We start from the raw sequence: 144,179 nt of genomic DNA, 5'->3' as shown, positions 1-144,179 counted from the left end.
TGAAACCCCGTCTCTACTAAAAAATACAAAAAACTAGCCGGGCGAGGCGGCGGGCGCCTGTAGTCCTAGCTACTCGGGAGGCTGAGGCAGGAGAATGGCGTAAACCCGGGGGGCGGAGCTTGCAGTGAGCTGAGATCCGGCCACTGCACTCTAGCCCGGGCGACAGAGCCAGACTCCGTCTCAAAAAAAAAAAAAAAAAAAAAAAAAAAAGTGGATAAAGAAACTGTGGTGTGTGGGTGTGAGTGTGTGTGTGTGTGTGTGTATATATATATATATGTGTGTGTGATGGAATACTACTCAGCCATAAAAAAGAATGAATTCATAGCATTTGCAATTACCTGCATGAGATTGGGGACTATTATTCTAAGTGAAGTAACTCAGGAATGGAAAACCAAACATCATGTCTTCTCACTGATATGTGGGAGCTAAGCTATGAGGATGCAAAGACATAAGAATGATACAATGAACTTTGGGGACTTGGGGGAAAGAGTGGGAGGGGGCGAGGGACAAAAGACTACAAATATGGTGTAGTGTACACTGCTCAGGTGATGGGTGCACCAAAATCTCACAAATCACCACTGAAGAACTTATTTGTGGAATCAAATACCACCTGTACCCCCAATAACTTATGGTATATAAATAATTAATTTTAAAAAAAGAAAATGAAAAGCTTGATTAAAGAATGGACCAAATATCTTAACAGACATAACACCAAAAATACACAGATGGCAAATAAGCATATGAAAAGATGCTCCATATCACATGCAATCAGAAAAATGAAAATAAAACCATTAGCTACTACTACATGCCTATTAAAATGGCCAAAATCCAGACTATTAACACCACCAAATGCTAGGAAAGATAAGAAGCAACAGGAACTCTCATTCATTGCTGTAGGTAATGCACAATGGTACAGCCACTTTAGAAGGTAGTTTTGTAGTTTCCTCACAAAACTAAACACATTACAATCTTGCTCCTTATTATTTATTACCCAAAGAACCTGAAAAAAATGTCCACACAAAACCCTGTACACAGATGTTAACAGTAGCTTTATTCATAGTTGCCAAAACTTGGAAGTGACCAAAATGTCCTAGGCATACAAATGCAGAAATAAACTGTAAGACATCCAGGCAATGGAATGTTACTCAGCACTAAAAAGAAATGAGCTATGAAGCCATGAAAAGACATGGAGAAAACTTAAATGCATATTACTAAGTGAAAGAAAGTCAATATGAAAAGGCTGTATACTGTAGGATTTCAACTATATGATGTTCTGGAAAAGGCAAAACTGTGGAGAAAGTAAAAAGGTTGGTAGTTGCCAGGGGTTCATGGGGAGGGAGGGATGACTGCAGCACAGAAGATTTGGGGGACAGTGAAAATACTGTATATAATACTATAATGATGGATATATGTCATTAGACATTTGTCCAAACTCATAGAATACACATCACCAAGAGTAAACCCTAATGTAAACTATGGACTTTGGGTGATGGTGTCAATGTAGGTTAATTAATTATAACAAATGTATCACTCTGGTGGGGAATATTGATAATGTGAGAGGCTATGCATGTATGGAGGAAAGGGGCATATCAAAAATCTCTGTACTTTCCTCTCAATTCTGCTGTGAAACTAAAACTGCTCTGAAAAAATCCTTAAAAATAAAATGTAAAAATTTAAGTTTAAAAAATAAAATAAAAATACCACTACACATCAGTTAGAATAGCTAAAATCCAGAACATTGACAAACCAAATTCTGGCAAGAATTTGGAGCAACAGGAAGTCTCATTAGTTGCTGCTGGGAATACAAAATGATACAACCACTTTGGAAGAAACTTTGGCAATTGCTGACAACACTAAACATATTCTTACAACACAATTCAGCAATTGTCCTCCTTGGTATTTACTCAAATAAGGTGAAAACTTAGGTCTACCCAAAAGCCTGCACACAAACATTTACAGCAGCTTTACTCATAACTGCTAAAAACTTGGAAGCAACAAGTTGTTTTTTCAATAGGTGAATGGGCAAACTGTTATACATATACACAATCGAATATAATTCACCAATAAAAAGAAATGGTAAGTGTTACAACTCTTTTAGAATGTGTCTAGCAATTTAAAAAAGGATATCAGGGAGACTCTCAAGGGGAGACAGATGGTATGTGTGAACTCTATACTTTCTGCTCAATTTTGCTGTGAACCAATAACTGCTATAAAAAACAAAGTGTATATATATATATACTGGGGGGGGTGTGGGTTTTTTTTGTTTTTGTTTTTGTTTTTGTTTTGCTGGACACAGTGGCTCACGCTTATAATCCCAGCACTTTGGGAGGCTGAAGTGAGCAGATTGCTAAAGCCTAGGAGTTTGTTTGAGACCAGCCTGGGCAACATAGGGAGACTCCATCTACACACAAAAAAATTAAAAATTAGCCAGGTGTGGTGGCACACACCAGATGTCCCAGCTATTCAGGAGGCTGAGGTGGGAGGATGGCTTGAGCCCAGGATGTCGAGGCTGCAGTGAGCTGTGATTGCACCACTGCACTCCAGCCTAGGCAACAAAGCAAGACCCTGTCTCAAAAATATATATACTTTTTTTTTTAATTTTGAGGTAAAATGAACTATAAGCTACTAGAAAACAAGGAATGATCTTAACAGTATATTGTTAAGTGAAAGAAGCCAACCTGGAAAGGCTATATGATTCCAAGTATTATATGAATTCTGAAAAAGGAAACACGACGGAGATTTTTTAAATCAGTAGGATATAGGGGATTTTTAGAGCTATCACATTTTTCTGTACTACACTGTAATGATGGATACATGTCACTGCATATTTGTCAAAACCTACAGAATATACAATGCAAAGAGTGAACCCTGATGTAAAACTGTACACTTTAGTTAAATACTAATGTATTCATATCAGCTCATCAACTGTAACAAATGTACCACACTAATATAATGTGTACCTATAAAACAGAGAAGCTCTCTAAAAGAAGATACTTACTGGGGAGTCGAACATTACAATGGGAATATATGTGTCATAGTAAACTATGTGTTTTCAGGGAGGAAAGAAAGACAAAGGTTCTTAAAGTAAAAAATGAAGAGGATCACACAACTGTTTCAAAATAAGTAACCCTGGCTACAAAAATCATTAACAAGGGTGACACCAACACAAGACTAGACAGGCAGTTGTGCAGATGTCCTTGCAGAGATTTTTTTGTGCAAGGCTGTAATGGTCTTTGTGGCAAGGTTGTGGTTTTCACAGAGTCTTTTGTGACAGTTTTTGTTAACAGGCATACAAGTGTGAAAGCCTTCCCCATCTCTACTTTTAAGGGCTTTTTTAACATTATTGACTCCATTTGGATTCTGACAACTTTCACACTAAAATAGTAATAGAAAAAACTAGGGGAAAGGAGTGACAGGGTATAAAAGAATATATAGGAATTCGCTGTACTTTCCCCTCAATTTTTCTGTAAACCTAAAACTCCTCCAAAAAAGTAAAGCCTATTATTTTAAGAAATATAAGACTAGTGCTAATATAATTGCAGTTTTTGCTTTTAATGGCAAAACTGTTGTTACTTTGGCACCAACCCAGTAAATATACCTTGACAGTACCAAGTACTACCAAAGACCGACAGCATCCAGAAACCTCATTCATTACTGGTGGGAATGTAAAATGTTAGAACCACTCTAGAAAAGTTTGACAGTTAAATATACATTTACCACATAATCTAGAAATTTCACTCCTATTTACCCCAGAGAAATTAAAATTTACATTCTCATAAAAACCTATGAGTATTTATGGCAGCTTTATTCATAATCACCAAAAATTGGAAACAACCCAAATGTCCTTCAAGGGTTAACAGAGATCAATCTCAATGGCATTATACTGAGTGAATAAAGCCACTCTCAAAACATTATATACTGTATGATCGCATTTATGTGGCATTCTGGAAAACAGAGAATTATAGGCACAAAAAACAACAGTGTCACCAGAGGTTAGGGGGAGGGGGAGGAATTACTATAAAGTGGACAGCACAAGTATATTTTTTGGAGCCATGGACCTAATATTTTATTTGTGATAACTATATGCATCTATGCAAGTTTTGTAATTCATACTACTGTAAACATATCAAAAAAACTATAAGTAAATATAGGCATACCTTGTTTTATCGTGCTTTGTTTTATTTGTTGTGCTTATCAGACATATTTTTAACAAATTGAGATTGTGGCAATCCTGCACCGGACAAGTCTATCAACATTTCTCCAACACATGCACACTTCATGTCTCTCTGACACATTTTTCTAATTCTCACAATATTTCAGATTTTTTCATTATTATTGCATCTGTTATGGTGATCTCTGATCATCTGATGTTACTACTGTAACTGTTTTGGGGCACAACCAACTGTACCCATGTAAGATGGCAAACTTAATAAATGTTGTGGGTGTTCTGCTGCTCCAACAACTGGCCATTTTTCAGTTTCTCTCCTCCTGGGGCCTACCTATTATCTGAGACACAAGGATATTGAAATTAGGCCAATGAATAACCCTACAGTAGCCTCCAAGAATTCAAAGTGAAAGGAAGAGTCTTAAGTGTCTCACTCTAAATCAAAAACTAAAAATGATTAAGTTTAGTGAGGAAGCCATGATGAAAGTTGAGACAGGCCAAGAGCTATGCCTTTTGCACCAGTTAGCAAAGTTCTGAATGCAAAGGAGCAATTCTTGAAGGAAACTAAAAGTGCTATTCCAGTGAATACACTAGTGATAAGAAAGCAAAACAGTCTTACTGCTGATAGGGAAAGTTTTAGTGGTCTGGATAGAACACCAAACCAGCCACAATGTTCTCGTAAGCCAAAACCTAATTCAAAGTAAGATCCTAACTCTCTTCAATTCTATGAAGGCTGAGAGAGGTAAGGAAGTTGCAAAACAAAAGTCTGAAGCTAGCAAAGGTTGGTTCATGATGTTGAAGGAAAGACGCCATCTTCATAACATAAAATTGCAAGGTGAAGCAGGAAGTGCTGACGCAGAAGCCACAGCAAGTTATCTAGAAGATCTCGTTAAGATAATTGCTGAAGGTCGCTACGCTAAACAATACATTTTCAAAGTAGATGAAACAGCCTTCTATTGGAAGAAGACGCCATCTAGGACTTCCACAGCCAAAGAGAGCCAAGGAAGAGAAGTCAATGCCTGGCTTCGAAGCTTCAAACAACAGGATGACTCTCTTGTTAGGGGCTAATGCAGCTGATAACTTAAAGTTGAAGCCAATGCTCATTTACCATATGAAAAATTCTAGGCCCCTTAAGAATTATGCCAGATTTACTCTGTTTGTGCTCTAGAAATGGAAAAACAAAGCCTGGATGACAGAACATCTGTTACAGCATGACTTCCTGAATCTTTTAAGCTTTAAGAACTACTACTCAGAAAAAGAGATTCCTCAAATCCGACGGAGCTTAAAAGCAAAGAAAAAAAGAATTTTTAAGATTCCTTTCAAAATATTACTTCTCATTAACAATGCACCTTGTCACTTAAAAGCGCTGATGGAGATGTACAAGGAAATTAATGTTGTTTTCATGCCTGCTAACACAGCATCTATTCTGCAACCCATGGATCAAGGAGTAACTTCAACTTTCAAGTCTTATAATTTAAGAAATATATCATATAGCTACCATATATAGTGATTCCTCTGCTGGATCTGGGCAAAGTAAACTGAAAACTTTCTGGAAAGGATCTACCATTATAGACGCCATTAATGACATTTGTGATTCACGGGTGAAAGTTAAAATATCAACATTAACAAGAGTTTGCAAGAAGTTGACTGCAACCCTTATGGATACTTTGGAGGGGCTGAAGACCTCAATGGAGGAAGTAACTGCAGATGTGGTGGAAGCAGCGGCCTGGGCCAAGCACAGTGGCTCACACTTGTAATCCCAGTACTTTGGGAGGCAGGTGGATCACCTGAGGTCAACAGCTCGAGACCAGCCTGGCCAACATGATGAAACCTTGTCTTTACTAAAAATACAAAAATTAGCCAGGCATGGTGGTGCACGCCTGTAGTACCAGTCACTCAGGAGGCTGAGGCAGGAGAATCGCTTTAACCTGGGAGGCAGAGGCTGCAGTGAGAAAAGATCACACCTGTGCACTCCAGCCTGGGTGACAAAGGGAGACTCCATCTTTAAAAAAATAAAAATAAAAAATAAAAAACAGGTGGAGCCTGAAGATGGGACAGAATTGCTACAACCTTATAAGAAAACTAAAACATGAGGAGTTGCTTCTTTCTTAAAAGAAAATAGTTTCTTGAGATGGAATCTAGTTCTATTGAAGATGCTATGAACATTGCTGAAATGACAACAAAGGATTTAGAATATCACATAAATTTAGTTGATAAAGCAGTGGCAGGGTTTGAGAGTTCTACTGTGACTCCAATTTTGAAAGATGTTCTACTGTAAATAAAATGCCGTCAAACAGCATGGCACAATACAGATAAATCTTTCATGAAAAGAAAAATCTATCAATGTGGAAAAACTCATTGTTGTCTTATTTTAAGAAATTGTCACAGCCATCCCAACCTTCAGCAGCGACTACCTCCCTGATCAGTCAGTAGCCATCAATTTTGAGGCAACTTTCAGCCATGCTCCAGTGGCAATACAGTGATTTGCTGAGGGCTCAGAAGATGGATAGAAAATTTTAGCAATAAAGTATTTTTTAATAAAGGTATGTACATTTTTAGATATACTATTATACACTTAATAAATTATAGTATAGTGTAAACATAACTTTTATATATACTGTGAAACCAAAAAAAATCAGATGACTCGCTTTGCTACAATATTTGCTTTAGTGCAGTGATGTGGAACCAAACCAGCAGTGTCTCCAAGGTATGGTTATACAATTTTTCTCTCTCTCTCTCACACACACACACATACCTTTATCATGATGGTAGTTGCAACGTGTATACATTTGTCAAAACTCACAGAATAATGAAGATGGATGAATGTAATTCTAAATTAATCAACAAGGAAATTTATTTTAGGCCAGGTACAATGGCTCACACCTGTAATCTCAGAATTTTGGGAGGCAAGGTGGGAGGATCACTTGGGGCAAGAAGTTTAAGACCAGCCTGGGCTGTAAGACCCCATCTCTACCAAAAAAAAAAAAAAGACTAAATAAATGAATAAACAAAAACAGAAAAAAATTGTTTTTTAAAGTGAAAAAAATTTTAAAAGACATTTCACAAAAGAAGATATAGAACTGATAATCAACATCTGAAAAGGTTTTATTTTCAAATCTGAGGGGTTTTTTGTTTGTTTGTTTGAGACAGGGTCTCACTCTGTTGCCCAGGCTGGAGTGCAGTGGCGCAATCTCAGCTCAATGCAACCTCCACCTGCCAGGCTCAAGAGATCCTCCCACTTCAGCCACGTGAGTAACTGGGACTACAGCCATGTGCCACACCTGGCTAATTTTTTGTATTTTTTATAGAGATGGGTTTATTTCAAATTTTATTTTACATACAAGGGGTATATGTAGAGGTTTCTTACATGGGTATATTGAGTGGTGCCGGGGCGGTGGTGCAGATCTCATCACCCAGGTAGTGAATATAGTACCCAATATGTAGTTTTTCAACCTCTTCTCCCATCTCTCCCTAACTCCTCTAAGAGTCCCCAGTGTCTGTTGTTCCCATCTTTATGGCCATGTGTGCTCAGTGTTTAGTTACCACTTATGAATGAGAACATGTAATATTTGGTTTTCTGTTCCTGCATTAATTTGCACAAGATAATGGCCTCTGGCTGCATCCATGTTGTTGCAAAGGACATGATTTCATTCCTTTTTATGGCTGCATAGTATTCCATGATGTATAGTACCACATTGTTTTTATCCAATCCACCAATGATGGGTACCCTAAGTTGATTCCATGTTTCTGCTATTATGAATAGCTCAATGATGAACATTTAACTACATGTGTCTTTTTGGCAAAACTATTTATTTTCTTTTGGATATATACCCAGTAATAGGACTGATGGTTCAAATGGTAGCTCTGCTTTAAGTTCTTCGAGAAACCTCCAAGCTGCTTTCCACAGTGGCTGAACTAATTTACATGCCCACAAACAGTTCATAAGTGTTTTCTTTTTTCCACGGTCTTGCTGGCACCTGGTTTTTCATTTTTTAATCATAGCCACTCTGACTGGTGTGAGATGGTATCTCAGTGTGGTTTTGATTCGTATTTCCCTGATGATTAGTCACAATGAGCACTTTTTCATAGTAATTCTGAGTACCTGTATGTCTTCTTTTGAGAAATATCTGTTCGTGTCCTTTGCCTATTTTTTAATAAAGTTATTGGTTTTTCATTTGTTGATCTGTTTAAGTTCCTTATAGAATCTGGATAATAGACCTTTGTCAGAGGCATAGTTTGTGAATATTTTCTCCCATTCCCTAAGGATTTTGTTTTGTTTTGTTTTTTTGCTGTGCAGAAGCTCTTTAATTAAGTTTCATTTGTCAATTTTGTTTTTGCTGCAATTGCTTTTGGGGCATTAGCCAAAAATTATTTGCCAAGGCTGATAACAACAAGGGTATTTCCTAGATATTTTTCCTAAGATTTTTATAGTTTGAGGTTTTACATTTAAATCTTTAATCCATCTTGAATTAATTTTTGTATATGGTAAAATGCAAGGGTCTAGTTTCATTCTGTTGCATATGGCTAGCCAGCTGTCCCAGCAGCATTTATTGAATAGGGAATCCTTTCCCCATTACTTGTTTTTGTCAGCTTTTCAAAGATCAGATGGTTGTAGGTGTGCAGCATTATTTCTGAGTTTTCTATTCTTTTCCGTTGCTCTATGTGTCTGTTTTTATACCTGTACCATGCATTTTGGTCACTGTGGGCTTAAATATAATTCAAAGTCAGGTACTATGATGCCTCCAGCTTTATTCTTTTTGTTTAGGATTGCTTTGGCTATTTGGGCTCTTTTTTGTTCCATGTGAATTTTAGAATAGTTTCTTCTAATTATCTGAAAAATGACATTGGTAATATGATAGGAATAGCATTGAATCTGTAGACTGCTTTGGGTAGTATGGTCATTTTTGTGATGTTGATGCTTCCAATCCATGTGCATGGATTGTTTTTCCATTTATTTGTGTCATCTCTGATTTTTTTTCTGCAGTGTTTTGTGGTTCTTCTTGTAGATTCTTTCACCTTCTTGGTCAACTGTACTCCTAGGTATTTCATTTTCTTTATGGTATTGCAAATGGGATTGTGTTCTTGATTTGACTCTTAGCCTGGACATTATTGGTGTCTAGAAATGCTACTGATTTTTCCACATTGATTTTGTATCCTGAGAGGTTGCTAAAGTCAATTATCAGTTCTAGGAATCTTTTGGCAGAGTCTTCAGAGTTTTAGAGCTATAGAAACATTTCATCAGTGGAGGAATAATTAATGAGATTACGTAAAGAGACTAAATCTATGACTCACTGGCATTCCTGAGAAAGAATGGAGAGAATAAGCAACCTGGAAAATACATTTGAGGATATGGTCCACAAAAATTTCCCGAATTGCAGTAGAAAGGCTGACATGCAGGCCAGGCACGGTGACTCAAGCCTGTAATACCAGCACTTTGGGAGGCTGAGGCAGGTGGATTGCCTGAGCTCAGGAGTTCAAGACCAGCCTGGGCAACACAGTGAAACCTTGTCTCTACTAAAATACAAAAAATTGGCCAGGTGTGGCAGCATGCACCTGTAGTCCCAGCTACTCAGGAGGCTGACACAGGAGAATTGCTTGAACTTGGGAGGCGGAGGCCAAGATCGTGCCACTGTACTAAGCCTGGCAACAGAGAGAGACTCCATCTCCAAAAAAAAAAGAAAGAAAGAAAGGTTGACATGCAAATTTATGAAATACAGAAAACTCCAGCTAGATACTATACAAGACAACCATCCCCAAGGCACATTGTCATCAAATTCACCAAAGTCAATGCAAAAAAAAAAAAATCTTAAAGGCAGCTGGAGAGAAGGGTCAGGTCATGTACAGAGGGAACTCCTATCAGGCTAGCAGCAAACTTCTTGGCAGAAACCTTGCAAACCAGAAGAGATTGGGGGCCTCTTTTAGTCAACCTTAAAGAAAAGATATTCCAACTAAGAATTTCATATCCTACCAGCCTAATATTCATAAGTGAAAGACAAATAAAATCCTTCTCAGACAAGCAAATACTGAGGGAATTTGCTTCAACTACACCAGCCTTACAAGAAAGAGGTCCTTAAGGGAGTACTAAACATGGAATCAGAAGAATGATCCCTACTACCTCAAAAATACACTTAAGCACATAGCCCACAGACACTATAAAGCAACTGTACAATCAAGTCTATACAACAACCAACAACATAATGACAGGATCAAAATCTCACATATCAATACTAATCCTGAGTATAAATGGCTAAACATCCCTCTTAAAAGACATGGAGTGTCAAGGTGGATAAAAACACCAGACCCAACCATCTGCTATCTTCAAGATACCCATCTCACATGTAACAGCATCCACAGGCTCAAAGTAAAGGGAGAGAGACAGATCTACCATGCAAATAGAAAACAAAAAAGAACAGGAGCCACTATTCTTATATCAGATAAAACAGACTTTAAACAACAATTAAGAAGAACAATGATGGGTATTACCTAATGATAAATGGTAAAATCTAACAAAACGACTTAACTACCTAATTACATATGCACCCACCATTGGTACACGCAGATTCAAGAAACAAATTTTGCTTGACCTACAAAAAGACTTAGTTAGGCAACTACATCATAATAGTGAAAGACTTCAACACCCCACTGACAGCATTAGACAGATCACTGAGGCAGAAAGCTAACAAAGAGACTCTCACTTAACCTGGGACTTGATTAACTGGACCTAATAGACATCTACACAACACTCCACCTAACAACCACAGAAAATGTTTTTAATGTCATTAGTCATCACAAAAATGCATATTAAAACCAAGCCAGGATGGGCACAGTGGCTCACACCTGTAATCCCAGCATTTTGGGAGGCCAAGGCAGGCGGATCACCTGAGGTCAGGAGTTCAAGACCAGCCTGACCAACATGGAGAAACCCCATCTCTACTAAAAATACACAACTAGCCGGGTGTGGTGGCGCATGCCTGTAATCCCAGCTACTCGTGAGGCTGAGGCATGAGAATCGCTTGAATCCAGGAGGCAGAGGTTGTGGTGAGCTGAGATCGCGCCATTGCACTCCAGCCTGGGCAACAAGGGGGAAACTCCATCTCAAAAAAAAAAAAAAACGAGCCTAAAAATCAATCAATAGAGAATTAAATAAACCATGGCATATTCACATAATGGAATATTACATAACAATAAAAAGAAACAAACCAGTGACAGATGCAAAACATGGATAAATGTTAGCAATATTATACTGAATAAAAAGAAGCCAAACACAAAAGAGTTCATATTATGTCATTCCATTTTTATGAAATTTAAGAACAGGCAAAACAATGGAAACAGAAATCAGAAGATTGCCAGAATCATGGTGGAGGTACAAGCAACAGATGAGGAAAAGACACAATGGTTGAGTCATATACTTGAGTCACATAAAAAAGAAAAATGAATCAATTAAAAATATATTAAATTCTTTTGATTTTCTAAAAGACAAAATGAAAACAAGGAAAATTTCTGGAGCATGACAATATGTTACTCTAGTCAGAGTTCATCTAACTTTACACTTAAGACTGCCTGTTTAATGTAACTATATGTCAATAAAAATCACAAATAAATAAATGAGTTAAAATTCTGCTGAAGACTATGGAAAGGGGCATTTATTCCTTTCTCTTCCATTGAAAACCACTAAAAACATTAACAAAAAAGTAGACCAGTGGAAATGCAGCAAGATCCTTGCACAGCCTCAAACACTATACAAAGTATGAGCAAATATTTAGCAAATACAGTGAAGTTTAAGCCAACCACAGAGCACAGTAAGGCTGACATGTGCCACTTCCAGTCTCAAACAGGATGCCGATTTCCCAAAATTTAAGTATCACTTAACTTTCGCGAATATCAAAAATTTCCATATATATGGAAATATGCTTTTTTTTCTAGAAATAAATGAAAAAACTCATTAATAGTGGTTGCCTTTAGAGAAAAATGACAGAAAGAGATTTTATTTGCTCCAACTTATACTTTTTTTTTGAGACAGGGTCTCATCATTGCCCGGGCTGGAGTACAGTGGTACAATCATAGCTTACTTTAATCTTGAACTCCTGGGCTCATGGGATCCTCCCACCTCAGCCTCCTGAGTAGCTGGAACTACAGGTGCACAAGACCACGCCTACCTTATTTTCCAATTTTTAGTAGAAACAGGATCTCGCTATATTTCCTAGGCTAGTCTCCAACTTCTGGGCTCAAGAGATCCTCCCACCTCAGCCTCTCAAAGCGCTAGGATAACAAGTGTAAGCCCACCTTGTACCTTTCTACATAGCCCAAATTTTCTAACCTTATGCAAATATATTATTTTCTTTTTAAGTAAACATAAGTCACACCTGGTCTCCTTTACTGTTTCCCTTTTTATGTACTCTTTGTATCCAATACAAAACAACAAATGTATTATTTAATAACAACATTTCTAAATGTTCTTTTACACTAATTTTAAAGCAAAAAATACTGAGGACAAATCTCTCCTCTAAGAACAAATTTTAAAAATGGTTAATAGGAGGCCAGGCGCAGTGCCTCATGCCTATAATCCCAGCACTTTGGGAGGCCAAGGCAGGCAGATCACCTGAGATTGGGAGTTCGAGACCAGCCTGACCAACATGGAGAAACCCCACCTCTACTAAAAATACAAAATTAGCCCGGCATGGTGGCGCATGCCAGTAATCCCAGCTACTGGGGAGGCTGAGGCAGGAGAATCACTTGAACCTGGAAGGCGGAGGTTGCAGTGAGCCAAGATCGCACCATTATACTCCAGCCTGGGCAACAAAAATGAAACACCGTCTCAAAAAAAAAAAAAAAAATGGTTAATAGGGTCAAGCGGTACGAGGGCTCACGCCTGTAACCCCAGCACTTCAGGTGGCTGAGGTGGGAGGATCACCTAAGCAACATAGCAAAACTTTGTCTCTGCAAAAAAAATTTAGAAACTAGCTAAGCATGGTGGCGCATGCCTGTAATCCGAGATACTCAGGAGGCTGAGGTGGGAGGACAGCTTGAGCCCGGGAAGCTGAGGCTGCAATGAGCCATGAGTGCACCAGTGCACTTCAGCCTGGGTGACAGAACAAGACCCTGTCCCAAAAAAAAAATAAGTAAATAAATAATGGCTATTTTTTCTTATAACAAAAAAAATATAGATATATATATTTAAGATTACTTAAAAAGTGTTATCCTAAAATGAATGCTGCAGTTATGGACTGAATGGTATTCCCCCAAAATTCATATGTTGAAGCCCCAACTCCTAATGTGACTGTATGCAGAGACAGAGCCTTAAAAGGGGTTGAATGAGGTCATGTGCGTGGAGTCCTATTCCAATAGGACTAATGTCCTTATAAGAAGAAGAGACACTAGGGATACACATGCCCAGAGAAAAAGCCATGTGAAGACACAGAGAGAAGACAGCCATCTGCAATCCAAGTAAAGAGGCCTCAGAAGTCAACCCTGCCAGCACCTTCCTCTCAGACTTCCACATTCCAAGGCCACATTCCAATGGCTCATGCCTCTAATCCCCGCACTCTGGGAGACCAAAGTAGGAAGACTGCTTAAGGCCAGAAGTTCAAGACAAGCCTAGGCAAGATAGCAAGATCCCACCTCTACAAAAAAAAAAAAAAAAAAAAAAAATGGTAAGTAGCCAGGCACCTGCTTGTATTCCCAGCTACTCAGGAGGCTGGGCAGCAAGATCACTTGAGCCCAGGAGTTCAAGGATTCAGTGAGCTATGATTGTGCCACTGCACTCCAGTGTGAGCAACACAGACCCTGTCTCTAAATAACCTAAATGCCCTTCCATGGTAGATTAGATAAAGAAAAAGTGGTACACATACACCATAGAATACTATGCAGCCATAAAAAAGAATGAGATCATGTCCTTTGCAGGGACATGGATGAAGCTGGAGACCATTATCCTCAGCAAACTAACACAAGAACAGAAAACCAAATACTGCATGTTCTCACTTATAAGTGAGAGCTAAATGATCAGAACACGTGGACACATAGAGGGAACAATACACACTGGGGCCTTTCAGAGGTCAGAGGATGGGAGGAGGAAGAGGAGCAGGAAAAATAACTAATGGGTACTAGGCTTAATATCTGGGTGATGAAATAATCTGTACAACAAACCCCCATGACACAAGTTACCTATGGAACAAACCTGCACTTGTACCACTAAAAAGTTAAAAAACAAAACACAAAAAACTGCTATCTTAAGCCTTATTCATCAAAGCCTGATTATAATGCTTAACAGTGAGATAAAGTCCAGATTTATAATCAAAATACCTTTTGAAATATAGTTGTATTACTCTTCAAAACATACACTCTCAAACTTAAAATGGGTCAAGAGCATAAGAACAAACAATTCTATAAATCTTATCATTTTAGTAAACTTAAAACAGAATTTATTTTACAATAATAAGACTTAAATTTCATGAAGAAATCAATCATGCATAATAATGTATACAGTTTTAAACTGAAGAGCCTAACCTCAAAGTATCATTTAAACATGCCAAAAATGAACTAAAATCTGCAATTAAATAACACAAGAAAACCAAAAAAGGGACATATCAGAAAATAAAAATTCAGTGTTTTGTTTGTTTTGTTTTTTTTTTGAAACGGAATATCAACTAACTGTTGCCCAGGCTGGAGTGCAGTGGCACGATCTTGGCTCACTGCAACCTCCACTTGCCAGGTTCAAGCAATCCTCCTTCCTCAGCCCCCTAGTAGCTGGGATTACAGGCATGTGCCACCATGCCTGGCTCAATTTTCTATTTTTAGTAGAGACGGGGTTTCACCATGTTGGCCAGGCTGGTCTCGAACTCCTGACCTCAGGTGATCCACCCACCTCGGCGTCCCAAAGTGCTGGGATTACAGGCATGAGCCACCGCGCCCGGCAAAAATTCAGTTTTATTACAGTATTTTTTTTTTTTAGTTTATCATATTTTTATTATATTTAAGTTACAAAAATCATCTTTTTTTATTTTAAGCTTTTTATAATTTAAATCATATTTTTATTATAGTTAAGTTACAAAAATCTTTGACTCTCCTTTGAATATCTTCAAATCAATTCCATAAGTGAAGACAAAATACACAATTAAGGAAGGGGCCATGATTTGCCCCAAAATTATCGTCATATGAATGAACTCAATGACTTTTGAATCACACTTTTAAATCAGATGTTCCCATTTGATCTGTCAGTTTCTCCAGGTTTGATACATAGGTGTAAAATCATTACACTCTTTTTTTCTTTTTCTTTAATTATACTTTCAGTTCTAGGGTACATGTGCATAACATGCAGGTTTGTTACATATGTATACTTGGTGCCATGTTGGAACTCGTCATTTACATGAAGTATAACTCCCAGTGCAATCCCTCCCCGCTCCCTCCTCCCTGTGATAGGCCCCGGTGTGTGATGTTCCCCTTCCCGAGTCCAAGTGATCTCATTGTTCAGTTCCCACCTATGAGTGAGAACATGCGGTGTTTGGTTTTCTGTTCTTGCGATAGTTTGCTGAGAATGATGGTTTCCAGCTGCATCCATGTGCCTACAAAGGACACAAACTCATCCTTTTTTATGGCTGCATAGTATTCCATGGTGTATATGTGCCACATTTTCTTAACAGTCTGTCACTGATGGACATTTGGGTTGATTCCAAGTCTTTGCTATTGTGAATAGTGCCGCAATAAACATACACGTGTATGTGTCTTTATAGCAGCATGATTTATAATCCTTTGGGTATATACCCAGTAATGGGATGACTGGGTCATATGGTACTTCTAGTTCTAGATCCTTGAGGAATCGCCATACTGTTTTCCATAATGATTGAACTAGTTTATTATTACAATATTTTAAACATACCAAATAAAACTATATACTTAGAAGAAATTAATTTTAATTTTATTTACCCCCTGCAAAGGGAGATTCCAGCATTCTGAGCTTCTGAATTTGGACAGTGGTGATTGAACATGGACATCCTCTGATTCTGCATTTAACATCTTTCTTATCTGAAAATAGGATGAGAAAATAATTAGTTTAATTGAACTATATACAAGAGCTAATTCAGCTAACAGAACCATTATATTACCCTGCATTAATAATTTGCTAACAGTTTTAAGGAGTTTTAAATTCAGTGCTTAATTCATATGCAATTAAATATAATTTTTATTTACAAAAACCCTCTCCTTGACTTTGAAAGTAGATAAATGAAGAATCACAAGAGCTTCCTAACTATTCTCTTGCCTGCTGTCTTCTCCCCTTTTAACCTTTCAAATGTCAGCCCCAGAGTTCTCTAATACATAAAACCTAATTATGGCTGCAATACTTAAAATTCAACAACGGTAGCCATTACTTACAGATAAAACTCTTTACAACTGTAAAACTCTTTACAGTCTGGGCTCTTTCACATCACACACACATCAAAACTACAACCCAATCACGCTGAATGAATCAACCTTCTTCAAACACATCACATTATTTCATATCTCTAAACCTTTGCATATACTGTTCCCTCAATCTAGAATGCTCTTCCTTCTCTCCCTAGTGAAGTACTCCAGATTCTTGTCAAAATTACTATTTTATCTACGCAACCATCACTGCCACACCACACATTCCTGAAACAGAATCAATGGAACAGATCAATGGAACATTATAAAGAACTCTGAAATAAGACCACACACCTACAACAATCTGATCTTCGACAAACCTGACAAAAACAAGCAATGGGGAAATAATTCTCTATTTAATAAATGGTGCTGAGAGAACTGGCTAGCTATATGCAAAAAACTGAAACTGGATCCCTTCCTTATACTATATACAAAAATTAATTCAGGATGGATTAAAGACTTAAATGTAAAACCCAAAACTATAAAAACCCTACAAGAAAATCAAGGCAATACCATTCAGGACATAGGCACAGGCAAATATTTTATAACAAAAATGCCAAAAGCAATTGCGATAAAAGCAAAAATTGATAAATGGGATCTAATTAAACTAAGGAACTTCTGTACAGCAAAAGAAACTATCATCGGAGTGAACAGACAACCTACAGATTCGGAGAAAAATTTTGCAGTCTATCCATCTAACAAAATTCTAATATCCAGGGTCTAAAAGGAACATAAATTTATAAGAAAAAAAAATCCCCATTAAAAAGTGGGCAAAGGATATGAACAAACGATTCTTAAAGGAAGACACACATGTGGTCAGCAACATCACTGATCACTAGAGAAATGCAAATCAAAACGAAGAGACACTATCTCATACCACTCAGAATGGCTATTACTAAAAAGTCAAAAAACAACAGATGCTGGCAAGGTTGTGGAGAAAAAGGAACACTTTTACACCACTGCTGTGACTGTAAATTAGTTCAGCCATTGTGGAAGACAGTGTGGTGATTCCTCAAAGACCTAGAGGCAAAAATACCATTTGACCCAGCAACACCATTACGGGGTATATACCCAAAGGAATATAAATCACTCTGTTACAAAGATATATGCATGCACATGTTTGCTGCAACACTATTCACAATAGCAAAGACATGGAATCAACCCAAATCCCCATCAATGATAGACTGAATAAAGAAAATGTGGTACATAGATACCATGGAATACTATGCAGCCATAAAAAGGAACACGATCATGTCTTTTGCAGGGACATGGATGGTGTTGGAAGACATTATCTTCAGCAAACTAATGCAGAAACAGAAAACCAAACAATTCACGTTCTCACTTTTAAGTGGGAGCTGAATGATGAGAACAGATGGACACAACGGGGGAACAACACACATTGGGGCCTGTCAGACAGGTAGAGGGTACATCAGGAAGAATAGCTAATGGATGCTGGCCCTAATATCTAGGTGATAGGTTGTTCTTGCAGAAAACCACCATGGCGCACAGCATGGCGACCTATGCAACGATCCTATACATCCTGCACGTAGTACCCCTGAACTTAAATAAAAGTCAAAGAAAAAAATGTTCACCACTATTTCCCTGGTTACTTATGTCTAATGGAGTATCCAATACATGTTGAGTACCCAATAAATACCTACTGACCAATGCTTTAATCAATTAGATTTCAGAAAATAATGTTCATTATATACAGGTACGTAGGAAAAAACAGATTACAAGACAGTATTTTGTGGTTTTCTATTTTTTAATATGTTTCTTATAAAGAGACAAATAAACTAGAAGGATACACTTCATAGTATTAATTCTGGTTGTGTCTGGGTGGTCTTCTTTTTGTTTAACTGAACTTTAGAATATCTCTACAACAATCTAGTGTCATTTTAGAAATATTTCTTAAACACGTGTTTATTTATTTGAGACAGGGTCTCACTCTGTCACCTAGGCTGGCATGTAATGACTCAGACATAACTTACTTCCTGCTTCTACCTCTTGGGCCCAGGCAATCTTCCTGCCTCAGCCTCCTGTGTAGCTGGGACCACAGGCATGCACCATCATATCTGATTAATTTTTTTTTGTTTTGTAGACACAGGGTCTTACTTTGTTGCCCAGGCTAGTCCCGAATTCCTGGGCTCTGGGGCTCAAGCAATCCTCCCACCTTGGCCTCCCTAAGTGCTGGGTTTAGAGGCATGAGCTCCCACACCCAGCCAAACACTTCAAACACTGTTTTTTTTTGTTTGTTTGTTTTTTGTTTTGAGACAGAATCTCAAAAAGGCTGAAGTGCAGTGCAGTGACGCGACCTCAGCTAACTGCAACCTCCACCTCCCGGGTTCAAACGATCCTCCTACCTCAGCGTCCGGAGTAGCTGGGATTACAAAAATGCACCACCATACCCAGTTAATTTTTGTATTTTCAGTAGAGATGGGCTTCCGCCATCTTGGCCAGGCTGGTCTTGAAGTCCTGACCTCAAGTGATCTGCCCATCTTGGCCTCCCAAAGTACTGGGATTATAGCCATAAGCCAACCTGCCAGGCCCAGGCCAAACACTTTAAATTCAACATGTGTTAGTATCTTCTCCCTGTATCCATCAAAGCTCTTATCCTTTTGGTAATTTATTTCCACTAGCAGCCTGGAGGAAAAGGCAGTAATATAAACTACTAACAATAATGTAATATGCTAATTTTCTAAGAAAGTCTACATTTTTTAAATGCACTACCACAACTTTATGTATAAATTATGGGATTAAGAAATAAGTAAATATATTGTAGATAATGAGAGACAGAAAAAAAATAAGGAAAGAGGAAAAGCTAGAATAAGCCTTGTGGTGTGGGACTGGAATCAGAAGTATCAGTATTCATTTTTTTATACAGATAGGCAGATAGAGAAATAAATATAGATACATGTGTTTCTGTGGGAAAATTGAGATACGTATGTTGTATGTGTGAACATATATTTTTCTAGTCTTGTCTGTTGAGAAAGCCTAAAAACAATGACATCCCAGTTGCAAGTATACCTAGCACACAGACCTGGGTTTCTAAATATCATCCTTCAAATGAAAGAACCAGGACTCCCTGGGAAAGTGGTTGATTTCAAGCCTGGGGCAGGGAAAACACAAGATAAGCATCTTGCAGTGCCAAAAAATATACAGTGTCAGAAAGTAAGCGTTAAAAAAAAAAAAAAAAAAAAAGATAGGAGCACGTCAAAAGGGTACAGCCAACATGAAAGATCTCCCAAGGCTGGAATACTTTGACCAACAAACCTGTAATGACAGTAGTGGATTATAACTCACAGAATAAACTAAATATTCTATGAGTCTATATTGATATAAATAAATAAGTGAAGCCAGGCACAGTGGCTCATGCCTAGAATCCTCACACTTTGGGAAGCCGAAGCAGGAGGACCTCTAAATAAATAAATAAGTAAGTAAATTGGGGAAGATAATCAGCTCTCCCTTACAGAAGAATTTTTATTTTTTAGAGACAGTGTCTCATTCTGTTATCCAGGCTGGAATGCAGTGGTGCAATCATGGCTGACCAAAGCCTCAACTTCCCTGGCTCAAGCAATCTTCCTATGTCAGCCTCCCAAGTAGCTGGGATTCCAGGCATATGCCAACATGCCAACTAATTTTTATTTTTCGATATGGGGTCTCACTCTGTTGCCCAGGCTGGCCTCAAATTCCTGACCTCAAGTAATCCTCCCACCTCAGCCTCCCAAAGTGCTGGGATTACAGTTGTGAGCCACCACACTGGTCCCTCATAGAAGAATTTACATTCATAAATCTATAGTGAATGAGCAAAACAGAAAACCACCAAAATATCACAAATACAAATTTGCAGGCAAGATACACTGATAGATGCTACAATAGTAAACAAAAGTTTGAGATAAAATAATATATTTGCACAGATTCAAAGCATCTCCCCTATTTATTAATTATAAAGAGGAGAAAAATAACTTTACAATGGAGCAAACAGGCAGATACCATCTTAACCAAACAATCAAGGCTGACATTACCAGTACTAAGATATATCACTATCACGTAACCCCTGATATAATGCACTAAGAAGGGCACTATCACTTCTGTGGTATTCCTCCCAAAAAGTCATAACCTTAATCTAATCTTGAGAAACCTGAAACAAACCCAAAGTGAGAGATATTCTACAAAATACTGTCCAGTTTTCTTCAAAAGTGTCATGGTCATGAAAGAAAAAAGACTGAAGAATTGTCACAGACTTAAGAAAACTAAGGAGACCTAACAACTAAATGCAATGTGGGATCCTGGATTGGATCTGGCAACAGAAAAAGGACATTAGTGAAACCGAAGGAATCCAAATGATGTCTACAGTTTAAAGCAGAGGTCCCCAACCCCCAGGCCAAGGACAACACAGCAGGAGGTGAGCAGCATGGGAGCCTTAGGGCCTGAGCTCCAACTCCTGTCAGATCAGCAGTGGCATTAGATTCTCATAGGAGCACAAATACTATTGTAAACTGCACGTGCAAGGGACCTAGGCTGCATGCTCTTCTGAGAACCCAATGACTGAAGATTTGAGGTAAAACAGTTTCATCCCGAAACCATCCTCCCAACCCCTGTCCATGGGAAACTGACTTCCACGATACTGGTCCCTGGTGCCAAACAGGTTGGGGACCACCAGTTTAAGGTACTGTATGAATATAAATTTCTTGTTTTTTATAATCATACTATAGTTACATAAGATAATAACATTGAGAGAACCTGAGTGAATTGTACAGGAACTCTGCAAAATTTCTGTAACTTTTCTGTAAGTCTCAACTTCCTTGTAAACAAAAGTTTAAGAAACACTGTAGAACATCTAAAAATCAGAAAGAGAAATGGATTAATTCAGTATTAATTTCTAATGGCAGGATTTCAGATTAATTGCATGAATAATGCAACAGTCTAAAGCAGGATATTTCACTTCACTGGATATATTAAAAACAAAAATAGTAGTAGTTAATACAGAGGTATTTCAAAGTAGTATGATAGTATTCATCCTGGCAATATAAGATTTTTTTTTTTTTTTTGAGACAGAGTCTCGCTCTGTCACCCAGGTTGGAGTGCAATGGTGCAATCTCGGCTCACTGCAACCTCTGCCTCCCGGGTTCAAGCGATTCTCCTGCCTCAGCCTCCCAAGTAGCTGGGACTACAAGCACCCACCATCATGCCCAGCTATTTTTTTTTTTTTTTTTTTTTTGAGACAGAGTCTCGTTCTGTTGCCCAGGCTGAAGCGCAGTGGCACGATCTCAGCTCACTGCAAGCTCCGTCTCCCAGGTTCACACCATTCTCCTGCCTCAGCCTCCCGAGTAGCTGGGACTACAGGCATCCTCCACCACGCCCCATTAATTTTTTGTATTTTTAGTAGAGACAGGGTTTCACCATGTTAGCCAGGATGGTCTCGATCTCCTGACCTCGTGATCCGCCCGCCTCGGCCTCCCAAAGTGCTGGGAGTACAGGCGTGAGCCACCAAGCCCGGCCAATTTTTGTGTTTTTGTCGAGATGGGGTTTCACCATGTTGGCCAGGCTGGTCTTGAACTCCTGACCTCAAGTGATTCTACTGCCTCGGCATAAGATTTTTTTTAACCTTCTATTTACCCCACTTAAACTAAATCCAGAGTTTTAAATGGAGAAACCACACCAGGCAAATCTTAAGCCAAAAAAGAAAGAATATCTAAAGCCATACTTTCTATACGGTCTTCTAAGGTACTCTTGATTTCCTCTCATTGTCCTCCTTTATGAATTCTTCTTTGTTAAATGCTATAACTATGTAACGTGAAGATGTATCATATTAAAGTTCTCTGTGCATAACTTAGACTGCTTCATAGGAAAGGGTTTAATAAATTCTTATAATGTAAATCAGGATATTACTGCATTTAAAGAACAAAATTCTAGAAAAAAAAAATTACCTCTATATGCCAGGTATGGTGGCTTATGCTATAATCCCAACACTTTTGGAGGCCAAGGCAGGAGGATTGCTTGAGGCCAGGAATGTGAGACCAGCCTGGGCAACATAGCAAGATCCCTGTCCCTACATAAAAAAATTAAAACTAGCTGGTCATGGTGGCACATCCCTGTATTCCCAGCTACTTGGGAGGCTGAGGCAGGAGGATCACTAAAGCCCAGGAGTTCAAGGTTGCAGTGAGCTGTACTTGAGCCTGGGCAACAGAGCAAAACCCTGTCTCTTAAAAAAGAAAGAAAAGAAAAAGATTATCTTTCTTAAAAGGAATTAATTTTTTTGAACACTTCCTATGTAGGTAGAAACTTCATTTTGCTTGTTTTGCTACTCTTGGCATATGTAGAAGAAATAAATGAAAAAAAGAGGCTTAAAAGGACATATTCCCAATAGTAATGTTCAGCACATACCTTGAGTACGACTATTCTGCATCTATAGCATCACTAATGAATGAACATTAGGTACTCTAATAGATTAAGTCATCAGAGAAATGTTGTGCTATGTTTTAAATAAAATCTAAAATGAGCTCTGGAAAGTATATTGGTCATCCGGTCTGGAAAGCATACCAGTCAACAATTTAAACAAAGTTGGTAGAAGGGTTTCCTGGTTGATCTTCAGTTAATTAGAATACACCATTCTCCCAAAACACTGATTAAAGTTTTATACTATTTTCTTTAAAATGTTATTAAAAAGACAAACAGCAAAATACTTTCAGTATCAGTAACTCCAAAGATAATAGATTAAAAGCAAAACAAATGCATACCTCCGATAAATCAGAAGATGACTTTTTCCTTTTTCCTTCTGTGGTGATTTCTACAAAAACCAAAGACGTGGTAAAAATTATCGTTTAACATCTAAATGAGATAAACAGTTTGATAAAGGAGATTCTTTCACATTCATTCCTTGTTTTAAATTAACTTGTTAGATTTAAATTTACACTGATATATTTTACAGAAACTGAAGGGCTAAACATAAAAGTCAAAAAATAACTACATGTCAGAAGAATAGCAGATTCTCACACAATGTCTCCAGTAAAATATATATATATATATATATATACACACACACACAAAAAAAAAATAGAAAAGAAAGAGGAAAACTTGGCTCTAAGAACTAAACAAATTCCCTGGCCAAAGACCTCACACCTAGTAGTAGAACCATTTGATCAGAAAAATTCTTATAATGGGGGGAGGTAGAAGCAGGTGAAATTCTAGAAGTTAGAAGTTGAGAATATTCTATAAAAACACTTTCAGTTCTACTACATATCTAAGCATGCTGTGCAACTGGGAACAGTTTAACTGTCTTTTACTCACCAACATTTTTTTCAGACTTGCTGTGGATTTTTCTGAGTCCTAACTTCCAATCAGCAAATATTAATTCAATGTCTATTATGTGCCCTGACACTGTGCTAGGCAATGAGTACAGTGTAGTAGGCAAATTAGGCAAAAGTTCCAAACCTTCCTGGAACTTATAGTCTATTGGAATATATCACAGATTTTACTAAAAACATAAATGGCAGATATATATATATATATATACATATATATATATATATATATAGTCACCTGCTTGTGACAAATGCATGACTGCAATTCCATAGGAAAGGGATGATTTTCAAAATAAATGATGCTGAGGCAATTTGATAACCAAATGGGGGAATAACACCCTTGACTACCTCACACCATACACAAAATTAATTTGAAATGAATCATAGATTTCAATGTCAAAGATAAAAACAAAGCATCTAGATTTAAATAGGAGAATATCTTCATCACCTTTGGGTAGGCAAAGATTTTTCAGAGAGGGCACAAGTAGTACTAACCACAAATGAAAACATTAACAAACTGTACTTCATTAAAATTAAGAACTTCTGATCCTACTGTAGCTCATGAGCATGATGCCTGGGTGTTCACACGCATCTGTGAGATGTGGTACCTTGAACCTTGTTACCATGTCAGCACATCACCCATCTGACATGAAAGAAAAATAAAGAACCACACTGGATTAGCGGGGTTTTTGTGTTTTGTTTTGTTTTTGAGACTGAGTTTTGCTCTTATTGCCCAGCCTGGAGTGCAATGGTGCAAATCTTGGCACACCGTAACCTTTGCCTCCCGGGTTCAAGAGATTCTTCTGCCTCAGCCTCCCGAGTAGCTGGGATTACAGGTATGTGCCACTACGCCAGGCTAATTTTGTATTTTTAGTAGAGGCAGGGTTTCTCCATGTTGGTCAGGCTGCTCTCTCAACCTCAGGAGATCCGCCCACCTCGGCCTCCCAAAGTGCTGGGATTACAGTGAGCCAAGGCGCCTGGCCTGGATTCGCTTTGAGAAAGAAAAAAGGAAAAAAAGAAAAGGTCAGACACAGAGGCTCATGCCTGTAATCCCAACACTTTGGAAGGCCAAGGCATGGGGATCACTTGAGCCCAGGAGTTCGAGACCAGTCTGGGCAACACAGTGGGATCCCATCACTACAAAAATGTTAAAAAATTAGCTGGACATGATAGCACATGCCGGTAGTCCCAGCTACTCAAGAGGTTGAGATGGAAAGATCACTAAAGCCTGGAAAGTTACAACTGCAGTGAGCCATGACTGCAACACTGCACTCCAGCCTGGGTGACAGAGTGAGACCCTGTCTCAGATTTAAAAAAAAAAAAAAAAAAGAACTTCTGTTCATCAAAAATCATCAAGAGTGAAAAGGCATGTCAAGATTAAAAGAAAAATACTTATAATACATGCATTTGTCAAAGAATTCATAACCAGAATATATAAAGAACTCCTAAAGCAAAAACAAGATAATCCTATCTTCAAAACGGACAAAAGTCTGAATAGGCACTTCACAAAAAATAATATCCAAATGGCCAATAAACATATAAACGGGTGCTCAATTTCATAATCATTAGGGAAACGCAAAATTAAAATGGCAATGAAAACCATTAAACAGCCTTTAGAGTGGGTAAAAGTAAAAAGATTGACACCACCAAGTATCAGTGAGAGAGTGGAACTCATATGCTCTTGCTAAGAGTAGTGCTTCACCAGCATCTACTGAAGTTAGACACCTGCCTATGCAATATCCAACAATTACACTTTTAGATAAATAACCAACAGAAATAAGAATATTCAGGTATTTTTGTTCTTACTATCCAAAAACTGGAAACAATCCAAATATCCAAGTATGGATAAACATATTCATGTAATGGAAAACTATACAGCACTAAAAGATAATGAATTACTGCTATGCACAATATGGATATATCACTCAGGCAAGCTTAAAGGAAACCAGATGCAGAAGAGTGTATGATTCTATTTCTCTGAAATTCAAGGAGAGTTAAAATAAACCTATGGTAACACTAGTTAAAACAGTGACGGGGGCCAGGCATGGTCGCACATGCCTATAATCCCAGCACTTTGGGAGGCTGAGGTGGGTAGATCGCTTGAGCTCAGGAGTTTGAGACCAACCTGGGCAAAATGGTGAAACCCCTTCTGTATAAAAAAGTGTGGTGGTGTGCACCTGTACTCCCAGCTACTCAGTAGGCTGAGGTGGGAAGATCACTTGAACCAGGAAGTTGAGGCTGCAGTGAGCTATGATGGCACCACTGCACTCCAGCCTGGGCAACAGAGCAAGACACTGTCTCAAATTTAAAAAAAAAAAAAAAAAAAAAAGCCATTGAACTATATACTAAAGATATGTGTACTATATGGTACTTAAAATCAGAAATAATAACTAATGAAATATAGACTACCAAAAAATCTATATTGCTGAAATGATTTATTCTAAGTTCATAATACACAGCATTAGTTTCACTATATGAACCATGTAATGTTTTCCTGATCTAAAAAATTATTTTCGGGCCAGGTGCAGTGGCTTATGCCTGTAATCCCAGCACTAATGGGAGGCCAAGGTGGTTGGGTCACTTGAGGTCAGGAGTTCGAGACCAGCCTGGTCAACATGGGGAAACCCATCTCTACTAAAAATACAAAAAAAAAACTAGTTGGATATAGTGGCAGGCACCTATAATCCCAGCTACTCAGGAAGCTGAGGCAGGAAAATCGCTCAAACCCAGGAGGCAGAGGTTGCAGTGAGCCAAGATCATGCCACTGCACTCCATCCTAGGCAACAAGAGCAAAACTCCATCTCAAAAATATATATATTTTTTTTCACCTCTATATTTAAGCATTTGACAACTTCAAATTTCAATAAACTAGTACTCAAGTTGACTACCAAAAATAAAGAATTTTTTAAATAAGTGATAAAGTCTTTATCCTGTAGAAATTCATTTTGTAGTCATTTTTAAATTTAACAAAACACATATCTATAAATACACAATGGAATACTATTCAGGAATGAAAAAGGAATGAACTCATGTCTTTTACAGTAACACAGAACTGGAAACCTTCATCTTCAGTGAAACAACTCAGATTAGAAGCTCACATCTATATTCCCAACACTTTGGGAGGCCAAGGCAGGGTGACTGCTCGAGCCCAGGAGTTTGAGATCAGCCTGCACCACATGGTAAGACCCTGTCTCTACAAATATTTATTTGAATTAGCTGGGTACAGTGACACCACCTGTGGTCTCAGCTGCTTGGGAGGCTGAGGTGGGAGAATCGCTTGAGCCCAGGAGGCTGAGGCTGCAATGGGCCATATTTGCACCACTACACTCCAGTCTGGACAACAGAGCGAAACCATTTCAAAAAGAAAAAGAAAAAAGAAAAAAAAGAAGAACTCAGAAAGTCAAATACCACATATTCTCACTATAATACGTAGGGGCTAAATAATGTGTGTACCCGTGGATACAGAGTGTGGAATAACAGTCACTGGAGACTTGGAAGGCTGGGAGTAGTACAGTGAGGGATGAGAAATTACTTAATGGGTACACTATTCAGCTGATGATTGCACTAAAAGCCCAGATTTCACCACCACACAATATACCCACCTAACAAAGCTGTACTTGTACCCCTTAAATTTATACAAAATAAAAGAATATATCATTTTTTAAAGGAATATCAGTTCCTTAAATTTGAATTTACAAATTTATATCCCCAAAATATCTCATTGGGTTAAAAGTGCTTCCATCCTGTTTTTTTCCGCTATTTCCTTTCATTAATGCTATTATGAATTCCCAAATGTTTATGTTTTTTTTCCTTGGCCAACTTTGTCTAATAAAAAAATTTACAGTTTTTTTATAACTGACTTGGTCCATCTTATACCAGGTTAGCTCTGGAGTGTTTAAATAAGCATATGATGTGCCTCGACTTGAGACTGTATGGTATAGTTATCATGCTTAAGAGTATATATTTTAAAGCTAGACAACCCAAATTTGTATCTTGGCTTACTAGTTGTGACTTCTTTGAGTCGCAGTTTCTCATCTGTAAAACGGGAGAGAATATATGCCTTTTTAATTGTTAAGATTAAAGTATGATAGTCTATATTAAGGCATTTAGCATTACGTCTAACATACAGTTGGTACAAAAGAAATGGTAACTATAACATTTTATAGTCAAGTATCTCCCTTTAGGAGACTGCAGTATTTTAGCATTAGCATATAGGAAAATCTCTCCAATTACTCTCATTCTAAATATACGAGTCAAAAAATTAAAAGCATAACTTTTCCCATTCAGTCACTTATTTATTCTTTTTTTTTTTTTTTTTTTTTTTTTTGAGATGGAGTCTTGCTCTGTCACCCAGGCTGGAGTGCAGTGGCATGATCTCAGCTCACTGCAACCTCTGCCTCCCAGGTTCAAGTGATTCTCCCGACTACCTGGGACTACAGGAAGGACATGCCTGGCTAATTTTTTATATGTTTAGTAGAGAGAGGGATTCACCATATTGGCCAGGCTGGTCTCCAACACCTGAGCTCAAGGGATCTGCCCACCTTGGACTCCCAAAGTGCTGGGATTACAGGCATGGGCCACCGCACCCAGCCTATTTATTTGACATAATAGTAATTATCATTGCCTGGCATTATGCTAAGTGTGTAAACAAATTATTTTCCTTAATCCTGACATCATGAAATCAATAATGTATTATCTCCATCTGATAGATTAAGAAATTAAGGTTTGAGGGATCCAAATAACTTGCCCAATGTTACCACAGTGATCCATCACTGGTCATACTCCAGAGATGATACTCTAAACCAGTACACTCTAGGCATACTGGATGCTATGGGGAAATAAAATTAATGACAGTCCCTGTCACAGTGTTAATAGTATAGCAGTAGACATTAGACAACTCAGCAAGCTAGAATATATGATGGAATCTGATAAACATCATATAAGAGGCATAAAGACCCACAGAAGTGCAGAAACAGGTATAAATTTAAGTTTGAGTTAAGAAAATGGTTCTTGGAAAGGCACAACTGAACTGAGCTTGGGCCAGGCATGGTGGCTCATGCCTATAATCCCAGCACTTTGGGAGGTCAAGGTGGGAGGATCGCTTGAGGCGAAGAGTTCAAGACCAGCCCGGGTAACACAGTGAGACCCCATCTCTACAAAAACTAAGTTTTGTTTTTTTTTTTTAAATAGCCAGGCGTGATAGTGTGTGCCTACAGTCCTAGCTACTCGGCAGGCTGAGGTAGGAGGATAACTTGAGCCCAGGAGTTCAAGGCTGCAGGGAGCTATGATCATGCCACTGTACTCAAGCCTAGGCAACAGAGCAAGATCCCATTTCAAAAAAAAAAGAACTGGGCTTTGAAGAATAAAGTTTAGACAGGCAGAAATGGGTGGAGCCAGGAACAACCCAAGGGTGATTTACGAATACAAGCACACACAAACTAGGATGAAGCAGCCCACATCAGCCAGATTCATAAACTACTGAAAACCCAAATGAAAGTTATTCATCAGGAAGGCATTATAACAGAATTCTAGTCTGGATCTTTGGAGCTACTCAATCTTATTCATAACCCATTCTCTGTGTTACCATGCCCCCTTAATTTACTTTTCAATCCTCTGCCTTCCATCATCAGGCCTAGGAATCACCACCAAGATGTCAATCTCTATAGCCTATCACCTTCTTATTATCACACCTCATATAATTCAATTCTACCCCCTCATCTACATCTTCTCCAACTCTTCCCCAGTTTACTAAATTCTTTTCCAAAGTCAATACAGTTTCCTTAAATTTTGAATATTTTCTTTGAACTTCTCCTCCACCTTAGGTTAACTAAATCCTAGCTTTTTATTAGCTATATTACTTTGTTAAAACTCTCCTACTTATAAAACAGAAGTAGAGATTAACAATCTCTATTGTTTCCTGTAGGGGGGAGACAAAAAAAAAATTTTCTTCCCCACCACCACCATCTCCCATTAATATTCTAACTTTATTGCAATAATTCCTCCTTTAAAATTGACATAAATTGGAGACATTCCCGGCTGGGCACAGTGGCTCACACCTGTAATCCCAGCACTTCGGGAGGCCAAGGCGGGTGGATCACGATGTCAAGAGATTGAGACCATCCTGGCCAACATGGTGAAACCCCGTCTTTACTAAAAATACAAAAATTACCTGGCCATGGTGGCATGCACCTGTAGTCCCAGCACCTGTAGTCCCAGCTACTCAGGAGGCTGAGGCAGGAGAATCGCTTGAACCCAGGGGGCAGAAGTTACAGTGAGCTGAGATCACGTCACTGCACTCCAGCCTGGAGACTCCATCTCAAAAATAAAAACATTGATATATTCCCTTGCCCATATTTATGACTGCCATCTACTGACCCAAGATCCTCTCCATGTCTAGAATACTGATTCTTGGTTCATAGTTTAAGTATGATCAAAATTCACCATCATTCTGAAGCACTAAAACATCCATTAACCAACTCACTCAAAACAATGGAATCATCTTCATTTAATGGTACAAACTTCTAAATATCTCCATTTCAGCAATATGCATTCAAGAATGCCTTTAAGGAAAACTCTCAAGTTCTCAAATGCAAGCCTTTCATTCTATATACCGTCTTCCTCACTCCCACTAAATCCACTCTTTGCCCTTACATCTTGCCACACCCTTTAATTCTAAGTAAAATTAAACTCATTTTTTTTTGCAAACTCTTGCTTCTGTACTGCTTGGCACTACTAAGTCACAAAGTATTTGGAGCTCCAACTACTATAAAACTCACACTTGTTTTAACTAAGACTGCAAGAGTACTTAATATGTATTCATCCCTAATTGACCTGTCTTGCATTCCCAGTACCATTTAAAAGCCCCTTTCTCTAAAGATTACCTTACTATTTCATTTAGAAGCCATAACTGCAGTATCTTTAGTCCCAAGATATGTCTATATCTTTATCCATCTTTTCTCCTTTCCCTATGTCTCATCAAACTGTTCTTTGACGCCATCCATCTCTCCCATTTCTTCCAGGACCTCACTCCATTATCTCCTACCTGATATACATTCAATCTTTCCCTCTCTACCCCTTTCCTGCTCCCTACCAACCTGATTTAAGTCTCTCACAATCTTAAGAAAAAACAAGCCTTTCTACCTAATTTCCTACTCAAGCTTGTTCTAGAAATCTTTCCTTCCCATCTCATTTTCTCAGCTTACTTTTGCTGCCCCATTTCCTCACCGCCATCATTCGTCTAGCCTTTTGAAATTTGACTTTTGTCTACTAGTCTACTAACCACTCTTACCATCAGTAAAAGTGGCCTCCTAATTGCCAAATCCAGCACCCTCATGCTACTTTTAACTCTCTGAAATGCTAACATTTCTTTTTTACTCTCCTCCCTATCTTCCCAAACCTGTCACATTCCTAATCTACCTAACTGGTTAGTAGTATCTCTTCCTACCTACTTTGAAATTAGTTGTATGTGATTTAAGACCTTCCTTACTCTATATTATTTTTGTGGGCAATTCCATTCATTCCAATGACTTCAACTAAGATCTCTGCAAATAATGCAGCTTTATCATAACTAATTGTAAGTTCTCATCCTGAGCTTCAATTATCATTCATTACACTTTCAATGCAAAGTAAACATCACCTGAACCTACTGAAAGATTTAAGACAGTTATACCATCAGGGACACTAGTAGCAGTAAATGAAGTTAAAACTATAGATCTTATAATTAGAGACCACATTTTGAATCTTGTTTCTTAGTAGCTATTACTAATCTTTATCCTGCCCCTAAATTCCAGTTCTCTCATCTGTAAATGAAAAACAATTACTTTATAAGGCTTTTGAAAATACTGAAGTTTCCAAAGTTCTTAGCACAGTGTCTAGTGCCTAAGTACTTAAAGAACATATGTATCCTTAACTGCAAATGAGAGTGACACAGGTCTCCAAGAATGTTGCCTGAAGCAATCAGTTGAAAGTTGGTTCAAATTTACTTGACATTTCCTATCTTGATTCAAAAAATTCATTTGAAAATTGCAGTCTATGATTCTAATTTATCTGTGCTATATTTTTGTTAACACTTTTAATAGTCATTCTCCCTTACTCCCACACACTTTATCATTCAACTTCAGTGAACCTGTCTCTGATGCCAGCCATCTTCTAATGTGTATCACCATGTAATATACTGCTTTTAATGTTATAGTTATCAGTTATGTGAGTCACAAATACATGTGTTTAGCCTAAACCAGCTGGAATTGGGTTTCTGCTACTTGCAACTGAAAAAGTTTTGAGCAGTACATTGTGAACATTTTACAGTTCTTCCTTGTTTAGGAGATAGTTTAGGGCAGCCTAATGTCGTCTCACAGACAAAACTTTCAAATTTTGTGTTTTATTTTATCTTTCTACTGCTACCCATCCTCCTTCTACCTCTTCTTCCTGTTTTATTAATCAAACTCTTCTGTGTATTTAGGAAACTTTGATGACTATAAATGTCACGTCATGGCCGGGTACGGTGGCTCACGCCTGTAATTCCAGCACTTTGGGAGGCTGAGGCGGGTGGATCACCTGAGGTCAGGAGTTCGAGACCAGCCTGGCCAACATGGTGAAACCCCATCTCTACTAAAAGTATAAAAATTAACCAGGCATAGTGACGGGTACCTGTAATCCCAGCTACTAGGGAGGCTGAGGCAGGAGAATCGCTTGAACCCCAGAGGCGGAGGTTGTAGTGAGCCAAGACTGCGCCACTGAGCTCCAGCCTGGTCAACAGAGTGAGACTCCGGTCTCAAAAAAAAAAAAAAAAAAAAAAAGTCACTTCATTTGGGTTCCAATTAGCAACAATTTATAATGAAATGGCAACTGCATGCATACAACCATTACACGGAATCTTTCAACCAGCTGATCGTGTTTTATTTCTGAGAATTTATATCAGGAAATTAAATATACACTATTAAGAAAAGCGGAAGCATACTTAAAAATTAATTTGTGCACATCTTAAAATTAGTGGCATACTGGAGAACGGCTAGGTAACATTAGATTTGGGTATGGATTTTATTATACTTATTTTTCAGAAAGGACAGCTCCAAAAGAGAGATCATGAGAAAAAGAAAACGCTCTCCAGACATATAACTAACATAAATATCAATGTCTTTTAAGGATAAACAGCTTTATTATCAAAATCCACTTCCCACAACTACTTACATCAAGTTACTGTGACAAATAAATAAATCTAAGTGTAATCAGGTAAAGGGGAATGTGACTTGTTGAAGTACAAGGCAAATATCTTACCTTCCCTCCCCAAAAATGTATTAAACCTAGATGAAATGCATTTATTTTTAAAAAGCTGTGCATCTCAAAGGAAGATAGGATTATACCTAGAGTTCTGTGTTAGGAAGCACGCAAATGACGCCAGCTAAGCGCTGTGCATTTTCCTAATGTGTCCATTTTACTTAGAGGTTTGGTGCGGGGTGGAGACTATTAAACATCAGTTGAAGGCATATACCTACATGTATGTATAAATATACACATATATCATTTATACATGTGCTTTCAAAGGAGAAAACTACTATCTCCAGAATACACACCAAAATCGCTAACACTGGTTGCATATGAAAAGGGATTTCAGGTTTTCAACTGCTTCAAGTAGTGTCCCCAGAGATCCATAATCACTCTCCTTTGCAATTAAGGCTGAAAGAAGTTTGAGATGCACTGCCACAGGGCACTCCTAAATAAATTTGGAATTGTCAACAATGTTTCTGCAGAAATCAACGGTACCATAAGAAACAGAAAAATGAAATGAAATTGATTCATTGGGCGTTCGTTTGTGGACTGTAAGCATGTGAGTCCTCGTCCTCTCCTCCTACCACCCGTAGGACTTAACACAAGGACTTGAGGACCCCTTAATGGATGAAATGTTTGACAAAAACTTCTCGACTGGGAGGAACTCTACCTCACGTCTTTATAACTCCACCTTCTTGTTTCCAAGACGTTGTACACAAAACTGAAGATAGTCATTTAAAACAAAATAATTTCCAAAACAAAAATATGCTGAAAATAAAAACACAACGAAAGCACGGCTTCATATCCTTTGTTTGATTTTCCAATCACTTTTGGAAGACGCAGGGGAGGCTGGAAAAGAAAAAGGCTATTAGGCGGGCCTGTTCAGCAGAACAAGACCCAGCGAGGCATTGTATCAAAGAAAAGGAGTCTCCGTTCGCAAGCCCCACCTTTCCTCCCCAGCAGCAGCTACCTGCTGAGGGAAAGAGGAGGGAGAGGGGAAGGGACGCAAAGTCGAGAAGCAAAGGAAGAGAGGAAAGTGGGGTCAGGCGCTGAGACACCGAAATGAAATTGGAACATTGGTGGAATTACGAGGAAGGCGTGGCAGAGAGTGGCAAGCCAACCGGGAAGATCCATGGTCCGATGAGACGCAAGGAGAGTGTTCGCGGGAGGAGGGAAAAAATAAAAGGGGTTTTGAGGTGAAGAGCGCCCGAGGCTTCGATGACAGCTCGGACCCGGTCTTCGACTCGAGGGGCGGGGACGACCCGGGAGCCTTCCATTGTGCGCGCCCCCTCCTCTCCCCGCCCCCGCCCTCGCCCTCGCGGCTTCGGGCCGCAACCCCAGCTGCCGCCAGCGCCTCCCGTCTGCCCCGGGTAGGAGACAATATGCTTAACCCTCCTCCGACCCTTTCTCACCGGATGAAGATGGCCGTCGCCCGAGCTTTCTCTTGTCCATCTTCTCCCGCTGCTGAAATTTCAGTTGCAGGCGCTGTCACCTCAGGACCCCTCCGGCTTGGGAGAGGGAGGGGGAGGGGAAAGAAAAAAAAAAAAAGCCAGCAATGTGCGAAGCGCGCTTGCGCAAGAGCCGTCGCCTGCCCTTCGACCGGAAATCAGCTGCCCCTCCCACCATCAACCGGAAATCATTTCCTGGGACTTTTCTCTGTGGGCTGTCTCCTCCAGCGTTTTTTTCGTGGGGTTTATTTCATGATCTGATCCCCTCTGGGGAAGTGAACCATCTGGGTGCTTGATTTTAGCTTTGTTGACTTTGAAGATTAGATTGACAACAATTAAAAGGGGAAAACAGGAACTCCTCCGGTTCACTGGATCTCGCGAGGTGGCCAAACAACTATGAAAACAAAACGTTAGTGTTTGCAGTATTACGTTCCTGACAGCCTCTCTTACATATTTGCCCCAAACGCCCTTCCTCGAACTCAGAAACCAAAAGATTTTAAGATGGCAAAATCACCTAATAATAGCCTAGCTATTAGTTTAGCATTTGCACTGAAAATAAGTAGGCTGACGAGGAAAAATGTCTTAGAGAGAATTTCTTTTTAAAATTAAAACTCGTGATTTTTAAAGTTCCGTAAAAGCTAGAACTTAATTTTTCAATAACTGAAATACTGAGATGACAAAAAGTGGGTGGCTATACACTGGAATTTGTTCAATTAACATTTACCACGATACTTAAGGGACTAGACCGGTCATCAATGAACTAAAGGTCTGGTACTATTAGCCTGATCCCTAATGGTGCATATCTGAATAATTTTTAAATGAACGTGTAAGCTTTCATGACGATTTAATCACAAGTTTAACAAAATTCAGCACAGTGCTCTAAGCAGGGAAAATGTTTCTGGCATGATCCAAGCCCAAAGGGACTCTGGAAATCAATCGGGTTTGATTCCCAAGCCGGCCCTTTATACCTCTCACCCCTATCCCTCCAACCCCCATCTCCCATCCTAATGGAGTCAATAAAGGGATCGGCCCAACTCGTCCACTAAAGCAGTCCCCTTCTTCATGAGTCAAGCCTTCCTAATTATAATATGGTCAGTCCCCAGGTAGAGGTGAGGCCACAGGTGTTGTGGGGTGTTGGGCTTGGGGAAGTGTTCTACATGGCAGTAATGACCGCAAGGCAGATACACTTTAAGTCTTGCTGGGATTGAGGTTCACTGTAAGGATTTCATTTTGTTGGTTTATTTGGTTAATTTCTGTTTAACAAAAACATTGCTTTCTGAATAATAATTGAATGTTCAGTTTCCTCACAAACTAATTTTTTTAACCAAAGAACTTAACTGACTCAGAAGTCAAGCTGGGCCGGGCACAGTGGCTCACGTCTGTAATCCCAGCACTTTAGGAGGCTGAGGCAGAATAGCTTGAGCCCAGACATTCAAGACCATCCTGGGCAACAAAGCAAGACCCCCCTCTCCACAAAAATATACAGGCCAGATGTCATGACTCACCCTAGGCGGGCGCATCACTTGAGCCCAGGAGTTTGATATGAGCCTGGGCAATATAGTGAGACCTCCTCTCTACAAAAAAATTTAAAAACTAGCCACGCATGGTGGCCAGCATGCCTGCAGTCCCAGCTACTCAAGAGGCTAAGGCAGGAAGATCACTTATGGGGTTGAAGTTGCAGTGAGCCTTGATCAGGCCCCAGCCTGGGCGACAAAGCAAGACTGTCTCCAGAAAAAACAACAAAAATTACCCGGGCATGGTGGAGCACACCTATAGTCCCGGCTACTGGGGAAGATGAGATTTAAGGATTATTTGAGTCCACGACTTTGAAGCTGCAGTGAGCTATGATCACTACATGGTACTCCCGCCTGGACGACACACAGATACCCTACCTCAAAAATAAAAATAAAAAATAAACTTCCCAGACAATTCTGTTACATACTCCAATTTGGTAAAAACCAACACTTAGTGACATCTGCTTTTCTTTTTTCCTATCTCTGATATTATTTTTTCTATATGTCCTTGCCTCTGGTGGATTAAATACAGCTCTTTTGTTTCCTAGGGAGAGGTGAACAGTGGGGAGGGACATTATGTACTTTCCTCTTATTTTGAAATTTCTACAGATATAATTTCACAACCACTATTATTTTCTACAATTTACTAAATGGAATTGTAATACAGGCATTATTATTTTTCTAAAAAACTGCATAATCACTTTCTGTGTTGGGAGAAGAAAAATAGTGCTGCTTTTGTACCAAAACAGTATTCTTTCTTTAAAATAGATCTTCTAGAGGTGTTGTGTTTTGTTTTGCTTTCCTAAATATGAAAATAAATGAAAACTTACTCATTGTTAAAAAAAAAAAGTATCATTAGATATTTTTTAATTTTCTGAGTAAAAGTATTCTCTATTCTGTGCTTCTTAATGGCATGGTATATACAAAAGGACCTTGTTCCTAAATATAAAAAAGGATTATAATTACTGTATAAGATTATTACTCTGTAACCAGGGGATTTCTTAACTTCTCAGATTATAAAATGACTTTTTTATAAAAGCTTACTAATCACCTGTGAAAAATGTAAATATTGTTAAATGTAACCACTTTTGATCCCAGAAAGGAAAGGGGTTCCTTAAAAATCCAAATATGCTAATTAAAGTTATTTGCGTCTATGATTCCAGTGTCCCACCTCTTCTTTAAAGACAATCACACCTAACCTAGAGAAGTCAAATTCAGAGAGCTCGAAAGTAGAATGGTGGTTGCTAGTGCCTAGTGTGAGGAGAATGGGGAGTTATTGTTTAATGGGTATAGAGTTACAGTTTTGTAAGATGAAAAGCATTCTGGAATGCATGTCAGTAATGGTTACACAACAATGTGAATGTACATAATGCCTCTGAACTACACACTTAAAAATGGTTAGAATGGTAAATTTTGTTATGTATATTTTCACAATTGTTTTTTATTTTAAGAAATAACCACACCTAGAATAAATCATTACAGCTGTGTCACCACCTAATCCAGGATACTGGAAAAGCCTAATTTCAAATTCTCTCTAATGCGTATATGCTGTTATCCTTTTTTAAAATTTTAGTCTGCATTAAACGACTGGAGTACTTGACATAGGAAACAAAGTGCCTACCAAATGGCCTCACTGAATTTTTGGTGAATGAATAAAAGAAAAAGTCAAATACTATGCATTTTTAAATCTTTGGTAAAAACTAATCTTGGGGTGGGAGGAGGGTGAGGGTTGTAAAACTACCTATCAGATACTATGCTCGCTACCTGGATAATGAAATCATTTGTATACCAAACCCCAGTGACACAAAATTTACTCTTGTAACACATTTGCATATTCCCCCGACCCTAAAATAAAAGTCAAAAAGGGAGGGGAAAAAATCTCTCAGGCTCCTGAGCTGCCTCAGTTACTTTGGGCATGCCACTTTACCTTTGAAAGCCTCAACTTATCCATTTATAAAATAAACATGTTAGCTAAGCATATCAATAAAGTCCCTTCTAGCTCTAATAGTCTTTTTCTTGAAGGTAAACTATTGAAGGAAACCAGAAAGTCACCTCAAAATATGCCTTTTTTTTTTTTTCTTTCTGAGACCGAGTTTTGCTCTTGTTGCCCAGGCTGGAGTGCAATAGCACAATCTCAGCTCACTGCAACCTCCACCTCCCAGGTTCAAGTGATTCTCCTGCCTCAGCCTCCCAAGTAGCTGAGATTACAGGCACCCGCCACCACGCCCGGCTAATTTTTGTATTTTTAGTAGAGACGAGGTTTCACCATGTTGGCCAGGCTGGTCTTGAACCCCTGACCTCGTGATCCACCCGCCTCAGCTCCCAAAGTGCTGGGATTGCAGGCGTGAGCCACTGCGCCCGGCCAAAATATACCTCTTTTATATAAAAATTATTTTTGAGCCAAAGGCAATTAAGAAGCAGGAAATGGAGGGAAAGCTCTCTCCTCTTTTTTCTAGCTAAAAGGCAGGACATAAATTCTCTCTAGACTCTTACCAGCCCAGAAAGCCCCAGACAAATCTGCAAACAAACCTTACTGTATTAGTTTCCTTCTGTAGATTTACATTCCCACAGTTTCTCACCCTTAGAAGTCTAAAACTCTTTCCTTTGTTCTTTCTTCTCTCCACAAATTTATTGTTCTTCGTTGAAGATACTTACATAAGCCAGAGTTGTAAGCCACTGTTTTGAGTTACTCCTCATTTAGGTTTCTCTAAGGTGATGTGCACTGCATGCATTAATAAACTTCTTTGTTTTTCTGTTGTTACAAGGTTCATTCCAACTAAGAACTCATGAGGGTTAAGGAAATATTTTTCCTCCCCTAAACTATCTTATTCTAATCCATTCTTTGGAAAATTAAGCATAAAAATTGTCTCATTCTCTCCCTCTTTTGTTTAATGAACATATTGAATTTGCTTGAGATGGTTTATCTTGATTTGCAAAAGATAAAGCATATATAAATTGATGGTTGGGATATTCTCTAAGAATAATTCATAACCTTTGACATTTATTAAGTTTAGAATTATAAAACAAGTCTCTATAATTTTCCAAAAGCTTTGCATCTTTTTTTTCTTATGTATTAATGTATTGCTAGAGGACTTTTAAAGTATGCTTTACTTCATGTGCTTGGCAAAAAACTGTAAAATTCTAACAATATTTAAGTGCTTACTGTGCACCGGACACTATTCCAACAACTGGAGATACACTAGTGAACAAAACCAAGTCCCTGTTCCTGCTGTCATGGAATTTACATTCTAATGGAGAGAGGTAGACAATAAGCAAACATATGTCAGTTGGTAATAAGTGCCCAAAAAAAGAAAAGGAAGGGAGAGAGTTACTCTTTATGATAGACTGCTCAAAGAAAATCACTCTGATGAGATAAAAAGTGGGCAGAAACTTTAAAATAAAAGTCCTATAGATATCTATAAAGGGGAGGAATATTCCAGGCTGTGGGCCTAGCAAGAGTGAATACCCTTAAAACAGGAGCTTGCTTCACAAATTGATGGCAAAGTAGACCAGGTGCGACGATGGTGAAGTAAACAAGAGAGTGGTAGGAAATGACACCTGAGGAAGAGCTAAGCCCCAGATCATGTAACTGGATGAGTAAGCCAGTGAGAGAGTGGTAGGAAATGACACCTGAGAAGGAGCTAAGCCCCAGATCATGTAACTGGATGAGTAAACCAGTGAGAAAGTGGTAGGAAATGACATTGGAGAGCTAATGGCCATGTGAGACCTTGTAGGCCATGGTAAGAACTTAGTTTTTATTCTGAGTGAGAAGGGAGACTATTGAGAATTTTAGTAAGCCTGTGCATCTAGACTCTGAACTTCACAGGTCTCAGTTCACTACAACCCCCTTGGTTTGGGCAGGGTAGCTAGAGTGGGCTAGAGTTGGATATTTCCCTTCCCCCAAGTCAGTTAGGCTCTGATAAAACCCCGGCAGGTTAGCCTCTGATTAAATAGCTTCTCCTGAGGGCAGACCTTGTTAAGAAGAACAAAATGCTCTGGCGTATTTCAAAATGGCTCCTTTTCCCCACCCACTACCAGAGGCATGGATAGTCACCCTGAGGACCTGTGAGAGCTCCAGGAGCTTAAACAAAATTGGGGAGCGAGGAAGAGGGGATGGCTAGGTCCCTCTGACTTGTCCACACTGATCCTTCACATTGACCTATCCTGGTAGTTGTTCCATTGGCGGCTTCAGCAGCTACTTTCTGCTCTGGTAAGTTGTGATTCTCTATATTGACGTGCTTTCAGTCCCTCCGATTTTGGAGGCGGTAGTATACCCAATAACCTTACTTCTTTTATGGATCCTATGAAGAAGAGATTTTGATTTTCAGTTTGTCTAGCTTTTTACTTGTTAGGACTGAGTAGCAACTTCCAAGATTTTTACATGCCAGTCTGGAAACAAGAAGTCAACAAACATCACCACTGAAAATTTTGAATAAGGTTATGACCTCCCATTAGATTGTTTCACCATGGCCTCAATGTAAAACATTCTTGGATTTTTGAAGCATGGATTTTTGCCATGCATTGCATCCATTTTCAAGGCTTTTTTTTTTTTAAAAGGATGGTTAAGTCTGTCAATTATTTACACTTTAGAAAAAGTAAATTAATTACATAATAACATCTGAGAGAGAGGCTGAGCATGGTGACTCACACCTGTAATCCCGGCACTTTGGAAGGCCAAGGCAAGAGGATCACTTGAGGCCAGGAGTTTCAAACCAGCCTAGGCAACATAGTGAGATCCCGTCTCTAAAAAAAATTTGTTTTAATTAGCCAGGCATGGTGGCATGTGCCTGTAGCCCTAGCTACTTGGGAGGCTGAGGTGAACTGTGAGATCAGAAGGTCGAGGCTGCAGTGAACTGTGATCACACCACCACACTCCATCCTGGGTGACAGAGTCAGGCCCTGTCTTTCAAAAATAACACCTGAGATCAGCAAAGACTAGATGCATTTTTAATAGAAAAGGAAGGAATAGCAAGCAGTCTGGATAGTGCTTTGGACAACCAAAAACCTTTGTAAAGTACCTTTTGGGTTAGAGGGGTCAGAGAATAAGATTTAGAAAGTGAGAAGGGAGTAAGAAATCTTAGACCAGCTTATTGAAGTGGGGAAAAAATTAATTTAAAAATTTTAAAAGATTTGGCCAGGTGTGGTGGCTCATACCTGTAATCCTAACACTTTGGGAGGCCAAGGCAGGTGGATTGCCTGAGCTCAGGCATTCAAGACCAGCCTGGGCAACACGGTGAAACCCCGTCTCTACTAAAATACAAAAAAAAATTAGCTGGGCATGATGGCGGGCACCTGTAATCCTAGCTACTCAGGAGGCTGAGACAGGAGAATTGCTTGAATCTGGGAGGTGGAGGTTGCAGTGAGCCGAGATCATGCCACTGCATTCCAGCCTGGGCGACAGAGTGAGGCTCCATCTCAAAAAAAAAAAAAAAAAAATTAAAAGAGATTTAAGACATCCAAGCAAGCACCATTTGAATTTTGCCTTAGGCCTAATAGCAACTCAAGTTGCACTGAAAATCATTTGGAGTGCTACTTATTGGAAGTGGGTTGTAGTTTGCCAGTGTCAGTGTTAAGGAATTAAGAAGGGAGAGTGTTAACATATTTGTTAAGAAAGTTCATTTGAAAGTCAGCCTTATCCGCAGTCACTCCTCTGACAGTTGTTTGGCTTTGGGGAAAGCCACTTAACCTTTCAAAGCCTTTTTTTCCGGCTTTAAGCTCTGCCTAAGGAACTATCTAAGTTAATTTCTCATCTAGCGTATTTTTCTTCCTTCTCAGACATCAGAATAACTGTATCTTCTAGTATTCGCTGAATTGGTCATAATTTCCATTGCCTGATTCACATTTCACTCCCGCTTCTATCTTCTGCCATTCATTTAACAGCAAAAGTTATTAAATATCTTCTGTAGAAATAAATGAAGACCAACCAAATGAGAAAAGCCTATTTATTCTGAGCCTGCTGTAGCAAGGGAGTCCACCACTATCACTTGCGTTTTGGCAGAGACTCAAGGCAGCAGAAGAGTAGGAGAGCTTTATAGTGGGGGAAAAAAGAAAAGACTTCACATTTGCCCTGATTGCAAGTTGTCGTGGAGAAGCTGTAGGTGAGCTAACTAGAAATGGGGACATCTTGCGTGATTGGCTAGGGGTACGTATTTGGCTCTCTCTGGTTGGTCTCAGGTTGGAAACAGGGACAAAATTAGGAAAGCTGTCAGATATTAATGAAGTTCTTGCCATTTAGCACCAAGTGTTGTAGAAGTTACTGGTTAGTTTCCTGAATTGTCACTAGTGATAGAGATCTGATTTCCTGCCAGTCTGATTTATACCAGACTGACTTCCTGAGTTGTTTATTGTAAATGAGGGGTTGGCTTCCTGGGCAGGTTGTATGTCAAAAAAATCCATATTTACATATGGTCTCTCCATTGTCCCTTCATATATTCAGTCTCTCACTGTTTTGAATCATTCACAATTATTTCGAATTAACATCTTTACCACTGGTTAGAAGGTTAATGTCTTTCTGACCCGCTTAGTTTAGCATCATGTGCCGCAGGAAGAATTTGACAAGCTGAAATTTTCATTTGACTTTTACTAGCACTGATGTACTATTATTCTTTTAACTTTCAGTGGTTACCAATGACACAGGAGCTGAGCTTCCAAAAATTTATTGAACAATCTGACTTACTAGGAGAACTTAAATATGACTTCAATGAAAAAGCTGAATTCAGACACACTGAAACACAAAGGCCTTTCGTCTTTAACTATTATGAAAATGTGCTTGAGAAAAATAGCAAGCGCTACCAGGCCCTTGGCCATTTGCTTGAACAATATATTTATGAGCTTTTGGAGAAGGTGTGCAAATTACAAAAAGTATATATCCCACCTGAGGCTGATGAAGAAGAACCAAGAAGCTTCTTTTTTATGAGTGAGAAAGCATTAACAAATCACCATTCTGCTCTTCTTGTCCTTCTTCAAGACCATGGGGTCTTTCGAGCTGGTCAGTGGAGTCAGCAGGCAATAGTACATCATGGTCTCCAACATGGAAGTCAGATACCGTGTATTCAAATGGCATTGCAGGCACATTATGATGTAATGGTGCTAAACCCCAATGATAATTTTGTGGAACTAAAGATGGAAAAAGAGTGGCAAGGCCTTTTAACACAAAATATTGAGTCGTCTTCTCTAAAAATGGTTCCAGGTGGGAGCTTTTTCTCTCTCCAGCATCCTCCCAAATGCATTCCAAAAAGATGCAGCAACACCCCCGAAGAACACATGGCTTACATATGGGATTACTTCATTTCAAAGACTGAAGGCAAGGATATTGCCTTCATTGTACATGGTTATGGAGGCTTGGTTTTTATGGACTTGCTTGTTCGTAGAAGGTGGGAAGTGATGAGCAAAGTATATGCTGTTGCACTTATTGACTCTGAACATCATGTAGGACACCAGCTGGGAAGTGATGTACAATTATTAGCATGGATAAAGCACCACTGCCGTGAATGGGTGACAAGTCCTAAGCCTTTGGATAAACCTGCAGCTACTGTTTTCAAAAAGGAATTTCCTATGGTTTCTGCTGGTACAGAAAAGTACAGCTTAGCCCCTTCCTCTAGCCTTCAGTCAATTTTTAAGTACTTTAAAAAAGCTTTAAAAGCCAGAACAACCATTAATTTCTCTCAAATGCCAATAGTGACTAGAGGTTCCACAAAAAGAAAGCAAAGTGCTTAAACTACTTTTGTCATCTAAGGTTTTTTTTGTCCTTCTGCAACTTTGCTAATATAGATTCTGGAAGGAAAAAAAAAACACTTTCAACTCACACACAATATGATGTTCTGGCTTGAGGTTTGATTTGTTACTTTTTATTATTTTGTTTTTATGAGGCAGGGTCTGATTTTGCTGCCCAGGGTGGTATGGAAATCTGGCTTTAAGCGAACCTCTTACCTCAGCCTCCCAAAGTGCTGGGATTATAGGCATTAGCCACTGCACATGGCCACAGTTGTTGCTTTTTTTTTTTTTTTTTTTTTTTTTTTTTTTTTTTTGAGGAGAAGGAGGAGGAGGAGTCTCACTCTGTAGCCCAGGCTGGAGTGCAGTGGCATGATCTCAGCTCACTGCAACCTCCGCCTCCCAGGTTCAAGCAATTCTCCTGCCTCAGCCTCCCAAGTAGCTGGGACTACAGGCACGTGCCACCACGCCCAGCTAATTTTTGTATTTTTACTAGAGACAGGGTTTTGCCATGTTCCCCAGACTAGTCTAGAACTCCTGACCTCAGGTGATCCACCCACCTTGGCCTCCCAAAGTGCTGGGCTTACAGGCATAAGCCACTGCACCCGGCCATTTCGTTGCTTTTTTGAAAAGTGAACATATTCTCTTTTGTAGCCTATTGATGAACTGGGAATTCAGTGCCATCATTAATATTTTACAGTGTTAGTTAAGTGTGAAGATCTTTTTTTAAAAAAGCTATGGTTTGATATAATGACAGCAAAATGGCAATTGATAAAAATTAGATATAGAATCAATCTTTGATTTCTGTAATATTAATATCATAGTAAAATTACAAGTGAACATAAAGATTAAACATCATAAGCAAACTGCATTCTTTGTTTATGTTTTTTGTTAAAATTTGTTGTACTCCGTTCACCAGGTCTGAAGAAAAAAAATGTTTTAATAAATTTTTTGGTCTCGTGTGTGTGTTCACTCATATCTTCAACTAATATCTGAGTGCTTACTATGTGCCAGTCAAGACTAGGTGTTTGGGACACTGTAGCAAACAACCCCAACATTCCCTTTCTCTTTACAGAGTTTACAATGGCCGAGAAATTACAAATGTGAAGAGTGTTAAATAGTAGAGGAGAGTGGGTGCAGACTGGGTTCAGTGTCTCATCCCTGTAATCCCAGCACTTTGGGAGGCTGAGGTGGACGGACCACCTGAGGTCAGGAGTTTGAGATCTGCCTGGCCAACATGGTGAAACCCCATCTCTACTAAAAATACAAAAATTAGCCAAGCAAGGTGGTGAACGCCTGTAATCCCAGCTACTTGGGAGGCTGAGGCAGGAGAATCACTTGGACCAGGGAGGCAAAAGTTGCAGTGAGCCGACATCGTGCCACTCCACTTCAACCTGGACGATGAGAGCAAAACTCCGTCTTTGGAAAAAAAAAAAAAAAAAAGGAAAGGGTGCCATGGAATATCTAGCATGAGAGCTAACCAACCTTGGGGTTCAAGGAATATTTCCCAAAGAAAATGATGCTTAGTTTGAAGAACAATAGTAGTTGGCTAGGGGAACAAAGTCACAGGCAAATGAACAACCTATGCAAAGGTTTTTAGGCAGGAGAAAGAAGTCTAGCTCAGCTACAGCTGAAAGATTGAGAAGGAATAGTGTGTTCAGAAATAAATTATTTAGGACACTTGCTGATATAGTTTGGATTTGGGTATTTGTCCCTACCCAAATCTCATGTTGAATTGTAATCCGTGGTGCTGGATGTGAGGCTTGGTAGGAGGTGTTTGGGTCATGGGGGCGGATCCCTGACAGCTTGGTGCTGTCTTCACAATAGTGAGTTCGAGTGAGATCTGGTCATTTGAAAGTATGTGGCACCTCCCCTACCCTCTCTCTCTTGCTCCTGCTCTGCCATATGAGTGGCCTGCTCCCCTTCACCTTCTGCCATGAGTAAAAGCTCCCTGAGACCTTCCCAGAAGCCAAGCAGATGCCAGTGCCATGTTGCCTGTATAGCCATCAAAACCATAAGCCAATTAAGCCCCTATTCTTTATAAATTACCCAGTCTCAGGTATTTCTTTATAGCATGCAAGAACACCTTAACACAGAAAATTAGTCCCAAGGAGAAAGATGTTGCTAGAAAGATACCTGAAAATGTGGAAGCAGCTTTGGAACTGGGTAATAGGCAGAGGTTGGAATGGCTTGCAGGGCTCAAAAGAAGACAAGATGAGGGAAAGCTTGTAGTTTCGTAGAGACCGGTTAGATGGTTGTGTCCAAAATGCTGATAGTGATATTGACAGTGAAGACCAGCCTGACAAGCTCTTAGATGGAAGTATGGAACTTAGTGACGGGAGCAAAGTTCACCCATGTTATGCCTTAGCAAAGAGCTTGGCTGCACTGTGCCACTGCCCTAGGTTCTGTGGAAGTTTGAACATGAGAGTGATGATTTACATATCTGGCAGAAAAAATTTCTACACAGCAAAGCATTCAAGATGTTGCCTGGCTGCTTCTAACAGCCTACATTCAAATGTGGGAGCAAATAAATGACTCAAGTTTAGAATTTATATTTAAGCGGGAAACAAAGCATGAATGTTTGGAAAATTTGCAATCTTCCCATGTAGTAGAGAAAAAGCTTTTTCAGGAGAGGAATTCATGTGAGCTGTGAAGTAACCACTTGCTAGAGATATTTGTGTAACTGAAAGGGAGCTAAGTGCTAATGTCCAAGGCAGTGGGAAAAGTCCTTGAGGACAGACATTTCAGAGACATTTGAGGCAGCCCATCCCATTACAGGCCCAGAGGCCTAGGAAGGAAGAATGGTTTCATAGGCCAGATCAAGGGCCCCAGTGCCCTATGCAGCCTCAGACACTGCTTCCCACATCCCAGCTACTCAAGCTTTAGCTAGGATTCAAAGGGGCCCAGGTTCAGCTCAGGCCACAGCTCCAGAGGGTGCAGGCCACAAGCCTTGGGGGCTTCAACATGATGGTAAACCTGTGGGTGCACAGAGTGCAAGAGTTGAGGCTTGGCAGCCTCTGCCTGGATTTCAGAGGATATATGGAAAAGCCTGGGTGGCTAGGCATGGTGGCTTATACCTGTAATCCTAGCACTTTGAGAGGCCAAGGTAGGTGGATCACTTGAGCCTAGGAGTTCAAGACCAGCCTGGGCAACATGGCAAAACCCCATCTCTACAAAAAATGCAAAAATTAGCCAGGCCTGCTGGCACATACCTGTTGTTCCACCTACTCAGGAGCTGAGTTGGGAAGATTGAGCCTGGAATATCTAGGCCCACAGTGAGCCATGATGGTGCCACTGCACTCCAGCCTGGGCAACAGAGTGAGATCCTGTCTAAAAAAAAGAAAAAAAGCCTGACTCTCTAGACAGAAGCCTGCTGTTGGGGCAGAGAACTCATGGAGAACGTCTCCTAGTACAGTGCCAAGAAGAAATGTGGGGTTGAAGGCCCAACACAGAGTTTCTACTGGGGCACTGCCTAGTGAAGCTGTGAGAAGGGGACCACCATCCTCCAGACCGCAGAGTGGTAGAGCCACTGGCAGCTTGCACCCTGTACCTAGAAAAGCTCCTGGCTGTCAACAACCTGTGAGAACAGCTATAGGGGCTAGAACCTGCAAAGTCATAGGAGCGGAGCTGTCCAAGGTCTTAGGATCCCACCCCTTATACTAATGTGCCCTGGATGTGGGACATGGAGTCAAAGGAAGTTATTTTTGGAGCTCTAAAAGTTAATGACTGCCCTGCTAGGTTTCAAGCTCATATGGGACTTGTAGCCCCTTTCTTTTGGCTGATTTCTCTGTTTTGTAATAGGAATGTTTACCCAATGCCTATACTTCCATTGTATCTTGGAAGTAACTAACTTCTTTTTTATTTTATAGGTTCATACAAGGAAGGAGCTTGCCTTGCCTCAGATGAGACTCTGGACTTTTGAGTTAATGCTGGAATGAGTTAAGACTTTGGGGGACTGTTGGAAAGGCATGATTGTATTTTGCAAAGTGAGGAGGACATGAGATTTGGGCCAGGGGCAGAATGATAAAGTTTGGATGTTTGTCCCTGCCCAAATTTCATGTTGAATTGTAATCCCCAGTGCTGGAGGTGGGACCTGGTGGGAGGTGTTTGGGTTGTGGGGGCAGATTCCTCATGGCTTGGTGCAGTCTTCATGATAGTGAGTTTTCAAAAAATCTGGTCATTTACAAGTGTGTGGTACTTCTCCTTACCTTGCTTGCCCCTGCTCTTACCATGTGAGATGTCTGTTCTCCCCTCACCTTCTTCCATGATTGTAAGCTTCCTGAGGGCTCTCCAGAAGTAGATGCTGATGCTGTGCTTCCTGTACAGCCTGAAGAACCATGAGCCGATTAAACTTATTTTCTTATATATTACCCAGTCTTGGGTATTTCCTTATAGCAATGCAAGAATGGCCTAATATACTTGTTAAAGACAGTAAGGAAGACCTTATACTAGAAGGACTACTGCAGTGAGGAATTTGCAGTAGGAGAGAAAGATCAGGCTCAACTCTGAATACAAGGACTAGTGGGGATTTACAGCCAAGGAGCAAGGTGGGGTCCGTGGATGAAAAATTACTAAAAGAAAATATCAGGGCTATGTGATGGTTAATACTGAGTGTCAACTTGATTGGATTAAAGGATACAAAGTATTGATCTTGGGTGTGTCTGCGAGGGTGTCGAAGTATTGATCTTGGGTGTGTCTGTGAGAGTGTTGCCAAAAGACGTTAACATTTGAGTCAGTGGGCTGAGAAAAACAGATCCACCCTTAATCTTGTGGACACTATCTAATCAGCTTCCAGCAAATATAAAGCAGGCAGAAAAACGTGAAAAAAGAGAGATGGGCCTAGCCTCCCCGCCTACATGTTTCTCCTGTGCTGGATGCTTCCTGCCCTTGAACATCAGACTCCAAGTTCTTCAGTTTTGAGACTCAGACTGGCTCTCCTTGCTCCTCAGCTCACAGACAGCCTATTGTGGGATCTTGTGATCATGTAAATTAATACTTAATAAACTCCCCTATAGACACACATGCACACACACACACACCCCCATCCATCCATCCTATTAGTTCTGTCTCTCTAAGAAAACACTGACTAATACAGGCTAAGAGGGATTCTTGCTAAGGCAGGCCAGGGTGATAAGATATCATGCATGGAGGGTGATGAATTTGATCAGATATCAAAGGTTTTCAGCTATCAAGGGTGGAGATTTTCACTAAAATGACTCAAGAGGATTCCTTTTTTTTTTTTTTTTTCTTCCTTTTCTTGAGACTGGGTCTCACTCTCACCCATGCTGAAATGCAGTAGTACAATTATGGCTCACTGCAGCCTTGACCTCCCAAACCTCATGTGACTTTCACATCTCAGCTTTTTGAGTGGCTGAGACTACAGGCAAGTGCCACCAAAACCTCACTATTTTTAAAATTTTTTGTAGAGATGAGGTCATGCTCTGTTGCTCAGGCTGGTCACAAACTCCTAGGCTCAAGCAATTCTCCTGCCTTGGCCTCCCAAAGTGCTGGGATTACAGGCATGAGCCACTGCGCCCAGTCCTAACAGGATGCCTGCTAAAACTGGACTAAACAGTCTAACTGAAACTATTAGGTTGGTGCAAAAGTTATTGCGTTTTTTGCTATTTAAATGGCAAAAATTGAAGTAGCTCAACTCAGTTGTGGTTATAAGATTATATTGCTCTAGGAGGGCTATAGACTAAATATTTGTGTCCCCTTCTCTCCCCGCCAACAAAATTCATATGTTGAAACCTAATCTTCAATATGATAGTATCTGGAGGTAGGGTGTGATTAGGGGAAGTTATTAGTTCATAAAGGCCTCCACCCTCATGAATGGGGTTAGTATTCCTATAAAAGAGGGCCCAGAGAGCTGTCTTGCCCAATCTGCCATGTGAAGACACAGTGAAGAGATGGCCATCTGTGAACCAGGAAGTGAACCCAGACATTTGCTGGTGCCTTGACTTGAACTTTCCAGCCTCCAGAACTGTGAGAAATAAATTTCTGGGTTATGTGTGTGTGTGTGTTGGGGTTTTGTTTTTTGATTTTGTTTTTTCAGATGGAGTCTCACTCCATCACCCAGGCTGGAGTGCAGTAGTATGATCTTGGCTTACTGCAACCTCTGCCACCTGAGTTCAAGCGATTCTCCTGCCCCAGCCTCCCGAGTAGCTGGGATTACAGGTGCCTGCCATTGCACCTGACTAATTTTTGTATTTTTAGTAGATATGGGGTTTCACCATGTTGGCCAGGCTGGTCTTGAACCCCTGACCTCGTGATCCACCCGCCTTGCCTCCCAAAGTGCTGGGATTATAGGTGTGAGCCACCATGCCTGGCCAAATTTCTGTTGTTTATAAGCCACCTAGTCTGTAGTATTTTTGCTAAAGTAACAATTCTTTGCTTGGCCAAACTTTACTCAGGCTCCTGAACCTTGCTCTAGGCCCACTGTACACTTCCTTGTAAAATCCAATTTTAGTAAAGAACTCTGCTAAGTCAGGTTAGCAAGAATCCTTCACCCTTAATGCTGGATCACCCTCAATACCTGATCAGGTTTCTCATCCTCTACCACCCACCAGCGATGCCTGATCACCCTGGCCTATCCTCAGCAAAAATCCTGTTAGGTTGATTTAGCCATAATTCTCCTTATCCTTGATGTTTCCTCTTAGGAAATTTTCATCTATTGACCCCACCCTACTACTTGGCTATAAATTCCTACTTGCCAATATTGTGATGCCATTGCTGTGGCCCCTATACCTATTGCATGGTCTTGAATAAAGTCTTCCTTACCATGCTTTAACAAGTATCATTGAATAATTTTTTCAACAATTTCAGCCCAAATAGACCAAGGCAGAATATGTTTATCTTGTCACTTCAAAATATTTCATGTTTTGATAAACACTCTGTATATTTAGAAACAGTTTTTCTATGCAAAGCGTCATCATTTTTGCTCCAGACAGGAAATACTTGTGTTGAAAACACAGCTTGTTTTAAGTTTTCTCTCCTAGTCCCTTAGTATTCCCTTACTCTGACTTCTGATACTGAACTGTCTTTACCGCTTGAAGTCAATAAAGAACATCTCTGCTTTTTTGGCTATCAACTGAAAACCAGGGATGTATGCTGACAGAAGACTGATATGAGAGGCCTTTAGGGAAATCCTAAAACCTCTGACATCACCATGTAATGATTTTTTTTTTGCTTTCTTGTGGAAAATAGTTGGAGATAATTGATCAATTGCTCATTGTTCTTAAGCAAGGCACGTGAAAATCGGTGTATTACTTTCCAATACTAGACTAAATATAGCTCAACAAAAAAGGAGAACATGTTATTGAAGCAGCTGCATTGTCTGGGACATCACCTGAGATTCTTTGTCTCATGGCCATGAAAATCAAGAACATGGACACACAAAGAGTGAGATTACAGCAGAAGTTTAATAGGTGAAAGGAAAAGAACAGCTCTCTGTCACAGAGAGGGATCCCAAATGGGTTGCTGTGCTGCAGTAAAATGTAAGGGTTTTTATAAATGAGCTAGTAGGGAGGGGGTATCTTATCTACATAGGGCATGAAAAACCAGTTAGAACCAGGTGTACCATTTGCATAGAGCGGAGTCTCTGGCAGCCCCCACCCCACTCCTTTATCATGCAGTTGGGCTCTTAGCTTGGGCTACTCCACACTGCTTATCTCCTTCCACCATGCATGTGCTAAAAAGCAGAGGAGGAGTTTCTGTGCCTGGTCACAGGTACCTCATTGCAACTGCAGGCACCTGCCACCCTGTGTAAGCTTCCAGTTTCCCTATATTAGTGTCCCCCAAAAAGGGAAAGGAATGTACTCATTAAGGCCCACTGTATTTACTGGGACCCATTGTATGTATGTGAAGTTTGGTGATTACCCAGGAAACTCTCCCTCTATGTCAGAGTTGCTTATCTATTTTTATAGCCCAATCTTCTAGGCTGTCTCTGTTAGAAGTGATTTCTTTGAACTTTGTGTGGTTAGAAAGGAAGTAATTTCTGAGCTGCTTTTTTATTAGAAGAAAAGTTTATGTCGGGGACTCTGTTACCCTAACTATCTACCTAAATAATTTCTATCTCCTGTATCATCATTTTTGCAAATTTGCTATGGGAAGTCTCATTAACTGGAAAGTACACTTGTTTGCTTTTCAATGTTTCTTCAAAAGCAGTGGTTCTCTAAATTCAGAATGCATCAGGACAACCTGGAAGTCTTGTTAAGACAAAGATTGCTGGGGCCCACTGCCAGCATTTCTGATTCAGTAAAATCAGTAGGTGAAGGCCAAAAAATTGCCACTTCTAACCAGCTCCTAACTGATGCTGATGCTGCTGGTCCAAGGACCACATTTCATGAACCACTGTTAGAAAGAATAAGAATGCACTGGGCACAGTGGCTCACACCTGTAATCCTAACACTTTGGGAGGCCAAGGAGGGTGGATCACTTGAGGTCAGGAATTAGAGACCAGCCCGGCCAACATGGTGAAACCCTGTCTCTACTAAAAATACAAAAATTAGCTGGAAATCACTTGAACCCAGGAGGCAGAGGTTGCAATGAACTGAGATCATGCCACTGTGCTCCAGCCTGGGATACAGAGCAAGACTCCATCTCAAAAAAAGAAAGAGAGAGAGAGAGAAAGAAAAGAAAAGAAAATTAAAGAAAGAAAGAAAAAGGAAAAAAGAAAAGAAAAAGGATGAGATTGGCTTGTAAAGGAAAATAAAAATCTCAGGATGCCCAAACTCATTATGCCATGGAGAGAGTTAATCCTGGGAAATGAGTCATGCAACATTGCCATCCTTTTTCTCCAAACAAATAACTATTGCTTTGAAACCTTGCATCAAACCACGTCCCCACAGACAAAAAGCTTCATTCCTCTCCAAAAGGCTGCCCTCACAAATTGCTTACAAGGAAACTCTTTGCTGGCTCCTAAATCTTTCAGGACATATATCCTTCTATAAAATAAGCACATATCAATTGTTACCATAGGTCTGCAACCTGTTTAACTTTTAAAACTAAGATATGTTAAATCTCACATTGACAATGTCAATTACAAGCTTATCTTCACAGGTCAGAACAAGGACAAGATGAGATCAATCATTCTTCTGCCTACACTGAAACGACTGTATAATTGGCTCTTGATTCCCTTTTCTTTGAATGTTCACATTATCTTATGTAAAATGTAGATTACTGGGTACTATTTAGAGCCTCACAAGAACGTGACCATTTGCCTCACTGCCTACCCTCCCTCACCCCTACCTCACCTCCACATTTTCCTGAATGTTCTCTCCTCCTTGAAAAATGTAAATGCTAAGCCTCCTGAAAATCTCTTTGGAGAGCACAGGCCACAGATGCCTCTTTGACTTGGGTTTTTCCCAGGGGCATCCTCAAACTCTGGCTCAATAAACCTCAACTGATTGAGACTCCTGCCTCAGTCTTTCATTTCAGTTGACAGGCTAGGGGGGTGATGAAGAAAAAAAATCAATGATACTTAATAAAGCATGATAAGAAAGACTATTCAGGACCATGCAATAGGGATAGGGACTATGGCAGTGTGATTTCACAGTGAGGAAGAGAGTTGGGCTCAACTGTAAACAGCATGGGCAAGTGGGAATTTATAGCCAAGGAGTGGAGTGTCAGTGACAGTTCTCTGGAGGACAGAGTAAAGGGGATTATGTCTAAACCTCACACAATTCTTGCTGAAAACTGGGGAATGACAAAAGATGAGGAACCTGATCATATATTTGCCAGGTGAGGTGTCAGAGCCCCAGCATCAGAAACTGGTCGACTCACAGGTTGGTAAGAAGAATTTACTGACAACAGAATAGGTTTGAAAAGGAAAATTTTATCAGATAGAAAGAACGCTGCAGAAGAGTGCAGTGGGTTGCCTCAGAAAGAGAGGACCGCCACAGTGCAGCCATGGTGGATTTTTCCTTAGAGATATCTACGGAACTTAAAGTGGAAGCTTCAGGGTAATTTGGACCATATTAGCCACATAGGTCATGATAGATGATTACATTTGTAGACATTTTGATGCCTTGATGTCAGTGAGGGATGCACAGCAAGTTTTGACATGCATACATTCCAGAAATGTATAGAAATTCTAGTTACTTACAGTTTTCTTTTTTTTTTTTTTTTTTTTCTTTGTTGAAACGGAGTCTCGCTCTGTCACCCAGGCTGGAGTGCTGTGGCTGGATCTCAGCTCACTGCAAGCTCCGCCTCCTGGGTTTACGCCATTCTCCTGCCTCAGCCTCCCAGGTAGCTGGGACTACAGGCGCCTGCCACCTCGCCTGGCTAGTTTTTTGTATTTTTTTAGTAGAGACGGGGTTTCTCCGTTTTAGCCAGGATGGTCTCGATCTCCTGACCTCGTGATCCGCCCGTCTCAGCCTCCCAAAGTGCTGGGATTACAGGCTTGAGCCACCACGCCCGGCCTACTTACAGTTTTCTTAAACCTCGTACCAGATGCCTGCTTTAGATAATAGGGAAGTCTAATTACTTCTGAATTCCTCATATAAGGAGTTTTGTGCTTGATGGTCACTAGGCCATCTTTGCTGTCCTCATTTTCCCCCCAATAAATACCTTGGTCAAATCTTTGACCTTTTATATTCCCCTATGCTCATGTCTACTTGCTGCCTATTAGGGTCTCAAGAAAGGAAAAACAGCACAGTGAAAAGGGGCATCAAGTCTGTCTGGCTACTTTCTGCCGAAAGGGGATGTTGAAGGGATAAGTTATGCTTTTCCCCTTCTTGGTCTCTGTCATGAAGGGGATTAAAGGTCATGAAAAACTTGTTCACAGGGCAGGCACGGGGGTCACAGAGGAATGAGATTTCATCAAGAGGCCTCATGTAAATGGAAGCTGCTCTTGCAGGCCAGCATTGGGATTGCATAGTCATCTATAAATAGAATCATTGTAATCTGGAAGATATAAACTTAATGAGAGCATTAAAAAGGCAGGGACCAAATATTAAAGGAAGATTGACAAGGGGCAAAGGTCCAAGGAATGGGAGAAGCCAGGTTATTTTTAGAAAATAGTAAGTAAAGGTTTTGACTCAGTCTTGGCTTCTTCAGAAAAGTGTGTGTATAGCCATTTGGCTTCTTTGAAGATTCCTTGGACATTAGTTTCTACTGCTCCAGACACATAAATGTGGTGCAATAGGTTTTCTTGATGACAGCACAGACTCCTCCTTGTTCAGCTAGAAGTTAAACCAGAGTTCATTTATTATCAAAAACCATTCCTACTAGTCAGTTTAAAGACTTTTCTAGTGCAGATAGACTTGTGCCAGTTTTTGCTAAGGCTATTTCAAGGGAAGCATTAAATTCTCGTGGTGTGATTTCATGGTAAGTAAAACCTGCCAAGGGGTGAGAGTTGTGATAGTTCCCACAACTCCAGCCACAATAACTCCTAGGGCATTTTTTCTTCCAAAATGCAATTCTAGATTGGAAGTTATGTTCAAGACAGTGAATTCAGTGGGAGCCATTGTTCCCAGAGTACAATCACTATAATGAAGAGAATTATCATGGTGGGATAGGGTCAAAGCTTGAAAAGGGTTTAAATAAGTATTAGCAGTGCCACAAAGCCATAAGAGTCCAGGAGGGACAGATAATATAGTTTGAGGCTTCTTGGACTAAGAGGGCCATGGCTGCTAAGGCTGTTAAGCCAGGGGCCATCCCTGGGATACTAGGTCAAAAGTTCTTGAAAAATATGCTATATGGCACTTAGAGGACCCCAGATCTTGGGATAAGGCTCCCAAAGATATTCCTCTTCATTCATACACATACAAAAAGAAAGGCTTAGTCAGATCTGGTAGGGATAAGGCCGGAGCTCAGATTAAAGTTTGTTTTACAGTGTTTAGAGGGAGAATTCTTTTAGTTTACATTGGAGCCTGTGTCCCCCTAAAAAAAAAAATGTTTAGAGCATACTTCATATCAATAGTCCAGCATAAAGGTTGCTCCTCAGTTCCCTGAGAGCTTCCTATAAAGGTTTTGTTAGTACTCCAAAGGAAGGAATTCATATTCTGCAAAACCCAGCCATACCCAAGAAGGACCAAAGCTGTTGTTTAGTTACTGGGGTTGTCACATGTAAGATAAGATCTTTATGAACACTAGGGAGGCTCTTTGTACCAGGGGTTAAAATAAGACTCCAAAATTGAATTCTCTGTATGCATATTTGTGCCTTAGAAGGAGATACCTTGTACCCACAATCAACGAGTTCGTTTAGTACTAATACCATATTTTGATCTGAAACAAACTTGTCAGGACTATAGATTAGTAGGTCATCCACATACAGGAATAGATTGCTATCTAGGAGAAGCTGCAGGGTATACAGGTCTTTAGCTAGGACCTGTCCAAGAATAGAGGCTATCTCTGAATTACTAGGGCAGAAGTGTCCAAGTTAACTGTTGAGTTATTTGAGTATCTGGGTCTTGTCATTCAAAAGTGAACAAAAATTGGCTATCTGGGTGTACAAGAATGCAGAAAAAGTCATCGTTAAGATCAAGTAGAGTAAACCAAGCTGTGGTGGAGGGAATGTGTCCAAAAAGAGCCCAAGGGTTTAGGACAATAGGATGAATAGGAATAACAGTCTCATTAATAATCATGAGGTCCTATATTAGTCAATAGGAGCCTTCTGATTTCTATACAACTAAAATAAGAGTGCTGCAAGGTGAGTTGCATGGGCATAATAATCCATGGGTTAGAAATTTTGTTATTACAGGCTTTAACCCTTTTTGTGCTTCAGGTTTCAATGGGTATTGAGGGTTTCTAGGGAACTTATTGGGATTTTTAAGCTGAATAATGACGGGAGCAGCTGATATTGAATGGACAGGAATAGAAGTATTCCAACACTCAAATGGCATTTGTTTTAAAGTGTAATGTTTTATTTATTTATTTATGTCTTTATGAGACAGAAGTCTTGATCTGTCACCCAGTCTGGTGTGCAGTGGCGCGATCTCAGCTCACTGTAACCTCCGCCTCCCAGGTTCAAGTGATTCTCCCACCTCAGCCTCCCAGATAGCTGGGATTACAGGGGTTGCACCACAATGCCCGGCAAATTTTTTGTATTTTAGTATAGACAGGGTTTCACCATGTTGCCCAGGCTAGTCTTGAACTCCTGACCTCAAGTGATTCAACCACCTTGGCCTCCCAAAGTGATGGGATTATAAGCATAAGCCACCACGCCCAGCCAGAATGCAAGGTTTTATAGACTGCAGGAGCTCTTTTTGTGAAATGTGAGTTAATACAGCCAGAAGGGGCCTTGTCTATAAATTAGCTTGTAATTACAAATTAGCTTGAGTTAAGTCACAACCTAATAGTGAAACAGGACAGCTTGGCAGGATGAAAAAGAAGTAGGTAAAGGAAGAGCCTTCCAGTTTTCAAGGGAGTAGTGACATGAAACAGGTTTGTTGGGGTTTTCCATCACTACCTATGAGGAAAATGGAGGACTGGCACATTGGGCCATAGTAAACATTTAAAGCTGAATAACTGGCTCCTGTATCTATGAGGAACATTATCTCCTGTTCAGCCACGATCAGATTTACCCAAGGCTTGTCTGTAGAGATGGAACTGATAGGAGCCTGGACGGCCTCAAGACCCTAGCAGTCATTTAGAGGATGACTTTCAGAGGCTTGATCAGAATCCTGAAAAAGAGTTAGAGGTGCTTGTCCTTGCTTTTGCCCTTGCCCTTGCCCTTGTCCTCATTCTGTAGGACCTCCTTATCAGATGGGTTGGTGAAGTTGTGGGTGTGATAGGAGATCGAGACCATCCTGGCTAACACGGTGAAACCCCGTCTCTACTAAAAAAATACAAAAAACTAGCCAGGCGAGGTGGCGGGCGCCTGTGGTCCCAGCTACTCGGGAGGCTGAGGCAGGAGAATCACTTGAACTCAGGAGGTGGAGGTGCAGTGAGCCGAGACTGTGCTATTGCACTCCAGCCTAGGTGACAGAGTGAGACTCCACCTCAAAAAAAAAAAAAAAAAAAAAAAAAGTCAGAAAATTATATACTTTTAGAGTTTGTGGGTCAAAATGGGACCAATTTTTAAGAATGCAACCCAATGGTGAGTAGGAACGAATTGAACGCATCTTGGGTGTAGATAACAGGCTACAGGATCCCTGAGGCATTCCTGAGGGATTTTCACATTCCTTTTTCCTTTGGCTCACTCTATTTGGTTGCATCCCATCACAGATAGAGGTCTTGCCCTGACCTGGATGACCAATCCAGGCATGCCATTGTTTGAGTGGTCAGCTCAAACCTAATGTAAAGAACTCACCCATGACTTGAGATGCAATGCCTGTAACAAAGTTGAATCCTCAGCCCTAAGGGTAGCAACAGACAGGTTTTCTTTCTCTAGGGCTTCAAGAGCCCACTGAAGTGTGGCCTTGGCCAGGGACCATGTTATGCTCTGGCTCTGTGTTTCCACCCAAATCTCATGTTGAATTGTAATCCCCAGCATTGGAGGTGGGGCCTGGTGGGAGGCAATTGGATCATGGGGTTGGTTTCTAATGGTTTAGCACCATCCCCCTAGTGCTGTCTCATGATAGAGTTCTCATGAGATTCTAGTTGTTTAAAAGTGTGCAGCACACCCTGCTTCATTCTCTTCCTTCTGCTCCAGCCATGTAAGATGTGCTCCCTTCCTCTTTGCATTCTGCCATGATTGTAAGTTTCCTAAGGCCTCCCCATCCATGCTTCCTGTATAGCCTGTTGAACTGTGGGTCTGTTAAATCTCTTTTATTTACAAATTACCCAGTCTCAGATAATGCAGGAATGAACTAATACAGATCATTAGCTCCCAAGGAACCAGACCATTGAGGGAAGTAGGGAGAAAAAAGAAGGGAGAAATACCAGTAAATGCCCCGTATGGGCCACCAAGATGCTCGGTGAGGTGTCAGAGCCCCAGCAATGGAAACTGGTCAACTCGTGGGTTGGTAAGAAGAATTTACTGGCAACAGTATAGGTTTGAAAAGGAAAAATTTATTAGATAGAAAGAATGCTGCAGAAGGGTGCAGCAGGGCACCTTAGCAAGGAAGAACTGAGTGCACTGTAGTAGATTTTCCCTTAGGGGTATTTGTGGATTTTAAGGTGGGAGCTTAAGGGTAATTTGGACCATATTAGCCATGTAGGTTATGAAAAATGAACACATTTATAGACATTTTGGTGCCTTGATGTCAGCAAGGGTTGCACAATGAGTTTCGATATGCATGCATTCTGGAGATGTACAGAAATTCTAGTTACCTATATATTGTTATTAAGGCCTGATGCCAGATGCCTGCTTTAGATAATGGGGAAGTCTAATTACTTCTGAATTCCTCACATAGGAGTTTTGCCTCTAGATCATCTGCTTGATGGCCACCAGGTAATCGTTGCTTTCCTCAATATTGATGGTGATCAGATAGTAAACGTGGGGTAGAGAGTTCTTGCTGACTTAGTAGAGTTCTTGCTAAAATTGGATTTTTTTTTTTAGTATTTTTTTTTATTATTATTATACTTTAAGTTCTAGTGTATATGAGCACAACGTGCACGTTTGTTACATATGTATACATGTGACATGTTAGTGTGCTGCACGCATTAATTCGTCATTTACATTAGGTGTACCACCTAACGCTATCCCTCCCCCCTCCCCCCATCCCACGACAGGCCCCGGTGTGTCATGTTCCCCTTTCTGTGTCCAGGTGTTCTCATTGTTCAGTTCCCACCCATGAGTGAGAACATGCGGTGTTTGGTTTTCTGCCCTTGTGATAGTTTGCTGAGAATTATGGTTTCCAGCTTCATCCATGTCCCTAGAAAGGACATGAACTCATCCTTTTTTATGGCTGCATAGAATTCCATGGTATATATGTGCCACATTTTCTTAACCCAGTCTATCATTGATGGGCATTTGGGTTGGTTCCAAGTCTTTGCTATTGTGAATAGTGCCACAATAAACATACGTGTGCATGTGTCTTTATAGCAGCATGATTTACAATCATTTGGATATATACCCAGTAATGGGATGGCTAGGTCAAATGGTATTTCTAGTTCTACATCCTTGAGGAATCGCCACACTGTCTTCCACAATGGTTGAACTAGTTTAGAGTCCCACCAACAGTGTAAAAGTGTTCCTATTTCTCCACATCCTCTCCAGACCTGTTGTTTCCTGACTTTTTAATGATCCCCATTCTAACTGGTGTGAGATGGTATCTCATTATGGTTTTGATTTGCATTTTTCTAATGGCCAGTGATGATGAGCATTTTTTCATGTGTCTGTTGGCTGCATAAATGTCTTCTTTTGAGAAGTGTCTGTTCATATCTTTCACTCACTTTTTGATGGGGTTGATTTTTTCTTGTAAATTTGTTTAAGTTCTTTTTAGATTCTCGGTATTAGCCCTATGTCAGATGGATAGGTTGCAAAAATTGTCTACTATTCTATAGGTTGCCTGTTCACTCTGATGGTAGTTTCTTTTGCTGTGCAGAAGCTCTTTAGTTTAATTAGATCCCATTTGTCAATTTTGGCTTTTGTTGCCATTGCTTTTGGTGTTTTAGACAATGAAGTCCTTTCCCATGCCTATGTCCTGAATGGTATTGCCTAGGTTTTCTTCTAGAGCTTTTATGGTTTTAGGTCTAACATTTAAGTCCTTAATCCATCTTGAATTAATTTTTGTATTAGGTGTAAGGAAGGGATCCAGTTTCAGCTTTCTACATATGACTAGCCAGTTTTCCCAGCACCATATATTAAATAGGGAATCCTTTCCCCATTTCTTATTTTTGTCAGGTTTGTCAAAGATCAAATGGTTGTAGATGTGTGGTAATATTTTTGAGGGCTCTGTTCTGTTCCATTGGTCTATATCGCTGTTTTGGTTACTGTAGCCTTGTAGTATAGTTTGAAGTCAGGTAGCATGATGCCTCTAGCTTTGTTCCTTTTGCTTAGGATTGTCTTGGCAATGCAGGCTCTTCTTTGGTTCCATATGAAATTTAAAGTAGTTTTTCCAATTCTGTGAAGAAAGTCATTGGTAGCTTGATGGGGATGGCATTGAATCTATAACTGACCTTGGGCAGTATGGCCATTTTCACAATATTGATTCTTCCTGTCCATGAGCATGGAATGTTCTTCCATTTCTTTGTATCCTCTTTTATTTTGTTGAACAGTGGTTTGTAGTTCTCCTTGAAGAGGTCCTTCACATCCCTTGTTGGATTCCTAGGTATTTTATTCTCTTTGAAGCAATTGTGAATGGGAGTTCACTCATAATTTGGCTCTCTGTCTGTTAAGGGTGTATAGGAATGCTTGTGATTTTTGCACATTGATTTTGTATCCTGAGACTTTGCTGAAATCGCTTATCAGCTTCAGGAGATTTTGGGCTGAGACAATGGGGTTTTCTAAAAATACAATCATTTCATCTGCAAACAGGGACAATTTGACTTCCTCTTTTCCTAATTGGGTTTTCTAAAAATACAATCATTTCATCTGCAAACAGGGACAATTTGACTTCCTCTTTTCCTAATTTCCTAATTCCTAATTTCCTAATCCCTTTATTTCTTTCTCCTGCCAGATTGCCCTGGCCAGAACTTCCAACACAATGTTAAATAGGAGTGGTGAGAGAGGGCATCCCTGTCTTGTGCCAGTTTTCAAAGGGAATGCTTCAAGTTTTTGCCCATTCAGTATGACATTGGCTGTGGGTTTGTCATAAATAGCTCTTATTATTTTGAGATACATTCCATCAATACCGAATTTATTGAGCGTTTTTAGCATGAAGGGCTGTTGAATTTTGTCAAAGGTCTTTTCTGCATCTATTGAGAAAATCATGTGGTTTTGTCTTTGGTTCTGTTTATATGCTGGATTATGTTTATTGATTTGCATATGTTGAACCAGCTTTGCATCCCAGGGATGAAGCCCACTTGATCATGGTGGATAAGCTTTTTGATGTGCTGCTGGATTCGGTTTGCCAGTATTTTATCGAGGATTTTTGCATCGATGTTCATCAGGGATATTGGTCTAAAATTCTCTTTTTTTGTTGTGTCTCTGCCAGGTTTTGGTATCAGGATGATGCTGGCCTCATAAAATGAGTTAGGGAGGATTCCCTCTTTTTCTATTGATTGGATAGTTTCAGAAGGAATGGTACCAGCTCCTCCTTGTACCTATGGTAGAATTCAGCTGTGAATCCATCTGGTCCTGGACTTCATTTGGCTGGTAGGCTATTAATTATTGCCTCAATTTCAGAGCCTGTCATGTGTCTCTTCAGGGATTCAACTTCTTCGTGGTTTAGTCTTGGGAGGGTGTATGTGTCCAGGAATGTATCCATTTCATCTAGATTTTCTAGTTTCTTTGCATAGAGGTGTTTATAGTATTATCTGATGGTAGTTTGTACTTCTGTGGGATCAGTGGTGATATCCCCTTTATCTTTTTTTTTTTTTTTCTATAAATACACGTGTTTGGTGAGTGAGGGGAAACAGAAGGCAGAGAGATGGCCCTTTACATAGCTGGTATAGGCTCCGAGGTGGAACGCCAGAGAGACAGACACACAGACAGTCCGCCTAGCAGGGCAGGCCAAGCAGCATTCTGGGGCTTGTAACACTTGATTGGTGGGCGACAGCGGGGAGAAGGTCTGGCCCAGGGCTGGAGGGGCCCAGGCACACTGCAGGCTCCAAGGTCCAAGGTCCTGGGTGGCATCAGCGGTGGCACCTGGGCTCACCTCACATCATTCAGGGCCTTGCGGGCAAACTCGGGCAGCACAAAGGCGGTGCGGTGCACGTCAGAGTTGTAGTCCTTCAGCTGCATCTGTGCCACCTGCTGCTGCGTCAGCGACTGCACCGGCTCCTGGAAGTTGGTGCTCAAGTTCTTGCTGCACAGCATGAAGCCGATCTGGCTGCTGGGGTAGGTGGGGATGGTGCAGTAGGCATAGGCCACTACGGGGAATGGGGACTGGCAGAACTGCCGCATCTCCTTCATGAGGTCCAGGTGCAGCCACTGGCACTCACCCTGGCAGCAGAGGACACCATCTTCCATGAGGGCCGTCTTCACGAGCTGGTAATAGGACTCCTTGAAGAGACTTTCGGTTGGGCCCATAGGGTCTGAGGAGTCAGTGATGATCACATCGAAGGCATCCTGATTCTGTTTCATGAACTCAAAACCGTCACCCACATATAGGGTCAGCTTCGAGCTAGAGTAGCCAATAGCCATGCCTGGCAGGAACTTCTTGGAGACTTGGATGACATCCTCGTCGATCTCACACTGGACCACAGACTCCAAGGAGGGGTGCTTCACCACCTCATGCAGGACACCTCCATCTCCGCCCCCCATGATCAGCACCTTTCGCGGGTTGGGGTGGCTGCAGAGAGGCAGGTTGGCCATCATCTCCAGGTAGAACTCGTCCCTCTCCGTGCACTGGATGACACCGTCCAACACTAGCACGTTGCCATAGGTCTTACTGCGGAAGACTAGGATGTCCGCGAGCGCCGGTGGTGGAGCAGCTGCTCCACCTGCAGCCACAGGGCCTGGCCGGGCCACAGACTGCAGGTCTTGCGGAACCAGCCCTGGCGGAAGGCGGCCGGGCCTGAAGCAGCGGGGCCCTAGGGGCCATGGCGGGCAGGCGGGCGGGCGGCTCAGGGTGCCCGCAGGGGACTGCAGGCCTAGCGGAGCCGCAGCACAAGGGGACCAGCTCCGCCCGCCGCCTGCCCCCTTTATCATTTTTTATTGCATCTATTTGATTATTCTTTCTTTCCTTCGTTATTAGTCTTGCTAGCGGTCTATCAATTTTGTTGATCTTTTCAAAAAACCAGCTCCTGGATTTATTGATTTTTTGAAGGATTTTTTGTGTCTCTATCTCCTTCAGTTCTGCTCTGATCTTAGTTATTTCTTGCCTTCTGCTAGCTTTTGAATGTGTTTGCTCTTGCTTCTCTAGTTCTTTTAATTGTGATGTTAGGGTGTCAATTTTAGATCTTTCCTGCTTTTTCTTGTGGGCATTTAGTGCTATAAATTTCCCTCTACACAATGCTTTAAATGTGTCCCAGAGATTCTGGTATGTTGTATCTTTGTTCTCACTGGTTTCAAAGAACATCTTTATTTCTGCCTTCATTTCGTTATGTACCCAGTAGTCATTCAGGAGCAGGTTGTTCAGTTTCCATGTAGTTGAACGGTTTTGAGTGAATTTCTTAATCCTGAGTTCTAATTTGATTGCACTGTGGTCTGAGAGGACAGTTTGTTATAATTTCTGTTCTTTTACATTTGCTGAAGAGTGCTTTACTTCCAACCATGTGGTCAATTTTGGAATAAGTGCGATGTGGTGCTGAGAAGAATGTATATTCTGTTGATTTGGGGTGGAGAGTTCTCTAGATGTCTATTAGGTCTGCTTGGTGCAGAGCTGAGTTCAATTCCTGGATATCCTTGTTAACTTTCTGTCTCATTGATCTGTCTAATGTTGACAGTGGGGTGTTAAAGGCTCCTATTATTATTGGGGGGGGGGTGTAAGTCTCTTTGTACGTCTCTAAGAACTTGCTTTATGAATCTGGGTGCTCCTGTATTGGGTGCATATATATTTAGGATAGTTAGCTCTTTCTGTTGAATTGATCCCTTTACCATTATGTAATGGCCTTCTTTGTCTCTTTTGATCTTTGTTGGTATAGTCTTTTTCTGTTTTATCAGAGACTAGGATTGCAACCCCTGCTTTTTTGTTGTTTGTTTTCCATTTGCTTGGTAGATATTCCTCCATCCCTTTATTTTGAGCCTATGTGTGTCTCTGCAGGTGAGATGGGCCTCCTGAATACAGCACACTAATGGGTCTTGACTCTTTATCCCATTTGCCAGTCCGTGTCTTTTAATTGGAGCATTTAGCCCATTTACATTTAAGGTTAATATTGTTATGTGTGAATTTGATCCTGTCATTATGATGTTAGCTGGTTATTTTGCTCGTTAGTTTATGCAGTTTCTTCCTAGCATCAATGGACTTTACAATTTGGCATGTTTTTGCAGTGGCTGGTACCAGTTATTCCTTTCCATGTTTAGTGCTTCCTTCAGCTCTTGTAGGGCAGGCCTCATGGTGACAAAATCTCTCAGCATTTGCTTATCTGTAAAGGATTTTATTTTTCCTTCACTTATGAAGCTTAGTTTGGCTGGATATGAAATTCTGGGTTGAAAATTCTTTTCTTTAAGAATGTTGAATATTGGCCCCCACTCTCTTCTGGCTTGTAGAGTTTCTGCCAAAAGATCCGCTGTCAGTCTGATGGGCTTCCCTTTGTGGGTAACCTGACCTTTCTCTCTGGTTGCCTTTAACATTTTTTCCTTCATTTCAACTTAGATGAATCTGACAATTATGTGTCTTAGAGTTGCTCTTCTCAAGGAGTATCTTTGTGGCATTCTCTGTATTTCCTGAATTTGAATGTTGGCCTGCCTTGCTAGGTTGGGGAAGTTCTCCTGGATAATATCCTGAAGAGTGTTTTCCAACTTGGTTCCATTCTCCCCGTCACTTTCAGGTACACCAATCAGACATAGATTTGGTCTTTTCACATAGTCCCATATTTCTTGGAGGCTTTGTTCATTTATTTTTACTCTTTTTTCTCTAAACTTCTCTTATTGCCTCATTTCATTAATTTGATATTCAATCACTGATACCCTTTCTTCCACTTGATCAAATTGGCTACTGAAGCTTGTGCATGCGTCACGTAGTTCTCATGCTGTGGTTTTCAGCTCCATCAGGTCATTTAAGGACTTCTCTATACTGGTTATTCTAATTAGCCATTTGTCCAATCTTTTTTCAAGGTTTTCAGCTTCTTTGCGATGGGTTCAAACTTCCTCCTTTAGCTCGGAGAAGTTTGATCGTCTGAAGCCTTCTTCTCTCAACTCATCAAAGTCATTCTCCATCCAGCTTGTTCCATTGCTGGTGAGGAGCTGCATTCCTTTGGAGGAGAAGAGACGCTCTGATTTTCAGAATTTTCAGCTTTTCTGCTCTGGTTTGTCCCCATCTTTATGGTTTTATCTACCATTGGTCTTTGATGATGGTGACGTACCTATGGGGTTTTGGTGTCAATGTCCTTTCTATTTGTTAGTTTTCCTTCTAACAGTCAGGACCCTCAGCTGCAGGTCTGTTGGAGTTTGCTGGAAGTCCACTCCAGACCCTGTTTGCCTGGATATCACCAGTGGAGGCTGCAGAACAGCGAATATTGCAGAACAGCAAATGTTGCTGCCTGATCATTCCTCTGGAAGCTTCGTCTCAGAGGTGTACCCGGCCGTGTGGGGTGTCAGTCTGCCCCTACTGGGAGGTGCCTCCCAGTTAGGCTACTCGGGAGTCAGGGACCCACTTGAGGAGCCAGTCTGTCCATTCTCAGATCTCAGACTCCATGTTGGGAGAACCACTACTCTCTTCAAAGCTGTCAGACAGGGACATTTAAGTCTGCAGAAGTTTCTGCTGCCTTTTGTTCAGCTATGCCCTGCTCCCAGAGGTGGAGTCTACAGAGGCAGGCAGGCATCCTTGAGCTGTGGTGGGCTCCACCCAGTTCGAGCTTCCTGGCCGCTTTGTTTACCTACACAAGCCTCAGCAATGTCGGGCGCCCCTCCCCCAGCCACTTTGCAATTCAATCTCAGACTGCTGTGCTAGCAATGAGTGAGGCTCCATGGGTTGGGACCCTCTGAGCCAGGCACGGGATATAATCTCCTGGTGTGCCGTTTTCTAAGACCATTGGAAAAGCGCAGTATTAGGGTGAGAGTGACCCGATTTTCCAGGTGCTGTCTGTCTCAGCTTCCCTTGGCTAGGAAGGGGAATTCCCTGACCCCTTGTGCTTCCTGGGTGAGGCGATGCCTAACCCTGCTTTGGTTCACGCTTGGTGGGCTACACCCACTGTACTGCACCCACTGTCCGACAAGCCCCCGTGAGATGAACCTGGTAGCTCAGATGGAAATGCAGAAGTCACCCATCTTCTGTGTCGCTCATGCTGGAAGCTGTAGACTGGAGCTGTTCCTATTTGGTCATCTTGGAACCGCATGCCTACATTCCTAAAAATGGATTTTACAAAGAAGTGCACAGATGGGCTCAGGAGAAGGTTTGGGAACTTGAGTAAAGGTAGGTCAAGCAAACAATCCTTGTCAGTTATATGGATGAAGTGTCAAATAGGCCAAGTGTGGTGGCTCACGCCTGTCATCCCAGCACTTTGGGAGGCTGAGGTGGGCAGACACTTGAGATCAGGAGTTTGAAATCAGCCTGGCCAACATGGTGAAACCCCATCTCTACTAAAAATACAAAAATTAGCTGGGCATGGTAGTGCACACCTGTAATCCCAGCTACTAGGGAAGCTGAGGTAGGAGAATTGCCTGAACCCTGGAGGTTACAGTGAGCCAAGATTGCACCACTGTGCTCCAGCCTGGGTAACAGAGGAAGACTCCATCTCGGAAGGAAAAAAGAAAAGAGTCAAACAAATCTCAAATATTTGAAGACATTTATTCTGAGACAAATATGAGTGACTGGCCAGGCATGGTGTCTCATGCCTATAATCTCAGCACTTTAGAAGGCCTAGATGGGAGGATAACTCGAGTGCAGGAGTTTGAGACCAGCCTGGGCAACATAGTCAAACATCATCTCTACAAAAAAAATAAGCAAAGTTAGCTAGGCATGGTGGTGCATGCATGTAGTCCTAGCTACTCAGGTGGCTGAGGTGGGAGGATCACTTGAGTCCAAGAAGTTGAAGCTGCAGTGAGCCAAGATCACACCACTGCTCTCCAGCCTGGGTGACAGAGCACGACCCTGTCTCAAAAACACACAAACAAATATAAGTGACCGTTGGCCTGTGACACAGCCCTTGGGAGGTCCTGAGAACATGTGCCCTACAACTTGAGCTACAACTTGATTTTATACATTTTAGGGAGATGTAAGACATTAGTCAATACCTGTAAGATGTACACTGGTTCGGTCCAGAAAGGTGGGACAACTGGGAGTGGGGTTTGGGGGTGGGTGTCTTCCAGGTCATACATTTTAGAAATTTAAAGGTTTTCTGATTGGCAATTGGTTTAAATAGTTATTACCTAAAGAACTGGAATCAATAGAAATAAATGTCTGGGTTATGATATGGGGTTGTAGAGACCAAGGCTTCATCATGCAGATAAGGCCTCCAGGTAGCAGGCTTCAGAGAGAATAGATTATAGATGTTTCTTATCAGACTTAGAGTCTGTTCTATCAGTCTTAAGGTCTCTATGTTTATGTTAATGCTGGTCAGCTGTGAGGCATGTCTGATACCCACCACCCTCCACTTCCCATCATAGCCTGAACTAGTTTTTCAGATTAATTTTGGAATGCCCTTGGCCAAGGGGAGGGTCCATCAGCCAGTTGGGGGCTTAGAATTTTATTTAGAATTTATTTTTGGTTTACAGTAAGAAAGTTGCATCTGGCCAGCCACAGTGGCTCATGTCTGTAATCCCAGCACTTTGAGAGGCTGAGGCAGGTGGATCACCTGAGGTTGGAGTTTGAGACCAGCCTGACCAACATGGAGAAACCCCATCTCTACTGAAAATACAAAAGTAGCCAGGCATGGTGGCACATGCCTAGAATCCCACCTACTCAGGAGGCTGAGGCAGGAGAATCACTTGAACCCGGGAGGCAGAGATTGTGGGGTAAGCCAAGATCGTGCCATTGCACTCCAGCCTGGGCAACAGCAAAACTCCATTTCAAAAAAAAAAAAAGAAAGAAAGAAAAGAAAGAAAGAAAGTTGAATCTACCTTACATGGTGTGAGTTATGATGGATATCATCAGCCCCATAGTTCCACCCATGAGAAAAGCAACAAAAGGAGGCTGTTAGCTCAACCACTGTTTTGTTCACCCAAAGACTCAAACTGAAACATTTATCTTTTTCTCCCGCAGTAAAGGAAGTGGTGCATTTCATAAGACCAGTCTTCCTGTTGTTTTACAATAATGTGTCAACCTTAAACAAAGAGATTTAGAAAATATGATTACGTATGGAGTTTACTAGAGCTCAAAGATTGAAGATGGCCACCAAGGAGCAGACTTCAAGTTGCCCTGAATATACACTTCAATTAGCAGTCATAACAATGAGTTTTTAAACCAGATAAGAAGAGTCAGTTCCTAAATTATTTAGCAAGTATTTACATTAAAATAACTTAAACTACTGATTAGCTATACATTTTTCTTTGTATCACAAATTCTAGGAACGTGAAGATAATGGCTTAGGTAGCTAGTCAGGCATAAAATGTCTTTTAAACAATTGCCACAGGCAGGGCATGGTGGCTCACACCTGTAATCCCAGCACTTTGGGAGGCCGAGGCGGGCAGACCATCTGAGATCAGGAGTTTGAGACAGCCTGGCCAACATGGTGAAACCCCATCTCTACTAAAAATACAAAAATTATATGGGCATGGTGGCACATGCCTGTAGTTCCAGCTACTCAGGAGGCTGAGGCAGGAGAATCATTTGAATCCAGGAGGCGGAGGTTGCATTGAGCCGAGATCAAACCATTGCACTCCAGCCTGGGCAACAGAGTGAGACTCTGTCTCAAAAAAAAAAAAAAAAAAAAAAAAATGCCCAACTGAAGTCCCACACTTATGTCTCTCTGGACCTGATAAATTCTGCATACCTCACAAAACTCAGACTGCTCTTAGCTATTTTTCTTTTCTTATAAGCACACAAACAAATTAAAAGGCTTGGCCTGGTATGGGGGCTCACACCTGTAATCCCACCACTTTGGGAGGCCAAGGTGAGCAGATCACTTGAAGTAAGGAGTTCGAGACCAGCCTGTCCAATATTGTGAAACTCTGTCTCTACTAAAAATACAAAAATTAGCCAGGCATGGTGACGTGGGCCTGTAATCCAAGCTACTTGGGAGGCTAAGGCACGACAATTGCTTAAACCCAGGAGGTGAAGGTTGCAGTGAGCAGAGATTGCACCACTACACTCCAGCCTGGGCGACAAAGTGAGACTCTATCTCAAAAAAAAAAGTAAAAGACTTAATTTTTTTTCTGTGGAAATAAAGGAAGACACAGCTCTGACCTCTCCTTTTTCTTTTAGAATTTAATCCTCTGTCCTTTTCAAATGTATGTTACATCTTTATAATGGCTAAATAAACCTCTTCTCAGTCTCACAATTTAGGACCTGGGAGCCATGTTTCAAAATGTGTATTCAAGGGAGATAGCTCTCATAGTTCTTCTGGGAGGGTGAGAACTGAATTTTGGTGGGCAGGGTGCCTTGGCCCAATCTTCAAAACTATATCCTCATGAAAAGATTTGAGGAGTTTGCTTCTTCTCATTTGGATAAAACCAATTAGCTAACACTGGTGGTCCTCCTAACAATTATGCTAAACTTAAGATGAACTATATGTGACAAAATATGCTGTCAAGTTTTCTTACTTGAAGCCTATTTTTGTTTATCTTGAAAACATGTTTGTAATGGGTTGCATCTGCTTGTCAATATAAACGGGTGAGATTCCTTGTGTCTTTTTAATCTCTTAATGAGTTTACTATGATGTCCATCACATTGTGGTTTAATGTTCATTCAATAATAAAACTTTTCTATATCTACTACCATTGTGGAGAGGATTTGGGGGTTGGGAGTTTTTTTTCGTTTGTTTGTTTGTTTGTTTTGCATTCAAAATCTTTTTAATAAGAGAGTAGGATCCAGGGTTAGTTTTTGTAGCCTGGGCTGACCAGTTGGCCTCTGGCACGCTCGAACTTCCGGCCCTTGGAGCAGAGGTAGGCTTTGGTGTGGCTGTGCGGGGTTCCTGGGGCCTTGCCCAGATGCCCTTGCGAGGACCGGAGAGCAGGACAGTGCCACAGTCCTTGGGGGAGTCCAGGGCCAGCTGGTCGAAAGTGAGGATCTTGCCCCCTGCCCTGAGGATGCGGCTGTGGGCCCGGCTGGTCACGCGCAGTGCAGATACCTTCAGTTTGGGGACCTCCTGAACCTGCATGTCATCCATTATGGTCCCCACAACCACGGCCATTTTGTTTTCCCGGCCAGGAAGCTTCATCTTCTGGATCATCCAGGAAAGGGACAGAGGCGGCCGGTTGCTGCCACTCATAAACAACCTCTTCAGCACAACCTGGTTGAATGTGGAATTGGTTCTTCTGGCCAGAAACCTGTACAACTTGACCAACAGCCTCAGGTAGATATCCTGGCTCTTGGGCTCCTTGCGCTGGTGAACCTTTCGGTCCTTGTTGTGGTGGATGTCAACTCCCGTGATGGCGCCTCCCGCTCAATGAGGTCTGGAAAAAGCAATTAATTTTTTTTTTTTAGGAGAGACAGGGTCTCACTATGTTGCCCAGGCTGGTCTTGAACTCCTGGGCTCAAGTTATCCTCCTGCCTTGGCCTCCCAAAATGCTGGGAATATTTTGTTTTTAATTGTATTTTCCCAACAATAATATACCATTTCCTAAGTCCTGGAGCAATCAGGTAATAGAAGACACCACCTTCAGGCAGAGAGAGGAGGAAGCAGCCAAGGTATTACAAAGCAATGAATTTTGCAAAGCATTAAACTACAGTAAGTCCTCATTTAACTTCATAGACAGTATCAACCTTAAATAATGAGATTCAGAAAATATGATTAAATATAGTTTATCTGATCTCAAAGCTTAAGGATGGCTACCGAGGAGCATAGATTCAAGTTGTCCTAAATGTACACTCTGATTAGCAGCAGTTACAAGTGGCTTTTTAAAGCAAAAGAGAAGAGGCAGCTCATACATTTTTTTACCAAAAATTTACATTAAAATAACATAAGCTATTGATTGTCTATACATTGTTCTTTGTATCACAAATTCCAGAAGCATGAAAATAATAAGTGAGGCATCTAGCTGTGAGAACAAATGCTTTTAACCAATTACCCCTGGGCGGCCAGGTGCAGTGGCTCACGCCTGTAATCCCAGCACTCTGGGAGGACGACGTGGGTGGATCATGAGGTCAGCAGTTCAAGACCAGTCTGACCAACATGGTGAAACCCCGTCTCTACTAAAAATACAAAAATTACTCCGCATGGTGGCAGGCACCTCTAATCCCAGCTACTCAGGAGGCTGAGGCAGGAGAATTGCTTGAACCTGGTAGGCGGAGGTTGCAGTGAGCCGAGATCGCACCACTGCACTCCAGCCTGGGTGACAGAGTGAGACTCCGTCTCAAAAAAAAAACAAAACAAAAAAACAAAACAAAACAAAAAAAACAGTTACCCCTGGGCCTGGGTTGGGAAGCAATGGGAATGGGGGTGTATGTGACCAAAGTCCCATACTCATGTTTCTCTGGGCTTAAAAATTTTGCAAACCTCATATAACTCAAACTGCTCTGAGCTATTTTTCTTTCCTCAATAGGTTATTGAAGCTGCGACTTTGAGCTAAATAATGCATAATAAAACCAAATTTACCTTGGGCTAATTGATATAAACAAGAGTTAAGTTCCTAAGGCATATTTCCAGTCACAAAAACATTACAAAACTTCTAAATAAGGACAAAAAACACCTCTAATATTAAACACTGAAATAAACATGAGCTGTACATACATTTTTTAAAGGATTAATAAAAACAAGATAATTGTCCAATTTTTGGTGAACCAGGTAGTGATGACGGTCATAATGGTGTTGTGTTAAATCAAGAAATAAATGTTTGCAAAGCAAAAACTGTTAAGTTTTTGGAAAGGGGTTACTGGAAACGGGTCCCAAACCAGACCCCAAGAGAGGGTTATTGGATCTCATGCAAGAAAGAATTTGAAGCGAATCCGGAAACTGAGAGTAAGTTTATTAGAGAAGTAAAGAAACAAAATAATGGCTACTGCATAGGCAGAGCAGCAGCTTGGAATGCTTAACTGATAATACTTATAGTTATTTCTTTATTATATGCTAAACAAGGGGTGGATTATTTATGAGGTTTCTGGGAAAGGGGTAGACAATTCCCAGAACTGAGGGTTTCTCCCCTTTTTAGACCATATAGGGTAACTTCCCAACATTGCTGTGGCATTTGTAGACTGTCATGGTGCTGATGGGAGTGTCTTTTAGCATCCTAATGCATTCTAATTAGCATATAATGAACAGTGAGAATTATCAGAGGTCAATTTGGTCACCATCTTGGTTTTGGTCAGCTTCTTCATCACATGCTGTTTTACCAGCAATGTCTTTGTGTCCTGTATCTTGTGCTGACCTCCTGTCTCATCCTGTGACTAAGAATGCCTCACATCCTGGGAATGCAGCCCAGTAGGTCTCAGCCTTATTGTACCCAGTCCCTACAAAAGATGGAGTTGCAGGCTGGGCGCAATAGCTCACGCCTGTAATCCCAGCACTTTGGGAGGCCAAGGCAGACAGATCACCTGAGGTCGGGAGTTTGAGACCAGCCTGACCAACATGGAGAAATCCCGTCTCTGCTAAAAATACAAAAATATTAGCCGGGTATGGTGGCCCATGCGGTGAGCCGAGATCGAGCCATTGCACTCCAGCCTGGGTAACAAAAGTGAAACTCTGTCTCAAAAAAAAAAAAAAAAAAAAAAAAGATGGACTTACTTTGGTTCAAATGCCTCTGACATAAACAGCACTTCCTCCCACCATGCAGTTCAATAACAATCACAAACATGGCAGGCTCATTGAGCACTTTCATACCACACTGTTTATTGTCATACATTTTGTATGATCACTGTATAATTTACAATTTTATTTTACAATAAGCTGTATTAACTCTTTCATTCATTTTCCACCAGTTCAGGGTCAAAGATAGCCAGAGTCTATCCAGCAGCTCAGGGCACAACACAGAAACCAGACCTGAACAGAACATCATCCTATTGCACAGTGCCCTCACGCACACCTGAATTAACTCTGATTGGTACAATGTACACATGCCAATTAACCTAATGTGCACATCTTTGGATTGTGAAAGAAAACTGGAGTACTAAGAGAAAACCCACACCCACATTATTTGAGCACCTGCTGTACAGCACAATTCTTTTGTTTGGTTTCTGACTCTCTTTGTCCAAAGACTTTCATTTCATTAAAGTTTTAAAAAGCAAAAAAGGCCTGGCCTTCAACAACCTTTGCAAAATTATGATAGTAAAAGAAGTCTGACATGGCTGACTCCATCTTGCTTCTAAATTCTAAGCTGTCTATGCTTATTCCTCAGCGTAGCCTAAGCTAACCATGGGTGGAATTTATATTCTAACTTGAAAGCAAGGACAATAATAGTTCCTCTCTAAAACTAACCCCCTCCTTGTTCAGAGATTGATAACCACATTTATAAGATTGACAAAAGGCCAGAAGATTAGGATTATGGGAGGGGACTGAACTCTGGTATAGTTTCTATAAACCCTTGTTCCTTAGGAGTCATGTGGCCACAGGATTTATGACTTTCCCAATTGCTCCTATAGATAACATCACTGAGATTGGTCTTTTGAGATTTGTTTCAGACTTTCTGGCAACCAACTGACCCCAACAGGACCCATGACTCTTGACTCAGCTGGTCCTGTGGCCCCATCCAGAGGTAGACTCAGCACATGATGACTGTTTTCCACACCCCTATGATTTCATTCCCAACCAATCAACAGCACCCATTCCCTAGCCACCTGGCCACCAAATGGTCCATAAAATGTCTAGCCTGTTAGTTTTCAGAGAACTGATTTGAGAATTCAAGTTCCTCTATGTGGCTGGTTTCATGTCAATTAAACTTTCATTACTGCAGTGTGGGGTTCTCAGTGAATTGATTTTGTCTGTGCAGCACTCAGGAAGAACTCATCAGGCAATTATGGGCCCAGAAAGGAGAGGCCTTCCTAATTTTGGCACGCTCTAGGACAGAAATACCTACACCAAACGGAAAAAGAGAACCTTCATATGGTACTAAATACAGAGAATAAAATTGACTTTTGAAACAACAGTAATTATACTTTGACCTCCATTCCTAGATCATCTCTAATGAACTCTCCTCTTATATGCCTACCACTCACTTTTGTGGTTGTATTATAAATCTTGGCATTACCTGACATTGCTCCACCGTGACACTCACAAAAGCAGATATCTGATTCTACCACAACCTCCTATCACTTCAGCTTGCTTACTCAATTACATCTACTAACCTGTTTCTCACCTCCTTTGAAATCTTCAGTCAACTGTTCATTTACTTTCTACAGTCTTTCATCCCACCTTCTATTATTATTTGCCTCTCATTATACAGCTGAGACCTGTAGGGGAGGAAAACTGTCCTCTACCCTCTTAGGTTCTCCAGAGATGAACTGACAACATACAAATTAACAGGAGAAAAGGCATACAAATTTATTTGATGTTAAATGTTTTACATGGCACAGGAGTCCTCATAGAAAAAAAGAAAATCCCCCAAAAAACAGCTAGGCTTGGAGAATTTGGACTGAGAAAGATAATTTCTTTTTTCAAGACAGGGTCTCACTCTGTCACCCAGGCTGAAGTGCAGTGGTGTGATCATGGCTCACTACAGCCTTAAACTCCCAGACTCAAGCAATTCTCCTGCCTCAGCCTCCCAAGTAGCTGGGACTACAGGTGCAAACAACCATGCTCAGCTAGTTTTTTCATAAGAAAGATAAACTTAGAGAGAAGAGACAAGGCAAAGGAAAGGGACTTTGAGCTTCTATGAGTAACAAATTGAGGGAAGGCAAATATATGGGGAAACTGATGATAGATAAGGGCTAGTCAGTAGGTTTGTTTATGTAGACTCTTTCTCAGTGCCATCTCATCTCTGGTGATGAGTTGTTTTCTTCCTGGTATGTAACCATAATAGATTTGTTTCCTGATACACTCAGCAAGTCAATATACTGAGATACCAGGTTGCAGCAGATAGAGTTTTAATCATAGGGCTGCAAACAAGGAGACAAGAAGAAACCTCAAATCCATCTCCCCAAGGAGTTTGGGATTAGAGATTTTAAGGATTTTGCAGTGGGCTGAAGTATGGAGACTGTTGATTTGTAGAAAATTATAGAGTGAAACTATGGGAGACGGAAATGAATAAACTGTTTTGTTTGTTTTTTAGACAGAGTCTCACTCTGTCTCCCAGGCTGGAGTGCAGTAGCACAGTAACAGTTCAATGTAGTCTTGACCTCCTGGGCTCAAAGAAACTGTATCCTCATGTTGATTCAGTTCCTTTGTGGGGGCTCTTCAAACATTCAAGTTGTACCACTAGAATTTGGAATCTGCTTAAGCACTTTTTTTTTTTTTTTTTCCAGACACTGTCTCACTCTGTTGCCCAGGCTGAGTGTAGTGGCACAATCACAGCTCACTTCAGCCTTAACCTCCTGGGCTCAAGCAATCTTCCCAACTCAGCTTCCTGAGTGGCTGGGAGTCTTACAGGTAGTTAAATAGGCATGTGTAGGGCAGGACAGGGCTCTTCCTCCCCACCCACTAGGAATGTCAGATGATAGTTCAACAGTTTTCACACTGACTCTCTAAAAATAATTTGGCAGTCAGTGACAGGGAGAGACAATCTCCTGATGATCCACAGCTATTACCATGAAAGTGTTAGGTTGGGCACATTGGCTCATGCCCGTAATCCCAGCACTTTCGGTGGCCAAGGCAGGTGGATCACTTGAGGTCAGGAGTACGAGAACAATCTAGCCAACAAGACAAAACCCTGCCTCTACTAAAAATACAAAAAAACAGTTAGCCAGGCATTGTGGTGCATGCCTGTAATCCCAGCTCCTCAGGAGGCTGAGGCACGAGAATCACTTGAACCTGGAGGCAGAGGTTACAGTGAGTCGAGATGGCACCACTGCACTCCAGACTAGGTAAAGGAGTGAAACTCTGTCTCAAAAAAAAAAAAAAAAAAAAAGCCCGGGCAGGGTGGCTCATGCCTGTAACTCCAGCACTTTGGGGGGCCAAGGCAGGTGGATCATGTGAGGTTAGGAGTTCAAGACCAACCTGGCCCACATAGTGAAACCCTGTCTCTACCAAAAAATACAAAAATTCTTTGGGCTTAGTGGTACACACCCGTAGTCCCAGCTACTTGGAAGGCTGAGATGAGAGAATCGCTTGAACCTGGGAGGCAGACGTTGCAGTGAGCCAAGATTGTGCCACTGTATTCCAGCCTGGGTGACAGAGTGACAGTCTGTCTTAAAAAGAAAACAAACAAACAAAAAAATTAAAGTGTTAGCTGAATGCAGACGCCAAGGAGAAGCAACTTCCTGGGCATGCACATTAAGAGACAAAATGGTGAAGTATGACCTTCCAGGGACACTCCATTGGAAAAGGGAAGAAAGCCTCAGATGGGCATGTGTATAAAGGCCTAAACACATTGCACGTGTGTGCTCACTTTCCAAGGGTAAGAAGGGCACTGTGCATGCAGACAGCCCATCCTAAGGGAAGAATCATGGGAAAGAGGCAAGCTTATTGATAAGGTTTGGCTTATCAATAAACCATATTATTGATATGGTTTGGCTCTGTGTCCATACCCAAATTTCATCTTGTAGCTCCCATAATTCTCATGTGTTGTGGGAGGGACCTAGCGGGAGAAAACTGAATCATGATGATGGATCTTTCCTGTGCTGTTCTCATGATAGTGATTGGGTCTCATGAAATCTGATGGTTTTAAAAACAAGAGTTTCTCTGCACAAGCTGTCTTACCACCACCATGTAAGAAGTGCCTTTCCCCTTCTGCCATGATTGTGAGGCCTCCCCAGCCATGTAGAACTGAAAATCCATTAAACCTCTTTCTTTTGTAAATTGCCCAGTCTTGGGTATGTCTTTATCAGCAGCATGAAAATGGACTAATATGGTAAATTGGTACCAGTGGAGTGGGGTGTTGCTGAAAAGATACCCAAAAATGTGGAAGTGACTTTGGAACTGGGTAACAGGCAGAGGCTGGAACAGTTCGGAGAGCTCAAAAGAAGACAGGAAGATGTGGGAAAGTTTGGAACTCCATAGACACTTGCTGAATGGCTTTGACAAAAATGCTGATAGGGATATGAACAATAAGGTCCAGGTTGAGGTGGTCTCAGATGGAGATGAGGAGCTTATTGGAAACTGGAGCAAAGGTGACACTTGTTATGTTTTAGCAAAGATTGGCAGCATTTTGCCCTTGCCCTAGAGATTTATGGAACTTTGAACTTGAGAGAGATGATTTAGGGTATCCGGTGGAAGAAATTTCTAAGCAGCAAAGCATTCAAGAGGCTATTTGCGTACTGTTAAAGGCGTTCAGTTTCAAAAGGGAAACAGAGCATAAAAGTTTGGAAAATTTGCAGCCTGACAATGCAATAGAAAAGAAAATTGTATTTTCTGAGGAGAAATTCAAGCTGGCTGCAGGAACTTGCATAAGTAACAAGGAGCTGAATGTTAATCACCAAGACAATGGGGAAAATGTCTGCAGGGCATATCAGAGACCTTTGTGGCAGCCACTCCCATCACAGCCCCAGAGGCCTGGGAGGAAAAAAGTGATTTTGTGGACTGGGCCCAGGGTCCACGTGCTGTGTGCAGCTTAGGGACTTTAATGCCCTGCATCCCAGCCACTCTAGCCAAGGCTGAAAGGAGCAAACATAGAGCTTGGGCCATGGCTTCAAAAGGTGAAAGCCTCAAGCCTTAGCAGCTTCCATGTGGTGTTGAACCTGTGAGTGTACAGAAGTCAAGAATTGATGTTTGGGCCGGGCGCGGTGGCTCAAGCCTGTAATCCCAGCACTTTGGGAGGCCGAGACGGGTGGATCACGAGGTCGGGAGATTGAGACCATCCTGGCTAACACGGTGAAACCCCGTCTCTACTAAAAAAATACAAAAAACTAGCCGGGCGAGGTGGCGGGCGCCTGTAGTCCCAGCTACTCGGGAGGCTGAGGCAGGAGAATGGCGTGAACCCGGGAGGCGGAGCTTGCAGTGAGCTGAGATCCGGCCACTGCACTGCATTCCAGCCTGGGCGACAGAGCGAGACTCCGTCTCAAAAAAAAAAAAAAAAAAAAAAAAAAAAAAAAAAAAATTGAGGTTTGGGAGCTTCTGCCTAGATTTCAGAAGATGTATGGAAACGCCTGGATGCCCAGGCAGAAGTTTGCTGTTGGGCGGGGTGCTCATGGAGAACCTCTGCTAGGGCAGTGCAGAAGGGAAATGTGGGGTAGGAGCCCCCACACAGAGTCCCTACTGGGGTACTGCCTAGTGGAGCTATGAGAAAAGGGCCACTGTCCTCCAGACCCCAGAATTCTAGATCCACTGCCAGCTTGCACCATGCATCTGGGAATGCTGCAGACACTCAATGCCACCCCATGAAGGCAGCCAGGAGAGAGGCTCTACCCTGCAAAGCCACAGGGGTGGAGCTGCCCAAGACCATGGGAACCCACCTCTTGCATCAGCATGACCTGGATGTGAGACATGGAGTCAAAGGAGATCATTTTGGAGCTTTCAGATTTGACTGTCCTGCTGGATTTTGGACTTGCATGGGCCCTGTTGCCCCTTTGTTTTGGCCAATTTCTCCTATTTGGAATGGCTGTATTTACCTAATGCCAGTACCACCATTGTATCTAGAAAATAACTAATTTGCTTTTGATTTTACAGGCTCATAGGCAGAAGGAGCTTGCCTTGTCTCGGATAAGACTTTGGACTGTGGACTTTTGAGTTAATGCTGAGATGAGTTAAGACTTTGGGGGACTGTTGGGAAGGCATGATTGGTTTTGAAATGTGAAGACGAGATTTGGAAAGGGCCAGGAGTAGAATGATATGGTTTGGCTCTGTGACCACACCCAAATCTCATCTTGTAGCTCCCATAATTCCCACATGTGGGAGAGACATGGTGGGAGATGATCGAATCATGGGGCTGGGTCTTTCCCATGCTGTTCTCATGATAGTGAATGGGTCTCATGAGATCTGATGCTTTTAAAAATGGGAGTTTCTCTGTACAAGCTCTCTCTTGCCACCACCATGTAAGAAGTGCTTTTTGCCTTCTGCCACGATTGTGAGGCCTCCCCAGCCACATAGAACTGTAAGTCCATTAAACCTCTTTCTTTTGTAAATCGCCCAGTCTCAGGTATGTCTTTATCAGCAGCATGAAAACAGACTAATACACCTATAAAGTCCTAGGATCAGGGTTAAACACCACACTTGACCTTCAGGTGCCCACTTGGATCTCATCCAAGTGAATTTTCCTTTCTTTCCTGTTCTAAAGGCTTTAAAATAAACTTCCACTCCTGCTCTGAAACTCACCTCTGTCTCTTCTCCTGCCTTATGCCCCTCAGTTGAATTCTTTCTTCTGAGAAGACAAGAACTGAAGTTGCTGCAGACCCATAGAAAGTCGCTGCCAGTATCTCAGATACCTTCCATCAGTAACAGGACTACAGGCATGCACCACCATGCCCAGCTAATTTCTTTTAGTTTCTATAGATACAGAGTCTCATTATGTTGCCCAGGCTGGTCTCAAACTCCTGGACTCAAGTGATCCTCCCGCTTCAGCTTCCCAAAATGCTAGGATTATAGGTGTGAGCCACCATGCCTGGCCAAGCACTTTTTAAATAAAATTCTTATGATTCTAATATCAGAGCTCCTACCTGTCTTAAAAAACTTTATGATTTTAATATCAGAAATTCTATCTATAGGAACAATGGGTGTGCAAATGTGGTGCTATGTGCCTTTTGGCTACAAGGAAGTGAGTCAAACTGCAGCTTGATAAATGCTTAATTATAATTGTATTTCTGTCCATTATTCTTGCTAATCTTGTGACAACAACTTCATGAAGTGTGTGAGTGGGTGGGAGGAACACCTTCACAGAAGGAAATGTATGTTTTACTCTCAGGCAGATAGGAGAGGGCAGAGAGCTCATGTTATATCTGCTTTTTATTAATTGTCTTCAGCTCAAAATAATCCTTATACCAGAGAGACATTTTTTGGGATGGTATATTTTGATCTCCTATAGACTCTATAGACCACTCCTGCAGCCACTCAGATGCTGATGATGGGACTCAGGATACACCAACCCAAAATATGACCATAGGAGACCGGAACACATCACCCTAAAATACGCCTCTTTGACATATTGATTATTCTGAGCTAGTTATTCTGGGAAGCTGCAGACACAGAAGCAGCTATGAAAAGTTGTCCTTTTATCTCAATAAAGGAAATCTCCATTGATAAGGATGTCTCCCTCTCTGCACCAAGAAGACACTGATTATTAAATCACTAAACAGGTTTTTATTTTTTTGACATGGAGTCTCACTCTGTTGCCCAGGCTGAGTGCAGTGGCATGACCTCCACCTGCTAGGTTCAAGCAATTCTCCAGCCTAAGTCTCCTGAGTAGCTGGGACTACAGGCGTGCACCACCACACCTGGGTAATTTTTTCTTTTTTCTTTTGTTTTTGTATTTTTAGTGGAGATGGGGCTTTGCCATGTTGGCCAGGCTGGTCTCAAATTCCTGAGCTCAGGTGATCAGCCCACCTCGTCCTCCCAAAGTGCTGGCATTACAAACATGAGCCACCAGTCCAGCCCTAAATCACTAGAGACTCCTAAACAATCAAGACAGGATCAACTGAAATCTACATAACAAACCTTATCTCTGTTTAAGGTAATTTTGCTGGCCATCTCAACTGAATCTGTCTCTGTCTCCACATCCTTATTTGTTGTTGTTGCTGCTGTTGTTGTTGTTTTCAGAAAATGATAATATTTAAGCCTGAAGTTGAAAAGATTTTTTTTGTTAATTTTTATTTTTTAAGGTTTACTCTTTGGGAGGCCGAGATGGGCGGATCACGACGTCAGGAGATCGAGACCATCCTGGATAATCCGGTGAAACCCCGTCTCTACTAAAAAATACAAAAAAAAAAAAAAAAAAAAAAAAAAGATTTACTCATCTCTCTGGGTTATCTCCCATCTTGCATACAAGATGTATACATGTTACTAAACTTGTTTTTCTCTTGTTCAATCTGTCTTTTGTTACAGAGAGTCTCAGCTAAGAACTCATGAAGGGAAGATAGCAAGTCATATTTCTTCCCCTATACCAATATATTTAACAACTTTACACCACTCCCCTTCTATAAACTGAGTTATACCCAGACATCTTAGCCATTAGCAGCATTAGCAAAATAAAGAGCAAGATCACGTAACACAGATTGGTACCACTATAAATTCATGATCCCCAAACTAAACTAGACCATCAACACTGCCTGATATCATGGCTGTCTCACTAGTCAACCCATACTTCTTTCTTTACCATCTTAACCATTTTTTTAGTGTGCATTTCAGCAGTGTTAAGTATATTTACATTGTTGTGCAACAGATCTCCAGAACTTTTTCATCTTGCATATCTGAAACTCATTAAACAACTCCACCATTCCTGGTAACTGTCACGGGGTGGCAGGGACAACAATCTGGGCCAGTGGCTCTGGAGTAAAAGAATTTACCAAAAATGGTTGTAAAGAAAGGCAAATTTATGAAAGAAAGTAGGAAAAGCCAGGCACGGTGGCTCATGCCTGTAATCCCAGTACTTTGGGAGGCCAAGGCAGGCAGATCAAAAGGTCAAGAGATCGAGACCATCCTGGCAAACATGGTAAAACCTGTCTCTACTAAAAATACAAAAATTAGCTGGGCATGGTGATGCACGCCTGTAGCCCCAGCTACTTGGGAGGCTGAGGCAGGAGAATGGCCCGAACCCGGGAGGCAGAGATTGCAGTGAACTGAGATTGCACCACTGTACTCCAGCCTGGTGACAGAGTGAGACTCCATCTCAAAAAAAAAAAAAAAAAAAAAAAAAAAATAGAAAGAAAAGAAAGAAAGACAAGACAAGACAAGACAAGACAAGACATTGCAATAAAGCAACTGAAAGCCTGCAAAAGAGGAGCTGACTGCAAAGAGACAAAGGTTAGCTGGAGATTTTATAGAATAGAACTTGGGCTGATTGATAATGCCAATGCACTGGGAGCATAAATTGCATTCTTTTGTCAGCTGAGATGTTTGATAAATTGAGGCGTTTGTTGGTAAGCAGTAAGTTTGTGAGTTACGTACATTATCTGAGTAGGAGGGCCATATGTCTTGGACAATATATCCTTGGGCATAAAGAAAAACAGACCCATAAAGAAAAACTGCTTCCTTTTTTGTTTATATGTCCTGAACCATGAAGAAAGGCATATTTATAGCTTATTTGTTTTATCTCTTTGCTTTCCCCTGGTCCCGCCAGCCTGACTCCTTTTCCCTAATTAGGACTCCACAGTAACAACCACTCTACTTTCTGTTTCTATATATTTGTTATATATTATTCTTTATAATAATAAACCTTCACCCCATCTTTAGTCTCCTCAGAGGTAGTCTGTCTACTTCTTTCACAGAGAATGCAAACTATATCAAATTATAGCCATCATGTCTATAAATTGTCCTCCATACCTACCTAACTTTCTTCCTTTCTTCTTGTTACAATGGAAGTGGTATTTCTTCCTCTTATACGAAACCAATCTCTCCATCTCTCCTCTAAATACCATCTCTGTTAATCTTCTCAGGAAGTCTACCCATCCTATTATCCTTTCTTTCTCTTATCCCTTTGCTGATGATTCTCTCAGCATTTAAAATGTCAGGCCTCTCCTAACATAACAGTAATAATAATGAAGAAAATTTTCCTGAACTCCACACCCAGGGACTAAGCATGCTGTCTTTTCTTCAGACAAATTTCATAGAAATGTTTAAACTTGCTGATTCTATTTTCTCATAATCTCCTCATTCCTTATTCACATTCATCTGGCTAAAGCCTCACAATTAAGGTCCCAGTGGCCCTTGTATTGCTAAATCTAGTAGACACTTTTCAGTCTGCATTGCATGATCTCTAGGCAATATTTGACCCTGTTACCCATCCACTTGTCTTTGAAAACACCCTTTCCTTGATTTCTATGTCATATTCTGGTTTTTTACCTCCCATCTCTTTAGCTGCTTATTTTCAGTTTCCTTTGTCCATTCCTGTTCTCTACCCAAGCCCTAGGTAATCTCTTCCTCCCATATGGTTTCACAGACTCTGTTAGTAACTCTCAAATCTCTATCTTTGGTGCATTCTTCTTTCTCCTAAACTCCAGACCCACACAGCCAACTGCCAAATATCCTAAAGGAGACATCATTTGGCTGTCTTGAAGACAGCTCAAAAGCCACATATCTAACACTATACTTACGATGTCTGCCCTTACCCCATATACTCCTTTTCACTGTCTGCCCAAGTACTCAAACCAAACTATTGACTTGTTCCTCTCTTTCTCTCCCAAATTGATCACCAAATTCTGTCATGTCCACCTCTTAAATGTATTTCAAATCTTCCCCCTTTTCTTTGCCTCTACTGCCACCACTCTTGTCCAAGCCACTAACATCACTTACCTGATCTATTTAGCATTCATTCATCAGCAAATAATTATTGAGTTTCCGATACTTGCCAAGCACTGCTGTAGACATTGAAGGTAAAGCAGAGAATCAGAGTTTCCTACTTAGTAAGTAACACCTAAATCTTTGAATCCATGCTTTGTCTTCCAACTCTTGAAAGAGACGTTGGTATAGAGAAATCGTTCTCTATTATATAATAAACAGTGCAGGCAAAATACATGGCAAATTACATTTGTACCAGTGTAGAAACGATAACATGTGGTGGAATAAGCTCTGGGGAACTGGAGAGTGGGTGCCTTGACTACAAAACAGCCTTTACTTAGGTGTAACCATTGTTTCCAAGAAGAAATATGAGCTAAGAGAGAGCATTCAGACCTTCTACTTTTTCAATTCTAGTGTTTATGTGACATTGCCTTATGGGTTTTTATGTATTTCCTTGCTTTTAAAAATTAGTCCTTTTTCTTTTCTTTTTTTATGTATTTTTTGTAGAGACAGGGTTTCACCACATTGGCCAGGCTGGTCTGGAACTCCTGAGCCGAAGCAATCTGCCTGCCTTGGCCTCCGAAAATGCTGATTATAGGCATGAGCCACTGCTCACGGCCTAAAATTTATTTTTTGTGTACCTTACATCCCATATTACAAGCCATTTTTCTATGCCAAAACATATATTTTGAAAATCACTGAGCTTTTTTTTAGAGGTAAGATGTCTGAACCCTGGAAATATTCTTAATCTAGAACAGGTCAGATCCCAGACATACTGAATAAATTATGTTCTGCTATATTTTTAGAAACACATCCAAAGATTTTTCACATAAAGAAACTTAGTAAATTTAACAGAATGAAATTTCCTTTACTTGACAAAGATCATATAGCAAAAATCTTCATAAAATACTAATGGAAAAACTTCAGATGTATCTCTTTAAAGAACAGGAACAAGAAAAAGATAACTCCTACCACTGCTATTTGTTATAACCACTAGAGGATATTTATTCTTGATTTTTTTCCATGTTTGGGTGTAAACTCATGATTATTTTGCTAGCCCTACCTCACCTTTCTAACATGATGGTAATCAGTCTCTTACAAAAGATCTCGTCTTTTAAAATCATTTGGAAAAGACTATGCCTACCTTCTTTTATTTTGGTAAAGTATATAATATAAACATTTCCATTTTAGTCATTTTCAAGTGTACAGTTCAATGGCATTAAATACATTCACGTTCTTGTACAACCATCACTACTATCCATCTCCAGAACTTTTTCATCATCCCATACTGAAAACCCATACCTATTAAACAGTAACTGCCCATTCTTCCCTTTCCCCAGCCCCTGGTAAACACTATTCTACTTTCTGTCTTTATGATTTGACTATTATAGGTACTTCATATAGGTGGATTTATACAATATTTGTCCTTTAGTGCCTGGCTTATTTCACTTAGTGTATAATGCCTCCAAAGTTTATCCATGTTGTACCATGTATCAGAACTTCATTCCTTTTTATGACTGAATAATATTCCATTATATGTACATGCAACATGTTTCTATCTATTCATCTGTTCCTGGATATTTGGGTTGCTTCCACCTTTTGGTTATTATCAATAATGCTGCAATGACATTAGAGTACAAGTGTCTGTTTGTGTCTCTGCTTTCAATTCCTTTGGGTATATAGCTAGGAGTAGCTGCAGAATATGTTCATTCTGTGGTTTCTTGAGGAACTGTTAAACTGTTCTTCATAGCATCTGCTCCATTTTGTTGTTGTTGTTGTTTGAGACAGTCTCACTCTGTCACCAGGCTGGAGTGCAGTGGTGTGATCTCGGCTCACTGCAACCTCTGCCTCCCAGGTTCAAGCAATTCTCCTGCCTCAGCCTCCCGAGTAGCTGGGACTATAGGCACGCACCACCATGCTCAGTTAATATTTGTATTTTTAGTACAGATGGAGTTTCGCCGTGTTGGCCAGGATTGTCTCAATCTCCTGACCTCGTGATCCGCCCACCTCAGCCTCTGAAAGTGCTGAGATTACAGGCGTGAGCCACCACACTCAGCCGTATCTGCTCCATTTTACACTCTTACCAGCAATATACAAGGTTCCAATTTCTACACGTCTTTGCCAACATTTAACTTTTTTGGCTTTTTTTCTCTTTAGAGACAGGAAAAACACAGACTTGCTTTGTCACCCATGCAGTGCAGTGGTGCAGTCATAGCTCACTGCAGCCTCAAACTCCTGGGCTCAAGTGGTCCTCCTGCCTCAGCCTCCCAAGTATCTGGGACGACAGGCACACACCACTACACTTGGCTATTTTTTTATTTTTAGTAGAGATGGGGTCCTGCTATGTTGCCCAGGTTGATCTTGAACTCCTGGACTCAGTGATCCTCCCACCTCAGCCTCTCAAAACACTAGGATTACAGGCATGAGCCACCATGCCCAGCCTTATTGTGGTTTTTATTTGCATTTTCATAATAATGTTGAACATCTCTTTATGTGCTTACTGGGCATTTTTATATCTTCATTGGAGAAATGTCTACTCAAGTTCTTTGCTCACTTTCAATTGAGTTGTTTAGGTTTCTTTTGTTGTCGAGTTCTAGTTCTTTACATATTCTGGATTTTTTGTTGTCATTGTTTTGTTTTTTGAGATGGAATCTCACCCTGTCGTGCCCAGGCTGGCGTGCAGTGGCGTGATCTAGGCTCACTGCCACCTCTGCCTCCTGGGTTCAAGCGATTCTCCTGCCTCAGCCTCCCAAGTAGCTGGGTTTACAGGTGCTTGCCACCATGCCCAGCTAATTTTTTGTATTTTTAGTAGAGACGGGGTTTTACCATGTTGGACAGTCTGGTCTCAAACTCCTGACCTCAGGTGATCCGCCCACCTTGGCCTCCCAAAGTGCTGGGATTACAGGCATGAGCCATCATGCACAGCCATATTCTGGATATTAATCCCTTAACAGATACATGATTTGCAACTATTTTCTCCCATTCTGTGGATTGCCTTTTTATTCTGTTGACAGTGTCCTTCTGTGTACAAAAGTATTTCTTCTTTTTTTTTTTTTTTCTCTTGAGACAGAGTCTCGCTCTGTTGCCAGGCTGGAGTGCAGTCACACAATCTCGGCTCACTGCAACCTCTGCCTCCCAGGTTCAAGCAATTCTCCTGCCTCAGCCTCCTGAGTAGCTGGAACTACAGGCACACACCATCATGTCCAGCTAATTTTTGCATTTTTAGTAGAGACGTCGTTTCACCATGTTGGCCGGGATGATCTCAATCTCTTGACGTCGTGATCTGCCTGTCTCGGCCTCCCAAAGTGCTGGGATTACAGACATGAGCCACCGCGCCCGGCCCAAAAGTATTTCAATTTTATGAAGCCCAATTTGTATATTTTTTCTTATGTTGCCTATGATTTTGGTGTCATACTTATGAAATCTACCAAATCCAATGTCATGAAGATTTTCCTCTATGTTTAATTCTGTTTTATAGTTTTCACTACACTATTTTATTTAAGTATTTGACTCATTTTGAGTTAGTTTTTATATATGGTGTTAGGTAAGGGTCCAACTTCACTCTTCTCATGTGTATATGCAGTTTTCCCAGCACAAACTGTCGAAAAGATTGACCTTTCCCCAGTAAATGGTCTTGTACCATATGTTTTTAAGATGACAGCTAAACTAAAATAATTGAAAACATAAAAACACTGTGCTAGCTAAACAAAATATGTGGAGGCTGGATTTTGACCCAAAGGCCACCAATTTATTTACAACAGTGTTTTAACTTCATTTCACATTAAATTTTCCAAATGAACTAGGAGGAGAGAGAAACTTACTGTGGCTTACCATGTTCCAAGCATAGTGACAGGTACTGGTGATAAACTGGTCAAAAAGATTAAGAGTTTAAAGTCCTAGCGTCAGGGAGTTTGAAGCTGAGTAAGAAGATCTGTGGAAAAAAACACACTTTATTTTAGTACTTGGTCAGCAAATGTTTATAAATACGGAGCCCAAGAGGAGAGTCAGTTGAGAACAGGATTAGGAACAGTTTTTGTTTGGCTTTTTGAGACGGAGTCTCACTCTGTTGCCCAGCCTGGAGTGCAGTGGCGTGATCTCGGCTCACCGCAACCTCCGCCTCCCGGGTTCAAGTGATTCTCCTGCCTCAGCCTCCTGAGTAGCTGGGACTACAGGCGCGCGACACTACACCTGGCTAATTTTTGTGTTTTTGGTAGAGACGGGATTTCACTATGTTGGCCAGGCTGGTCTCGAACTCCTGACCTCAAGTGATCCGCCCGCCTCAGCCTCCCAAACCGCTAGAATTACAGGCGTGAGCCACCTGGCCGGCCCAGAGACAGTTTTTAGGATAAATGGAGGAAAACACAACACAACACAACATAGGTACAAATCCATGACAACTAAGAGCGTAGTCTGCAAGTACCCAACTGCCTACAGACACCTGTCTAGTCTACGGCGCTTCTTTCAGCCGGGAAAGCGTTCTTTGCGTGCTGTGACATAAAAAAGCAGCGCCGGAAGGGAGAGGGCGGAACTTCCGCCTGAGCCCCAGCAACCGCTTTGGTCTATCGTGTGGAATGTTGGGTGAGCTGCGTGCTGGCTTCGGCGCGGGTCACTGGGCGTCCATACGGCGGAGTCCTTCGTCCTCTAGGGTCCCTGCACTTTGCGTCAGCTAGAACCACTATCTTTGCACTCCTGGTAAGCGAGTTTCTTCTTTCTCCTAATGTGTGTGTTGGGGGTGGGAGGACGCCGGAGACGTTCCGGGACGCACTTAGTGGAGCATATGCGCTCGGAAGGTCCAGAGGTAAGAGGAAGCCCAGTGAATAATAAACTGTAACTAGTACAGTACCTTAAACAAAATCAGTGGTTCCTGAAACGATGTCCTTGATTGCTTTTTGCAAGTGGGGTTTTCATTTCTGTGGTATTCTAAGTCTTTACCAGTTACAAGAATAAAACTTTTAAAACTCTTTCTGAAATCAATGTTTATTAGACTGGTGCCTGGGGACTCCAGCTTAAATATTTCGGGGATTTTAAAGTAAATTGTTTTCTCTTTAAAGGGAGGCTGAGCAGGGCGCGGTGGCTCACGCCTGTAATCCCAGCACATTGGGAGGCCGAGGCGGGCGGATCACGAGGTCAGGAGATCCGAGACCATCCTGGCTAACACAGTGAAACCCCGTCTCTACTAAAAATACAAAAGAATTAGCCGGGCGTGGTGGGCGCCTGTAGTGCCAGCTACTCGGGAAGCTGAGGCAGGAGAATGGCGTGAGCCCGGGAGGCGGAGCTGGCAGTGACCCAAGATGGCGCCACTGCACTCCGATACCCCTCAAAAAAATAATAAAGGGAGGCTGAACTTTTTTTCTTTTTTTTAATGTAAGAAGCATCGAGCAAGGATATTAGGAAAATATTTGCGTGATTACTGTGAGCCAATATTTATTGACAATATTTATTGTCAAGCATTGGATTCAATGTTAACATTATAGACAAAGTCCTTGTCCTCATGGACACTAGTTAGTCCTTACCATCTAGAGAGGCAAATAGATAACCAGCCAATTACAGTACAGTGTTAGAAGTACTGTCATAGGGACAAGAGTGCTGTGAAAACTAATGGTGGAATACTAAAGTGTGAGGTGAAGAGTAGCTAGAGATGCTGATGCTGCTGACCTGGCCGCAATAGGCTTAGAAATATATGTTGGGAACAATACCAATGGATAGCAATATCCCTTGAAACAACACTGAAGGAGGACCAGATTGTGAAGCAAAGGTAGAGGGGTTATTTCGATTTGTTGCATTTGAGGTGTTTTTTGTTTGTTTGTTTGAGACAGTCTTACTCTGTCGCCCAGACCGGAGTGCAGTGGTACAATCTCGGCTCACTGCAACTTCCGCCCCCCCCCACCCCCCCACCTTTTCAAGCAATTCTTCTACTTCAGCCTCACGAGTGGCTGGGATTACAGGTGCGCACCACCACACCTGGCTAATTTTTGTAATTTTAGTAGAGATGGGGTTTCACCATGTTGGTCAGGCTGGTCTCAAACTCCTGGCTTCAAGCGATCCTCCCTCCTCGGCCTTCCAAAGTGCTGGGATTACAGGAGTAAGCCGCCGAACCCGGCCTGCATTTGAGGTGTCTTTCTGATGAATGGTCATTGAAGCCACAGAAGTAAGTCACATCGCACAAGGGAAATATATAGATTGAAAAAAAGAATAGGATAGAATGCAGAGTTATACCCACCTTTAAAGGAGGGGCATCTGGACCTCAGTGCACTGGTCAGAGAGCAGGAAACCTGTGCAGGGTCATTAAATGAAGCCAAGGGAAGAAGGAATTTTTCAAGTGTTTTATTTGCATTTTGTAAAAATTTGAATTCCCTTTATTTCTTTTCCTTCAAATTTGAGACTAGTTTTACATCTGTAAGCACTTTCAATATCTCAAGGACATCCAGGCCTTTAGGATAAAATTGTGGAGCTTTTTATACATTTGTCCCAATCTTGGACATTTTCTTTGTTAAAAACATTTGCTGCAAAATAAAGCCTGAACTGGGGAAGAGTTTGTTGCTATTTTTTGATCAGTAGATCTCAGTATATTTCTGTAATGAGGGCATTGGTACAGCAGTTCCTGAGTGCTTTTTACCTGTTGCCATTCTCAGTTGCTTTCATGTCCTTTGTCTTTATTTGTTGCTTTTGTGAAGGATCTTGTGTTTGGTTCTGTATCTGGGCTTAGTGTAGAATGTAGGAGAATGTAGCATCATGATGTCAGCTGCCTTGGTGATACACAAATTTGTTGCCCAGTAACATTATCTGGGCCCCTAGATAAAAATCTGAAAAGGAAAGTTATCCTTTTAGCTAAAGCAATAGTGAAATTCATTTCTAAAATAAAAACCCAACTTTTTTTTTTTTTTTTTTGAGACAGAGTCTCACTCTGTCACCCAGGCTGGAGTGCAGTGGCACAACCTTGGCTCACTGCAACATCCACCTCCCGGGTTGAAGCAGTTCTCCTGCCTCAACCTCCCAAGAAGCTGGGATTACAGGTGTCTGCCACCATACCTGGCTAATTTTTGTGTTTTTGGTAGAGATGAGGTTTCTCACCATGTTGGCCAGGCTAGGCTTGAACTCCTGACGTCAGGTGATCCACCGACGTTGGCCTCCCAGAGTGCTGGGATTACAGGCATGAGCCACTGCACCCGGCCAAGAACCCAACTAAGTTTTAAACTTTTTGCTCAATGAGTGATCACAGGCTCTAGGCCACAGGAGTCTAGGAAAAAAAATTGGTACAAAGATTTGACTTTGTGTTTCAAAAATTGATTTTATTTTGGTATTTCAGATTTATACTTGCACAATTAGTTGTTAAGTTTTAAAAATCTTAATTTTTAGTTGCATTTTTCTTCTTTTACAGGAGTTTTCATACATATCTGCTTTCCTCAAAATGAGTGTTTGTGTCAATTTCTTCAGACCCTTCACCAGGTTTTTGGTGCCATTTACCCTTAATAGGAAGAGAAATAATTTATATTCAACAATTTTGCCGAGGTACATATCTTCCAAAATACCAGCTGTTACTTCTCCTAATAATGAGAGTACACCCCCTTCTGAAGAGCTAGAATTGGATAAGTGGAAAACTACCATGAAATCTAGTGTGCAAGAAGAATGTGTTTCAACAGTCTCAAGCAGTAAGGATGAAGATCCTCTAGCTGCCACCAGAGAGTTCATTGAGATGTGGAGATTGCTTGGCAAAGAAGTACCAGAACACATCACTGAAGAAGAGCTCAAAACCATTATGGAATGTGTTTCTAAAACAGCAAAAAAAAAATATTTAAAATATTTATATGTGAAGGAAAAACACAAAAAAGCTAAGCAAATAAAAAAGGAAATGAAAGCAGCAGCAAGGGAAGAAGCAAAAAAAGTCAAGCTGCTGGAAACCACTGAGGAAGATAAACAGCGAAACTTTCTATTCTTACGACTTTGGGATAGGAATGTAAACATTGCAATGGGCTGGAAGGGTGCCCAGGCCATGCAGTTTGGACAACCTTTGGTTTTTGACATGGCTTACGAAAATTATATGAAACCAAAAGAATTGCAGTATACTATTTCCCAGCTTTTAGAAAGTGAAGGATGGAACAGAAGAAATGTTGATCCTTTCCATATTTATTTCTGCAATCTAAAAACAGATAGTGCTTATCACAGAGAGTTGGTTAAACGGTATGAAGAAAAATGGGACAAACTGCTTTTAACAGCAACAGAAAAGTCTCATGTAGATTTATTTCCAAAGGACAGTATTATCTATTTAACTGCAGATTCTCCCAATGTTATGACTACTTTCAGGCATGACAAAGTTTATATAATTGGGTCTTTTGTTGATAAGATGATGCAGCCAGGCACATCCCTAGCCAAGGCAAAACGGCTGAAGCTGGCAACTGAATGCCTTCCATTAGATAAATATTTACAATGGGATACTGGTAACAAAAATCTCACCTTAGATCAAATGATGCGTATTTTGTTATGTCTGAAAAACACTGGTAATTGGGAAGAGGCTCTGAAATTTGTTCCCCAGAGAAAACATACTGGTTTTCTGGAGATTTCTCAGCACTCTCAAGAGTTTATCAACAGATTGAAGAAGGCAAAGACTTTTAATTCATTTTCAAAAGGTTCTCTAAATGTGTGTGCACAGAAGAAGTGGCTCAAATGAGAACATTTCATGGCCTAAAAAGTAAATGGGTTGGAAATACAGTTCTGTTAATATATTTCTTCCCAAATAATTCATTTTTCTCTTCTAAAGGTAGTTTTTCCCAACTGACTGCAGGGTTGTGTCTTTTCCCAATTAAATATCTGCAGAACTTTGGGATTATACTTTGTTTACTGTAAAAAGATAATAAGTAAAAAGAATTGTCCAATATTGTTGAACAGAATCATCTTTAAATTATCCCAAATAAATAGTTGTACCATTGGTAGACTTTTTTATGGAGGTTCCTAGAGGGTGGTGCCCTGGGGAGGGCTTGGAAGCTCTGCACCCCTTCCCCCATACCTTTCCCTGTGCATCTCTTAATCTGTATGTTTTGTAATGTCTTTTATAGTAAACTAGTAAATGTGTTTGCTTCAATTCTATGAGCCACTCAAGCAGATTAATCGAGGAGTTGGTACTCCAACTTGAAGCCCGTCAGTCAGAAGTTCTGTAGGCCCAGATTTGCAACTTGTGCTGGGGTGGAAGGAGGGAGCAGTTTCGGGAACTGGGCCCTCAACCTGTGGGCTCTGACGCTATCTCCAGGTAGATAGTATCTGAATTGAATTACAGAACACGCGGCTGGTGTCCAGTGCAGAACTGATTGCTTGTGTGTTGATGAGAAATTCCCCCACATTTGGTCACAGAAGTCTTCTGTCTGTGTTGCTTGTTGAGGGAGAAAATAGGAAAAAGGACTTTGAGGTTGTGGGGGGTTTTCCATACAACTATGAAAAACGGGTTCACGGATAAAACTGATTTCTTGTCCTCTTATGGAAAAAGGGATTTATGCTTGGTGCACTGGCTCACTCCTGTAATCCCAGCACTCTGGGAGGCCATCGCAGGCTGATCACTTGAGCCCAGGAGTTTGATACCAGCATGGGCAACATGGTGAAACCCCATCTCTAAAAAAAAATACAAAAATTACCCAGGTGTGGTGGTGTATGCATGTAGTCCCTGCTACTTGGGAGGCTGAGGTGGGAGGATCTCTTGAGCCCGGGAGGTGGAGGTTGCAGTGAACCAACATTGCACCACTGTGCTATAGCCTGGGCAACAGTGAGACCCTGTCTCAGAAACTAAAAATAACATTTTTGAAAACATGGGAGATAGGAATGATATAGGCAACTATTCCTAATTTCTGAATTGGAAATTAGCATAAGCGTCCAATGCATTTCTTTTTTTTGTTTTTTGTTTTTTGTGATGGAGCCTCACCTTGTAACCCAGGCTGGAGTGCAGTGGTGTGATCATGGCTCGCTGCAGCCACAATCTCCTGGGCTCAAGTGAGCCTCCTGCCTCAGTTTCCCAAGTAGCTGGAATTTTAGAACCCTGAATGATGCCCTGTTGCAGGGTTGCATTTGCTAGAAAAGACGCCATTTCTTCATACAAAGACTGTCCGTCTTTAGGCCATGTGCTTAAAAGATTGCATCCACTAAGGAGGTATTCCTTTCCTAATTTGCCCAAAGACAGACAAGGTGACATCTCCACAGAATTCAAGTGAGAGTAAGCTATGAAGATATGAGGGAAGGGAATTCCAAGCAAAAGGAACAAGTGTAAAAGCCCTTGAGAGAGGGTTCAAGGTCCAACAAGGAGGTTGGTGCGCCTGAAGCAAAAGGAGCTGATCAGGTCAGAGGAGTGGCTAGATCTGTCAAGTAACGCATCTTAAGCCACCATAAGAACTTTGGTTTTTACCAGAAGATCAGATGGTCTTCAACTAAAAAGTGACATCTGACTTATGTTTTAATAGGAAAACTGAATATTAGCTCTGTGAAGGCAGGAAATTGTTTATTTTTATTTTTTATTCACTGTTACATCCCTAGAGCCTAGTGCTTAAACATTTGAATAGATGAATGTGACTCATTCTCCACCACCCACCCCCAAGGTTTTGTATATTCTACGTGAAAACGTTAACAGAAACTTTTTCCTCCAGCCCAGATATAAATCTGAAATGGGTGATTTTTTTCCTCCCCTTCCTTGGATGATTTCTTCCTCTTTCTCTGATTCTTGTCTTTTCTTGCCCACTTGCTACCACCACCCCATTTAGGGATCTTCATCTTGTCTTCATCTCCTCCCACCTGTCCCACCCCACCCCAAATTGGATTCAGTTTTAAATGATCGCTTTGGCTGCTATGTTGAGAATAGATTATAAGAGAGAGACCAGTTAGGAGGCTATTGCAGTAACAAAAGTGAGAGATAATAGGTAGGTAGTGAGACGCAGTCAGATCTGAATGTGTTTAGTCTGAAGGGGTAAAGCTGGCAGTAATAGATTGGATGGGAGAAAGATAAAATTTAGGTACGACTTCAAGATTGTTGACTAGAGAAACTGGAAGGACTTGTTACTATTTACTGAAATGCAGAAGCTTTGAGGGGGCAGGTAATCCAACATTAACTTTGGGACATTTTACAGTTGCCTATTAGATGTCCAAGTGGAGATGTCAAGTGGTCAGTTGGATATATGAGCCTGGAGTTCAGGGACAAGGTCTGGCTGGAGATGTTAATAATGTAGTTAAATGCTCCAGACTAGTTGAGGCCATCTGGGGAGTCTGTGTGGATAAAGATATCTGATGTCTGACCCCTGAGGTACTCCAACATTTAGAGGTGTGGGAGATGAGAAGGAACCGGCAAATAAGACTGAGGTAGAGCAACCAGTAAGAAACGAGAGAAAATGTCCTGGAGGCAAAATGAAAAAAAGTGTTTCATGCTGAGATCAAGTAAGATGAAGTCAGAACTGACCACTGAATGTAGGAATGAGGACATTGCTGATTATCTTGACAACAGCAATTTCAATGGAGGGTTGAAAAGAAAGCCAATTGGAGTAGCGTTAAAAGAGAGTGGACAAAGCCAGGTGCAGTGGCTCAGGCCTGTAATCCCAGCACTTTGGGAGGCCGAGGCTGGCAGATCACCTGAGGTCGGGAATTCAAGACCACCCTGACGAACATGGAGAAACACCATCTCTACTAAAAATACGAAAAAAAAAAAAAAAAAAAAAAAAAAAGCCAGGCATAGCAGTGCATGCCTGTAATCCCAGCTATTTGGGAGGCTAAGGCAGGAGAATCGCTTGAACCTGGGAGATAGAAGTTGCAGTGAGCTGAGATCATGCCATTACACTCCAGCCTGGGCAACAAGAGCGAAACTCTGTCTCAAAAAAATTTAAAAAAAAAAAAAAGGAGAAAAGTTTGAGCTAGTGAGCATGGTGGTGTGTGCCTTTAGTCTCAGCTACTTGGCGGGCTGAGCCAGGAGGATCGTTTGAGCCTATGATGTGGAGGTTGCAGTGAGCCATGATCATGTCATTGCATTCCAGGTTGGGTAACAGAGCAAGACCCTGTCTCAAAAGATAAAATAAAGAATGGACAGATATAGGAGATGGAGTATGAACAATCTTTTCAAAGAGTTTCTATATGAAGGGAAATAGGAATGAGGAGCTAGAGGAAGATATGAGATCAAGAGAAGAGTCTTTTATTAAGATGGGAGACATAAAAGTATGTATGTATGATGTTGGGAATGCCTCAATAGTAGAAAGAAAAATCGGATGGAACAATAGTGATGTGTGTAAACAAGGACAGGCTCCACTTCATAAATTTTAGGGCCCTAGCCACTGAGTCAACTGAATCAGAAACTGGCAGTGGGGCCCAGCAATCTATGTTTTAAAATGCCCTTCGGGTGACTCTGATGTACACTGAAATTGAGAATAGTCTAAGGACATGTAGTAGAATTATAAGGCTACATTAAGAACCTACTTAATGGCTTACGTCTGTAATCCCAGAATTTTGGGAGGCTAAGGCAGGAGGATCACTTGAGCCCAGGAGTTCAAGGCTGCAGTGAGCTATGAGCCACTGTACTCTAACCTGGGCAACAGAATGAGATCCTGTCTCAAAAAAAAAAAGAAAAAAAAAAAAAAACCTATTTAAGGTTAGTGAAATCATGATTAGCCACTTTTCTTCTCCACTCTAATTTTTTTTTGGTAGCTCTTGGCCTGAATTTCAAGTTCAGCTCCACTTCTTCCCTTTTCCGTGCCTAAATTCCCTCTTCCATAAAAATGGGAGTAATAGTAGCACTTAAGTCATAGGGTTGTAATGATTTAATGTACTTAATTTCATGTAGAATACCTACAACAATGCTTGGTGTATAGTAAGCTTGAATAAATGTTAGATATTATAGTTGTCACCTCACAAATTACACATCTAAATTAACATAACAATTGCTCGTATTACCTTCCATGTCCAACTTTTTAAACCACTTAAATAGCTCATTAGAGGTTATAATCCATAGCTACTACTAAGCAAGCTCTCACCATGGCCAGGCAGCATATTATAGATTTTACGTTTATTATCTCACTTAATGCCTTCAGTAACCTTATATGAATTATTCCATTTGTATAGTTATAACATATTCCATAACATTTTTATCCAGTCCAAACTCACAGAATTAGCAAAAGGCAGAGTTAGAATTTAAGTCCAGTTTTTGTGTGGTACAAAACTAATGCTCTTTGCCTTGGACTACATTGCCTATTCATTGTCAGAAAACAATACCTCAAAATTCAGTGCTTTGACATGCTGAACTAGAGAAGCAGCCACAAGGTGTCTCTGATCTCCCCACCCAACCTCCTGCCTCTCAATCCTCTGCCTCCCCCAAAACACAGGATAAGACTGTTCTTTGAAGTTTCTTACCTACCTAGAAACCAGACCCATCAAAGAACACAATTGCTTTCTATCTCCTTCCTCCCTGAAATTTCATTAACCAGAAGAAATTAAAACATATCACAAAGCCAGACACAGTGGTGCACACATGTAGTCCCAGCTACTTGTGAGTCTCAGTTGGGAGGATTCTTGAGGCCAGGAGTTTGAGGCTGTAGTGTGCTATCATCATGCCTGTGAATAGCCACCACACTCCAGCCTGGGCAACACAGTGAGACCTGGTCTCATGAAAAAAACAACTCACATCACAGAGAAAGAGACTGAAAATTAACCACCACACTTAGAGCCCAAACTTTGCCTCAAACTACTGTTTTTTGTTTTTGAGACAGGGTCTCACCCTATCACCCCGGATGGAGTGCAGTGGCGAGATCTTGGCTCACTGCAATCTTGCCTCCTGGGCTCAAGTGATCCTTCCATCTCAGCCTCCCTAGTAGCTGGGATCATGGGAGTGAGTCACTCACCCCCGGCCTTCAAATTATTGTTGGTTCTCTAGTTTCACTTGGTTTACAAAGAGAATAATTTACAAGTGAATTTCTGCATTACTATCTCCTAAAATCATTTACTACTCCTCTAAAATTGCCTGTAGTCCCCCCACCTCTCTCTCCCCTGTGAAAAGTATTTAAGCTTCAACCATCTGACCCTTATTGAGTTTTCTTATTTTGTTGTATTGTTCCCCACGCTTATGCACATTAATTTGTTAGGCTTCTCTCGTTAACCTGTCTTTTGTTATAAGCATGTTGTCATGACTTTTGATGGGGAGGAAAGTGATCATCCCCTTTCCACCCCTTCATACTGCACTACCTTTTCATTTCCTAACCCGTTTGTAGGCTACTGACGTTTGCATTAATTTCTTCAATAGATATTTATCCAGACTAGTATAATCCAGGTGCTGGGGAAACAGTGGCGAACAAGACAGGCACACCTCATGAAACTCACGGAACTGAAAGGTGAATGGATTACTATCTTCATCCTTTTTTTGTTTTGTTTTTTTCCCTTACATACGTAGTCCTGCACATCCTTAACTTCTGCAGTGTGGTATATGGGAACTGGATCCGCTCCTATACAGGTTTGTGACTTCTCTGAGCTTTATCTTCTTCACTTAAAAATTACAAGAATCGGCCGGGCGCGGTGGCTAATGCCTGTAATCCCAGCACTTAGGGAGGCTGAGGTGGGCGGATCACAAAGTCAGGAGATTGAGATCAGCCTGGCCAACATAGTGAAACCCCTTCTCTACTAAAAATACAAACAGCCGGGTGTGGCGGCACGCACCTGTTGTCCCACCTACTCAGGAGGCTGAGGCAGGAGAATCGCTTGAACCCAGGAGGCGGAGGTTGCAGTGAGCCGAGACCATGCCATTGCACTCCAGCCTGGGTGACAGAGTGAGAGACTCCATCCCCCCACCAAAAAAAAAATTACAAGCATCTATAAATACATAATCTCAAATAAAAATCTTCGCGTACACCTCCATTTTTAAAATGCTCTCTTTTCACTGAGGAGGTGGAGGACAGTCTCAAGGATTACCTTGAAAAGATCACGAGGAAAATGAAACAAACATGAATTAAGTACCTGTAAGATAGTTTCCTGGTTACTTTTACATACATGATGATAAATGATGGCTCAGGGACTTCAACCTAGATCACAAAATCACCACCACACTGCCCTGCTTCTGTCATGGGAAACACATTTTGATACTTTCTTCATTCTTTCTCCACTCCCTGGACTTGAAGCCCGAGGTGTAATCCATCTGCAAATATTGAACACTTTTCATATATGAAACGCACAGCACAGTTTTTAAAAACTGGGTCTCTGTTTTCAAGGAACTTTTGAGCCATTCACAGACAACAGTTTAAAAACACACACGCCAGGCGCGGTGGCTCAAGCCTGTAATCCCAGCACTTTGGGAGGCGGAGACGGGCGGATCACGAGGTCAGGAGATCGAGACCATCCTGGCTAACACGGTGAAACCCCGTCTCTACTAAAAAAATACAAAAAACTAGCCGGGCGAGGTGGCGGGCGCCTGTAGTCCCAGCTACTCGGGAGGCTGAGGCAGGAGAATGGCCTAAACCCGGGAGGCGGAGTTTGCAGTGAGCTGAGATCTGGCCACTGCATTCCAGCCTGGGCCACAGAGTGAGACTCCGTCTCAAAATAAATAAATAAATAAATAAATAAATAAATAAATAAATAATAAAAATTAAAAAAAAACACACACACACACAAATTGAGGGAAGTATAAAGTGACCAAATAATGGTATACAAAAATGATCTCATTTGAGCCCTATTACCACTCTTTGAGGAGGCACTATTATTATTTCTCTTTTATAGAGAAGAAAAGGTAGGTCTGTAGGCAGTAAGCAAGTCTATAGGTTACTCAAGCAGGAAAGGGCAAAACAGATTCAAATTCAAGTTCTGACTCCTAAGACTTTCTCTAACTATATATTGTAGAGCAAACCCAGAAATTCCAGTTCCCTAAGCAAGTAATAGACCCCATTTTGCTAGGAGGGCTGGATAAATACTGAGAAAGGGGTAAGATGAAGCCGAAAAGGTAGGCTAGGGCCTAATGTAACTCACGGACTTCATTCTGCAGACTGTAGGAATCCACTAAAGATTTCTTAGTAAAGCAAAAATTACCGCAGTCTGAACTTGACACAGTAGTTTCTCAACTTCGTAGAAGCACCCTGTAGAAAAAGTAGATTTACAGTTGGCTACCTGACTTGGACAAATTACTCTCTCTGGCCTCAACTCTCACAGCTAATTGAGAGAATTCTATATTTGGCCAATCGCGGTGATTAAACGAGTGTATGAAAGGCGTCTGAAGCTAGGGGGCGCTACATAAACGCTGATTTCCCGTTTAAATAGGGAAAAAGAATGCGGGCTTTTTGTTTACATAGAGTTGGCAGGCATACGTTATCCAGCAAGGCCGGAACAGAAGACCCTCTCAGCCTCAGCTGCAACCACACCTGGGTATGCAGAAACCTTCTAAGATCCCAGCGTTTCCAGGGAGATGCTCCATTTCCCCTCACTTCTCGGGACGTGTCGCTGGACCATGAAGACCTCACTACCCTCTAATATAAAGTCCCTAGCCAGCACTCCACTTAGACCACCCAACCATCCCAGCTCTTCCTTCCGAGGCGGCTACTCCATGACATCACAGCCACTTCCGTTTCCGAAGGGGGCCTCTTTTCATTCTTCGGGACCGCTCTAGGCCGCCACCACGCCGGCTGGCCCCAAAAACTCAATGGTTGCTGGGCGGGGTCGTGACGTCCTTGGCGTGGCTGCAAGGGAGGCCGCGGCGGGGAAAATGGCGGACGGGAAGGCGGGAGAGGAGAAGCCTGAAAAGTCGCAGCGAGCTGGAGCCGCCGGAGGTGAACACAACCCCAGCGTCGCGGGCAGCGTGGGATGCTCCGGGCCTTTCTTTGAGCTCCCCAGGGTGGGGGGAGTGGGGTGGGGCGAGAATGGGCGGACCTGGACCTCACCCGGCCAGGTGCTGGGCCCAGACCTGCCTCGGGCACGCCCGGTGCGGCCCGCTGGGCTCCTGGCCCACATCGCCTCCTTGCCGGGGGAGAGGTGGCCACTGGTCGTCACCTCCTGGCCCCAGCGGAGGCCCTGATTTCGAGGAGAAGGGAGATGGGCGCCAGAAAGGGAGACCGAACTCGGGGTGGGACCAGGAGCGGCGGTGCAGGAGCCGCTACCGCCACACCGGAGACGCATATCACACAAAACACACACACCGGAGACGCTCATGAGACAAAACATACACACAGTGCAAGCCACCGAGTAGTTGCCGCGGGAACTGGCCGCAGGCCGAGTCTCTGACGGTGCCGGCCTCTCAGTTCCACGCAGGAGTTAATTACGCTTGCTGCTCTCTTTTCACTGAGGAGGTGGACAACTCCGGCCTGCTCTCTTTCCTTTAGTTCCAAGTTTAATACTGACCCTGTGACAGGGTGGGCCGAGGTGATGGAGGGGAAGAGGAATGCCTTTGCCTGCCCTCTGGTTTAAGCTGTGGGGTCTAGGGCTAAGGTTTGCTTGCCTTTCTTTGAAGTATTTCCCTTAGGCTGTTGCCAGCTGACCGCTTGCCAGATACTTAGGCAACTAAATAGTCTAGCGTGACTCTTCCTGTATTTTGTTACAATGTTAAACTCAGGTTACAGCTATCCTTATTCTGTCCATTCCACTCCCTAAATTCGGGTCTTGTGCGTTAAGGAAAAGAAACATGTAATCTCTCCCTCCCTCTTTGCACGTAACAAGACAAGTGACTTAACACGTGCGAGCTGTTTAAAATGTTTTTAGAGTATTTTAAACATTGTTCTCTATTCTGACCACCTCAGTTATCATTCCGGAAATTATTTAATATGAGAAAATAGAAACGATTAATAGCATATGAAGGCCACTAGTAGACCTACTAACATGTTTCATGTGAATTGCCTTGGGAACAAAAATTATTGAAAAGATTAAGTGTAATGTTAATTACTTTGTACCCAGGATTTCCTTCTTAAAAAAACACGTACGGTTCTGTTAAGCTGAAACTCCATCTCTCTCGCCTCCCCACCCCCTGCTTTTTTTTTTTTTTTTTTTTTGACTAGTAAAATACCTTATGAAAGAACAATTTAAACTATCTACTGCTTTCTCACTAGTGAATTTTTTTCCCAAAAAAATTGCCTTGGAAATTGTGGGATAAAATTACATAAAAAATTTAAAAGCAGTTTGAGGAAAAGCAAAAAAATTTAGAAGTAGTTTGAGGAAAAGTCTAAAGAATCATGTGTTGACTTTAAGGCCATCTCGTAAACTGTCTTGACCGAGGGTAGCAGATGTGTTTAATGTGCTGTCAAAATGTACCTTGAATGTCATCATAAATCCACTGTATAATTTATCTGCCATTCTTTTAGTTGAGGGTTATTAGTTCTACAGTACGAATACTGATGTTTCCATTTTAGCATGTGGGGAGAAATAGTATAAAATTACTTTGCTAATTGGTATCAGAAAAATTATTATGGTCTTTTTCGTGGTAACTTAGAGTAAGTAATATCCCTTAACTTCTATATAATTTGTCTCCTTGTCGTTACAAGAAAGTAGTGCTGTTACATTTAAGCCATTTTTGAATGTCAGATATTTTTAATGAAATTGTGCAGAGGAGTCATAATTAAAATATGTCATACCGTGGATATTGCTAAATTGGTAATTTTGTGGCAGTCACTTTTTTGAAAACACTGTCAAGTTTGTCTTAGGGGCTTAACTAGAGAATGTTCTGAATTGTAATTCCTGTTGAGCAGTCTACTGAGTTGGAAGTATAAGTATTTTTTTATGAGTAGTTTCCATTAATTTTATTTTTTATTTTTTATTTTTTTTTGAGATGGAGTCTTGCTCTGTTGTCAGACTGGAGTGCGGTGGCGCAACCTCGGCTCACTGCAAACTCCACCTCCCAGTTCAAGTGATTCTCCTGCCTCAGCCTCCCAAGTAGCTGGGGCTACAGGCCCGTGCCACCACGCCCAGCTAATTTTTGTATTTTTAGTAGAGATGGGGTTTCACCATGTTGGCCAGGATGGTTTCAATCTCTTGACCTCGTGATCCGCCTGCCTCGGCCTCCCGAAGTGCTGGGATTACAGGTGTGAGCCACCGCGCCTGGCCAACATTAATTTATGTCTGTGAGAGAAGCTACTTATTTGAACTCCCTGCTTTAAAGAATAGGGTAAAACTTTGGTAGTTTTTTTTCTCTGCTCTTTGGTTATATCTGTGTAGCTCTCTGAAAAAATGTTAGGAGAAATAACGTTAGAAATAATGTTGAAGAAGAGCTAGTCATACATAATCATGGCCATCTCAAGCTTTTTTGGTTATACCAAGAACTGCGTGAATGAAATTGACATTTATTATGCCAGACACTAGTAGGGTCTTGAACACCTTCTCATTTAGGCTGCACACCTCTGTGCATACTAGAGAGGTAGCTCTGCCCTTCTTTCAAAAAAGGAAGCAACTAGAATACAAATGGATGATGAAGGGTACCCTTATGGACTTAAACTTGCTTATTAGGTAATTTTTTCTCTCTTTCCTTTTTTTTTTTTTTTTTGAGATGAAGTCACGCTCTGTCGCCCAGGCTGGAGTGTAGTGGTGTGATCTCAGCTCACTGCAACCTCTGCCTCCTGGATTCAAGCGATTCTCCTGCCTCAGCCGCCCGAGTAGCTGGGATTACAGGCGCTCACCACCTTGCCCATCTTAATTTGTATATTTAGTAGAGACGGGGTTTTGCCACGTTGCCCAGGCTGGTCTCAAACTCCTGACCTCAGGTGATCCACCCGCCTCAGCCTCCCAAAGTGCTGGGATTACAGACATGAGCCACTGTGCCCAGCTTACTAGGTAATTTTTCAAAGTAACGTACCTTTGTGCTCTAAGGCTCACCCCTCTCCAATTAGTCAATGAAAAAAAAAATGCTAGTACCATGTGTAATTTTATTTCATATTAATTATATGTTTTATTTGCTCAATACAAATTAGATAAAATTCCTTTTATTAAAATATTCCTTAGTAAAGAATCTAGTGATTTGCTATTTTATCCATGTTTTATGTTCTAAATTGATAAGTGATTTTCTCATTTTTAAAAAAACTGATTGTGTATTTAGTCATTCTTTGGTGTATAGATTGTTTCTACATATAAAGCCAGCAGGTTTTTTGTATGTTTCTCTGTTCCAATGTGTAGAGCCAAAGAGATTTTTATTTTAACTGTGTGTCAGTCACAGGAAAGTAGTTATTGTTTGGGTTTCACTATGAAATGTCATACTTTATTAGAACTACAAATAGAATACAGAATAAAATTAGCATAAGTGCTTTTAGTTATAAACTGAGACTCTGACAAAACTGCATCATACTCTTTTTCAAAGATATTCTGTGCTTTGTAAATTGAGTTCCATTTTTCAGCTGTTGAATAGCAATCTTGATTCTTTAATTTTTCAGGTGCTTTTGTGATTTTATATATAAATAAGAGAATGGCACCTCAAGCAACCATTTCAGTGCTATCTTTGTCTCTTAGGGAAATCCCAAAACATAATCCTGCTTAATTTCCCTCCCCTATACTGACTTTACAACTTTTACTCCTTGTCCAAAGAGAATAAAGAGTTTCTTTTATTTTTCATCTAAACAGAATCAAATGTTTTGTTCAAAGTTCTTATTAATCTAGAGACCCCATTAGTCCAAAACTATATAGATCTAGATCTGTAGCCTCTGATCTTTAATCCTTTGCTTGTCAGTCTATTTGTGTTTGACTTTTTTTCTCCCCATTCTAGCTCTGTGTCCTGCTTTCTTAACTGTTATCAAGGCCACCTTTTGGAGCATCTTCTTTTTCTCCATAAATAAGCTCTTGATCCAGTGTAGCAGAATACATCCTACATGGTGAATGGGCAAACTGGGGAAAGAAAATAAAATTTTTAATGATCAGCCAGCCTTCTTCTGTCTTATCGCCTGATATTTTCTTAGTCTTACATAACAGACCCAAGAAAGTCAGAATGTGAACTAATTTCATCATTGACTTCATACAAACAGAAGCAAAATTAGCAAGACATTTTGCCTTCCAAACCTACATATGTATGCTTTCTACTGTTTGAAATTATGATTAACTCATTTTTCATGAAAAAATCTAAGATATAAACCAAAGTAAGATTTTTTTTTTAAATAGTTCTTATGGGTAGCTTAAAACAGGTAATAACCAAATTGTCAGAGTAGAATTAAAATTCTCAAGAGGGAGTGACCTTGAAGTTCCTTTTCAACTCCTAAGATTGTGTGAAATTTACATGAGGAACATATCACTCAAGAAAATAACTAGGCTGTATTAACATTGTCATTTGGGTAATAATGGGCCTGTTTATAACTAGGTACTTTGTATGATTATTACTGCATTACTGAAGAATATTATAATTTGTTATCCAAGTATATTCTTTTACCATGTGACTGATTGCTCACAAACTACTAAGTGTAAAAGATGTTAGATAGATCTGATTTCTAAAAAGCAAAATTCCACAGATAACCAGATTATTGTGCAAATTGTAGTGTTTAGTTGAAGGGTCTTTACTTTTTGTGAACTCTGTGTTTATAATTTTAAATTGCTCTGTATTTGATGCTAGTTAATTCATGGGAGCCTCTTCTGCTGCCACACACTCTCAGTTCCTGCTGTATACTCTAACAAACAGTGGAAGAGACTGGTGGGTCAGTAGGTGACAACTGCAGAGGTATCTTCCTTATAACGATGCTTTTTGAGGTTGCTGCTCCCATCAATCTGCTAAGTAAAAATAGCTCATCTTGGTAAGTTGTTTCGACTTCACCAGGACCTGAAGAAGAAGCAGAAAAACCTGTGAAAACTAAGACTGTTTCTTCCAGTAATGGAGGGGAAAGTTCCAGTCGCAGCGCTGAGAAGCGATCAGCTGAAGAAGAAGCTGCCGACCTCCCAACAAAGCCTACAAAGATCTCCAAGTTTGGATTTGCCATAGGTAGTCAGACGACAAAGAAAGCATCAGCCATATCCATCAAACTTGGATCAAGTGTGAGTTGTTATTTCATATATGATGTTTGTAATGGATCTTAAGGATTTGCTTTGGAAATGTGACATTTACTAGGTTCTGGTAAATTAAGGGTGAAAAGGTACATTGTTTGAGAACTAATCTTTGACCTATGAACTTAGATGATCAGCGCCCTGTTTAAGAAGGGTCTGAATGAATTTTATCTCAATAAAGCTGGTAAGAAACAAAGATTTGGACTATTAGAAGGAACAACTATTATAGGGAATATGATTTATAAAATAATAAACTTAGAATTTTTCTAAGTTGGCTGGGCACAGTGGCTCATACCTGTAATCTGAAAACTTTGGGAGGCCAAAGTGGGAGGATCATTTGAGCCCAGGAGTTTCAGACCAGTCTGGGCAACATGGCGAGATCTATCCCTACAAAAAATAAAAATAAAAATCTTTTTTCTAAGTTGAGCAAATCCTCTGAAAAATATTTTCAGAAAGATTTTCCAAAGTTTATTTTGTTATCTTTCAGTGCCTGTAGTATTAAAAATAATACTGAGAAATCAGTTATTTATATCTTAAAAGATTAATATTAGTAAGGTATTGCTTGGTAAAAGATCTACGTAATTATCTTACTTTGGAACTACAAATGGGTAGTCTTTTACAGGTCAATATTTGATCCTTTGTTTTAAGATGTAAGCCTTAGATTAATACTTATTAACCATGGAACCTCTGGAAGTGTTTGAAATATTAATTTGAAGCATATAAAGTTGTAGATATTTGTTTCTGACCTATAGTATGAAAATTTCATAACCTTCAACCAAATAGATCTCTTATTTAAGGGAAAAGGAAGTGACTTAAATAGTGTATTGCTGTTGGCTTTGGAAAATGGTTACATTCTTGTATGAGGAGAAAAATCCTAAAATTGCCTTTGAGTTGGTTATTTGTATCTGTGCTGTAAAAGTTAATGCTCAATTGCCAGATGTGCATAACTTTATTCTACATTAGATGTTTATTCAAAGATCTTAAAAATATGGTCTGGAGCAGTCCGTATATTTGGGCTATTCTCATTTTGCAAAGCTATTATTACTTAGAATCCCCACCCTCACTCTGCTCTGTTTTCCCTTTTTCTATTTCTATTTTTTTAAAAATTCAGTCTGAACAAAAAACATTGAGCTTATAACATCCTTACTTCATTACTCTATTTCTGTATTTCAGCTGATTCTTTTTGTTTAATATGTAGTTATAAAACTTGTATAGACCTAACTGCATAAATATTTAATGTTTTTTGATAGGCAGTATATTAAATATATATTCTCAGCTGTACTTCTACTATAGATGTCCCCTTGAGAATAGATTTTACTGTGCATGAACATAGTCCCTAAATCTAAATCCCTACTTTCTTTTTTTTAATTTATTTTTATTTTATTTTATTTATTTATTTTTTTGGAGATGGAGTGTCTTACTCTGTCACTCAGGCTGGAGTGCAGTGGCGCAATCTCAGCTCGCTGCAACTTCTGCCTCCTGGGTTCAGGCGATTCGTGTACCTCAGGCTCCTGAGTAGCTGGGACCATAGGTGCGCGCCACCACGTCTGGCTAATTTTTGTATTTTTAGTAGAGAGAGGATTTCACCACGTTGGCCAGGCTGGTTTCAAACTCCTGACCTCAGGTGATCCGCCCGCCTCGGCTTCCAAGAGTGCTGGAATTATGGGCATGAGACACCGAGCTGGGCCCGTCTTTCTCTTTTTTATTTTTTTAAGACAGTTTCACTCCCATTGCCCGGACTGGAGTGCGGTGGTGCGATCTCAGCTCACCACAATCTCTGACTCCGGGATTCAAATGATTCTCCTGCCTCAGTCTCCCGAGTAGCTGGGTTTACAGGCATGCACCACCACGTCCTGCTAATTTTGTATTTTCAGTAGAGACGGGGCTTCTCCATGCTGGTCAGGCTGGTCTCGAACTCCCGACCTCAGGTGCTCTGCCCACCTCAGCCTCCCAAAGTGCTGGAATTACAGGTGTGAGCCACCGTGCCCGGCCTACTCTATAAATAATTGACATGATTAGTAATTTCTGATAATTTGGGGTGGGAGGGTTATATTTTGAAAAAACTACTCAGTAAAACTTTTTAGTTTTGGAAAACAAATCTGTTTTTATAAAATAAACTGCAAGACTGGGCGTGGTGGCTCACGTCTGTATTCCCAGCACTTTGGGAGGCCAAGGTGGGTGGATCACAAAGTCAAGAGATCAAGAGCATCTTGGCCAACATGGTGAAACCCCATCTCTACTGAAAATACAAAAGTTAGCTGGATGTGGTTGCATGCTCCTGTAGTCCCAGCTACTCGGGAGGCTGAGGCAAGAGAATCGCTTGAACCTGGGAGGCAGAGGTGCAGTGAGCCGAGATCGCGCCACTGCACTCCAGCCTAGGGACAGAGTGAGACTGTCTCAAAAATAAAATAAGATAAACTACAGTGTAAACACAGTCTTATTGGGGGGGGTGAAGTGTAGAATATTAAAAAATAATTGAAAGTGCTGGATTGATTATATGAGGATAGTTAATCCACCAACAAATGCTTATTTGTGTCCACAACGTTAAATACATGACATCTTTAAAAATTAAGGGTGTTTCTAGAGTTACTATGCATACAACTGAACATGTTGTATTCCTTAAAAAGAAAACACCTATTTTTTAAAAATGTGTGTGATATAAAAGAAAGGATGGTTAATTTTGTTTCAGCAGGTCAGAGAAGATTTTACTGATGAAGTGATCTTTGAGTTGGACTTAAATGTAGGCAGGAGCACAAGGGCATTTCATGCAAAGGCGGTTACAGTACATTGAGAAAATCATTAGTATTTGGACAGGGTTTGGTGGGGAAATGGGTAAACAGCCCCCAAAATTAGACCATGAGACCGAATTTAAGAACTTTTATTCCATAATGAGTCTCAAGACTTAAACAGATTTGCATCCCAGAAGCATCACTGTGGTGCCATATAGATGGTTGGTAGGAAGAGGATGCAGAAAGTGGGGGGCCAGGTGCAGTGGCTCACGCCTATAATTACAGCACTTTGGGAGGCTGAGGCAGGATTGATTAAGCTCAGTAGTTTGAGACCAGGCTGGGCAACATAGTGAGATCTCTTCTCTACAAAAAATAAACAAGGCTGGGCGCGGTGGCTCAGGCCTCTAATCCCAGCACTTTGGGAGGCCAAGTTGGTGGATCTCTTGAAGCTGGGAGCTCGAGACCAGCCTGGCCAGCATAGCAAAACCCCATCTCTACCTAAAAATACAAAAAATTAGCCAGGCGTGGTGGCACACACCTGTAATCCCACTTACTTGGGAGGCTGAGGCAGGAGAATTGCTTGAACCCAGGAGGTGGAGGTTGTAGTGAGCTGAGATCATCCCATTTCACTTCAGTCTCGGTGACAGAGCAAGACTGTGTCTCAAAAATAAGAAATGAGCCAGGCTTGGCAGGGTGCACCTATAGTCCCATCTCCTTGAGAGGCTGAGGTGGGAGGATCACTTGACCCAGGGAGGTCAAGGCTGCAATGAGACAAGACTGCACCACTGCACTCCATCCTGGATGACAGAGTAAGACCTTGTCTCAAAAAAGAAAGAAGCGTCAGGAGATGTTTTTTGTTTTTTGTTTTGTTTTTTGTTTTTTTGAGACAGAGTCTCACTCTGTCACCCAGGCTGGAGTGCAAAGGTGTGATCTACAGGCGTGCATCACCACCATATCCAGCGTGTGTGTGTGTATGTGTGTGTGTGTGTATTTTTAGTAGAGAGAGGGTTTCGCCTTGTTGGCCAGGCTGATCTTGAACTCCTGACCTCAAGTGATCCACTTGCCTAGGCCTCCCAAAGTGCTGGGATTACAAACATGAGCCTCTGTGCCTGGCCAGGAGATGTATTTCTGACAGTAGTCCCGGCAGGTAAATGCTAAGGACCTTAAGTTGGTAGTGTGATGGCATGATTGAAAAGGCAGAGGGAGAATTAAGTTTACTTAATAGATGTCTAATCAATAGGACCTTACAAGTTGAGGAAAAGATTTTCTGATTTGAGTACTTTCGAACACTGTGAAACTAAAGTACCTAGGGGAGCTCCTAAGTGGAGCTGCCCAGTAGGCAGATGATAACCCGTTTAGGGGTAGACATAGGATTTGGTAGTTAAAACTAGGAATGAATGAAATTGACCAGAGAAGGAAAGATCACTGACAATTCAAAATTCTGGTTGTCTGCTAATTTAAAAAAAATTTTTTTTTTAGAGGTAAGGGACTTGCTGTGTTGAGCAGGCAGACCTGGAACTCCTGGTCTCAAGCAGCCCTCCTGCCTCAGCTTCCCAGAGTGTTGAGATTGCAGTCGTGAGCCACTGTGCCCGCCTGGGTATCTATATCTTCTAAATGGGGAGCAGCAGGAAAGGGAGAGAGACAGAACAAAAGGTGGGAAAATTAGGAGAATAACCAATAAAAAGCAGTGTTACAGAAGCCAAGGAAAGGGTGTTTTTATTTTTTAATTTCTTTTTTTTTTTTTTTTTTTTTTTTGAGACAGTCTCACACCGTCACCCAGGCTGGAATGCAGTGGTGTGCTCTTACCTCACTGCAACCTCTGCCTCCTGAGTTCAAGCGATTCTCCTGCCTCAGCCTTCCAAGTAACTGGGATTACAGGCGCTCACCACCACACCTGGCTGTTTTTTTGTATTTTTAGTAGAGAGCACCTTGGGAGGCTGAGGCGGGTAGATCACTTGAGGTCAGGAGTTCAAGACCAGCCTGGCCAACATGAAACCTCATCTCTACTAAATATACAAAATAAATTCGCTGGGCATGGTGGCACACACCTGTAAATCCCAGCTATTCAGGAGGCTGAGGCATGAGAATCGTTTGAACCCAGGAGGCACAGGCTGCAGTGAGCCAAGATTGTGCCACTGCACTCCAGCCTTGGCAACGGAGCAAGACTTTGTCTCAAAAACAAAAACAGAAAACATAGTGTGAAGAGATGGTTTGTATTAATTATGTTTATAGGCCTAGGAGCAGAAACCTGGCTAGTACAGAAAGATGATTCGTGATTCCTTTTATGCTTTCAAGGCACATTGTATTTAACATTACTATGGGAAGGTATTACTAATCATTTTTTCTTGCCTATACCAAGTACCCCTTAGGTAAGTGATATTGTAGATCCTAACTAGAAAATATTTTGTAGGAGGGCAACAAATGAACACCACAAGTTAGTAAAGTAAAACATACCTACTGATAATCCACATTTTTGAAAAGAGAGAATGGATTTGTCCAAAGTATTGGGTTCATTACTATACAAATTTCTATGGAAATATAAAGTTAAATTTTTCAAGATAAATTATTCATATCATTAAACAAGCTTGTATAAATGTTACTTACATGATATTCTTTTTAATATGTTTCTTCTTCAGAAGCCTAAAGAAACTGTTCCAACTCTTGCTCCAAAAACTCTTTCAGTAGCAGCAGCTTTTAATGAAGATGAAGATGTAAGTTGATATCCAGTTTTGTTTTTTTACTTTAACCAGTTATTTAAGGAAGGTATTAGTGGCAAATTATAGGTTTTAATAGTATTAATGAATTTTCTTTATAATAGTTTTTTTGTGTGTGTGTGACATCCATAAAAACTGGATGTTCTGTTTTTGCATTTTTTTGGTTGTAGGATTATTTTAGAATATTGTTGACTTTGGGGGCAAGAAGCTTAAGGATGAAATCAACAAATGTTTATTATGAGTAATTTGTGCTAGGAAGTATGTAGGATCCAAAAAAAAAAAATTCAATACTGTTGCCTTAATAATTTTTATAGCTGGGGTCTTCAGTAATGATACATTATGCATGCATTCAACTTTAAAAAGCCAACTGTTGGCTGGGCGTGGTATCTCATGCCTGTAATCCTAGCACTTTGGGAGGCTGAGGCCAGTGGATCACTTGATGCCAGGAGTTGAAGACCAGTCTGGCCAATATGGTGAAACCCCATCTCTACTAAAAATACAAAAATTAGCCAGGCATGCTGGCAAGCACCTGTAATCCCAGCTACTCGGGAGGCTGAGGCAGGAGAATCGCTTGAACCCAGGAGACGGAGGTTGCAGTGAGCCAAGATCGCGCCACTGCACTTAAGCCTGGGCAACAGAGCAAGACTCTGTCTCAGGGAAAAAAAAAAGTCAGCTATTGTGCTCACTTCCCATATCCCTAGGAGGGATAACAATTAAATAGTGCAGGTGATTCTGCCAGAAGTTCTACTCAAAAAGCATGTGGTCCAGAATGAGCATGAGATGCTTATCTGACTGTCTCTTAGTCCCAGTTTCCTCATGCCCCTCACAATGTCGCTACCTTCCCATGTTATGAATGACAAGCGTAATTCTGACTGATGTTAGGAAGTTTCAAGCGTAATTCTGACATGTTTTTGTGTTAGACTGTGACATTAAAACTTAACCCCCACTCATGATGTGACATCATTGCGTAACAATTAAGTGTTTCAGGATACATCAGTAGTTGTTCCCAAAAGCATATGTGGGCGTATATTCGTGTGTGTGTGTGTGTGTGTGTGTGTGTGTGTGTGTGTGAGAGAGAGAGAGAGAGAGAGAGAGAGAGAGAGAGAGTCTCGCTTTGTTGCCTAGGCCGGAGAGCAGTAGCATAATCACAGCTCACTGTAGCCTTGACTTCCCAGGCTCAAGTGATCCTCCCACCTCAGCCCTCCAAGTAGCTGGACCATAGGCATGCCCCACCATGGTCAGCTAATTTTTGTGTTTTTTGTAGAGTTTCACCATATTGCCCAGGCTGGTCTCAAACTCCTGGGCTCAAGTGATCCTCAGCCTTGGCCTCCCAACATGCTGGGATTATAGGTGTGAGCCACCACACAGCCATATGTTCTATGTGGATGAGACTTTATATATTCAGAGGACTGGAGTGATTTGGGAAGAATATATATGAAGTAGATACTAAAACATTAGGCAGGGTTTTAGTGAATCAAGAAATACTTTTGTGGCCGGGTGCGGTGTCTCACGCCTGTAATCCCAGCACTTTGGGAGGCTGAGACGGGCAGATCACCTGAGGTCAAGAGTTCGAGACCAGCCTCAACATAGAGAAACCCTGTCTCTACTAAAAATATAAAATTAGTCGGGCATGGTGGTACATACCTGTAATCCCAGCTACTCAGGAGGCTGAGGCAGGAGAATTGCTTGAACCTGGGAGGCAGAGGTTGCGGTGAGCCAAGATCGCGCCATTTTACCCCAGCCTGGGCAATAAGAGCAAAACTCCATCTCAAAAAAAAAAAAAAAGAAAAGAAATACTTTTGTAAGCCAGGCTGTCAATTTTCAAGTCACAAGTAGTAAACACTGAGTAGCTGCATTTGACTGAACTGGAGAGTTTTGTAGAAGAATTTTGAGCAAGGATAATTATGGAATGATTGGAGCCCAAATCAATAAGCAGAAAATTACTATAGTCATCAGTGTATTCTCTCTCGGACTTTCACTTATTCTCTCCATTTGAGTGCTTTCTGTATGTTAGCCACTGTGATGTTATAAAGATAAATCAGAAACATTCCCCTAGGAACTCAGCCTAGTAGGGCAGACTTAAATGTAAAACAGTACAAGATAAAAATCGAAAGTACCTGAATAAATGATACTGTGGAAATTGAGAAAAGGAGTAAAGGCCAGATACTAGATGCAGCAGCATGTGAAAGACCACTAGACTGGCAATTAGAAGAACTGAATTAAGTTTGAGAAGCACTGACTTAAATAATATTTAAAGTTCTTGGCATCTCTAACAATCTTAAGAAATTAGGTACCATTTGATTCAACCCATTCAGATATGTACAGATTGTAGGAGGGAAGAATGATACAGGATGCAGGGAATACGTACAAAAGTGCAGAGGTTGGAAATTGTAAGCACCTACATTACAACAGTGGCTTACTTCGAATGCCTAACAATTTGGATATCTTTTCACATTATTTTACCCTTAATTTGTGAGTTGTGTGATATATTTATTCATATTTTGAAAATGGAGAAATTGACCGGACGTGGTGGCTCATGCCTGTAATCCCAGTACTTTGGGAGGCTGAGGCAGGTGGATCACGAAGTCAGGAGATGAAGACCATCTGGCTAACATGGTGAAACCCTGTCTCTACTAAAAATACAAAAAATTAGCTGGGCGTGGTGGCATGAGCCTGTAATCCCAGCTACTCGGGAGGCTGAGGCAGGAGAATCGGTTGAACCCAGCGGGTGGAGGTTGCAGTGAGGCAAGATCACACCACTGCACTCCAGCCTGGGCAACAGAGCAGGACTTCATCTCCAAAAAAAATGAAAATGGAGAAATCAAGTATGCATGAGCACATGCCAGTGCACACACATGTTGTCTTTTAGGTCTTCTGGTTTCTTGTTCTTTGCATCATACCCTACTGCTTTCCCTGCTTTTAAATAAATTTCGGATGCATTTAGACAACATTCTTTCTGCTATAACAGTAATAAAGGATAAACTGTCTCGTAGATTTAAAAAACACATGTATCTGAAATCTTCCTTTTTTTTTTGGAGATCATAATTAAGTAACCTTAGATATATATTTGAGTTTGAAATATACTGAACAAAGAGGATAGCCACTTAATTAGTTAATTTTGAAATTTTAAAATATTTTTCCAGTTGTTACATATGTGTAGTCTAATTTGGACAAATTCTTGAGTCTTTATATGTATTTCATGGTGTTAACATTTTTGAAGAGTACAGGCCAGTTATTTTATATAAACCCCCTCAATTTGGATTTGTCTGATGTTTCCTCATGATTAGTTTCATGTTTCTTACTTTAGGCACAAATACCACAGAAGTGATGCCAAGTTATCAGTGCATCATATCAGGGAGTACATGCGGCCAACATACCCCATCACTAACATTGTTAACTTCGATCATTTGGTTAAAGTGCTGCCTGCCAGATTTCTTCACTGTCAAATTACTATTCTACCTTTTGTAATTGAAATTTATTTTGTGGGGATAGGCTTTGAGAATATGTGAAAATAATATGATTGAGGACGTTTACTCACTAGTGTTAACATCTGTTGATAATTCTCACCAGAATTATAAGATTTGCCAAATGATGATTTTTCTGATTCTGTCACCCTTTCTGCATCTATTAACTGTCTATTACTGTAAGGAAGAGCTTCTTATCACGCTTAAATTTTATTTATTTAAGTGTATACTCATGGAATCTTACTTTATTCAATAGGTTATTATGCTCAGATTGTCACAGATTTAACCAGTAGAAGCCCCTTTAAGCTGGATCAACACCCTTTTAAAAAGTAGCAGTTAGCTAAGCAGCAGCATTTATACGTGAAAATTTACGTTTGAAAGGAACTTTCCCCACAATTTTCAACAACTATAAGTATAGAAAAAGTAAGGAATGAGCTCTCTTTTTCTCTTTTTTTTTTCTGAGACAGAGTTTCGCTCTTGTCACCCAGGCTGGAGTGCAGTGTCATGATCTCGGCTCACTGCAACCTTTGCCTGCCGGATTCAAGCAATTCTCCTGCCTCAGCCTCCTGAGTAGCTAGGATTACAGGCATGCACCACCACACCTGGCTATTTTTTTGTATTTTTAGTAGAGACGGGGTTTCACCATGTTGGCCAGGCTGGTCTTGAACTCCTGACCTCAGGTGATCCACGCACCTCTGCCTTCCAAAGTGCTAGGATTACAAGTGTGAGCTACCGCACCCAGCCAGGAATGAGCTTTCAAGATGTCTTTATTGTAATAGATATTTTTGAGGAGCAGTACATTAAAGTGGTTAAGAACCTTTGCTTTGGTGTCAAACTCTTTTGCTATTCATTCTCTTTGTTTCCTTGAGCGAGTTAACTTTGTTACCTCACCTGCATAATATGAATGATGATAATCATACCTCCCTCATGCGATTATGTTAGGATTTTTAAGGGATAGGACATATAAAAACATTTAACACGGTGTGTAGCATTTAGTAGCTAAATGGTTTTAGTTCTAGAATGTTTGTTTTTTCAGCAGTTTTTTTTCTTTATGCAAAATCAGCACCCTAGAAGACAGGCATTTATTTTTTAAATGTAGTTAAGGTAAATAACTCACTAATTTTCTCCTTTTATCGAAATTTACAGTGGTGAAAATGCTAAAAGACTTAGATATAAAATTTAGCATATTAGTAATCAGGAATTTAATAAGTTTGTATGCAGTTATCGTGGTTTACTTACTTTTTTCTTTAGAGTGAACCAGAGGAAATGCCTCCAGAAGCAAAGATGAGGATGAAGAATATTGGAAGGTATTATAATTTTTCATAAATATTACAGAAAGTTACAAAGGTGAATTAAGAACAAAAATAACTTACACATGATTTCTTAGAGTTCAGACTTTTCTTTTTTGTTGTTGTTTATATTTTTTGAATTGTTTTCGTTTTTTGGCAAGCACTAACTTAAAGGAGTGTTGAGGCTTTTCTTGTGCATTTGGGCAGAATAGTTTTTAAAAGCATTTTCTGTGTACCAGATGATTAATTAGGATTTTGAAGATGAGTAAGACATGGATCAAGCCTCATGAAGAAAGATAACTGTAATTATTCTGTGAACTATACTGATCTTATTTAGTCTCACAGTTAGAGAAAATGAGTATCATAAGACATAACAATAATTTAAGACTACTTCTTGACTGGGTCTTACTCTGTTGCCCAGGCTGGAATGCTGTGGCACAATCACAGCTCACTGCAGCCTCAATCTCCCACGCTCAAACGACCCTCCCACCTCAGCCTCTCAAGTAGCTGGGACCACAGGCATATGCCACCACACCCAGCTGATTTTTTTTATTTTTAGTAGAGACAGGGTCTCACTATGTTGCCCAGGCTGGTCTCTTAACTCCAGAGTTCAAGTGATCTCCCCACCTCAGCCTCCCAAAGTGCTGGGATTATAGGTGTAAGCCACCACGCCCAGCCTTTTTTTTCAAATAAGAAATAGCTATGAGAAATGTTTCTGATTTCAAAATTTTTCCTGGTACAAAACAAATGGCTTTCAGTCACTTTACTTTTTTAAAAAATTTTTAAGTAGAGACAGGATCTTGCTATATTGCCCAGGCTGGTCTCAAACTCCTGGCCTCAAGCAGTCCTGCCTCAGCCTCCCAGAGTGTTGGGAATATAGGTGTGAGCCACCATACCCAGCCACTTCACTTATGATATCATTTCTACCACTTTATCTTACATTTCTTTTTCTCTTTAATGACTTAGATGCCAAATACCAAAATAAGACAAATGAAAGTATTTTAATTTTCTCTATTGTTGCTGTTGTCATGGAGATAACATTAATTTTAAGTTAACACGATGTTCAGTTTCCTGTCTGTGTGCATTAGTGGATAGCTTAGAGATTAGTAAGAAACTTTAATTCCACATCAGCCCCATACTGTGTCCCCATTTCTTCCAAATGTATGAATCCACAAAGAACTGAGTGCCAAATCTTTTTCCTTTTCCTAATTAACTACCAGTATGATAATGCTAAGTGCTAAATCTATACACAGGCATAAGTTTTCAGACTTTCATCATGTGATTCAAGTAGAGTCAGTCCCATTGGGTACCTGCATGCCTTCCTTTCATACTGAGCTTAAAGTTGGAAGTACATGTGATATTGTTGTCTTGCCTAAACACCTAGCACATATATTAATATATTTAAACATAAATAATTGAAGTAGAAGTTCATAAAATGACACTGAACCTTTCTATGTATAATATATCTTCATGTTTTTCTTCTATTTCATTTTTTTACAAATGCTGGTGGCCAGCTATCACATTGACTTCATTATGGTATTAATAGGTTATAGGCAACAGATTTGTTTTTTTGTTTTGTTTTGGTTTTGGTGGGTTTTTGTTTTGTTTTGTTTTTTTAAGATAGGATCTAGCTCTGTCACTCAGGTTGGAGTGCAGTGGTGTGATCATAGCTCACTGCAGCCTTGACTTCCTGGGCTCAGGCAATCCTCCCACCTCAGCCTCCTGAGCAGCTGGAACCACAGGTGCACAACACCATACCTGACTAATTTTTTAATTTTTTGTAGAGACAAGGTCTCACCATGTTGCTCTGGCTGGGAGGCAACAGTTTTTAAAACTGTAGTGGTTGCCACACTTAGCTGTGTATCAGAATTACCTTAAATGTTTGTTAAAACTACAGATTTATCCCCACCCCCAGTTTAGGCCTGCTGGATCTGAAATTCTAGAACTGTGTCTGTGAAGTGTTTTTTTGTTTGTTTTTTTGTTTGTTTGTTTGTGATGAAGTCTTGCTCTGTTGCCCAGGCTGGAGTGCAGTGGCGTGATCTCGGCTCACTGCCACCTCTGCCTCCCAGGTTCAAGCAGTTGTCCTGCCTTAGCGTCCCAAGTAGCTGGGACTACAGGCATGTGCCACCAAGCCTGGCTAATTTTTGTGTTTTTAGTAGAGACAGGGCTTCACTATGTTGGCCAGGCTGGTCTCAAACTCCTGACCTCAGGTGATCCGCCTGCCTCGGCCTCCCAAATTGCTGGGATTACAGGCATCAGCATCGTGCCTGGCCTGTGAAGTGTATTTTTAAAAAGCTCTGTAGGGGCTTCCAGTGTTCAGTCTGTGTTTATAATAGGTGCTAAACAAACCTGTATTGAATGGATCAAAATCATAACCTGAAAGGCTTTATATAGCATTTTAAATAAATTTTCTTTCTTTTAACACAGGGATACACCAACATCAGCTGGACCAAACTCCTTCAATAAAGGAAAACATGGGTTTTCTGATAACCAGAAGCTGTGGGAGCGAAATATAAAATCTCATCTTGGAAATGTCCATGACCAAGACAATTAAATGATGTTTTGAAATTGGGGTGTGGGGTGGGTGTAAAGTTAAAAGGAACAGTTTCCTTTTTTAAAGAATGGTATAAGACTATCTTTGGAGCCGCTTTTTTTTTCTTTTTCATTTTTTTAAAAGATTGAGTGGTACACTAATAAATGAGAGTTTGAAATTAGAGGTAATTTATGTTTTATATACAGATTTCAAGACATTTGCTAATTTTGTAGTTTCATGTGATTAGTTTCCAAAGGTTACAGATAATAAAGAAATCAGAAATGGTACCTTTTTAAGAATTGCATATTTTTTTAGACACAACTATTAGCACATTAAGAGGGAAGCAAAAAGTTATTGTCTATTTAAAACTGCAAGCAGTTACTCTCTTAACTCCCTTATTACCTAAACTTGTCTGGCTCCCAGGAACAGCCTTATAGAGAGAGGGAGTATTGTATTGGGAGGAAGATGTTACTGAACTATTCACTGAAAGTAAATTTAGATAAAATACAGCTTTTTTCCTTATGGGCATTTGTTTTGTTTCAAGTCATCATAAACTAGATATTGCATTGCTATCAGTGGATACAGATGCTTAGCTCTTAAAAGAATTTTTTTTTTTAATGTAAACTGTTGAATATTTGAAATAGCCCACTTCACCTTAATGGGTCTTGTCTATCTTCATTAGTCTTCAAAGAAAAACCATTTGCTACCAAAGTAAATCAGTATTTTGAATGTGCTTCTCCTGTTTTTTGTTTATTAGCTAGGTCCTGTAAGCATTTCCACCAGAACTTGAGGCAAATCATAAGGAAGCTGTTTCTTTTAAAACACAAACCACCACCAAAAATTTAAATGTACATATTGCTTAAATATTTGGCTGTTTTTAGTTTTTAAAAGGTATAAACACCAAAAAAAAAAACAACATTGTATGAAGATGGAAAACAAGAAGATGCACTTTCTGTAGCCTTGTCTAAGGATTTAAATTACTAACTTGTGAACTCCAATTTGAATTGAACTTAACTATCAGCTTTCTTACTAGTAAAATTGTATGGTTTATGTTAAATACGTACATATTGACCAATGGCCTCTGAAAAAGCACATTTTAGATTACTGAAATTGAAGGAAAGAAAATGCATCTTCAAACATTTTTTGGAATCTCACCACATGTACTTTGTTAGATTTGTGTATTGTAGGGTGTTTGTTTTGTATTTTTGTATTGTATATGAACTTTTTTTTAAATGTGACAGTTAAACACATCTTTAAAAGCATAGTCACAGACAAAAGAAGCATACAGTATACAAATTTCCTTGAAAACTCCTACAATATTATATTTGGAGGCAGCTTCAGATTGTTTTATTGGTGGTAACTGCTTGCTGAGGTCTTTTAGTTGGTAATAACTCCAGAGAAGCAGCCTGTGTATATTCCTAACGTTTTGTTCACTAGCATTTAAGTTTAGAATAAGCCCAAGTAAAACGATGGAAATGTATATAGAACTCTTAGTTCTTACATGATTTAATTATATCAAGATACATGAATTTAACTTACTTTAATGTAGGCAAACTATCCATTTTTTGTCCATTTTCCTGTTTGTTAAAATAACATACCTCTCCTACGTATTATTTTCTTGACCCAAATGAAATATTAACCTAAGGTCAAGCTGGGAGAGAGAAATGACTGAGATGAATGTCTTTACTAAAGTACCAATAAATTTGTCAAACTCAATAGTGTGTTTACTTTCTATTCCATTTAATTGTTGCTTACTGGTTTTTGTTTTTAAAGTTGAGACAAATGTCAAGTGTTGCTCTTGTTTGTATTGTTGACCAAAGTAATGGGGGATTTAAAATTCTGAATTACTGGTGTCTACCTAGCTCAGCACCGAGTTCTATAGCATTACAGAATCTCAGACTGAAGAAGACTTAATCCTCCTCCAGTGCCAAAGGATTGTCTGTCCTGTGCTTTAGATAATCTTGCCAAAGCTTTTCTTTGACAATCACTAAATATTAGAAAGTTCTTTTTTTTTTTGAAGCTGAGTCTCGCTCTGTTGCCCAGGCTGCAGTGCAGTGCAGTGGCACGATCTCGGCTCACTGTAACCTCTGCCTCCTGGGTTCAACCAATTATCATGTCTCAGCCTCCCAAGCAGCTGGGACTACAGGCGCATGCTACCGGCTAATTTTTGTACTTCTAGTAGAGACAGGGTTTCACGATATTGGTCAGACTAGCCTCGAACTCCTGACCTTGTGATCCACCTGCCTCAGACTCCCAAAGTGCTGGGATTACAGGTGTGAGCTACCGCGCCCGGCTTGGTCTACCATAATTTTTTTTAACCCCAACATAAGATGAACATGCAACCTTCTGATCAAAATCAGTGTCAGATTTATACTTTTTTAGCAGATCTGTACTTTTTTAGCAGATTTATATTTAATTGTTTATATATAGAAAGGTTATTTTTCCTATAGCTCTATTCCCTTTTCCTCACTTTTGTATTATTATTATTATTATTACTTTGAGACAGAGTTTCACTCTGTCACCCAGACTGGGGTGCATTGGTGCAATCTTCATTCTCTACAACCTCTGCCTCCTGGGTTCAAGAATTGCTTCAACAATTATGCTAAGGCAGCAATTCTGCCTTAGCCTCTCGTGTAACTGAGGCTAAGTAACAGGCACCCACCACCACACCTGGCTAATTTTTGTATTTTTAGTAGAGATAGGGTTTCACCATATTGGCCAGGCTGGTCTCAAACCCTGGACCTTAGGTGATCCACCCACCTCAGTCTCCAAAAGTGCTGGGATTATAGGCATGAGTCACTGCACTCGACCTGTAGTATTACTATTAAACATATCTATTAATGATATAACCCCAACAATATATAATTATTACTTTACCATTACCATTTCCTTAGCCCAATATAGCTTTGCTGTCACTAACGTCTTTGTGTAGTTATTATATTACACATTACATTCTGTGTATTATTGGCTCACCTATACATTATATACATATTTTATACGATGCATGTTAAATTAGTTAAGAAAGGAGAATGATTATACATTTAACCTGCCTGTCATAATTTCATTATTACTTTTACCTGTGCTTTTTTTAAAGTGTGGATTTGAATAATCATCTGTGTTGATTGCTTTCAGCCTGAAGAATTTCCTTTAGTATTTCATTAACACAGATCTGCTAACAATTTTTCACAACATTTGTCTATCTGGTAGTCTTTATGCTATCTTATTTTCGAAAAATACCTTGCTGGATATAGGACTTTTGGTAGACACTGTTTTGTTTTTTCCTTTGAGCATTTTGAATATGTAATCCCACTACTTTCTGCCCTTCATTGTTTCTCCGGAGAAGCCATCTGTTAATCTTACTGGGATTTCCTTGTAAGTGATGACTTGTCTTTCTGTTGCTGCTTTTAGAATTTGATTATCTTTTTTTTTTTTTTTTTTTTTTTTTGAGACCGAGTCTCGCCCTGTCACCCAGGCGAGATTGTGCAGTCACCTAGGCGAGATTGTGCAGTGGCGCAATCTCGGCTCACTGCAAGCTCCGCCTCCTGGGTTCACACCACTCTCCCGCCTCAGCCGCTCGAGTAGCTGGGACTACAGGCGTGTGCCTCCACGCCTGGCTAATTTTTTGTATTTTATTAGAGATGGGGTTTCACCGTGTTAACCAGGATGGTCTCGATCTCCTGACCTCGTGATCTGCCTGCCTTGGCCTCCCAAGGTGCTGGGATTACAGGCGTGAGCCACTGTGCCTGGCCTAGAATTTGATTCTTATCTTTGCATTTCAGCATTTTTACTATGATGTCTTCTGGCATTTATTTGTGTTTATCCTTTTTGGAGTTTGTTGAGTTTTTGGATGTGTAAGTTACTATTTTTAAATAAATTTGGAAGTTTTCAGTTATTATTTTTACAAATATATTTTTCTGCCTCTTTCTCTCCCCTCCCTCTGGTATTCCTGTTATGCACATACAGTCATGTGCTGCATAATGACATGTTGGCCAACAATGGACCACATAAATGATGGTGGTCTCATAAGATTATAATGGAGTTGAAAAATGTCTAGCACCCAGAGATATCACAGTCATTGTAATGTCATAGCACAATGAATTATTCACGTTCGTGCTGATGCTAGTGTATGCTGCACTGTTACACCTATAAACGTATAGCAATACAGGCGAGGTGCAGTGGCTCACGCCTGTAATCCCAGCGCTTTGGGAGGCCCAGCGCTGATGGAGGTGGCTCAAGAGGTCAGAAGTTCGAGACCAGACTGGCCAAGATGGTGAAACCCCGTCTCTACTAAAAATACAAAAAAAAAAAAAAATTAACTGGGCGCTGTGGCAGGTGCCTGTAATCCCAGCTACTCGAGAGGCTAAGGCAGGAGAATCGCTTGAACCTGGGAGGTGGAGGTTGCAGTGAACTGAGATCGTGCCACTGCACTCTAGCCTGGGGAACAGAGCAAGACTCTGTCTCAAAAATAATAATAATAATATTTTAAAAAATTAGCCGGGCATGGTGGTGGGCGCCTGTAATCCCAGTTACTTGGAAGACTGAGGCAGGAGAATCACTTGAACCCAGGAAGTGAGCTGAGATCATGCCACTCCACCCCAGCCTGGGTGACAGAGCAAGACTCTTTCTCAAAAAAAAAAAAAAACAACAACAAACAAATGGCCAGGCGCAGTGGCTCACGCCTGTAATCCCAACACTTTGGGAGGCCGAGGCGGGCGAATCACGAGGTCAGGAGATCAAGACCATCCTGGCTAACATGGTGAAACCCTGTCTTTACTAAAAATACAAAAAATTAGCCAGGTGTGGTGGCAGGTGCCTGTAGTCCCAGCTACTCGGGAGGCTGAGGCAGGAGAATGGCCAGAACCAGGGAGGAGGAGCTTGCAGCAAGCCGAGATCGCGCCACTGCACTCCAGCTTGGGCAACACAGCGAGACTCTGTCTCAAAAAAAAAAAAAATTATAGCAATACAATTATGTATAATTCATACTTGATAATAAATGACTATATTGCTAGCTTATTTATTTACCATACTATTCTTTTTATTGTTGTTTTAGCTCCCACTTATTAAAAAAATTAATTGTAATACCAGCCTCAGGTAGGTCCTTCGGGAAGTATTTCAGAAGGCATTTTTTTTTTTATCATAGGAGATGATAGCTCCATGCCTGTTATTGTCCCCGAAAACCTTCCAGTGAGAAAGTATGTGGAGATGGAAGAGAGTGATGCTGATGATCTTGATCCCATGTTGGCCCAAGCTAATTAGTGTGTTCGCGTCTTAGTTTTTTTGTTGTTGTTGTTGCTTTTGAGACAGTCTCAAACCGTTGCCCAGGCTGGAGTGCAGTGGCGCAATCTCAGCTCACTACAACATCTGCCTCCGGGGTTCAAGCGATTCTCCTGTCTCAGCCTCCTGAATACCTGGGATTACAGGTGCCCATCACCACACCTGGCTAATTTTTTGTGTTTTTTTTAGTAAAGACAGGATTTCACTATGTTGGCCAGGCTGGTCTCAACCTCCTGACCTCGTGATCCACCCACCTTGGCCTCCCAAAGTGCTAGAATTACAGGCGTGAGCTGCCGTGCCTGGCCATGTCTTAGTTTTTGTTTGTTTGTTTTGAGATAGAGTCTCGTTCAGCTGCCCAGGCTGGAGTGCACAGGTGCTATCTTGGCTCACTGCAACCTCCACCCCCCGGGTTCCAGCAATTCTCCTGCCCCAGCCTCCTGAGTAGCTGAGACTACAGGTGCGCACCACCACACCCAGCTAATTTTTGTATTTTTAATAGAGACAGGGTTTCACCATGTTGGCCAGGATGGTCTTGATCTCTTGACCTCGCGATCCGCCCACCTCAGCCTCCCAAAGTGCTGGGATTATAGGCTTGAGCCACTGTGCCTGGCCCATGTCTTAATTTTTAACCAAAAAAAGTTTAAAAAGTAAAACAAAAATATAAAATTTTAAAAATAGGAAAAAACTTGTAGCATAAGAATATAAAGAAGGAAAATATTTTTATACAGTTGTATAATGTGTTTATGTTTTAACCTAAGTGTTATTACAAAAAATTTAAACGTTTAAAAAATTAGTTTATAAAGTAAAAAAAGTGTAGTAGGCTAAGTTTATTATTGAAGAAAAGCAATTCTTAATAAATTAGTGAAGGCCTGGTGTGGTGGCTCACACCTGTAATATTAGCACTTTGGGAAGCTGAGGCAGGAGGATTGCTTGAGGCCAGTAGTTCAAGATCAGCCTGGGTGATATAGTGAGACACCATCTCTATTTATTAAAAAATACATAAATAAATAAATTTAGTGTAGCCTAAATTGTGTATGTTTATATAAGACATGCTTCTTTGCATGTCTTTAATTTTTATTGGAAACTGGACATTTTAGATAATACAGTATTTATTGTAGCAACTCTGAGTACTGGTCCCCTATTTTCTCCCTCCGAGGTCTGGTTATCTTTATTTGCTTGTTTATGTGTCTAGTGACTGGCTGTGTTCTTTTAGTGAAGTCTGTTTCCCCTTCCACAGTCTAAGGTGCAGCACTGAGTATGCTCACAGTCAACTTGAGATGATAGTGATTTCCGGAAACCTTCTTCCCTTTTCCCTGATCACCCCCACTGTTAAACTCCTCTCATTGATGGCTAATTGCTCAGTTGTTTTGAATAATACTAAGGGCATAAACAAATTGCTCTACAATCTAATTCATGGAGAGTTTCTGAGATCAGTGTTTGACATTTGTTCTGATTCTGGAAGGGCTTCTTCCAGGTTTTTGTTTTGTTTTGTGTTTCAGATGGAGTCCCATTCCATGGCTCAGGCTGGAGTGCAGTGGTGCAATCTCAGCTCACTGCAACCTCTGCCTCCTGGGTTCAAGTGATTCTCCTGCCTCAACCTCCCGAGTAGCTGGGATTACAGGTGCGGGCCATCATGCCCAGCTAATTTTTGTATTTTTAGTAGAGATGGGGTTTCACCATGTTGGCCAGGCTGGCCTTGAACTCCTGACCTCAGGTGATCCACCCACCTTGGCCACCTGCAGAGATTACAGGTATGAGCCACTGTGCCTGGCCACTTCTTCCAGTACTATTCCCTAGTTCTCTCCTACAAACAATCAGATCTACAGTTTATCCTGTAACTTGAATTTCCTCCCAAGTACCTTTCACCTGAATCTCCATCATGCTTGGGTGTGTCCTTAGATTTATATACATTTTTTTCTTTTTTCTTTTTTTTTCTTGTTTGCATTTTTTTAGTCTTTACATTTAAATATGTCCAAATAGTTTTTTAAAAAATTAAAGTGGCTGGGCGCTGTGGCTCAAGCCTGTAATCCCAGCACTTTGGGAGGCCAAGACGGGCGGATCACAAGGTCAGGTGATCGAGACCATCCTGGCTAGCACGGTGAAACCCCGTCTCTACTAAAAAATACAAAAAAAAAAAAAAAAAAACTAGCCAGGCGAGGTGGCGGCGCCTGTAGTCCCAGCTACTCGGGAGGCTGAGGCAGGAGAATGGCGTAAACCCGCGAGGCAGAGCTTGCAGTGAGCTAAGATCCGGCCACTGCACTCCAGCCTGGGCGACAGAGCGAGACTCCGTCTCAAAAAAAAAAAAAAAAAAAAATTAAAGTTAGTCCTTTGGGAGGAGATTAGAATCTCTCTGTTTTACAGCCTGCTCCTCTCTTCAGGCAAAATATCTGAGCCAGGATTCTGGAGGTGGAGGTGGGGACAATAGCGAGTTTCTGAGTGACAGTCTTGCTTTGCAAGCTAAGCACAAGATGCAGCAGCCTGAGGTCCTCTTTGTTTTCCTCTCCTGGTGTGGAACCGCCACTTCACGAGCTTAAAGAGGTCTCAGTCCTCTCATCACACTTTGTCCAAGGTGGAACTTCCATTCTACAAGTGGGGGTTGGGTGGGGGAAAAAAAAAACCCTTAAGTATGTATGCCCAGGACTTAGTCTCAGCAACAGGTAGCTGGAGGGGACAGGATAAGAAATACATCCTTGCCTGGTGCGGTGGCTCACACCTATAATACCAACAGTTTCTTTTTTTTTTTTTTTTTTTTTTTTTTGAGACAGTCTTGCTCTGTTGCCCAGGCTGGAGCGCAATGGCGCAATCTCAGCTCACTGCAACCTCCACCTCCTCCATTCAAGCAATTCTCCTGCCTCAGCTTCCCAAGTAGCTGGGATTACAGGCGCCCACCACCATGCCCAGCTAATTTTTGTATTTTTACTGGAGACAGGGTTTCGCCATGTTGGCCAGACTGGCCTCAGGTCATCTGCCCTCCTCGGCCTCCCAAAGTGTTGGGATTACAGGTGTGAGTGACCTCCCCGGCCTGTAACTCCGTGTAACACTGTGTTGCCCAGGAGTTCAGGACCAGCCTGGGCAACACAGTGAGACCCTGTCACGATAAAATAGTAAATAAAATAAAATACATAAAATAAAATACTGACATCCCGATTCTCCTGGGAAGACAGCCCTCCACCTGGGAGCTGGTGGGAGAGGGAGCCCTGTGTTTTAGGATATAGCAGTCTGGAGTGGAGTCTGCACCTCACTGAGTTGAGATGGGAGAGGGAGGAGTGATCTTGATTAAAATACCACAGACCCTTGCCTTTCTTAATGAGTTTTCACAGGTTGTCTTGAATAGATGTTTCTTCTTTTGCTATTTGCCCTTAGGCTGATGATCACAGGCTTTAAATGGTTGGGGTTTGTTTTTGTTTTTTATATAATTTTTGCCAGGTACCTTGAGGAACAAGTCAGTGGAGCTCCTCATTCTTCATACCATAAGTCTATGTTATTCCAACGTATTTTAAAAATACTTTTAGGCTGGGCGTGGTGGCTCACGCCTGTAATCCCAGCACTTCGGGAGGCCGAGGCGGGCGGATCACCTGAGGTCGGGAGTTCGAGACCAGCCTGACCAACATGGAGAAACCCCCGTCTCTACTAAAAATACAAAAGTAGCTGGGTGTGGTGGTGGGCGCCTGTAATCCCAGCTAGTCAGGAGGCTGAGGCAGGAGAACGGCTTGAAACCGGGAGGCGGAGGTTACGGTGAGCTGAGATTGTGCCACTGCACTCCAGTCTGGGCGACAAGAGTGAAACTCCATCTCAAAAAATAGATAAGTAAAAATAAAAAATAGTTTTATATTTAAAAATACAACCACAATATGATCCAGCAAACCCACTTCTGGATATACATCCAAAGGAAATAAAACCAGTATCTCAAAGAGATATCTTCATTTTCATGTTTATTGCAGCATTTTCAAGATACAGAGTATCTTGACCATAGCAAAGATATATATGCTACATAGAGCATATAGCGGAGATATGTTTGACTGATGAATGGAGAAAGAAATGTGGTATATACAATGGAATATCATGCATGAACCTGAAGGATATTACACTAAGTGAAATAAGCCCGACATAGAAAGACAAATACTATATGCGTATATGTGGAATCTACATAAGTCAATCTCAGAAGCAGAGAGTAGGCCAGTCACAGTGGCTCACACTTATAATCCCAGCACTTTGGGAGGCCAAAGTGGGCGGATCATGAGGTCAGGAGTTTGAGACCAGCCTGACCAACACAGTGAAACCCTGTCTCTACTAAAAATACAAAAATTACCCGGGTGTGGTGGTGGGCGCCTGTAATCCCAGCTACTCAGGAGGCTGAGGCAGGAGAATCGCTTGAACCCGGGAGGCGGAGGTTATGGTGAGCTGAGATTGTGCCACCGCACTCCAGCTTGGGTGGACAGAGCTAGACTCCGTCTCAAAAAAAAAAAAAGAAGCGGAGCGTAGAATGATGGTTGGTGGTCAGGGGCTGAAGCGTGGGGGAAATGGATGTTGGTCGAAGAGTACAAACTTTCAGTTGTAAGATGAACATGTTCAGGGAGCTAGTGTACAGCACAGTGACTATAGTTAATAATACTGCATTTTTTTTGTGCTCGCTTTGGCAACACATATACTGAAATTGGAAGTATACAGAGATTGACATGGCCGCAGAGCAAGGATGACATGCAAATTCATGAAACAGTCCAGCTTTTTTTTTTTTTTTTTTTTTTTTTTGAGACAGAGTCTCGCTCTGTCGCCCAGGCTGGAGTGCAGTGGCCAGATCTCAGCTCACTGCAAGCTCCGCCTCCCGGGTTCCCGCCATTCTCCTGCCTCAGCCTCCCCAGTAGCTGGGACTACAGGCACCGCCACCACACCCGGCTAATTTTTTGTATTTTTAGTAGAGACGGGGTTTCACCGTGTTAGCCAGGATGGTCTCGATTTCCTGACCTCGTGATCCGCCCGCCTTGGCCTTCCAAAGTTCTAGGATTACAAGCGTGAGCCACCGCCCCCGGCCCCACGCTTTTCTTTCTGAGGGAAAAAAACACTGTATTTTTAATTTGAAATTTGCTAAGATAATAGATCTTAATTGTCACCACTAACCCTCTACCACCCTACTAAATAACTGTGTGAGGCGATAGATGTGTAATTTTTTTTTTTTTTTTTTTTGAGACGGAGTCTTGCTCTGTCACCCAGGCTGGAGTACGATGGTGCAACCCTGGCTCACTGCAACCTCCGCCTCCCGGATTCAAGCAATTCTCCTGCCTCAGCCTCCTGAGTAGCTGGGACCACCGGGTTGTGCCACCACGCCTGGCTAATTTTTGTATTTTTAGTAGAGACAGAGTTTCACCATGTTGGTCAGACTGGTCTTGAACTCCTGACCTCGTGATCTGCACACCTCAGCCTCCCAAAGTGCTGGGATTACAGGTGTGAGCCACCGCACCTGGCCTTTTTTTTTTTTTTTTTTAAAGACAAGGTCTTGCTCTGTTACCCAGGCTGGAATGCAGTGGCAAAATCATGGTTCACCCTTACCACAAACTCCCAGGCTCAAACAATCCTTCCACCTCAGCCTCTCAAGTAGCTAGGACTAACAGGTGCACCACCACACCCGGCTAAAGATGGGGTCTTGCTATGTTGCCCACGCTGGTCTTGAACTCCTGGCCTCAAGTGATCTTCCCATCTCAGCCAAAGTGCTGGGATTTCAGATATGAGCCACCATGCTCAGCCATGTTTCTTATAAATAAGTACATCTTTTACATAACCTCAATACAGTCAGGAAATTTACATTACTACTTGAATATATACAATTTTTATTTGTCAAGTTCAAGCTTCATCAATTGCTTTGCAGCAAAAGGATCTAGTTCAGGGTCATGTTTAGTTGTCACATGGTGTTAGGCACCTTTAGTCTGGTATAGTTCTTCAGTCTTTCTTTAGTGACCTTGACACTTTTGAATATTACAGGTCAGTTGCTTTGAAGAAGATCCCTCAACTTGGGATTGTTTAATGCTTCCTTAGAATTAAATTTAAGTTATGTATCTTTCACAGAAATATCACAAGTAATGTGTTCTTCTAATCACATTCTGTGCCAAGTGGTATACAGTTTTGATTTATCCTATTACCGATGCTGTTGGGAGCAGTTCCCCCAAAATCTGGCCGTAAACTGGCCCCAAAACTGGCCATAAACAAAATCTCTGCAGCACTGTAACATGTTCATATTGGCCCTCACGCCCAAGCTGGAAGGTTGTGGGTTTATGGGAATGAGGGCAAGGAACACCTGGCCCGCCCAGGGCAGAAAACCACTTAAAGGCATTCTTAAGTCACAAACAATAGCATGAGCAATCTGTGCCTTAGAGACATGCTCCTGCTGCAGTTAACTAGCCCAACCTATTCCTTTAATTCCGCCCATCCCTTCATTTCCCATAAGGGACACTTTTAGTTAATCGTATATCTATAGAAACAATGCTAATGACTGGTTTGCTGTTAATAAATATGTGGGTAAATCTCTGTTTGGGACTCTCAGCTCTGAAGGCTGTGAGACCCTTAATTTCCCATGTCACACCTCTATATTTCTGTGTGTGTGTGTCTTTAATTCCTCTAGCACTGCTGGGTTAGGGTCTCCCTTACCGAGCTGGTCTCGGCAAGTGGCATCCATCGTGGGGGGCTCAAATCCAGGTTAAAGGGTCGCCGGAGCAACGGTTGGAATGGAAAACTAGCTGGAGGACACGCAAGTACTCTTAAAGCAATCCCCGTGGTGAGTAAGAAGGGGAGCTCGGAAGCCTCAGGGTAACAGTGGGACAGGTGTGGGGTCTGGTTCATTCTCCCTTGGAACTTTTTCACACTGATGAGGAGGAAGAATGAGAGTATAGTGAAGTAACAGAAGAGGTTACAGAGCACGTTTATTTAGCTTCAGCTAAAGCTAAAGTGGCAAAGGAAGGAGAGGTTCATCCCTACCCTTCTGCACCCCCTCATTATTATTTTGAAGAAAAAGACCCTCCCGATCTTTCTTTTCCAGAGGACACTGGGCAAAAAGTAGTTGCCCCAGTGACTGTTCGAGCAGTGCCTCAAGTGACCACTCTTAGTTCTATCCAGGCAGGAATTCACAAACTAGACGAGAGGGTGATTTAGAGGCTTGGCAGTTCCCTGTTAGAATACACCCCCTAGATCAACAGGGAAATATTATAGCTACATTTGAGCCTTTTCCTTTTAAATTGAAAGGACACAAAGATAGATGTGTACCCGCCCCCCACCCGCTACACCCTTGTTCTGCTCTCTAATCTTTGCACATACCAGAGATTTTGTAAGTTCTGTGAGTACCTGGTTTTCTGCACGTACCAGAGATTTTGTTTTGCACATACCAGAGATTTTGTAAGTTCTGAGGCAAGGTCACAAGACGTGTTTAAGTAAGATAAACTCTTGCTGCCATAAACCTGCTCTCCCGCCTCAAAGTTTGAACCAAAATATCAGAAATGGCGGGAACCAATCATAGTTAGCCAAATCGCCTTGTTCAAACACTAGCCAATCATATATCTGATTTGTATAATAACTCTATGCCCACTTTTCTTAGACTATATAACACTGCTCGGAGCTCAGTAAGGAAGCTCTCCTGCCCGTCTCGTTTCACAAGCGAAGGAGAATTCCAGGTTCGAACCTGTAATAAAGATCCTTGCTGCTTAGCTTTGACTCTGGACTCTGGTGGTCTTCTTCGGGGAATAAACGGTCTGGGCATAAGAAATGGGGGCTCGTCCAGGATTTCCCCCAAGCCCTCCAGACCCCCAAGTCAATGGATCTTAATCTGTAGGTAAGCCGGCTTTGTCACTGTCTCTGTCTTTGTCTCTGTCTGTCTCCCTGAAATTTCGCGAAATCCGTAATCTGTAATCTGTATTGGTCTGTTTTATAAGTGGCATGGTCTTGGCGGACGCGCTAAAAGACAGCCACTCGGGACTGGTGGGAGACGTCCCCCAGTGCCCATCTGGGGGCCTCCATCCTTGGTTGCCCCGTCTGACTCAGGTCGGAAGTCCGACACGCGCTCACGAAGGCTCATTGTTTCTCACTGTCTGTCCGTTATTGTTAAGTGTTAAGTGTAAGTCCAAAACGAAACATAAAATCTTTTCTTCCCCTTCCAGGACCGGACCTGTCGGATACTCCCCTCTGCTTCACACTCATTTTCGTCCCTCCTTCTCTTTGTAGGAGCAGTCCAAAGATGGGCAACAACCAGAGCACGCCGCTCTCACTCCTTGTTACCAATTTTAAGGATGTGAAGGCTCGGGGGCGTAACTTAAGCGTAGAACTAAAGAAGGGAAAGCTAGTTACTTTCTGCCGTTCGGAGTGGCCCTCTTTCGGCGTAGGGTGGCCCTCCGAAGGAACTTTCTGTCTCTCTATTATTACTAAGGTAAAAACTAAGATTTTCCTGCCAGGTCAGTCAGGACATCCTGATCAAATTCCTTATATTCTAGTGTGGCAAAATCTTGTGGAAGACCCACCGCCCTGGATAACTCCATTCATTCTTGAGCCTTGCAAGGTCCTAGTAATGCGACCTACAAGACAAAGGACTCCCTCTGCTCCCTCGGCCCCTGTGCTGCCAGACAGCCAGGACCCCCTAACGTTAGAACCCACACTTCCCCCACCACATCCGCACCTTATCCCGCAGGACCCAGTCCCCCAGGGTGGTGCTTCCGTAGAGGGAAACCGAGAAGCGGAAGCAGCCAAGAGCGAAAGTAACCCGGGGGGGCCGGCCGGCCGAACGCGAGGCCGCGTACTGCGGGACCAAGCTTCCCGACTCCCTGACTCCACCGTAGCCCTGCCTCTCAGAGAAATAAGATCGCTCGATGATACCAGGCTCTCCCGTCTCATGTATTGGCCTTTTTCCACTAGTGATTTATACAATTGGAAGTCCCAAAATGCTCAGTTCTCCGATAATCCCAAAGATCTAACCTCATTGTTAGACAGTGTCATGTTTACTCACCAGCCAAACTGGGATGACTGTCAACAGCTCCTCCGAATCCTGTTCACAACGGAGGAGCGGGAAAGAATCCAAGTTGAGGCCAGAAAGCTGGTTCCAGGAGATGACGGCCAGCCAACTGCAAATCCTGACCTCATTAACGCGGCTTTTCCTTTGACCCGGCCCAGATGGGACTACAACACGGCAGAAGGTAGGGGACGACTGCTCATTTATCGCCAGACTCTAATGGCGGGTCTCCGGGCTGCAGCTCGCAAGCCCACCAATTTGGCTAAAGTATATTCTGTGTTACAAGGTAAGACAGAAAGCCCCGCTGTGTATTTAGAGAGATTAATGGAAGCTTTCAGACAGTTTACCCCTATGGACCCGGAAGCACCGGAAAATCAGGCTGCGATAGTAATGTCCTTTGTAAACCAGGCAGCATCAGATATTAGAAGAAAACTCCAGAAATTAGAAGGTTTAGAGGGAAAGCAGATTCAGGACCTCCTTCAGATGGCCCAGCGAGTTTATAATAATAGGGATACTCCAGAAGAAAAACAGTTCAAGGCAACCAAAGAAATGACCAAAGTTTTAGTAGCAGCTTTCCCCCAGGCAGGGAATAGCCAAAGCAGAAAGCAGACAAACCAAGGCTCTAGGCAAGGATTAGAAAAGGATCAGTGTGCTTATTGCAAGGAACGTGGTCACTGGATTAAAGACTGCCCAAAGAAACGGAGACCAGCTAACCCTACCTCCGTACTCGTTACCCAGGACTCTGACTAGGGAAGACGGGGTTCGGACCCCCTCCCCGAACCCAGGGTAACTTTGCAAGTGGAGGGGTCCCCAGTTCGCTTCTTAGTCAATACTGGGGTGGAACGCTCAGTCCTAACCAAACCAATTGGAAAAATGTCTAAGAAAACATCCTGGGTGCACGGGGCCACAGGCATCAAAAAATACCCCTGGACAACCCAGAGGACTGTAGACTTAGGAACAGGAAAAGTCTCCCATTCCTTCCTAGTCATCCCAGAGAGCCCCTGCCCTCTACTAGGGAGGGACTTGCTGACAAAAATGGGGGCCCAAATCCACTTTAAGCCAGAAAGGCCCAAGATAACTGATTCCCAAAACAGGCCAATATCTATCCTGACTGTCACCTTAGAAGATGAGTACAGACTCCATCAAGAGCAAAAGCCCCCCGATCAGGAAATTGACTCTTGGCTCCAGCGTTTCCCTGAAGCGTGGGCAGAAACTGGGGGCTTAGGGCTAGCTAAACATCGACCTGCCATATTTGTGGAAGTTAAGCCAGGGACGGACCCGGTTCGGGTTCGGCAATATCCTATGCCCCTGGAGGCAAGAGGAGGAATTACGCCCCATATCCGCCGACTCCTAGACCAGGGAGTCCTACGGGCTTGCCACTCATCCTGGAATACTCCACTGTTACCTGTTCGTAAACCCAACAGTACGGACTACAGGCCAGTACAGGATTTAAGATAAGTTAATAAAAGGGTCATGGACATACATCCCACTGTGCCCAATCCATACACCCTTCTGAGTGCTTTACATCCCGAAAAACAGTGGTATACCGTTCTTGATCTAAAAGATGCTTTCTTCAGCCTTCCTCTGGCTCCCAAAAGTCAAGGACTCTTTGCATTTCAATGGACGGATCCTGAGAGGGGCATCAACGGTCAGCTAACATGGACCAGGCTGCCACAAGGGTTCAAGAACTCGCCAACCCTGTTCGATGAAGCCCTTCATGAAGATCTGGGTGAGTACCGGCGGCAACTGAAATAACTCTTTTGCAATATGTTGATGATCTCTTAATAGCAGCCAGATCCCCGGAAACTTGTGTTCAAGGGACTGAGGACCTCTTGAAGACTCTGGGGGAGCTAGGCTACCGAGCCTCAGCAACAAAGGCTCAGATCTACAAGTCGGAGGTAACTTATCTGGGGTACCTATTAAAAGGGGGGCAACGCTGGCTAACCAAAGCCTGAAAGGAAACAGTCCTACGCATCCCTAGGCCCCAGTCGACACGGCAAGTGAGAGAATTCCTGGGGTCGGCAGAGTTCTGTAGGTTATGGATACCCGGATTTGCTGAGTTAGCCAAGCCCCTATACCAGGCAACAAAGGAACGGCAGCCCTTCAATTGGACGGAAGAGGCTGAACTGGCCTTTCAACAAATCAAAACTGCCTTGTTATCAGCCCCCGCGCTGGGACTCCCTGATGTCTCCAAGCCCTTCCACTTATACGTAGATGAAAGTAAGGGTGTTGCAAAAGCCGTGTTAACACAGTACCTAGGCCCCTGGCAGAGGCCAGTTGCCTATTTGTCAAAAAAATTAGATTCAGTGGCTGCTGGCTGGCCACCCTGCCTGCGGATAATCGTGGCGACCGCCCTAATGGTCCGAGACGCTGATAAACTTATCATGGGGCAAGAGTTGCGCGTTATAACCCCGCATGCCATTGAAGGCGTCCTCCGGCAGCCGCCGGACCGATGGATGAGTAACGCCCGGCTCACCCACTATCAAGGACTGCTGTTAAACCCCCTCAGAATAACTTTTCTGCCCCCAACCTCTTTAAACCCTGCTTCACTGCTGCCAAATCCAGACTTGGACGCCCCGTTCCATGAGTGCACTGAGATACTGGCTCAGGTGCATGGGGTGTGGGAGGACCTGCAAGATCGTCCGCTCCCCGACACAGAACTCACCTGGTTCACTGATGGCAGCAGCTACGTCCACCAAGGCCAGCGGTATGCAGGAGCGGCTGTAACGTCAGAGACTGAGATACTTTTTCAGGATGGACAGAAGCGTTCCCAACTAAAAAAGAAACTGCTCAGGTTGTAGCAAAGAAAATTTTGGAAGAAATCCTCCCCAGGTATGGCTTTCCCATCCAAATAAGGTCAGACAATAGACCAGCCTTCGTTGCTAAGGTAAGTCAGGATTTGGCTTCCATTCTTGGGGCAAATTGGAAATTACATTGTGCTTATAGGCCCCAAAGCTCAGGACAGGTAGAAAGGATGAATCGGACTCTGAAGGAGACCTTAACTAAATTGACCATGGAGACAGGTGCTAATTGGGTAGTACTTCTCCCCTACGCTCTGTTCCGGGCCCGAAATACCCCTTACAGACTGGGCCTCACACCATATGAAATCATGTATGGCAGACCCCCACCCCTGGTCCCCAGTCTAAAAGATGACTTACTCAAACCTGAAACTGAAAATGTCTCTGAGCTCCTGTTCTCCTCACAAGCCTTACAGAAAATTCACCAGGAAATTTGGCCCAGACTACGAGAACTGTACGAGGCAGGATCTCCGCCGATGCCTCATCCATTCCAGCCGGGAGACTAGGTCCTAGTCAAGCGCCACCGGCAAGAAACTCTTCAACCCAGGTGGAAAGGACCACTGCAAGTACTCCTGACTACTCCCACCGCTCTCAAAGTAGAAGGCATCGCTTCGTGGATCCACTACACACACGTCAAACCAGTGGACCCAACATCCGACCTTCTCGAGCCGTCTGCAGCACCGGTTACATGGACTGTAGACAAAGCTAAGAACAATCCCTTAAAGCTAACCCTGCGCCGTCACCCACATAGCCGTAACCATGTCTAGCTTGCCTATGCTTTTATGCCTTATACATCTGACTCTCCTCACTGCTGCGCTGTCTAATCCCTATGTCTGGAGGTTCTGGCTCTGTGAGAACAAAACTCACACCAGGGAAACCCCCCAAGCGGGTAAACTGCTAGCTAGTGCAGACTGCCCCCCCTCCGGGTGCAATACTCCAATTTACCTCAATTTCACTAATTTCCAAATTGCCCAACCAGGGATACCCATGATTTGTTTTGAATATGATCAGACTGAATATAATTGTAAGAATTATTGGTGGCACCAGAATGCAGGTTGCCCATACCACTATTGTAAAATGCACTCAGCCAGGGTATAGGACGAATATCCGAGAAAGTCTAACCTCCTCAGGACTCGCTACCCGACAAGGACTCCCAACATATTCACTTAGATAATAACAGATCCAAGGCACTCCCGGTGGACATCGCCCCAACATAGGGCAGTCTACTACGATGCCAGTAGTAGCTGGCCTAGTAGCCACCTGTACTTATGGCGGAGTCTAGTCCAGATTCGACCCTTAATCCATACACAAATCCACAGACAGGAAACCAAGCTATCACAAGACTTGCAGCCCTTCTCCTGGCTAACCCTATTACAAGAAAGGCTAGCATTCGCCAACCTCACCGGTTTAGGCGACCTGTCCTCTTGCTTTATGTGTGCAACCTTAAGAAGACCACCATTAACCGCTGTTCCCCTTTCCTCCCCACCCACAAACTATATGCCAGATTCTAATTCATCAACAGTTGCAATACCTGATGTAGCCCTGTACCGTGACCCATACCAAGAGAAATACCCCTACTGTTATTCAGCATTTAGTAGCAGCCTCTGCAACCAGACGGCTACATACCCTAATAGCCCCATACGTGCTCCCCCTGGTGTGTTCTTCTGGTGTAATATGACTCTGTTAAAAACTCTGTCCAAAAGCATCTCTGACGGACAGTTGTGCATCCCTGTTACACTAGTTCCCCGACTGACCCTGCTGACCCCGGCAGAGTTCATAGGCTGGGCAGGGACTGCCCCAACTGAAACTGCGCGACATAGACGAGCAGTTTTTCTACCACTAATTGCCGGAATATCCTTAACCACCTCTGTCGTCGCAGCGGGGTTAGCAGGAGGGGCCCTACAACACTCCATGATAGAAAACGACAAGCTGTTACAACAGTTCTCTGTTGCTATGGAAGACTCCGCCTATTCCCTAGCCTCCCTTCAGCGGCAGCTCACCTCCCTAGCACAGGTCACCCTTCAAAACCGCAGAGCCTTAGACTTACTCACGGCTGAGAAAGGAGGTACCTGTATGTTCCTCAAAGAAGAATGCTGTTTCTATATAAATGAGTCAAGGTTAGTTAACGAAAGAGTCCAACGCCTACACGAACTAAGCTTAGAAATAAAAAAGCAACAATTCACTACAGCCGCTAACAATTGGTGGAGCTCTTCAATGTTTTCCCTTCTGGCACCCCTTTTAGGCCCCCTAATATCTTTACTACTTCTATTCACTATAAGCCCCTGTGTAGTAAATAAAATTTTACAATTTTTTTTTTTTTTTTTTTTTTTTTTTTTTTTTGAGACAGAGTCTCGCTCTGTAGCCCGGGCTGGAGTGCAGTGGCCGGATCTCAGCTCACTGCAAGCTCCGCCTCCCAGGTTTACACCATTCTCCTGCCTCAGCCTCCCGAGTAGCTGGGACTACAGGCGCCCGCCACCTCGCCCGGCTAGTTTTTTGTATTTTTTAGTAGAGACGGGGTTTCACGGTGTTCGCCAGGATGGTCTCGATCTCCTGACCTCGTGATCCACCCGTCTCGGCCTCCCAAAGTGCTGGGATTACAGGCTTGAGCCACCGCGCCCGGCCAAAATTTTACAATTTGTCAGAGAAAGGTTTGATACCATCCAACTAATAGTCCTCCGTAGCCATCACCAGCCTCTCCTGCACCCAGAAAGTGAGGCTATATTATAAGACTCTAGAAATCCAAGATTAGACATCCAGTTACTTATGAGAAGGGGGAAATGAAAGGACACAAAGATAGATGTGTACCCGCCCCCCACCCGCTACACCCTTGTTCTGCTCTCTAATCTTTGCACATACCAGAGATTTTGTAAGTTCTGTGAGTACCTGGTTTTCTGCACGTACCAGAGATTTTGTTTTGCACATACCAGAGATTTTGTAAGTTCTGAGGCAAGGTCACAAGACGTGTTTAAGTAAGATAAACTCTTGCTGCCATAAACCTGCTCTCCCGCCTCAAAGTTTGAACCAAAATATCAGAAATGGCGGGAACCAATCATAGTTAGCCAAATCGCCTTGTTCAAACACTAGCCAATCATATATCTGATTTGTATAATAACTCTATGCCCACTTTTCTTAGACTATATAACACTGCTCGGAGCTCAGTAAGGAAGCTCTCCTGCCCGTCTCGTTTCACGAGCGAAGGAGAATTCCAGGTTCGAACCTGTAATAAAGATCCTTGCTGCTTAGCTTTGACTCTGGACTCTGGTGGTCTTCTTCGGGGAATAAACGGTCTAGGCATAACAAAATTACTCCAAGAATTTAAACAAATTATAAATCAGCATGGATCAGGTTCTCCTTTTGTAATGAGACTATTAAGAATGTTACTGTTTCCAGTCGGATGATTCCTACTGACTGGGATGCTCTTACTCGAGCTTGTGTAAGTTCTGTTCAGTTCTGCTCAGTTCTTACAATGTAAAACTTGGTGGGCAGATGAAGCTTCCATTCAGGCTGCTCACAATGCCCAGGCCTATCCTCAAATTAATATAACTGCAGACCGACTTTTGGGGGTTGGCAGCTGGGCTGGTTTAGATGCACAACTGGTCATGCAGGATGATGCCACAGAACAGCTTAGAGGAGTGTGCATTAGAGCTTAGGAAAACATCACTTCAGGCCGGGCGCGGTGGCTCACCCCTGTAATCCCAGCACTTTGGGAGGCCGAGATGGGCGGATCACGAGGTCAGGAGATCGAGACCATCCTGGCTAACACGGTGAAACCCCGTCTCTACTAAAAAAATACAAAAAACTAGCCGGGCATGGTGGCGGGCGCCTGTAGTCCCAGCTACTCGGGAGGCTGAGGCAGGAGAATGGCGTGAACCCAGGAGGTGGAGCTTGCAGTGAGCTGAGATCCGGCCACTGCACTCCAGCCTGGGCGACAGAGCGAGACTCCATCTCAAAAAAAAAAAAAAAAAGAAAACATCACTTCAGGTGGGGAACAATACCCTTCCTTTAGTGCTATAAAACAGGGATCAAGAGAACCATACGTCGATTTTATAGCTCGGTTACAGGAGTCTCTTAAAAAGATGATTGCAGATTTGGCTGCTCAGGATATAGTGCTGCAGTTACCAGCTTTCGACAATCCTAATCCCGATTGCCAGGCCGCTCTGTGACCTATCAGAGGGAAAGCACATTTAGTTGATTATACCAAGGCCTGTGATGGTATCAGAGGTAATCTGCATAAGGCTACTCTGCTAGCCTAGGCAATGGCAGGACTGAGAGTGGATACTCCATTTCCTGCGGCTTGTTTTAACTGTGGGAAGCATGGTTATACTAAAAAAGAATGTAGAAAAAATCAGCGAGTCAGGCCGCCAGAGATGGGAAAAAAGAAAACTGTTGAGCCTGAAATATGTACAAAATGTAAAAAAGGAAAACATTGGGCTAGTCAATGTCACTCTAAGTTTGATAAAGATGGGAAGCTGATTTCGGGAAACGCCATGAGGGGCCCATCCCGGGCCCCATTCTAAACCGGGGCATTTCCAGCTCGGGCCATTCCCTCATCCCTGTACAATGTCTGTCGCCCGCCACAGCCTGAAGTGCCACAGTAGATTTATGCTGCACAAACACTGTGAGCCTTCTGCCTGGGGAACCCCCGCAAAAGGTCCCAACAGGAGTCTGAACTCTTGCCAGCGGGGACAATAGGATTGCTTTTAGGAAGGCCTAGTTTAAGTTTAAAGGTAGTGTGTAAATACACACAGGAGTCATTGATTCAGATTACAATGGGGAAATTCAGACTGTTATATCTACTTCTGTTCCCTGGAAAGCAGAGCCAGGAAGCACAGCTTCTGATTGTGCCATATGTGGGAATGGGGAAAAGTGAAATTAAACCAACAGGAGGATTTGGAAGGACAAATAAACAAGGCAAAGCAGCTTATTGCGTGAATCAAATTACTGATAAACGTCCTACCTGTGAAATAACTATTCAGGGAAGGAAATTTAAAGGTTTGGAAGATACAGGAGCGTACATTTCAATCATTTCTCTACAGCACTGGCCGTCTGAGTGGCCAATTCAACCCGCTCAATTTAACATAGTTGGAGTTGGTAAAACCCCTGAAGTATATCAGAGTAGTTATATTTTGCATTGTGAAGGGCCCAGTGGACAACCTGGGACTATTCAACCAATTATAACTTCTGTACCTATACATTTATGGGGAAGATATTTATTACAACAATGGGGAGCACAAGTTCTAATTCCAGAACAATTATATAGCCCTCAAAGTCAACATACAATGCATGAAATGGGGTATGTTCCTGGTATGGGACTAGAAAAAAATTTGCAAGGTTGGAAAGAACCACTTCAAGTGGAAAACAAAGTTCCCGCCAAAGATTAGGAAATAATTTTTGGTGGCAGTCATTGTTAAGCCTCCAGAACCTATACCTTTAAAATGGTTAACAGATAAGCCAACTTGGATAGAACAATGGCCGCTAAGTAAAGAGAAACTGGAGGCTTTAGAGAAATTAATTACTGAATAATTAGAAAATGAGCACATAGCTCCAACATTTTCCCCTTGGAATTCTCCAGTTTTTGTAATTAAGAAAAAATCAGGTAAATGGAGAATGTTAACTGACTTAAGAGCTATCAATTCAGTTATACAACCTATGGGAGGTTTACAACCAGGATTGCCTTCTCCTGCTATAGTTCCAAAAAATGGGCCTTTAATAGTCATAGATTTAAAAGACTGTTTCTTTACTCTCCCTTTAGCTGAGCAAGACTGTGAATGGTTTGCATATACAGTTCCTGCAGTAAACAACCTGCAGCCTGCTAAGCGTTTTCATTGTTTTACAGATGGGTCTAGTAATGGTAAAGCTTCTTATTCTGGATCAAAAAGTAAAGTTTTCCAGACGCCCTATACTTCAGCTCAAAAAGCGGAGCTTGCGGCTGTAATTAAGGTATTGACTGCTTTTGATATGCCTATTAATGTGATTTCTGATTCTTCATACGTGGTTCATTCCACACAGTTAATTTAAAATGCTCAGTTATGATTTCATACAGATGAACAACTGATGACTTTATTTACCCAATTGCAAACAGCAGTTAGGAGTAGAAGGCACCCTTTTTACATCACTCACATTAGGGCTCATACACCTCTTCCAGGACCTTTGACTGCAGGGAATCAAATGGCTGATTGCCTAGTTGCTACTGCAATATCTAATGCTAGACACTTTCACAATTTAACCCATGTTAATGCCTCTGGTCTCAAACACAGATGCTGCATTACCCGGAAAGAAGCTAAAGCTATTAAATAATAACTTGGGGTAGAGTTTATGCTTGTGTTTGTCCAGGCAAAAATCAACAGCTGATTTGGATACCATCAAGACACCTGAAACCTTATCATGAGCCAGATGCCGAAGAAGAGACTCCAGGAGGATCCCGAGGACCCCCCCGGTTGCAGCCATGTCAAGACTGACACTAAGGAGGACCCCAACTGTCATGAACAACACCCGTCGAACACAGTCACCCACCTGGGGACAGATCAAGAAGCTGTCACAGATGGTGGAAGAAAACCTGAGGAAAGCGGGACAACCAGTCACAATGAGTAATTGAACGGTAGCTGTGATAGCGATTACCACCACTGCCGTGAGTATTCCTTCAACAAGGGCTGACACAGAGAACAATGGTACTTATTGGGCATATTTATCAATCTTGGCTGGCAATAATGCCTGGATGTAATCACTCTATGACACAGTTACATATGCTTCCTGATCTCAGTATTTACCATAATAAATCTGCTCCTATAATTGAGGCATACAGGGTTTCTCTATGTTGAGGCTGGTCTCGAACTCCTGACCTCAGGTGATCCACCCACCTCAGCCTCCCAAAGTGCTGGGATTACAGGCATGAGCCACCACGCCCGGCCTGATAGGTAGTTTTTAAATCCTCACCGTCTTCCCAACCTCCACCCTCAAGTAGTCCTCGGTGTTACTTTCCCTCCTTGATGTCTATGTGTACTCGATATTTAGCTCCCACTTATAAGTGAGAACATGCGATATTTGGTTTTCTGTTCCTGTGTTAATTCGCTGAGGATAATGGCCTCCAGTTCCATCTGTACTGCTACAAAGGCCATGATTTTGTTCTTTTTTACGGCTGCATAGTGTTCCATGGTATATATGTATGACATTTTATTTTATTTTTACTCAGGGTCTCACTCTGTCACCCAGACTGGAGTGCATTGGTGAGATCACGGCTCACTGCAGCCTCAATCTCCCAGTTTCAAGTGATCCTCCCACCTCAGCCTCCCTACTAACTAGGACCACAGGTGTGCACCATCATGCCTACCTAATTTTAATTTTTTTTTTTTTTTTTTTTTTTTTTTTGACACGGAGTCTTGCTCTGTGCCCCAGGCTGGAGTGCAGTGGCGTGATCTCGGCTCACTGCAAACTCCGCTCCCCCGGGTTCACGCCATTCTCCTGCCTCAGCCTCCCGAGTAGCTGGGACTACAGGCGCCCGCCACCTCGCCTGGCTAATTTTCTTGTATTTTTAGTAGAGACGGGGTTTCACCGTGTTAGCCAGGATGGTCTCGATCTCCTGACCTCATGATCCGCCCGTCTCGGCCTCCCAAAGTGCTGGGATTACAGGCTTGAGCCACCGCGCCCGGCCTTAATTTTTTTTGTGAAGACAGGGTCCTACTATATTGCCAGGCTGGTCTCAAACTCCTGGCCTCAAATGATCCTCCTGCTTTAGCCTCTCAAAGTGTTGGGATTATAGGCATGAGCCACCATGCCCAGATGACATTTTCTTTATCCAGCCCATCACTGATGGGCATCTAGGTAGATTTCATGTCTTTGCTATTGTGAATAGTGCTGCAATGAACATATATGTACATGCATCTCTATGGTTGAATGATTTATATTTTTTGGGTGTATACTCAGTAATAGGATTGTTGGATCAAATGGTAGTTTTGATCCAGAACTGTTTTAAGTTCTTTGAGAAATCTCCAAACTGCTTTCCACAGTGGCTGAACTAGTTTACATTTCTACCAGCTCTGTATAAGCGTCCCCCTTCCTCTGCAGCCTCTTACCAGCATGTTCTTTTTTGACTTTTTGTTTTTTTAACTTTTATTTTAGGCTCATGGCTACATGTCATGTACAGATTTGTTATCCTTTTTTTTTTTTTTTTTTTTTTGAGATCGGGTCTCATCACTCTGTCACCCAGGCTGGACTGCAGTGGTGCAATCACAGCTTGCTTCAGCCTTGACCTCCCGGACTCAGGTGATCCTTCCACCTCAGCCTCCTGAGTTACAGGGCATACAGGTGCATGCCACCATGCTCAGCTAATTTTCGTATTTTTTGTCGGGACAAGGTTTCACCATGTTGCCCAGGCTGGTCTTGAAGTCCTGGGCTCAAGCAATTCACATGCCTCGGCCTCCCAAAGTTCTGGGATTTCCTACCCGAAGGCGGGAAAGTCCTTGTTTGGCTGGGTCTGGGCCTTTTATGGACTCAGAATGTGGAGTGCAAGCTGATTGGCATGAGCCACTGTGCCTGGTCCTGACTTTTTAATAAT

General features: G+C 41.6%; 4 protein-coding genes, 2 non-coding genes and 1 pseudogene across 45 annotated transcripts in view; 5 read left to right on the top strand and 2 right to left on the bottom strand.

Annotated features, from left to right (window-relative positions):
- Positions 1-34,647, bottom strand: part of SENP7 (SUMO specific peptidase 7) — a 204,277-nt gene extending 169,630 nt beyond the window's left edge. For 7 of the 8 annotated variants that reach the window (XM_015129622.3, XM_015129631.3, XM_015129634.3 and 4 more), the window contains exons 1-3: positions 34,542-34,647; positions 23,302-23,351; positions 16,085-16,183 (exon numbers count right to left, since the gene is read on the bottom strand). In XM_015129622.3, the coding sequence (XP_014985108.2) occupies positions 16,085-16,183; positions 23,302-23,351; positions 34,542-34,581 (189 nt within the window). In that variant the 5' untranslated portion in view covers positions 34,582-34,647. Of the gene's footprint in view, positions 1-16,084; positions 16,184-21,304; positions 21,402-23,301; positions 23,352-34,541 lie in introns of all 8 variants that reach the window. The other variant, XM_028844663.2, reaches the window with a different exon arrangement.
- On the top strand, positions 24,412-24,514 carry LOC114676626 (small nucleolar RNA U13). Its single transcript, XR_003727675.2, has one exon. It is a non-coding gene; the product is annotated as a small nucleolar RNA U13 (small nucleolar RNA).
- A 37-nt stretch (positions 34,648-34,684) lies between the features above and the next one.
- On the top strand, positions 34,685-43,807 carry LOC701808 (putative protein ARB2BP). Its single transcript, XM_015129067.3, has 2 exons — positions 34,685-34,787; positions 42,678-43,807. Exons 1-2 carry the CDS (start codon positions 34,685-34,687, stop codon positions 43,805-43,807), a joined length of 1,233 nt encoding a protein of 410 aa, XP_014984553.3.
- Positions 43,808-58,736: 14,929 nt separating this feature from the next.
- On the bottom strand, positions 58,737-100,477 carry LOC106996647 (spermidine synthase pseudogene; annotated as a pseudogene). Of its 28 annotated transcripts, none has more exons than XR_013414424.1 (5): positions 100,282-100,477; positions 99,893-99,999; positions 87,763-87,872; positions 68,292-70,946; positions 58,737-67,485 (listed from the first exon to the last, which is right to left on the bottom strand). The product of XR_013414424.1 is annotated as a spermidine synthase pseudogene, transcript variant X6 (transcript). The 28 variants fall into 28 exon arrangements; XR_013414423.1 differs by having other exon boundaries at positions 87,773-87,872; XR_013414421.1 differs by having other exon boundaries at positions 99,953-99,999.
- On the top strand, positions 88,498-92,864 carry TRMT10C (tRNA methyltransferase 10C, mitochondrial RNase P subunit). The gene is made up of 2 exons (XM_015129663.3): positions 88,498-88,633; positions 91,320-92,864. Exon 2 carries the CDS (start codon positions 91,350-91,352, stop codon positions 92,604-92,606), a length of 1,257 nt encoding a protein of 418 aa, XP_014985149.2. The 5' UTR covers positions 88,498-88,633; positions 91,320-91,349; the 3' UTR covers positions 92,607-92,864.
- Positions 100,478-100,578: 101 nt separating the features above from the next.
- On the top strand, positions 100,579-120,295 carry PCNP (PEST proteolytic signal containing nuclear protein). 5 transcript variants are annotated; one of them, XM_077993991.1, is made up of 6 exons: positions 100,579-100,686; positions 103,546-103,669; positions 105,679-105,841; positions 111,216-111,290; positions 116,009-116,064; positions 118,474-120,295. In XM_077993991.1, exons 1-6 carry the CDS (start codon positions 100,623-100,625, stop codon positions 118,598-118,600), a joined length of 609 nt encoding a protein of 202 aa, XP_077850117.1. In that variant the 5' UTR covers positions 100,579-100,622; the 3' UTR covers positions 118,601-120,295. The 5 variants fall into 5 exon arrangements, with proteins under 5 accessions (XP_077850117.1, XP_001097421.3, XP_077850118.1 ...); XM_001097421.5 differs by lacking the exon at positions 103,546-103,669 and having other exon boundaries at positions 105,627-105,841; XM_077993992.1 differs by lacking the exon at positions 116,009-116,064.
- Positions 120,296-128,477: 8,182 nt separating this feature from the next.
- LOC114676529 (U6 spliceosomal RNA) lies at positions 128,478-128,581 on the top strand. The gene has a single exon (XR_003727596.1). It is a non-coding gene; the product is annotated as a U6 spliceosomal RNA (small nuclear RNA).
- The last annotated feature ends 15,598 nt before the right edge of the window (positions 128,582-144,179 follow it).

Source organism: Macaca mulatta, chromosome 2 (assembly GCF_049350105.2).
Source record: "Macaca mulatta isolate MMU2019108-1 chromosome 2, T2T-MMU8v2.0, whole genome shotgun sequence".
Lineage (NCBI taxonomy): Eukaryota > Metazoa > Chordata > Mammalia > Primates > Cercopithecidae > Macaca > Macaca mulatta.
Note: the sequence above shows the minus strand (reverse complement) of the source record. Positions and strands in the feature narration are given on the sequence as shown.

Bases quoted from the DNA above. Each gene is read 5' to 3' on its own strand.
- LOC701808 (XM_015129067.3), top strand. From the start codon at position 34,685: ATGTGCGAAGCGCGCTTGCGCAAGAGCCGTCGCCTGCCCTTCGACCGG. The intron at 34,788-42,677 runs GTGGGCTGTCTC...GACTTTTACTAG, and splicing joins ATTTCCTGGGACTTTTCTCT to CACTGATGTACTATTATTCT.
- TRMT10C (XM_015129663.3), top strand. From the start codon at position 91,350: ATGAGTGTTTGTGTCAATTTCTTCAGACCCTTCACCAGGTTTTTGGTG.
- PCNP (XM_077993991.1), top strand. From the start codon at position 100,623: ATGGCGGACGGGAAGGCGGGAGAGGAGAAGCCTGAAAAGTCGCAGCGA. The intron at 105,842-111,215 runs GTGAGTTGTTAT...TTTCTTCTTCAG, and splicing joins CCATCAAACTTGGATCAAGT to AAGCCTAAAGAAACTGTTCC. The intron at 116,065-118,473 runs GTATTATAATTT...CTTTTAACACAG, and splicing joins AGGATGAAGAATATTGGAAG to GGATACACCAACATCAGCTG.